General features: G+C 37.2%; 1 protein-coding gene and 1 non-coding gene across 5 annotated transcripts; both read left to right on the top strand.

Moving 5' to 3' along the window:
* Positions 1–69,310: 69,310 nt before the first annotated feature.
* DSEL (dermatan sulfate epimerase like) lies at positions 69,311–131,522 on the top strand. 4 transcript variants are annotated; one of them, XM_033087316.1, is made up of 3 exons: positions 69,311–69,514; positions 70,554–75,090; positions 131,412–131,522. In XM_033087316.1, exon 2 carries the CDS (start codon positions 71,443–71,445, stop codon positions 75,079–75,081), a length of 3,639 nt encoding a protein of 1,212 aa, XP_032943207.1. In that variant the 5' UTR covers positions 69,311–69,514; positions 70,554–71,442; the 3' UTR covers positions 75,082–75,090; positions 131,412–131,522. The 4 variants fall into 4 exon arrangements, with proteins under 4 accessions (XP_032943207.1, XP_032943205.1, XP_032943206.1 ...); XM_033087314.1 differs by lacking the exon at positions 131,412–131,522 and adding an exon at positions 82,913–85,065; XM_033087315.1 differs by lacking the exon at positions 131,412–131,522 and adding an exon at positions 75,713–80,084.
* On the top strand, positions 70,096–70,259 carry LOC117012027 (U1 spliceosomal RNA). The gene has a single exon (XR_004421104.1). It is a non-coding gene; the product is annotated as a U1 spliceosomal RNA (small nuclear RNA).
* Positions 131,523–144,179: the final 12,657 nt, after the last annotated feature.

Genomic DNA, 144,179 nt, shown 5'->3' with positions numbered 1-144,179 from the left:
TACTGCTCTGGCATATATCTGTTTTGTGTGAATGGAATAACAGTGCATTTGAGGAAACCAAATCAGTCTGCGCTCCATAAAATTTCTGAAACCTGCAGAGCTGAAAAATAAGATCCGCTCCGTCGGGTAGAAGCGACTGGTAAGATGTGGCCCCTTAAATGGCCACGATAATAACGGGCACGTCACTCCACCCATTCTTTTTATTACCTTATTATTAAAAACACTCATGAGGTCTTAATTAACCCTCACTTTGAAAGGTTCTTTAAGGCCAAAGATACACAATAAGCAAGATGGCAGTGGGGGGGTGGGAGGGGCAGTTCTGAGAGTCTGAGTCTGGTGCTAGCACTGGCCCTCTGTGGGGCAAGCCACAGCCCAGTCCTCCGTCGTTGACTTCCTGACAGCACAGAGCAGCCCACAGAAACACCCAGCTGCCAGGCATGTCACCTGATTAAACTCATAGCTATTTATTGAATTACATTTGCACAGCACTCAAGCTACGTGTCTTCTTAAGCTCACAATATGACTGACAAGTGATTTAGGAGCTAGGAGCCAGCCTCCAAAGAGATAAAAGTCTTATATTTCTCTATTGAGAAAATAGACGGGTTTTTTTCTCTTTGGAGGATGGTCTGAGCTTTGAGATACTTGAGTTACTGAAGTGCCCTTTGTTCTGAAAAATCTCAGTAACTAATTCCTAAGCAAAGATCACTATGTGCAAACCGCTAGTTACGTATCTTACAGAATTCGAGTGTGAACTACTAATTACTGGGGAGGCCCTCCATTCCTTCCTATCCCTCTTTCATAAATGGGAGTCACTGGATTTCTCTCCTGGGTGTACTGGTGCACAGGTGGGGCGCTTCTTCATAATGGAATACCTGGTCTCCACCTTTGCCCTTGCATCAGGTAGCTACTGCTACAAAGTGCAGTAGTGTCAAATAATAAATGTTCATTTCTCAGACACTTGCAGGTTGTCTGCACATCTCAGGATGGCCTGTAAAACTGCCTGACAGTCTCACAGGGTCTCTACTCCACGTTGTCTTGCCTGGGGTGGCTCTGCTCCCTGTGGATCTCACCCTCTTTCTGGAACCAGAGGGCTAGACTCAGCATGTCCTGCTTTTGAAATTGGCAGAAGGTACTAAAGTAATAAAAACACACAAATTCTTCAGGCCCAGGCTGTTACTAATTGGCCCATCAAAATCTCTGTCTCACTCTATGGACCAAAGTTCACCTTGTTGAGTCCAAATTCCAGGGATGGAGAAATAAACCTTCCCTCTTTTCAGGACGAGGAAATGCAAAGGTAAATGTCAAAAGCTGGTCCTAAAACAACTCACATTTACAGCAGTAAAAACCCTCTTAATTTGCATAAGACGAAAGTCAAACCCCTAAAGTTGAAGAAACCTTGTTCTCATTGGGAAAGGGCCTGTTGTAAGCTAGCTAATACTCCATCATTCTACCTCCACATCCATCACCCTCCACCAGAAACAATTCTGTGTGATTTAGTGGAGTAATATAAATATCTCTTTTCTCTTAGTCAATGCAATCCAAATGAATCTCACAATCGAATTAATCTAATTACAATTAAGAAAAATATGTTCAAAAGTGCAATTTAAAAAGATTTTACTTGGTATGTAGAGCTGTTATTTTCTGAAGCTTTATTCTGGGGACATTGAATTGATGGAAGTGAGTATTAAAGCCTTCCTGTATGTTTACCTGGGGTAATGGACTGAATTTCTGTTATTTAAACCTCTCAGTCTGTCTGTGTTATTTTGTTATGGCAGACCTAGCAAGCTAATGCACCAGGGGACACCAACCGATAAAATTATAGCAAGAATACATGTTTTCAAGTTTCTCAGGGGAAACAATAGGTGAATGGGTTCTGTAGGATCATGTTTAGCTTAAACTATAACATTTTTCTCTTACTGTTCCTTAAAAGGTAATGTGATCTTATTTCACCTATTTAAAAATAAGCTCTACAGCAACTCACCCTCTTGCAACACTGTCATCAAACTGAAAATTTAAGAAAAAAAGTAAAACAAAATACTTTTTAGAGATATGTCACCAAATATCTAGACAAAAGTTTAATTATTCTGCTCATGAAAGAGTCTCAAAGGGACTATTATTTGCTCTCATATTGAACATAATTTAAGATAGTTTGGTTAAATGGTTTCTAAATTAACAGAACTGGCCAACATTCAATTAAAATTGTGGAGATGGATGAATACAGAGAGGTGTGTGAACAATTATGCAATACAATAGCTTGCATCATCATATTAATTTTCGAAAGTAGACATCCTAAAACAGCAAGTTTAATAACTACAATAATAGAGCCATACTTTGTGATAGCTGTACAATGAATCTTTATGTGGGTTCATAATTAATGTCCGTAAGGATCACCCATGATTATTAAGAAGACACATAATTGTATTTTGTATACTGCTTATGAGAGCAGAAAAACATAACATATTATTAGAATGGTACCATTCAAATTATTACCATAAATGGGTTTTCTTCTTAAATGAACAAAGTCTCGACCTTGTAGAAATATATGTCCTGACTGTTTAGAATTATTCATTTTTAAAGATTTACTATTTGCTCAAGGTTATATTTTATTTGCACCACAATACATATTTTCAGGGATAAAAACAATATTACAAATCATGTTATCATTAAAATAAAGTCATGTGCCAAGTTTTAAAAGCACTAAAATGTGAAATTTTAAATATAGTGGCTGATAAAAATAAAGCTAGAATACACTACAGGTAAAAATTCTGAAGTGTCATATTCTAAAGAAGCAGGAAAAAATGGTGTGCAAAAATGTAGTCAACTTACAAAATATCCTATATTTATAATTCCAAAAGACTGAAATAATGCTCAAGACATAAATCATGCAATGTCTAAGTTGGAAGGTATTTTAGATAAGCCATGTAATCAAAACTCTCCAACATATATCCAGGACCTCACTTTACAAAACACACACATACTCCATGTCCACACATACACAGCTTTTGGGGGAAACAGTATGCATGGAGAGACCTCAGACAACAAAGTTCCCTAAAGGAGCACAGAAACAAAATTTCTCAGCAAAGAGTGAAAAAATACAGGAGTTGGAAGACTTTTAGTGACCATCTTTTAATTCTGTCATCTAAACAAAGATGCTAAGGTTAAGTGATTTACCTGGGGTCACAATGAGGCACGCTAAATACTACATTAAAAAAGTAAGGCAAAACACAGAAAAGATAATTCCATTGCCTAAATTAATATAACTCTCCCATACTGTCTAAAATTGCACCTACCTTTAATGAAATTATATTGTTTTTCTCAGTTATCAAGTTACCAAATATCTGAGGGAAAACAGTTATGTTGTTCAGGGTGGAAAGAATGAGAGAAAGAATGAGCAACTGCCGAAGAATGAAGCATGAGTGTGGAGAACGGGAAAGGATGACAGTTGGAGTCAGGGCAATTAAGGAGGGAAAACCATTTCCCTGTGTATTAACCTGTATAAGGCGAGAGGTGAGAGGAGGCACAAAAGGAAAGTAAGTGCATGATAAAGATAAGCTTTGATAATTTTAAAACTCAATCTAGGTCTAGAAATTTTTTCCCCAACATAAAATTATAATTTTGCCTTCTCCTTGTGCATTTAGTATATTGCTATTTCCTAGAGCTCATTTATCATATATATACATGATATATATATAAATTATATATATATATATATATATATATATATATACACACACACACACACACACACACATACACACACACACACACACACACACACACACGAGGTCTGACAATCAGGTTCGCGATCTCATCCTAGAAACAGTGCTATATACTTCATTGCTGAATATCACTATGGCCATCTTTGAAGTACTCCCCTTGGGAAGCTATGCTCTAACGCCAGCACCTAGTCTACCCTGCAAAGCAATTTTGGAACTCTTTTTCTGGAATGGCCATCAGAGCTGCCATCGTATTACCCTTGATGTCCTGAATGTCATCCAAATGGCTTCCTTTCAATATTTCCTTTATCTTCGGGTAAAGAAAGAAGTCATTGGGGGCCAGATCAGGTGAGTAGGGAGGGTGTTCCAATGCAGTTACTGGTTTACTGGCTAAAAACGCCCTCACAGACAGTGCTGTGTGAGCTGGTGCATTGTCGTGATGCAAGAGCCATGAATTGTTGGCGAAAAGTTTAAGTCGTCTAACTTTTTCACGCAGCCTTTTCAGCACTTCCAAATAGTAAACTTAATTTACTGTTTGTCCAGTTGGTACAATTCATAATGAGTAATCCCTCTGCTACCAAAAAAGGTTAGCAACATTGGTGCAACGTCACACCTTGTACACAAACCTATTCTCTGTTCCCTCATGAGCCTCCTTCATTTTATTTCTGATTCTGGGGTTCTGGATTAAGGAGAGCCAATATCCATAACGCTGAAATATTTAATAATAATTTAGAAAGACAAAACAATAAAAGTGGCAGAGGTTTTTCACTAGCTTCAATGAAAACATGGATAATAATTTAGCCCTAAGCCGAGATCTGCTTAGGCCCACACATTCATCAAAGCACTAAGCACTGATAAAACCGTTTGCAGCACAGAAATACAAGCATGTGAGGAAATAGTGTCCAAAATGTCACAAGGAGCATGGGCCTCCTGGACCAGTATGCCCAGTCCAGTCCGTCCGGTCTTCTGTCTGCTTTCTTTCTCTATCCAACAGCGTTAGGGAAAAGGACTTTGAATAAGCCAGACTGGCTTTAAAGAAATGTTTTAATGCAGGTTTGGCAAAGCATGCCTACAATAGAAAAAAAATGTTGCTGGATATCTTCCTTTGATCTTTAATTTTGGGCCATTTTTATTAGAGGGAAAAAAAAGTTCTTGGTAAGCCTAAGATCTCTTTTTAACCTTATTTTGTTAAACACTGTTAATGTTGATTTATTGTTGGTGAAAATTTGATAAGACACAATTGGGAGAGAGAGATAAAGACAAATCAAATTTCAATGAAGGATCTGTGAACTAGACCAGTGTAGAAATCAAAGGGGTGTGTGTGTGTGTGTGTGTGTGTGTGTGTGTGTGTGTAAAATGAAAATCAGATCTTTGCACTCCCTGCTTCAGTTCATCCAGTGGCCTCCCACTGCGCCTAGGTTTGCTCTTCCTTAGTCCTAATTGTGGCCACAAAATTCAACAAGAGTTGACCCCTGCCATCTTCATCAGCTTTCTCAACACAAGTCACAATAGTCTCCCTTCAATTACTCCAAATCATTGTGCTGCTATGGCCTGAGGTCCTCTGGCTGGAATTCTCCTTGCTGGAAGGCAGTTTCTCCCATTTTCATCTAGTTAATTCTTAATCATCCTTCATAAGCATGTCAAACATCACTTCTTCAAGACCTTGAAAAACTTTTGAACTTCCACTATCAGAGGTCCTCATCACCACCCTGCATTTCACTGTGGCAGTCACATTTGAATTGATTTCAGTTGAATAATGCATCGTATAATGCTTTGTTAAGTGAGTGCTCACCCACAAGAATGCATTGCTAGGAGAGCGAGGATGGTGTTTTTCCTGCTCCTAAGATTTGACCTCACTCAGTGAGGGCAATCAATAAATGCATGTCAAGTTAATGAGCAAATCAACGGAACAAAGAACGGAAAGCAACAGATTATAGGTAATAAGGATGCATCTGATAGAAACCAACCGTCCTAACACAGGGTAGGGAACACTATTTTCATAGTCATAACTGTGAAGCTGACCTGGGCTTTGAGAAAACTAGAACTCATTGCATGTCTGGGGAAAGGCATTGTGCCAACATTTGCACTAATAACCTTCAAAGGTATTGTGAATAGATCTTATCACACCCAGAGTAGCATCCTTGTAGAGGAAGAAATATGTTCCCTTCTTCCCTTCTAGGTTCTTTGGCTGACCTAATCATTAAATTGACATAAAACAGATTAACAGGAGAAAAAGTAATTTCAGATGTATGTGAGCCCCATCCAATATGAGAGTCCAAGGCTGTCAGACAATTGAGGCTTATGTTCCATGATGAGCTAAGGAGAAGGGGGTGGGGTTTACGGCTGCAAAGGGGAGGGAGACAACCCACAGATAGATGAGAAGAGCAAATGGTTGGTAAACAAACTTTTGCCAGGCCATGCAGACCAGTCTTTCTGATATTAAAAGTTCTCTCTGATAATAGGTCTTCCCGGCCCAGGACCTCTATCTAAATTCCTTCAGGCAGTAAAGGGAGCTTTAAACTAACGATCCACGAGCTAGCGTGGCACATTCTGCTGCCCCACGATATTTAATTTTGAACCTCACAAGTCAAGAAAACATTACACGACTGAAGAAAAGCACAGGATGATGATATGGTCACGGAACAATAGCTGGAGTCTTTGGTATATATCTGAATACTTAGCTGGATATCTGAAGAGCTACAATGATAAGGGGATTTTGATTTACTTTTTATACCTACAGAGGAAAAAAATAGGGGACATTTTTGATTCAAAGGAAGAAGAATATTAAAAAACAAATAATCAAAATTATCTATTAATTCTGGGGTACTGAGTTCCTGTCACAGGAAGGGTAGAAAGGATGTTGGAGGAAATGAGCTCTCAGATTTTTTTTTTTTTTTTTTTTTTTATTGGGGAACAGTGTGTTTCTCCAGGGCCCATTATCAGCTCCAACTCGTTGTCCTTCAATCTAGTTGTGGAGGGCGCAGCTCAGATCCAAGTCCAGTGGCCGTTTTCAATCTTTAGTTGCAGCTGGCGCAGCCCACCATCCCATGTGGGAATTTAACTGGCAACCCTGTTGTTGAGAGCTTGTGCTCTAGCAAACTGCACCATCCGGCTGTCACGAGATTATTTTTTATGATTAAAATTAATGTTATTTCAAATTTGTCATTAGAAAAAAACAAAATATCTATGAATTCTGCTTGAAGAACCTTCTGGACATTTTACTATTATATCAACACTATTTTGAACTAAGCCTTACAAATGGAGATTTCCCTTATAAATGTAAATGTATTTTTCAAAAGGGTAACTTTGATTCAATTTTCAGAGTTTTTCCTATGTCTTCTGTTTCTTAAAAATAACCAGTTTGAAATAATCTTCATGCCAAAGAGGCTTATTTTGGGGTGATGTTTTCTGCTCCCCTTCACTATTTTCTGCCCATGGTTTACAGACTTAACTTAGAGTGGTAACTGGCTTTTCCTGGCATATCTAGTTTTCAGTGACTAGTAAACACTTTGACCTAAAATGTCAGAATTTTAAAGGAGCAGATATGGGAAAACACCAACAAAAATGAGGACAAACTTCTAAAGTATAATTTGTAGAAAGTGCCCAAAGATCAGGCACACATCTGATAAGTTGATTTGGAATGAGTTCATACAAAGGGCTTATCCCTCTTAAATGATACCTGACCTTGGAGAAGGGCTCCTTGCAGCAGGTGTAAGATTCTCCACTCTCAACGCATAGGGTAAAAGGCTACAGACTTTATACAACTCATTACGCGCATATTCCTGAAGACTCTTTGATATTCTCACAGTCTTATGGTGGCTTCCAAAGAATATTGGTGCTTTCATCAAGTGAAAAAGAAGACTGGCTTTGAGAACCTTGGCTTTCAACTGGTATATTATGGAGCCCTAGGATTTCAAATTTACATATCAATGTGTCAGATGAGTATGAGTGCTTTCTGGGGGAGATGCAATCTCAGCTTTCCTATGGTTTCTTCCATTAGGGATTAATATAGGATTTAATCAGAGAGAGAATCTAGCTTTTCTATATTTGAAAACTACTGCTTTAGAATCAACTATTCTAAGGGATTCCAAAATATAATCACTCTGGCTTTGATCTAACAGTATAATGTACTTGAAAACAGGCATATTTTGTTTTCATTTATTCCATTCTATTGTTTAAGTATGCTTTCTTTAGTCAACTTTGCTTTAAATTAAATTAATTGAGACTGAAGGTATAGTAAAATTCACTCAAAATATTTAAAAACTTTTTTTTTCTTTTTGGTTAGAGCATGTGGAATCTACAAATTTCAAATAAAACATTTCAAGAGTATACATCAATAAGATGTTTATATGGCTGTAGAAAGCAGTTGATAACTCCTGATTTAAAGTTTTTGTATATTAATATTATCGTTGTTGAGATATGAGGTGGCACAATATGTCACCCCAAAGTATGCAAAGGATGACTTTGAGCTAAAGTCACTCCATAAACACCAGATGCGAGAAGTGCATTCTAATCTCACCTTTTCTTCCTGAAAACAGGAGATAAACTCTCCCATGTGAGGATGCCCTTTCTGTACCAGAAAAAAAAAAGAAAAAAAAAAGGTGGAAACAAACATTCTTCTACAGGGAGTCAAAGCCAAGAGAATTTTATACAAACAGACTTTGGTAGAATATTTTTTATCTTCCTTTAACCTTCTGGTATATTTATATTAAATACTTCTCCAGATAAAGACAAATGGTGTCTTTTTCCAGATAAAAATAACAATTATCTTTCACAATTGTCTCTCTTTGTTCAATCTAGTACAAACATTTAGGGTTTGCCACTTCTTTGGGTCTTCGTTTCCTTATGAGGACTCCCATGTTAGGTAAAACATACATAAATTTGTATGCATTTCTCCTGTTTATCTGCCTTGTGTTAGTTTAATTCTCAGGCACAGCCAAAAAACCCTAAGAAGATAGAGGTAAAAATTGGTCTTTTAAACATCGCTATACTTTATGGTGAAGACATTTTAGAACTTGATTATTCACTTTTTCATGTGTTGATGTGAACCTAGTATAATTTTCAGATAAAACTATTGATCCTAACTGTAGTCAGATTCTCACTTAACCTTCGCTCAGAGATAGTGGAGCCCTGGATTCTGGAAGGAGGTTTGTTTCAGTTCCTTCCCATAAGAAGATTCTGATCAATGGTCTTTTAGAGAAAAGATCATTGATCAAGAGGGGGGAATGTTCACTTTTATCAATTCCAAATTGGTCTTTTACCTGCTTGATTTCCTTAGTCTTCCCTTGATCAACAAGTTAGCATTCCTATACCTTGTCTCTTGCTGCAGAGTGAAATCTCTGCTTCATACCTTTAAAAATCCTGGTTGGAGTGAAAATCAAGTTGAGTAGAAGCAGTGCTTGAGAACTGTGCAAGTTTCCACCTTGGGCCAGCTCATGCAAATGGATTAAAGAGGAATACAGAAAGAAAATAAAACAAGAGCTGAAAGTACGATTCACTCTCCCTCCTTCTGTCCACATTGGAGTACTTTAAAATGGAGCAGAAGTGAAGTGAGCAAAATGAGAAGACATCGGGGTAAGAATACATGTCTGTATCCTGGCATGAGAACAAGCAGTTGGTGCTTCTTGGGCAATATAACCTGCTTCTGGAATCCTCACTTTACTGTGTTGCCCTGAAAATAAGACCGGGTCTTATACTGTTATTCCCCCAAAATAAGACCTGGTCTTATATTAATCTTTGCTCCAAAAGACGCATTAGGGTGTATTTTCAGGGGATGTCTTATTTTCTCATGTACAACAATCTACAGTTATTCAAACACAGTCAAGTCATCTTCTTCTGGAACATCATCATAACGTCCAAAATGCGTCCATCTGGCTGATGATCTTAACTTGGGCTTATTTTCAGGGTAGTTCTTATTTTCGAGGAAACATGGTAGCTAGCTTCAATATGGTGTTACGGGTTTCCTGCTGGTATGGATATCCAACAAATGATGTGGTTGACTACAGTAAAAATTGTCTTGTGTACATTAAGTGCTTCATCTTTTTGCATTACTTTTGCTGCAGGTCACAGCTGTACTTGACAAAGCCCCATCATCTATGGTATGTTGATGGAACATCAGCGTAGAAGGATTTCAGAAAGTTTAATGAGACAGGCTGATAGAGAGGCTCTGACACTGAAGTGTCTCTTAGGAAAGGGTGGGTAGTAAGAACAGTATAAGAAGCATGGGGTGGGACGGCCAGATGGCTCAGCGGGTTAGAGCACAAGGTCTGAACAACAGGGTTGCCAGTTCGATTCCCACATGGGCCAGTGAGCTGCACCCTCCACAACTAGATTGAAGAGAACGAGCTGCCGCTGAGCTGCCGGAGGGGCAGCCGGATGGCTCAGTTGGTTAGAGCGCGTGGTTTTATGCCTGTTCAATTCCTTCATGGGATGGTGGGCTGTGCCCCCTGCAACTAAAATTGAAGATGGTGACTGGATTTGGAGTTGAGCTGCACCCTCCACAACTAAATTGAAGGACAACGACTTGGAGCTGATGGGCCCTGGAGAAACACACTATTCCCCAATATTCCCCAATAAAAAAAAAAAAAAAAAAAAAAAAAAAAAAGGAGGGGTGATGGATGTAATGATAATAACGGACATTTGGCCAAATGGGCAAAGAACATTTTGCAAGAACTATAGCGATTTTCTGTTAGGATTCATACAAATTACCTTTCGAGTTAAACTATTAATTTATTCCAATTCATCTTGTAACAGAAAAATAAAATACTCAGACAGGAAAACACTCACAAGCCCTGGATGTCTGGTTTCTGAGAGAGCAATTAATGATAGCATAACCCTTGAAGGATGTATTCATTTAGCAATTATTTGATGAACACCTATAATTATCAGGCACTGTTCCAAATGCTGTGGATACCACAGAGAACAAATTAACAATACTTCCTTTCAATGAGGGAATTTATATTCTAGTGGGTAGAAACAGACAATTAACAACATAAATACATGAAATACATTGTATGTTAGATGGTTGAAGGGAAGCAGAATATACCACCTAGATATAGATATATACCACATAGATATGGCTCTTTGGCATATGATTACCTGGAGATGGTAATTTTTTAGAAAGAGCAGCCACAGGAAAGGCTCTGAAAACTGAACAGGTTACCTTTCTGCAAGAAACATTTACATTTATAAGGGAAATCCCCATTTGTAAGGCTGTCCCTTTCTTTGTACCAGGAAGAGAACGGTGACTGAATCTCCAGAAACTGGCACCAAAGGAGAAGTCAGACCTCACCATTGTTTACTTCGCTTTGCCTGATAATCTCCCATCACTGTCTCCCTTCACTCCCAAGATTTTTTTTTTTTCTTTTGTCTTTACCTGGAGATGGTATTTAAGGTGGTGGTTTGGGCCATTTTGGAGGGTTTGCTCAGTTTTCCTGGGTATTCCCCAGGTACACAGAATGTATACCTGTTATTAACTTTCTGATTGCTTTTCTCCTGTTAATCAATCTTTCATTATGGGTGGGTGGGGGCAGGGCAGGGTGAGGTTCAGACAAGAACCTGGAAGTGTAGAGGGAAAAATTGTTTTTCCCCTACTTACTAATTATGTGAGGAAATGAAATAATAATAATAAATCAGAAAAGAGGACAGGAAGTTCAGAAGTATGGCTTACACTTTATAAAATGCCATTAGCAAAGATGTCTCTGAGAAAGAACATTTTATTAAAGATATTCAGGAACTGAGAGGGTGACCATGTGGGTCTCTGGGTAAGAGCATTCCAGACAGAGACTAGTGAGTGCAAAGGTACTGAGGGAAGAACAACTCAGAATTATTTGCATTATAGCAAGTTCACTGGGGGTAAAGAAAAGTGGGCAAGTGGAGTCAAAATTGTCCCCATATTACTGATAAAGAATGAGAAATTCAGTGGGTGAATTCGTTTACCCAATTTCACAGAATACTAACAGATACAAGTGGAACTTGGACTTTGGATTTATAACACTGAAATTCAATTTCTTTACAGCTTTGTTCTACTATTTACACATAATTCAAGAATTGGATTCTTTATTCTCAGCTCCACATGCCAAATAAAATATCAGAGAATTCTACCAACATAGGCATCTTTTTAAATAATGCCTTCTCTTGCGTGAATCATATGACACATTTCAGATTCAAAAGAACAATAACTTCACGGGGTTTGTGAGGATTGTGGGAAATAGGAGGTTTGTGATTACCCTGCATTTTGTCTCGTCTATTTTTCTTACCTCACCACACTGTTTCATAGATAGATTAAAACTTTATTTCACATGAAGCATACATTTTGTGCACAGTTTCTCTCTGCGAGGTTGCCAGCACTTCTACTATCTTGAAATTATATCTTGAACAATTTAGAAACACAGAACTCTCCTTTTCTTTTTCATTTGACCTTTATGTTTAGAATGTCAAGAGGCATTTTGTTGGTAAGTAGAGACATTGAATTCTACCTGACTACCTACCAATGGGCATCCCTTGAGTTTGATTGGCAGCAGAGAATCTGGAGCGCCTACACACAACTGACCGGGATGACCACTATGCTTCCCTCAGGTTGAGGAAAGTGTAGGTAATGCTGAATCTAGGTATTTACAAAGGCTATAAAGTCATTGTCTGCCACTTTGAGATGTAAGTATTTTTTATTGGCTCTTGACAGTTTTATAACCTAGGGATGTCTTCCTCAAGTATGTGCGAATTATGCCATTAACTGTCATCATCAAGGAAGGCAGAGCCCCTCTCTCCTAGTCTCTGTGGGAGGGTAGGAGCCTAAAGTCCAGGGGCACCTATTAGGAAACACAGATGGCCTCATCGCAAAGAAAAATGTTTGCAAACTCAGGAATAACTTGATGTGCTTGTCACAGCCCATCCTTCAAAATCTGCTGCTCCCACTACCATCTGTCTGATCCACACTTTACACTCTTTTCCACTTTTTAGGACTCATGATTAACTTGGGTATACAGAGATAATCCAGGATAATGTTTCTATCTCAGTGTCAGCTGATGAGCCATCTTAATTCCATATACATCCTTAATTCTCTGTGTCATATAACCTTTCAGAGTCATAGATTCTGAGGATTAGAATGGGGGTATCTTCGGGTAGCTGTTCTTTTTTTGCCTACCACCCTATTCTATGAAATATCTTCTCTTCACTTTTAATAATTCTAGATTAGCAAAAAAGTCACAGCTTAATGGCACACATTTTCTGACCTTAGCAGTTTAAATATCCTGCTGATTAATCATTTGGGGGACACAAAATACAAGGTATTAACCTAACGCGTGCAAATTTGTATATTTGTACATTTGGGAGTGTTCAACATTGTATGTATATACGACTCGATTCAGTAAATCCACCAAGTACATGTCATGTGCAAAGCACAGTACTTGTGATTAAAAATAAGGCAGGAACAGTCTACTGATTAAAATAACAATCCAGTGAAAATGAAGGATATTATAAATATACACCAATAACTAATATTTTAAACATCTTAGTTTCTGAATATTTTTAAACAGAATGTATTCAAAATCCATACTGATTATTTTACCTCATAATGGGGGAAAATATGATGTTTGACTTTTCTATTTGTTTCTCCTCTTATTGCGAAGTTGGGCTGAACACGAGATTGATTTTGCATATTTAAAGAGAAATAACATTGGGTGAGAGAACTGTGCTTAAAACCATTTGGGCAATATTTCAACATGATATTTGGCAATTCTCTTCGGGTTAACTGAATAGTCTTTGAGATAATATTCAATCTTATTATTTCTATATGTTTCATGCTTACTGTTTACGAAATGAGATATTACCATTGTCATATCACATTCAAGGATGTGAGTGCACAAAATTTTTCAAAATAAATTTAAGAAAAACGCACAACTATATGAACACCAAGGAAGTGTTAGAGTTAGTTAAAGTTTCTAAGACTAAAAGATGCTGGGAGTGTTTGGTTAGAAATTTCTCCTTGTTCTAGAACAGGGGAAGGCAGAGATATGCTATGCCTCACATGACGAAAGAGAGAAGGCCACTTTTGCCTGACCAGCTTCATCATCACATAGTCTTAATGCTACATAATCTGACCTTGTTTTGCGCTGACTGTTTCTAAGGTTTTCTGGAAATTGGGATCAGAAAATTTTAGAGCAAATGGAGACGCTCAGGATTACATAACGACTTTCCTTGTAATTTTTGTTTTCCAAATGAAGAGAGTAAAGTCAAGCGGTACCTGGACTTTAAAGCTGTGTCAAGTATTTTTCCAGATAGAGAGAACTACCTATCTTTCAGCGAGTCACAAATAGTTTTCTAGTCAGTTCTCATGAACATCAAATGCTATTTTGACACAAGTGCTACACTGACAAAATAGAAACAAATGTTATTTTGACTATAATTTGGCTTATAAAAAGCTCCCAACTTCACTTAGATCTTACCAATGAAATTTTAAAAATATAATTTAAAGCAGCTATTGCAGTATCATATTTTACACTTTTTGATTATAATTATGCAGTTTTTAAACATTAAAAGCATTGACAATACTGTTATAATTATCCCATCATCAAGGGTACTTACTGTTAATAGTTTTATGCATAGTCCTCCAGATATTTTTTAGTAGATACTAAAAAAAGAAAACAATATCAAATAACATTAAAATCATAGCTCTCCAAATTTATAACCAATTGTCTTGTGCCTAGCAATATTTCCTTTCCAGAACACCTTTATGAAAATGTATCCCGTTAGTCATCTTTCATTAATACTCTGTTGCACTGAGATCCCTTATATTCCTATTATTAATGCAGGCTTTCTTCTCTCTCCAGGAACACATTTTAACTTAGAATTTCGCCATGATACTTATTTCACTGGCGAAGCTCTATTTGTATGCATTGGTTAATCTATCTCCTTATTTTTAGCAACGATTCTGGTACATAGAAGCTCAATAAATGTTTGTTGAATTAAATGTGGAACACAAAATCACCATGTCTTTTGGTTGGCCCTGGATTTTATAAATCTGAGTCTAGCATTGCTATTATTGAGAAGGTTGAGAAATTTCCCATTTTATCAAATTCTTAAGCATAATTCTAAAACATGTCATACTCCTTTTACTTTACCCCTAGCCTAGAAAGTCAACCAATGCTACAAATCTAAAGACAAATGCTTGAAGTTTTAGTTTAAAACTTCTGGACTTGAGTACATTATAAGACCAATGGGAGAAAATAAATATATAATTGGATTTATAGTCAGGCATGAGATTCCAAAAATAAATCTGGTCAGAGTCAAAACTGTCTGTAAAAGATTTTCTGTAACCACAGTTGTAATTAGCATTTTGTTACAAGGAACCAACCTGGGATTTAAATGCACTTAAAAACAAAAAAAAAGGAAGATTGGCTATCGCTGAATTGACTGTAAGTCGGTTTGGCGTGAGTTGGCAATCCTAGGCCTGGATTGGAACTAATAAATAGCAGATCAATTAAGGAAAGAATAACAGTTTAAACATAGTAGTTTGTCACAACATACTCAATTCTAAACAACTGTCTTCAACATTACACACAATCAACTTTGTAAACCCAAGTTCATATATAGAGATTAAAGAATTGTTTCCAAGAGTCAGAAACAGAATAAGAAATACAAGTCTCCATAAAAATAATTTGACAAATAGCCTTAAAGGACAATATAATGACCTTATAAGTATAACTCTTCTAAGATTTATATTGTGTATTCTCTCAGATTGATTCCTTCAAACTCTGTGTATTTACTCTCACATTGTGATACAGTTTTTGGTGTACACATATCATGAGTATGGAAGGACCTAGGAGGAAAGAACAGAAAAAAATGAGCATATGCGAGAAAGAGAGAGAGAGAGAGAGAGAGAGAGAGAGAGAGAGACTGATTTAATGTTTCAACAGTCCAAATATATGAGTCATTTGGATTGCTTGCAAATCGTGCTATATCCAACAAAAGCAAAGACTAGCTTAGAGGCATTTTCCCCTCTCCATTTTGTCTGGAATTATTAAAATGCAAGGTCATGTATCTATCCAAAATACTACATTCTGATATCAATTGATTGAAATATAAGGTAAGATAATATGATTAATAGCTAAAATAAAATCACAGGCAGAAGTCTCAGCTACTTCGAGTTCTTCAACTATTGTCAAAGAAGAAGGAAAAAAATAGCAAAATTATCTCATTTGGCCTCCTTCTTAAATTGGCTGCCAGTCTACAAAATACTCCGTTCTGACTTAGACTGTTTCTTACCACTTTTTCAAGTTTCTGTTGATAGTTAGCAGATAGACAAGGAGAAGCTCTGTTTTCTACTAGAAACAGAACTACTAAGGCACTTGAAAATACCAGGTTGAGGATTGTCTCCAATAAATCAACAGGACATGTGCTCCCCAATTAAAAGAAATGGACGTTACTTCAGAATGATAAACAATAATAATTACAAGGGAAGTTATATTTTGCTCCCTATATTAAATAAGACAGAATGGCTGGTAAATACAATAATGCTGTCGATGGTGTGGATTCTTCTGTTTATTTTATAGAAACTTTATCACAGTAATGTAAATAAAAATTTCAATTTCAACTTCTCCTGGGGATCCAAACATCTTCACAGAGAAAGAACAGCTGTCCCAAGTACTAAATGACTTGCAGTTAGCTACATGTCAATGCTCCATAAACCCCCATAGAAGAAAACAAGTTTGTGAATGCTTCCTGAGAAAGATACTTTGAACAATGCATGAATATGCATTTCTCTTCCATCATACCTCTGGTAGGCTCTTCTGGGGTGGTTCCTTTAGCAATCCATCATTACATCCATTCCATCTGGCTCCCAGCCACTGATTTATCTAAAGTTGTTTTTACTGTCATCTCTAAACACACACACAGAGAGAGAGAGAGAGAGAGAGAGAGGGAGGAAGAAATTTACTAATAAATAAGTAGCAATAATCACTGAGATGCCAAAGCAATACACATTCAGCCTTTCTCTCTCTCTCTCTCTCTCTCTCTCTCTCTCTCTCTATATATATATATATATATATATATATATATATATTAGTTCTATGTATAGTCCCCCCTTCCTCCCTTCTTTCCTCGCTCCTCCACCCTCTCTCCAAAGCTCTCAAAATGAATGATATTTATGCTAAGGAATTACTAAGAAATAAATTCACTTTTCTTGGGAATTATTTCTCATCAAGAATTATTCATAGAAGAGTTTTGAAGGTTATGAGAGTATAGTTTAATACTAGGGAATTTACCAGAGGCTTTCAAAAAATTATATTGGGTTTTTTTTTTAAACCTCTGATGTAGATGGTTTAGCCATCTTTATAGAAATATTTTATGGAAGAAAGAGATAAGTTTAAAATTCACCTAGAATCCAAAGACTTTTTGTCACTGCTTTTGAAAATTTTGACTGCCCCTCCTTTCTTTACTAGAGGGAAAAAAAAAAAAACCAAGGAAAAATAATGTTTATGACTTTTCCAGAATTTTAGAGTAGTTTCTTCCATAGCTGAGATCATTCCCCAGTTGTATTTCCATTCAGAAAAACCACAAACATTTTTATGTCTTTTTCCACATATGAATTTTCATGGAAAACAGCGTCAAAACAAAAAGCTTATATGCAAGCTGTTTTGAGATTGCCATGAGCTAAATTTCATGGTGTTTAGAGAAAGTCTTTGAAACCACTCTTTGAATTGGGCCTAAAGGACAAACATTTAATTAATTAGTAATAACCTGTAAGGAGAGGAGTGTAGAAATAAGTCCCTTCCCCCCAAGTAAATTGCAACTCAAATACCTCACATAACCACACATACACACACACACACACACACACACACACACACACACACACACACACACACGCCTGCCCAATGCCCACTTTTGACTCTTGAATCAGGAGACAGGTCACTTGTATGATGGCATGGGGGCAGGCAGGGACAAGCACAGTCTGTGTTCCTGTTACACTATACTTCCACCTCTTTCAAGGGCTTCTATTCCACCCTAATGCTGTCACTAAGATAAAAATCACCTTGTGACTTGTTCATGTTCCAACTGTACCACTCTATTCTAAGGTTTTGCCAAATTATTGCCATCAACTTTCCTGCATACGAGGTCTGACAATTAGGTTTGCAAACTCATCCTAGTAAAGGTGCTACATACCTCATTGCTGAATATCACTATGGTCACCATTGAAGTATTACTTTTGGGAAGCTATACACCGATGCCAGCGCCTACTCCACCCTTCAAAGCAATTTTGAAACTCTTTCTCTGGAATGGCCATCAGAGCTGTCATTACCTTGATGTCCTGAATGTCATCCAAATGTCTTTTTTTCAGTATTTCCTTTATCTTCAGGTAAAGAAAGAAGTCATTGGGGGGCAGATCAGGTGAGTAGGGAGGGTGTTCCAATACAGTTATTTGTTTACTGGCTAAAAACTCCCTCACAGGCAGTGCCCTGTGAGCTGGTGCATTGCCGTGATGCAAGAGCCATGAATTGTTGGTGAAAAGTTCAGGTCGCCTAACTTTTACACGAAGCCTTTTCAGCACTTCCAAATAGTAAACTTGGTTAACTGTTTGTCCAGTTGGTATAAATTCATAATGAATAATCTTTCTGATATCAAAAATAGTTAGCAACATTGTTGCAACAAGTTCACGAACTTAGTTGTCCGACCTCTTATGTCACTGGAGACCTGGTTGGTCTCGTGGCTAAAAATATCAATGTTCTTTATTCTAAATGTTTAAAAACCCACAGTCAAAACCATTTATAGAGTATATGCTTACTATTGATTTTTCACATTTTTTTATGCCTCGTAATAAAAACATTTTTGTTTTTTTTTTGGAAATGCAAAATAAAACATTTTGTGCATTCCTCAGCAAGTTAATGGAAGCTCAGCTGTGGTCAGATAGAACGAAGATTGATACAGTAGCTGGTTAACGCACCTCCCACAGATTACAGCAGTGGAAAGGGGGGTCCCAACTCACATTTGTTTTCACAAAAAGGTGTGGCTATGATGGCCCTATGTAATTCTGAATATTACTTTATGACACCATTCACTTTGTACTATAAATAATGGATTAAGTGTATTATGCTTTATAAATGTTATACATTCTGGGAAGTTCCAGAACTCAAGGATTTCTGTCATTCCAAGGTATTCAAAAAGTAACATCCATTCCTGTCACATCAGAATGTAACTGGGACAGTGTTCTGTGTGCAAACTAGACGATTGAGAACATCTGAATTGTACTCTCCGCTGAAATTGCCCAGGTAAGCTTCATTATCACTTGGAAAGACTTATGTCCGTGGTTAGAACCGCAAACTCAGGGGGGTTAGTGATGGTTGCTCAGTCCATACTGAAGCTTAGCTGAATATAGAGATAATCATAAGTCAGGTGCTTATTTCATCACAGATTCATGAATGAGAAACCACTGAAGGAACCATGAGCTAGAGAGGATGGCTTATCTGCTGAAATTTGACTTTCACCAAATACTCAGAATACAATGGGGTGAAATTAACAAAGGGAGTCTAGGAGGCAAACAGGTATAAGTTTTGCTCTCTGCTAACTCTGTGCAAGACGGGAACTGAAAATTTGTTTTTCAGGTATCTTGCACAAAGATTTTCAATGTCAAAACGAATTATAAGATAACCCAGTTTCTAAGAATAGACTAATCCAGGTATTTTCTTTCAATAAAAGAAGGAAGGCTCTCTTTATCAGAAAAATCTTGGTATCTTTGGGCTGGGCAGAAGCCATAGGCTCATCCAACTTAACACCATAATTCTTCATGTAGGAAAGCTGAGGCCAAGAAAGTAAATGACTCGCTTTATACAGCAGAGGAAGAAGTATTAGAACCAAACTTAGAACCTAGGATGTGAACTTTTATGCTGAACCACCCTGTCTCTTAGGTCAATGATGGTCCAAATATACTAAGAAAGATGATAACTTTCACTCAATGTATTAAGGGTTTAAGGGTTCTTTGGTAAATTTGGACTAAAGAGGCTTTGAAAGTGTCAGAGACTGAATTGTGTACCCCAAAATTCATAGGTTGAAGCCTTTCCCCTTCCCTGCCCCTCCCCCCCAATGTGATGGTGTTAAGAGGTGAGGCCTCTGGGAGGTAATTAGGTTTAGATGAAGTTACGAGGGTGGAGGCCTCGCAATGGGATTAATGCCCTTATAAGAAGAGACACCAGAGTGGCCTCCGTCTGCTGTGTGAGGACACAGCAAGATGGCAGCCTCCTGCAAGCCAGGAAGAGGAGCCTCACGAAGAACCCCACTGGGCTGGCACCCTAATCTGGAACTTCTGGCCTCCAGAACCGAGAAATAAATGCCTAATGTTTGAGCTGCTTCCAGACCAAGAAGACTAAGATAAGCAGAGTTCCCAGAAAGCCCGTGGTGGTCTAAAAGCAGCAGAAAAAGTGTCCTGCAAGTCTCTAGGAAGGAGCACTCTCTCCCCTCGTGCTTCGCGTCCCAGGAGGCCCCATTCTGACGGACACTGTAACTTCAGGCTATGCTCTGATGACGCTGACTGGTCGGATGCCCTGAGGCATTTGTCCTTGGCTTGGCTCTATGTCCTGGTGAATACTGCAAAGCTGTTGAGCACCAATAAATTTCTGTCCTGAGAAGGCAAATCACACTCATGACACCGTCGAGTTTAAGCACTTTCAATAAGAAAATATTTTCAACATAATTTTGCTGATTCAAGTACCTAACTCAAGAAAATAATAAAAAATAAAAATCAAGTCCTTCTTATGTAACTTGGATTTGAAAATAGTATACTTTTTAAATTATTTATGGGAAACATATTCTCCTGACATAGTAATAGAAGACTATTCCAGATTTATGCATTATAACCTTTAGTTCAGTACCATTGGGACTTAGAAAGAGAGAGAGAGAGAGGTTTGAATAGATATTAGTTAAATCTTGAGCATACCAGAAACAATTTTAAAGCTGTCTTCTATTTGGCTTTCTTATTTCAGATCTTGATATATTTACATATCACAAATGTTTCTGGAGCAAGTGCTTTGCATGAAACACTGCAGTAGGCAAAGGTGATTTAAAGCAGATTTGAAATAAAGGTAGGGATAATTAAATTTAATAATAGATATGCAACTGAATACAGAAACAAGCACCTATGTAAATGATTCTAATTCAAAGGACGCTGTCACATATGTTATATAATAGACGTAAAATAATTAATATGAGAATAAAGAGGAAGGTGAGACTATTTTTACAGAATGCTTGGTTAGAGGAAATATTAAGAAATGTGGAGACTTTGACAACAAGAAAAAATAGAGGTTAAGTCATTATAGAGAAAAAGGCAACATGAGCAAAAGCCCAAAAAAGACCAGATATGTTTTTGGAATGTGTAAAAATGTGTGTCTGCTGAATACAGAAACAGATGTAAGGCTGGAAAATTAAATGGGTACTTACATGTTTATAAAGTTATTTTTCTAAGCTGAACAGTGTGGACCCTATTCTTAGTTGCTAGGAGGAGAGAAATTTGATCAGATTGTTGATTTAAACAAATTTATTGTATAAGAAAAAGGATAAATTGAGTTTTCAGAATAATAGTAGTGGAAAATAATTTTATTAATCCATTTAGTCAGTTTTAAACAATTATTTATTCAGTGTTAACTACATGTCAGGAAAAGTTCTAGATTCTGAAAATAGGGCAATGAACAAAGAGAGAAATATCCTCAGAAACCCTAGTGGAGAAAGTCAGAATAATAATACTAAAAGAGATAAATTATACAATAGTAATTTATACAATAACTTGCAATAACATATTAGTATAGCAAATAACAAAAGAATCATAATAAAGGGGATACACTACATTAGGATGTTATAATTATTGTGGCAAAAAGTAAATTGAGAAGGAAAATGAAGTTTGGGAATGGAGTGGGCAAATATAGCGTATGTGAAAAAACAGTTATGTTAGGCACAAATGATTTGGCTGAGCAACAGAAAGGATGGAATTGTCAGGAACATAAACTGAAAAGCCTACAATTACAGCAGTTGAGTACAAAACCAGAACCTAGTTTTGGCCATATTATATATTATACATTCATTAAAAATCCAAGTTGAGCTGTTGAATAAGCAGTTTGATTAAAGAATCTAGACTTCATAGGAGAAGGACAAGCTGGAGATTTAAATTTAGGATTCATTAACTTAATTAGTCATTTAAAGACATGGGACCAGAAGAGATCACCAGGAGAGTAAGGTAGATAGAAGTCAAAGAAGATTCCAGGGCTGTGCCTTGGTATCAAAGACTGACGTAGTCAGGGAGATGAAGACTAAAGCAGCAAGGAAATGGGGTAGTAATGACGACCCAGTGAAAAGGAATACCAAGTGAGTTGGTATCCTGTAAGCGTAGTGAAAAACATGTCTCCAGGAGGAAAGAGTGATTCAGTGTATCCAATGCTGCTGATAGGTCAAATAAGAGGACAACGGAGAATTCTGAGGGTCATGGAGAATGGGAATCCAAGGTCCCTCCAAGGCTGTCTGTGATGGGAGAATGGTGGACCCTTTATCTTAAAATGATGGAAGAAAAGACCTGGGTAAGGTTATGAATTAATTTTGAAGACAACTTACTTTGTAGTGCCCTTCTCACTTATGGAAAGTTGTGTTAATTTTTACAAATATAGATTTGGGAATTTGATAGAGATTAAGATGAATAATATAGATTTAAGGGTTAGGCTCATAAAAAATGATTTCTGAAAGCTTGAACGTGGATTTTTTTTTGTTTGTTTTTTTACAAATAAGAAGTTACAATATCAGGTAAAATAAAAAATCTTGGGGAATTTCTATACTTTACTTATATCCAACATCTAGCATAAAGTCTGGCAAACAATAAATGTTGGTAGAATAAAACAAATGAAGAAGTGACTAGATCCATACAGTAAGAACGTGACAGAAGAAAGGGTTGTAGCGTCTCGTTCTTCAAGATGTTTGTTGGCCAAATGAGGTAAACAAATAAGGAAATACAACTATAACAGAATAAAAACATTTTTCTTAGTGTGTTTTTAGAAAGAGGAGTAAAGATATTTTTAATAAGGCTGGCCATCTACCTTTTCCTTGATTTCATTCACTCCTGTATTTTTGGAGACCTTTAGTAAATATATTATAAGCATAGTTCTATGAATGAAATGTCATTAAAAATATAGAAAAATGCATATAAAATTTTTATAAATAAAAGTACCACTGTATGTGATTTTAAAATATTAAAATAATGCAGAGATTATGCTATGAGCCCTGTAAATGGAATATTAGACATTGTTATCTATCATTACCGTATGCAATCACAAGAAAATAGATTGTAAAGGGAAATTATGACACTACTATATATTACACAATACACTCACATATTTATAATTATATTCAAAATATATGTGTCTGTGATCTAAAAACATGAGCTGGTTGTTAGATCAGAAGTGACAAAGCATGATTTTTTATGATGGTAACTTCTAACAACTCTTCAAAATAGGCTTAACCCTTCACAAATTTTAGCCATTTACTATTCTACCACGATACAGAATTCATGTCAACATTCCACTGAAAGCCCAGTTCTGACACCAGTGATTGAAAAAGCTTTAATGATACCCCTCTAAGCCTGGCTGGTTCTATAACCATAGCTCCAGAAGGATATAGTCTTTCAACCTGCAAAGACATACTTAAAACTTCACGGAGACCAGTGAGGCTTTTGTGTAAGGAGTTCCAATTGGCAAATTTGATTTTATTTTTAAGCAAAAGAGTCTTTGGTTCACTATACCTCACATTTTCTCACTGCATTATTCCCATGCTAATAAATAACTGAAATATAGTTATCACAGCTTTTCCCTTAGTCTACATAAGAACTTTAAGAGTCTCCAGAAAAAGACATGGCCTAAAAACCGTTATGAAGTCATTTATGGCTTTAAAAACTGGAGGGTTACCTTTAAGAAGGGAAGACTCTCCTATCCAAGGTTCTTTGAGGATCTAAATTTTATCACCAAATTATTGTCTAAGGACCCACCAGGTAGACTGAAGAATCAGCTGCGTCTTTTGAACGCTGTTCAATGTTTTCGGAAGTGTATTGTTTTTCAACACCATTTCCCCCCTTTATCCTGTGTATTACCTGATTTTTTACATCTTACCAGCACAGACAAGTGAAATGTACTTTAATGTAAGTCTTTGACTAGAAAGGATCAAAAGGCAAAACAGTGACAAAGGATACTTCTTTGGTGTATTTTTTATATTTAAGAAGCTGGAAAAAAATAGTGAAGGTAACACAGATGAGTCTTCAATCCTAGTCTCTGACAGGAAGTCTTTTTCATTAAAACTCAAATAAGGAGTTAACACAAAAATGGGGTGCAGAGAACCCTGTAACGGTTTTCTTAATCTTCCCCATTGATGCCGGAAGGCCTAATTAACCCACTCTCAACGAGCACTGGTTAGCAGTATTCCTAAGAGGCCTTGAAACAATAAAAGTCATCAAAGAACAAGTGAATTTTTAAGCAACTATTTTTAAAAATTTCAACAAATGCAGAATGTTATCACTAAAGTGCAGTTGTAATCAAGCCCGATAAAGCCTATCTGTGAATTCCTACGGTTTCTCAAGCCTGGAAGCAAAGAGTTTGAACTGCGGCAAAGTTGAAAAATAGCTCTTTATTTGAGTTCCATTAGACCTAGTTGAAATGACTCATTTAAAAGGCATATATTTATCAACCACCAGCGGTTGGTTTACTTTAGAGATGAACTCTGCAGATCCTAAAGCACCTGGTTTCAGAAACGAACTAAATTTTGAGTGAATGGGAGTCAATAGAACCCCCCTCCCCAAATAAAACAAGATGAAAATTTATTTGTGATCTAGAGCCAATAGGCCACTAAACCAGTCAGGAGTCATGAGGGCAAAAAGCCAGAAATGTATCAAGAGACAGAAGCCTCAACCATCACATTTTTCAAAATCGCTTTACTGCAATGCTTCAGAAGCAATGCTGGCAATCGAGTTTCATCGATTTTCCCTTTCCTTGGTCTCCTTTGGGGAGGTGTTAATAAGCAGGCAGTGGCGGTGAAAACAGAGGAAGTGCTAATTGTCCATGGAAGAGACATGTGTGGGCAAAGTCTAACATGAAAGGTGAAAAGATTAATTCTCAAGATCGCTAAATGTCCCTAAATAGTTAGGAGTTTACTTAATTACACAATGAACCCAAGCTGTTAGCATTGCAATGAAAAAAGAAAGAATTATGATAACGTGTATCATTGTAGTAGACTACCCATTTTAAGACAGAAAAAAATGCCAATTCAATGTCCTTACTGATAATTAAGTGTTGCAACAATAGCACTTATTATTATTATAATTGCTAGTACTTACTACTATGAGCCAGACACTGGGCTAAAGACATTTCATTTGATTATCAGAACAGCTCTGAAATTAGGGACTATCAGGATCCCATTTTATAGACTTCATTTTATATAGCTGTGCAAATTTTTAGTGAAGTAGCAGAATTGAGCTTTAAATTTGTACCAGTTAAATAGGTAGAGAAGACTTTATTCAAGGCTATTGCAATAGGGGAGAGAGGTCAATACTAAGTATAAATTCAATTCTACTAAAACCCAAGGGCTGGAGGGTTTTAAGAGCTGGGGTGAGGAAAGTACCCTAGGGCAGTGTGTTTGCTAATTGGCTTTTCCCAAAAGCACAGTGAACTTTTTTATATCTTCATGACAAAGGGTCATTTGACAACTTGGAGCAAGAAGCACTATGAAGTTCAGCTCTTCAAAGGATGGCTCCCAGATCCTTGAGAAAGACATTCCTGGGTTGAAAACTGGCAGGAGGCTTTTAAACAGATTTCCATCTCAAAGGGGCAGAGAAAGGATTTACCAAGATAAGTTTTCTAAAGTCAGTGCTCTAAGACAGGGAGGTCAGAGGTCTAGAGTTGGAAAAAAGCCCGTCTCAAGTTTAGTCCAGCTGAGGGGAATGTTAAAGCTGCCTCAGACAGTGATCTGAGCCAAATAACTCCCTCCCCTGTGCTCCCTAACTCCGAATATATAAGAATTCACAGCAGAGAAAAGGCAAACAGCGAAGAAAAGATATTTTAAAACGCCTTAATTATGTCTTTGCTTTTCATTAAGTTTCAGTTTCTCCATTCCTCAAATGAGATTTCTCTAGATTTGTGGATTGCAAGTTACACTTCTTGAGACTCCGTGGGGGGGTGAGGGACGGGTAAGGAACTAGAAGATGCCCAAGATTGGTGTGGAAGCGGGTGACGGGCAGGCAAACCCGCAGGGTCCTAGTCTTGCTTCAAGGAGGACAGCTCTGTTTACTGGTTTTACAACCTGGACTGCTTCGTAAGGGTTCATTTGAGAAATAAAAACAGGGAGTTTTCTTGCAAGATAAAGTATGATAACCTCTAGACAAGACAATGTTTCATATGCCTTCTATGCATATAACCCGTAACGATTCTCTAAAGCACCACAGATTCCAGAACATCGAAAGATCAAAAAGAAAATTCAGCACTTTATAGAAACTGCCCTGTATGAGGGTATGGTTCCTGTAGCCACACACGGCCCATGGAGACACAGTCCACTTCCAATCATTCAGGTAGCATGATAGCACTAGTTCCAGGATGCCTACCCTGTCTTCCACCGCTACACACACACACACACACACACACACACACACACACGCGCACGTGCCCATCCATATACACCAGGGTGTGCCAACCATTATCTGAGAACAAGGCCCTGATCCATAGGAGATGTCTTCTGTCTACACGGTGTTTTAAACACATTTTCCCAATATATGAAAAGCAACATACCGTTCTGCAGTGGCAGTAGCTGATGAGCAAGGTGGAAATGATGTCTGCCAGATCCTGACAGAATAAAACGCTGAATTATAAAGTACGAAGAAGGGTGATACAATTCATGAAGGATTCAAATTTAATTTGTTTATACTCCAAACTTTTATTTGTTGTGGCTTTTTAAATAATAATAATAAAAAAAAATACCCTCTAAAATCATGAACTTCGTTTAACTCAGCATCCCCTCTTCCTTCAACATTCCTCAGAACTAAGACTCTGTGGGACATATATGAATACCCTCCAATGAGGGCACTAGGTTTTTTTCTCACAGGGCTCTGGAAGTCCCCAATTTTGAAATCTCCTCATCAAGTCAGATTTGAGGCGAACATCTTTTCTCATAAGAAGCACGATTAGACTTGGTTAAAGCTCTAGAGGAGGCCGCCGATGCCGGCGTTTGAGTCTGTGGGGCTCAGAACACATTTCCTAAGGCAGGCAAAGAAACCCCAGTGACTGTGGAGTCTTTCGTGGTCTGAGGCAAGCACTTCAGCATGTGGGAAATGAAAACGACGAAGTTATAGAAGAAAGGCCCAATTCCAGGTGAGGAGCTGGGCTGAACTCTAGGAGGATGTAAAAATGTAGGACCACTGCGAATGAGACCTTCACCTTGGCCACTCATGGTTCCCGTCGTCAATCAGTTGCTGCTCGGGGGGAATACCTGCTGGCTGTTTTTCCCTGGCCCACAACTGCTGCTTTAAAAACAGGAATACTCTGCTACCTCACTGGAAGAGAACGATTTCATGTCTTTTCCTTACTTGCAGCTAGTAACAAGAGGAAAGAGCTGTAAAAAAGCTTTTTGAAAACCTTGGATTTGTACAGGGCTTTACCGTGTATAGACTGTTATGCCGTCCTTCCCCTCCACAGAAAGGGGGAGTCCTATCCAGCAAGGAAATTTATGTGTAGATAATAAAATAGTTTTGCAAATTAATTGTGTGCCAGTAAACTCGCTGTTGTCGAGGAAACACAAAGAAACAAACAAAACTCTGATTTGTAGCATTTGATGATTTCCATGCTGTGAACATTTTTGTGAACATTTTTGTGAACATTGTCCACTTGGGACAATTTTATCAATGTGATATCACTGAATGCAGAATAGGGAGGGACATGCTACAAACCCACACTGACATTCCATTGGTTTTGATTATATGTATCAGGTGGAAATCCAAATTTATTTATCTTTGGCAGGGCAATTCAGGACCACGATCCTTTGAGAAAAAGTGGTTAGTTAGTACGTGGGAATTTAATCTTTGGACTTTAGCCAGTCCTGTAGAATTAAGAACAGAGGGAGTTTATGTTCAAATATGGTACATTTTTAAGTTGTTGGCTTTTTATTGTAGAAATGCCTTTAATATTTTGATGATATTGGCCATATGGCTGGCTATGATTAGGAAAGAGAACAGTGAGTGAAATTTCAGCATGAAGATGGAGCAGCCTTGGAGTTAATGTGCATTTTGTGTATTTAATGTGCTTCAGAGACTTTTGTGAGCAAAATCTAATCATCCTCCCATTATCTTAGAAAGATTGGTTTTGATGGATCTGCCTCATGAAAGAAAGAAGCAAGACTGTTTTGATCCACCACCAATTTCTTATCTTGAGAGACAAAGTCATCTTCTGGAAGATGTTAGATCAATAGATGTTAGATCAAGACATGATTGCTGGGGTATTTGTTTCCTCAGGGGGTCCTCCCCTGGTTTCAGGTCTTTAAGTTGAGATACCACCACGAGTGGTGCCATTACCCATCAGAGTTACACTTCTCTCTCTTGCGGGCAATCTCACTTCGCCCACAAGTGAGAAGAGGATGGGATTTGTCTGATGAGAGGGGTTTGCTCCACCCCTTCTGCCCAACTGCAGAGATGGCCCACTTCTGTCTGTTGTCTAGGGGACCTGGCAAGAGTCCTGGAGCTGGGTCTGCCCTCTGTGCAAGCCTGTAGTCTGGGTGCCCCTTTCTACTCAAAGGAGATGGAACAAGCTCTTTTAGTTCACTCTTAAGACCTTTCCTCCAACATAGATTTTTTTTTTCCCTAATAAGAAAGCTGATCGCCATCCTGAAATTCTCTCATGGTTCTAACTGCACTTAGGGAGAGAGAGAGAGAATTGATACTCCAAAATCCAACAGTCGACTTTTTCCTTTCCCTTGCTTTAAAGGATTATGTCTCTGCTGTGCACTTACTTTATTTAGTGGATCGGGGTGGGAGGGTGGGGAGGAAACATAATAGCTCGTGTTTACTCTTCAATGTTTAACGTGCTATTCTTGTCATTGAGTATTTAAATACTTATGAAATAAACACATTAAGCAAAACTAGACTTTGATTAAGCCTTGAAAAATAAGCGCTCGTGACGTTGTAGCTGTTTATGTGTACTTTTAAAAACGTTACTCTATTAACTCCATGTTTCAAACTGCGGTGCAGAAATGGCTTCCCTGTAATCAGTTTAGGTGTTCCTGTTAAAAATTCCTATTTCTAGGTAGAAAGCAGGAATAATTACTTTCATTCAAGTGCTCTACGTGATTTTTGTGTAACACCGATTTTAACAGGACAAAAAAAAGTCCATTAAATGACAGGAAAATAAAAAACAAATGGGGGGGTGGGTCCTTTCATAATGTATAATGCATACATATATCAAATCATTACACTGTATACTTTAATTATCTCACAATTATATGTGTTAATTACATCTCAATAAAGCTAAAGAACTAGAAGAAGTAAGATGTGGCCTAGAAAGTAATCGCAGAATGGTAAAGGCAAAGAGTAATTTTATGGGACTTCTTAACAAAATTGGAGTTCTAGCTGTGGAGAAACAGATTGGCAAAGTGACCCCTCCCCGCCCTCCTTTCTAGTCCAGTGGTTCTCAAACAGGAGCTGCCTCCGAATCACCTGGAGGGCTTCTTAAAACACACAGCTCTTGCCCAAACTCACGCTGTCTGAGAATTTTCGTTCCTAACACGCTTCCAGGTGGTAAATCCGTGGGTAGGGAGGACGGTCTCAGGACATCCCCCCTGGAAGTGACTGCCATTGACCCAGCACTCGTACCACTCTGCCACCCAAATCCTAGCTTTTACTGGTCCAAAGGTACGAAAATTCAAGAATGTAAGGAGTTCGAGGAATAATGAAGATGAGAAGAAAGACGTTTCAGTTAGCAGCCCCTGGGCCATCTAGCTGGAGTGCTTGTTTTCCATTTACACATATATCCAACGCGTTTCCAACATTGCAGTATGAAACTAACAGGCCCGGTTTCAGTGTCATTATTTATGTGATATATCTTTTCTCTCCAGAGTGTTTTCACACACCTTAACTCATTTAATTCTCCAAGAATACTGTGAAGTTAATAAACAAATTTTAATTATTCTCATTTCACAAATTAAAAAAAAAAAAGGTAAATGAATCTAATGGTTTTCTAAGTTCACTCAGCTAAAAAGTTCCAGAGAGGGAACCATTACCCAAGTTTCCTCACGCCTAATTCAGTGTTCTTTCTCCTACATCACTGGGCTTTTTAAATAAGACACACATCAGAAATGAGAGGCTAGGCATACGTGTAACTCAATGATGCCAGCATAGAAAAGCGGTGCTCCTTTGTGGAGGGATTAGGATGAGGAGAGTGAGACACTCATCTCGGACACGGAATTTTGCAGCATGCTGGGAAACACAGCGATCGAGAAAACACTAATTTAATGTTTTTAAAGTCAAAAATTAATGAAAAAATCAATAAGAAGTATGATTTCAGCCGGTGAAAATATGAAATCAGCCGGTGGTCCCTGGACACAGTCAGGCAGGGCTATGAGCACCAGCGATGGTGTGTGTACAGACTGGAAAACATGGGTCCTTATATATAGTTCTGCCTGTTGATTGCAGGTCTTACATGATCCTTTTCTACTGGGTTTAAACTATGGGAGGATACTTTGATACATGTATATGGGACACACATTTTTCCTTTCGTGTCCTGCTACGATGCGTCTTGACAAGGTGGTGCTTAGAGGGTTAATTCTTGATTCAAGAACATGCAGAGTTTCCATTTAGGTCTGAACAACAAGAAGAAGGATGAAACAATGAATTTCTCTCTAATGTGAAAGAAAGACTTCAGTTGCATACCCACTTCAATAATGTCAGTCTCAGGGTAAAGTAATGGCTTCGAAAGCTGATTTGGCATCTCAGCTCAGCAGTGGCAGTTTGGCCATTCGGTTTCACCATTCCAGAAGCTCAGTGAAGAAAATGAGTGGCTAAGGTGGGACCTGTCAGACATCAGGGATGTGAGACCTAAAATTATCTTAAAATATGCTAATTTTACTCAGGAAATTGGTAACAGTCCAACTTTTCATGTCTGTAAATTTAAAATCCTTGTTTCTGCGAGTGGATTGTTTATTCCTTATGGAGTTTCCTTGTAGACATTTTTTCTATTTTAACATAAATGATTTTGACAGAAGTGCCTGCATAAGGTTTATTAATTCTCTGAACACCTCCCCACTCCCCTTCAACTATTCAACTTTGTATATAACCAAAGTAATTACAACTGTCTTTATTAGTGTCACTTTAATGAGCAAATAATTTTCTGGGGTGATATTTAATAATGCAGATTTCCAGCCTCCACCCCCGGATATTAATTCAGTCGGCCTAGGATAAAGACCAATCATTTGCATTTTTAACAAGCACTGTGATGATTGTAATATAGATGGTGGCCCACAGGTCAAGCTCCCTGGAGAGTAGACTCTGCCTCAAAGATTTGCTTGCACAAAATTTGTTTGGAAATGCTCTCAGGATTAGTTACCGTGGTAAAGGGCTGAGTGAGCAGAGAGAGAAGATGCACAACGGCCTCAGTCATCCTATGAGAGAGGCTCTGGAGCTGTGATGGCTCTTCAGAGATGCTGGAATTGGTATAAGAGGCTGGGATTTTCACCCCCTGCCCCCGACAAGCAGTCATTGTATACTGACTGCTGGGGGAAGGAGGCTGGATGCTGTACAAGGCGGGGTGGCTCTTTTCTTGAGAGTCAGGCAACTGAGAGGGTGCTAGACAAAGACTAACATCCAGGCTGTGCCATCACACTGCCCAGCCAGGAGTCAGCTGGGGCCAAGTGGCAAGTGGCAGCCAAGGGACTGTGGTCAGAAGTGATGCATTCACTTCTAAGCTAGATTGTTTAAGAGCAGATGCGTGACCCTTTAGCTATCTCTTCTGACCCCCACACAAGGAGGCTACATATTCCAGACGGTGCTCTTACAGTGTGGTGTGGTCCCCATGATCTGGGGTCCCCGAGTGCCTATGTACAACTGATCCCCTGAGTCAACCTGCGATAGATATGTAACGTGAACTAGAAAAACTAAGTGGTTTTCAGCTACTGGGATTTCAACTTAATTTTGCACTGCAGCATTATCTAGACTAACCTTACTAAATTAATGGCCAAATTTCAGTTATACAGTAATTTGCATTGGATCAGTATCATGTACTGATATCTATAGTTAGACCGAAACTACACCTTAGGGCTCCTGCCAAGTTCAGAGTTGGTAGAAATAATATCTTGGGAAAGCAGATAACAATTCCCAGATGGCCAAGGGGGATTTGTCACCTGTCTTATCTGATTGGATCTCACTTTAATTGTGTGTGTCCCTCTGCCACCTACTATAAAAAAGATGACGTATTCTCTTCTCTTATATTCAAGACACGGTAAAAAGAAACCATACCATTGTATTTACCAAAAGGGTAAATACAGTTTAAAAAAACAGAATTGTCTCTGGTGCCAAAAGGGAAGGACATTTTCCAACGCTCCGTTTATTTGCTTAGAGAATTTTCTTTAGAAAATGTGTAATGGTAAATTCTTTCTCTGTCCTTTGCAGATGCGTGGAACCTTTTTCAAAAAGCCTCTTGTCTGTTTTATAACCCAGGAGTGTTTTTTCTGAAGGGCCTTGGAGCCATCTCTTTGAAATGTAAACATCAAGGAAGACACAGCCCCATTCTCAGGTCGCTGTGGGTTTTAACTAGGCACCCTGCTCTAAGTCTTAACAACCTGCTTGCCAGGGAGGTAGGAAACATTTTATTTTTCCTTTGGATAAAGGCAATTACATAACAGAAGAGGCCACCCCAATGGCCAGGTGAACCTAGGATAGACTCTGTGAGCTGAGTGGTGCTGTCCATTTCCTCCTACTTGAGGGTAACATAATTTATCTTGAGAACATGTATGTAATGGGTTGTAGCTGTCTGGCTACAGGGTGAAATTTCTGTCTTTACAATCTCCTTATCATATTTCCTATGGTGTATTTCACATTCTGCTTTAATGGTTATTCAATAATAACACTGTTTAATTCATTTCTACCTTTGTGGAGAGGATTTACTGGGTTGGCCAATTGTTGTTCTTTTTGTTTTGTTTTGTTTTTAAATTTATTTCTCCCGAAACCTGTACTATTAATTGCTATAGGACCAGAACATGGCTGCTGATCAATTATTCTAAAATGAATTCATCATCGTTTTGTACTTCCGCCAAAATTTAGCTGGCATAGCCAGCAGCCCCATAAATCAAGTGACCACATTCACTCACACAGGGCTCGAGGGTGCACCTGGGTTGCCCTGAGAGATTTCTCAGACTATCGGACTGGCTTCAATTTAAATAGTCAATGAGTGCTTCAATGAGATAATTTTATGGTTATGACAGATAATATCATCCTACCTCACATTTTTTTCAGATGAATTATGTTTAGATTTAGGAATACAGAAATTGAAGACTTTGACCACCGGTACCAGGGTTAGTGCCGTCTCATAGTCATGCCAGAGGGACAAAAATCTTAGGATCACCTGTAAGCACTTGCCGCACTTCCTTGTAAAGGTAAGGTGGCCCTCTATTTGGGCTTAAGTTGCCAAAATTATGTAGAAGCTTCGCTATCAGTCTGTTCTGATCATCTTCTATTTCCCACATCGGTGAACGAGCGATCCCTAACCCCACATAATACGAGATAGGCAAACATACAACATCTCCCACCAGATGGATGGGATTGCAATGGAGTATTAGTCACACACGCTCAGCCCAGGTGAGGGGGCTTGTTGTACCTGCCTTCCACGTGGGGTTGCACTCAGGAGCAGAATAACAACAGAGGCTGGGTACTTAGGCTTTGTAGTAACAAGAAGATGAGGTGACTTTGGTTCCCTCTGGAGGATAAAATTGGTTGTTTTAAATAACTTTGTGGGCAGGCAGGGAAGTGAAATCCATTTGGTTGAGGACCCGGTGAGATGCAGCTGGTCTGGTTGCTGGGGGAACTAACCAAGTGGGGAGACTTTCCTGTTGAGTGGGGAGCAGACCTGGTGAGAGCAGGGTACTTATAGCTAAGACTTTGTGGCTCTGTGAGGCTCAAAGATGTAAAGACAGCCCTTAAAATTTCAGATTTTACAATACACAGTCCTAAATAGAAAGCTTGGATTGGTCCTTAATAAGAAATTAAGTTATTTGATTATCTGGTATATCTCAAATGAAATCATGGTTATGACACATGCTATTAACCAGAATTTTTAAAAAAATTTTCTGTTACTTATCATATGCATTAGTTAAGGAGGTCAAATAACTAGAGGCACGTACCTTGCTGTACGTATGTATGTAGCTACGAACATACATACAAAATGAATACATATTAAAACACCCCAGGGAGCATAGTGATGTGATGTTAGTGCCATTTAATTCTATTTGGGGTTTAAAATAAATTGTGAGTACCAGATTTTTGGTTAAAGATTTTTGAGAACTTAGCTGGGTCAATCAAATCCTGATTTTTTTACTGAGTGTTTGCAAAGTTTCAGTATTATTGCAAAATGATTACAGTGAAAATGTATCAAGGAAGACTAATCAGAGAGATTAATATGGGAGAAGCACATTTCAAATTTAACTGGCTTTAAGGACACTCACATATTTATTATTATGTATAAAATGGGTTTCTGTTCAAAAGATCACTATTTTGGTTTTGATAGCATTTTTAGGTGCAATGATTACTAGAAAAAAATCATTTTGTTATGCCAACAGAAATTTTCGTTTAAATACAAAATATATTATAAAATGTATTAATTTTGAAAAGTAAATGTGGAGTAATAGTGCAACTTCTATTGGTAATTTAAACTTAATGAAAATGTAGTAAGTGTTTTGCATTAAAAAATTTTGGCAACTTTTTAGAGTGAGAAGTAAATAAATACATGTTGGTTTCATGAAACAAAATTTCACTAAAATTCCACTAAAAAATATGAAAACAAATTAAATAATATACCTTTTTGATAGAGACTTCCTTCTCTGTACCAGGAGTCATGGGAGCACCTGTCCTACAATATGCAAAGCATAAATTGAGTTAACCAAGCAGACTCCTATTTAGAAAACAATATGCCAAATTTACAGCAAAACCTTAAGCTCAATTAGTGGAAGAATTAAATTCGTTTTTTTCTGGCAATTTAAAAAAAAACAAAAAACCTACTTGGGTGATTTAAGGGAAAAAAAAAGGAAGTGTGAATATGAAACCATAAAAGGAAATAATGCTATATAAAGCGAGTAAAATTCTTGGTCATAGCAGCGAAATTCCAGTGTGATGATGTATTCATTTTGGCACATCCTAACATCATTTTTACATATGTCAAGTTTACAGTCTCCTTGCTTGTGATTTGGAGCTACAAAAGGATTTGGAATCCAAACAAACTGAATTAGGAAATCCAGTGTAATTGGTATTTTATAAGAGTAATTAAAAGCTTACATAAAATATAAGAAAGTATATTAATATGACTAATGATAAAAATCAGTCATTGTAAAAGGTCATAGATTAATGAATTAAATACAAATAAGAATGAGGGGGAAAATCAAATTGAATATGGATAATGCAGTGATATGCTCTGGGTTAAATAGTAGTCCTTCTCTGATTGAGGGCATTTTACTCATATACATCCCAGCTTGTGAGAAGCCTGTGGGTGATAATGAAAAAAGACCAGTTCACGTGGTCTAATCAACATGAACAGTATGTGGGTGACAAAAGAGTCAGGCAGGATGGTCCCAAGTCCCTCTGATGTGATTCTGGGACTATTTTTCACTGAGAACTAAAGAGAAAGTTGAATTAGAATAGGAAGAGAAAAATGTATTCAATTTTGTAGAGATAACTTTTGAAAGTTATCACATATGTAAACAATCTTTAAAAAAATATATATATGTATATATATATATATGTATATATATATATAAATTAATAAAGAAGCAGAAACTGTTCAGAAGTCCAATTCATTGTAGCATAAAATTTCTTCTAACTCAGTAACAGTATCAGCATCTGATTATTTTCAGAAATTGAAAATAGGATTCCGACACAGATTTTTAATGGCACATTTCCTCTCAGGATCTTCTGTAATTTGAAATCGAGTAAGGGAACTGCTATTATCAATGGCAATTCACCTTTTTATATGAGAAAACACTTATCACCATAGCTGTTTTGTTACAATACTAGGCTTTGCAAAGACATGACGTTTTAAAATGCAGTTTACTATGAGAGTACCAATTGCAAATCCAGCTCTTATCTGATAGTATTATTTAGCCAAGATCTTCTAGTTAGATTATAAACACACACACACACACACACACACACACACACACACACACACACACAGAGAGATACTATATACACATATGAAACCTCCTGTACATATAGAAGTATGTGATTCCATATCTATATATAGATATATAATATGCATATATTCCAAATGATTACATTTTATATATAGACTTCATTTTCTCTCTACTCATGTATTCCAAATGATTACACATACTCAAATGTCATATATGGCCCAAATGACCTTAACATAACCTCAGCTGGAAAGCAACTGTAGGCTCTTACATTCTCCCACTGTTCTCACTTGGTAAATAGGCGAAAGACCCCAGGGACTGTTTCTTAGACAACACCTTCATCTGAGATGCCAACAGCCTAATTGGAACTTATTTTTACCAGATAATTAGCTGGTAGATTATTTTTCTCTTCCAGGCTGTCATTTTCTTTTTAAATCAAAGGGTGTCTCTTTCATTTTCATGTCCCATGTGACCACCAAAGTACTAGATACACATGAAGGGAATTCAGATGTTAATTGATAGAAAGAAGGGAAGGAGAGAGAAGGCGGGGGTGGGGGGAGATGGAAGCAGGAGAGAAAGCTTTAGATGGTCTTTTTTCTATTGTCCAAGGTCCATGAGATATAAATCTGCACTAATCCCTGGACTGGGATGAAATTGAACCTTGAGGAGGAGCAACAGAACTCCGAGAAGTTTCCAAAAATTGCAGAATTTAGCTCAGTCTCTCGTGACGCAGGGGGAGAGGAAAGAAAACATAATATCAGGGCCAATAAGCTCCCTTGTTGATTAAAAAGAACCTAAGCCAGCTAGGAAGAGAGAGCCTGCCAGGATCCAGTGCTGCTCTACAATATGCACCTTGCTATTCTTCATACGAATGGTTTGAGTCCCCATCTCTCTTTATGCATATTTCTCTCCCCACCGGCACTGTAGGTTTGGAGAACTGATTGTACAAAGATGTAACACAAACTCCAAACAAATTCTCATCAATTTTTCTTGTTCCATATGAGGGAAAATGTCCTCTCTGAATGTCTTAACGCCTGCCTTCCTCAAGAATAATCACTTATCTTCCTATTAAAAACAAAACAAAACAAAACAAAACGAAACAGAACAAAACAGAAATAGCCTGCAGGTTCCAAACCTTGGTGGCAATGTGGGACAGTGTAGATAAGACGTGCATAAGAGCCAAATTTGGTGAAGCCATAATAAAATAGTAGATTCAACTCAGGGACATCAGACCTCATGGTGATGAGAGCCATGGGGTGGCCACCCTGACAGGAGAGATTTTAGTCACCATGGAATGTGGTCTTGTGCTTCATCCAAGCAAAGAGCTGAGGTCAAAACTCTTAGGTCCTTGTTTGTTGTGACTTTCTTCCAGGACCAATGATCAGAGAACTTAATAAAAAGATTGTGGAACAGTGAACTTCCATGTTTTGCCTTTTGTATAAAAGCCGGTGCAAATTGGTTTTCTTTGCATCTCATTGAAACATTTGATATGCTCTGAGTAGTGTAGTTACAAGGAGCTTAATTCAGCTTCTCACTGAATATTGACTGATTATATGCACAAGAAATTTTGCTGGGAATTCTAAGGAATACATAAATAAAACAAATATATAAATTGTATTTTCTTCAATCTCTCAGGATATAATGTATAAACATAAAGAACTATAATACATTTATGAGGAAAGTATATAGAAAGAGATACCAATTATAACAAAAACTAGATCAATGCACTATGAGTCAGGATTAAAGCACAAGGGAATTCAAAGAAGGAGTCTGGAGTTTCCAGTTTAGAAATGTAAATTCAAGTTCATGTTAAATATGACATTTGAGTTAGAGAGAAGGAAGAGTTTGTGTTACAGCTTAATAAAAAATGAAAAAAAAAAAAAAGATATCTCAGACGAAAAGAACAGCAGGAGAAAAAGCGCCCAGATAGAAAAATTTCACTTTCAATAAAAAATAGCTTGTAGTTTTGTATGACTAGTGTCTACAATATAATGGCAAATAATGAGAAAATCATTTAAATCAACTGTTGCGTTTAGAGCATGCAAGAGCGACTAATACATGTGGACACCATTTTATAGGGGATGGGGACACATTAAATATTGCTGAAAAAGGAAGTGGTATAATAAGTGTTGGTCTTCAGGAAGTTAATCTGGCAGCCAGCTCTGGAAGGAAGACTCAGAACAGGGAAAGATGTGAGGTAGAGAAAACGTTGGAGGCTACTGCAGCTTCCCAAAGTTTCTGGAAGGAAGAAGTTACTAGACCAGGGGTATCCAAACTGGGGCCCGAGGGCCAATTGCGGCCAATGATCCATTGTTAATTGGCACGCAGCAAATTCCAAAAATATATTTAGTTTACTTAAATAAACCAGGTGAGGAAATACGTACTTCACCTTGAGTGAGTGAGTGGCCCGGCTGTTTGTGCATATGGCCCTTGGTGAAAAATGTTGAAAAAAATTTTGGACACCCCTGGACTAGACAAATAGAGATGTTTTGGATGCAGAACAAATGATATCTTACAGGTGAACGGAGGTGGGATTAAAAGGGAAAACAGTCAAAATGATGACTAACAAATAACTCAACTGCTGCCCCGAAGTATTTTTTTTTTTTTTACAAGTAACAGAATCTGTCAAAGAAGTGTGATGTTCCTATGTTCCTGAGAGATATAAGAGATGTATTATGCCACTGAGAACTTTGACACAGGGTTATATTTGACACAAGGGTCATACTTATTTGTTTTGAAATTAATTATTGCTTTTGAACGAGGAATTAAGAGCCCTGCTTGCAACATTTCTGTCATTTGGCTTTCTGACACGAGAAAAACAGATATCATCTTGCATAAATTTCCCTAAGATTGGAGGGACTGGTATGGGAAAAGAAAGCTTCATTTCCCTTCTTTATGTAGAAATTCTAAACCTCAAAAATTTACCAAAAGGACTCCTGGACAAAGATACGATCCAGTTTTATTAGTTTTGTTTTCCATGTTTGGGGCTGTCAATTCAGCTGTTAAACGATGGGTGAAGATCCAGTCTACGTAACAGTGAGAGTTAATCTTTGGAAAGCAGGTGAGAATATCATGCCTCCTTTTTTATCCACAATTTTTTTTTCTCCCACATATTACTGTCCAACTGCTCATCAACACAACGTGCTCTCAGGCAGTCACACGACACCCAGGTCCCTTCCCTACAGGTCTGTCCTAGGAACTGTATTCCGCTAATGATCTGGACTTTCCCTAAGTACACGTCTCCATCTATCTCGAGTTCCTTCAGGCCTCAGGGGCCTGGCTTCCTGCCTAATGAGAGGTAGTTATAAGGAAAGCCAGTCAATTCTAACTACTTACGATTAAAAACAAATAAGAGAGGGAAAGAAAGAATATATCCGAAAATGTTGAGACTAGTTATTGCTGGAGTGAGGGAGGAGGGCGCGGAGTGTGTGTGTGTGTGTGTGTGTGTGTACATGCTATGGGAGCTATAGAAGAATTCAAAGGCATAAATTTAAAAAAGCAAATTAACTAGTTTAAAAACTTGCAAGAGCAGTTTAGAGCACTTGAAGGGGATGCAAGCAGTATCCGTACGATGCAGCGGTCACGTTCACAGGTTTTAGAGGCTACAGCCTGCGAATGCTGTTCTAGTCCTTACTGTCAAGTATGGCAAGTTACTTAAACTAAACAGTCCTGTTTCTTTATCTACAAAACAGGTAAGATAACAGAATTAATTCACACTTTTATTTGGGAGGAGGATCAAATTACAAAACATTCATTTTTCTCTTGAAGACCCTGGCTGGCACTTCTTAAGCCCTTAGCACTTAGCTTTATCATGGTGGACTGCACTGATATCCCTTTTTCTGTCTCTCCTTCCTTCTTCCTGTCTTCATCTCATGGTGGAGGATTGGTTTTGAGTCTTATGCTCTCATAAATTCTTTATCTACGTGTTGGTGAGGTACCTAATGTTGGTGAGGTAGTCAGGACTGTCCCAGTCTTGTGGTAAAATTTTCCACCATCCAATGCAGCAAAAATAATTAGCCCCTAAGGGATTTCTTTTCCACAACTAAATTATTTGGCTGAGTGTTATGATACTATTTTTCTTTAGAAAACAATTGAGTTAGAGAGAAGAAAGATGCTCATTTGAAATAACCATGATATAAGAATACCTTTTCTACAATTTATATTTTAAAATCAAATTCATCTACATTTATCCTTGTCACCACCCGGTACTTTCCGGTGTGCACATTTAATATGCATACATTTATAATATTCTGGATAAAATTTTCCACTTTACAATTAACCTAAATACTATGCCATGCATACCTTATCCATTTTTCTGTGTGTTGCATGCTGTGGGAACTACAAAAAAACCCTAAAGTTGGATGTTCCTTCTTCTCATCCATCCCTCTAGCACCTGCCTCTCTATTTACAGAAGCCCTGCTTCCTGCCAAACATCTAACCAATTAGAACAAACAAACAAACAAACAAACAAACAAACAAACAAACAAAATCTTTGTTATGGCCTTTCTCATCTTTTCCAGTACATATGCACACACATAAACAAATGTACGGACTTGTGTATAAGGTTATTTTTTGCCGTTGTTTTGTAACTGTGAGAGTGTACCATACGTACCTGTTGCTCTCTCATTTTCTCACTTAATACATTATGGAATATCCCCACCCCCCGGTGTCAGCTAGTTTAGTTCTAATGCATTTCGTTTGTAATGACTGTCTCATCTTCCATTGTCTGAATGAGCCACCTTTATTAAACAAATGTATTAATAGGCCCACATCATTTTCAATTTTCTAACCTCTGTGAATAATGCTGTGATAAACATTCTTACAGGTGTCATCCACATGACCTGAACTTCTCTTCCTATGGAAGTATTAATCTCAGAGGGAATCTGGGTAAAATAATATGATTGCTCCAGGAACATGTATTTACATTTATAAAAAGAGTTATATGGAAAAAAAAATATTTTGGATGAACTGGTAGAGGTACAGAGTAAAGCAGGACACAATTGTAAAGTAACTAGTAGTCAGTGTCAGGAGAACAAGTGAGAAAAAGCCAAGAGAGAAACTTACCCTTAAGTGATTCTAGCTTGGTCAGAACTGTGATGAGATACTCAACTTGAAGACGTGTGTGTGGGGAGGCGGGGATCCCCCCTTTCTCTCTTGGTTCTTATGGCTGGTTGAATAATTAAAGTGACATAAAGCAGATTAACAGGAGAAACTCAAATGTAATACTTACGCATGGGGATCTCACAGAAGCATGAAAATTCCAAAGACAGTAAGCCAAAATTAGGCATATATGTCACTCTGGAGCAAGATGGAGGTAAGGGTCTGGTCTTCAAAGGAAAGTAAGGCAATTTACAGAGAAATGAAAAGAGTTCATGTTTAGTAAACAAATGTTTGCCATACCATCTAGAGACAATGACCACTGAGAGGACTTTGAGCAAAGGGGCCTTGCAGTTTCTTTCTGATAGAAAGTTTCCTTCCCGTCTATCACACCAAGTTCAACTATACTATGGTTATCAATGGTAAGAGCTCACTTTTGGTCTCTACCATTGCATTTATACTTTAGCTAAATGGTGGCCTGTGTCATTTCTGGCAGTATCTTGGTCCTCATTGACTTTTCCCTTCTGCCTGAGAAGTCAGTAAAGACGAAGAACATGTCACTGAATTAGGCCATGTGAAGGAACCATTCCCAGGTTCTGGGTATTAGGACACAGCTATCTCCAGGGGCCATTACTCAGCCTACCTCAGGGCCCAACAGACAGCTCTAAGTATGAGACTGGAAGGAGAGACTTCCAAACAAAAGCTATTTGCTAATACAGATAAAAACAACATGTAGCTCCATAAAGAGCAGGAGAAAGTTAAGTTTCCAGCCTATAGAAGAAACTACAGAAGAACATCCATGCCCTGGTGCCATTAAGTAGACATAATATATTATATTTAAATCCCATTTATTTATTTATTTATTTATTGTTAAAATCTTTCTTTTTTTTTAATTAAAGTTTATTGGGGTGACAATTGTTAGTAAAGTTACATAGATTTCAGGTGTACAATTCTGTATTATATCATCTATAAATCCCATTGTGTGTTCACCACCCAGAGTCAGTTCTCCTTCCATCGCCATATATCTGATCCCCTTTACCCTCATCTCCCACCCCCCTCCGCCCTTACCCTCTGGTAACCACTAAACTATTGTCTGTGTCTATGAGTTTTTGTTTCTCATTTGTTTGTCTTGTTTTTTGTTGTTTTTGGTTCATATACCACACATCAGTGAAATCATATGGTTCTCTGCTTTTTCATTTATAATAGACCACTTAGTTGTGTGACTTTTAGGGAATTGCTGTTATGCACAACAGATTCCAAAGCTGGAGTCCTACCTTCTTCCTTCCAATCACCTCTCTGATCTAACTGAGAAATAGTTCTTGAACTACGGTATGACAAACTGCAAGACACTGTGAAGCACACAGGTATGTGACCCCAATCAGAATGGACGCAAAGGTATAACCTTAATAACATGAAATGTAAATCATCCCCAATGGCTGGGCATCCATTGCCTGAAGAGGCACAAAGGAAGTAGTTTAGTGGTATTGTCTGGCGCTCCTGCCCTCCCCTATCACAATGAATGACGTTCATCCAGTTGGGAACTGGGGAGCATTCTTTCACAACCCCCCGCCCCACATTAGTCTTTCCTAATATCTACTCTAACACCAAGTCCTGTAAAATTTTCTTCCTGATTATTTCTAGAATTTATCTGCATGCATTCATGTAAACTGCCCCTGTTGTAGTTAAATTACCATCATTTCCCACCTAGACAGTGAAAAACACTTGCACGTCCATTCTAGCTCAGCCAGGCTGAGCTTCTGCAAGTTCAAGTCTCAAGGCGTGCCTCCCTACTTTCTTCTTTCTTAAAGACCCAAATATTAAACATATCCTACCAGGTCCTCAAGGATCTGGTCCCGACTACATTAGTGGCATCATGACGTGTGAAATCGTCCTTATTTTTGTGGTCTAACCACACAAGGCATGTCAAAGCTCTTGACCTTGTGCCCTTCAGTGCCTCTTCCTGGAATGACTTTCCTCCCTCTTTCTCTAGCTAACTCCGATTCTTCTTTTAGAACTTAGCTTAATTATCACTCCTCAGGAATATCACTCCTTTGTCCTTGACCTCCCCAGGGCAGGTTTCGTAGCCTCAAAGTACCGTTCATCTCTCATTCATAGCATTATTGATGATTGCATTTACATAATCGATTATATAATTAATAGTTTAATTTATTATATAAATATTATGCTGTAAGGTGTATGATACAAAACCTATCACCATTTTATTTCAGAAGTTTGTCTTCAGTGCCTCACACATGTTTGATGAAGAGTAAATATTTTTTGAAAGATCAAATAGCTCAAAGGATAATTAAAACTATTCTAAGTAGAGGGAGAGATAAATAAGTAAGACATTTCTAGTCTGAATAACAATTGTCATTTGAGGCTTAAGGGTGAAGAGTCAAATAAACCTAGTTAAGAACGACGAAAGAAAAACTGTTGCTTATGGAGAGACACACACAGCGGGACTAGCGTGATCGGAAGGGCACAGTGGGAGAAAAGCCAGGGAGCGCAGATTTCACTCACATTCATTAACGTATAAGGGTACAAATCTGAGACTCCAGCTTGGAAAATAACACTTGGCTTCAGAGATTTCTCCAGCCAATAACTTTTTAACACAGCTAATTCAGGTGGAATACAAAAGGATCCAAACTAGAAAAAAAAATTAAATTTCTTGTACAATCTTTCATTTAGGGTAAGAGAACTGAGAAAAAAAAAAAAATGATTAGATTGAAGGAAAGTGGCCACGTAGTGGCAGAGGTGGAATCAGGTATAGCTTAAAGGCAGTAGTAACACCTCTTTAAAATCTTTGAGCATCTTGTAAGATGTGATAGAGTTATAAAATTAATGGTTTATAAACCTATTATTGAGTTAAATGAAACATCTACTGGAGCAGTTAAAGCAGTTACTTCCTCATCTCTTCTGAGCTTATTCACCAAAGGAACAGTTGAATGCATTTCTAATCAAGTACAAATTCAAATGATCATTAGGTCCATTAAAAAAAAAAAAAAAAAAAGTAGTGGGCTTTCCAAATGTACCATTATTGTTTCACTTAGGTTTCAGGCAGGAAAATACTACCAAGACTTGCTGCTGAGTGTCTTTTGCTTATATTTTTCAATGATCACATTTAAAGATATAAATTCAAATATGTTTAAATATCCCAGAGAGTTGTACCTTTGAAAAAAAAAATAGCAGTTTCTCTAAATCTTAGTTGGGTAGATTGATGGGAGAATTAAAGATAAACTTCATTTTTTTCTAATTTATTCTTTTTTCTAATAGATTTCCAGAGGCATAAAAGTATTCCCAGAGGGAGAAAGTATTGAATCACACAGTCAGTTGTTATACCCATTCTGCAATGCATGTAGAAAACTGTTTAAGAACACTTATAATAAAGATGTTTCTAAAAGCACTTTTTAAAAAGTCAATTGTCAATGATTATCTTTGAGGCTGCCTATTGTTATCTATAAAGGAATCACTGAAAAAAAAAAGGAAAGTAAGAGAGAAAGAAGGAAAGAAAGGAAAAAAGAAACAAGAAAGAAGATACCTACCAATATTTAAACTGTAATTAGCATAAATTATGAAGTATTAAACTATTAAAAGGCAAAATGAAATATAGTAATAGTGTTCCCGTATTAAAATTTATAGCCTTAAGACAAAAACTATAATTTTGTCATTTGAACTATAATCTCAATTTGTGATCACAGATTTTTATGATAATAATTATAATAATCACCATTCCCTTTCATAGTGTTTATACAAAAACATTGACCTAAATAATTTTATAGTGAAGGAATTACGGTATTTTTCTTTTCATGGTTCTAAGATAATGAATACAGAAATAAAATGTAAAAAAAAGTAAACATAATTTAGAAGAGAAGCAAATATATGAAATTAGAAAATTAAAAAAATCACCTTGTATATCTTATATTCAATCTAATAAAAAAAACAAAGGTTGGCTATTTAACACGTGAAGTTATTATTTCTTGTATAAACTTATATATTACAAATTGCATGAATATTATAAATAAAATATATGTGTGCTATAATAAAAAATATAATTTTATTAACAATAAAGCCAGCCTATTTTACATGAAAAATGTGCATATCAAAGCTTATACATAGACCCCTACTTAGTAAAAAAAAAAACAAAAAAAAAAAACACCAAAATTCTGTTAAATGGAAGAGCTTTATCCCTAGAGGAGAACCTACAATTCATCAAAGATTAAAAAGAATAAATCATTTGTATAAGATATTCATTCAACATAATGTTCACTTTCAAAAAACAGAGACACTCCAATAAAACTGTCAAATGAAGCAGGCTTGGAAGGGCTGTGACTTTCAACTCTATATATGTCATGTGCTCATAATTACTTAATAGCAAGATCTGTGTTGAATATAATGAATGTAGGTGCTAAAATAGGTTTCATGTTATAGAATTTTGAAATCATAAACTTGGTTCCACAGCACTTAATTTTATCCTTACATAAGGCTAGTCTTGGCTCTCTCTCTCTCTCTCTCTCTCTCTCTCTCTCTCTCTCTCTTTCTCTCTCCCTCTCTCTCCCTCTTTCTCTCCCTTTCTCTCTAAATCTTTGTGGCCTTAAGTCAGATGGTGGTTTCTTGGAAACTATACCAAAAGGAAGAAGCAAGAAAAAAAAAAAAAAGTAGATAATTTTGCTTCATCAAAATAAAAATAATAAATTATTTGAAGAATATCATCAAAAAGTGTAAAGACAGCACACGGAATAAGAGAAAGTATTTCCAATCATATACCTGATAAGTGACTTGCATTAGAATATATAAAGAACTCTTACAATAGAAAGACAAATATTAGGTTGGTGCAAAAGTAATTGCAATTTTTGCAATTTTTTTTTTTAACCTTTGAACGAGTAATTACTTTTGCACCAACCTAATAGAAAGACAAACACACTCAGCAACACAAAGACAAGTAACCCAATTGAAACATGGGCAAAGCATTTGAAGAGACAGTTGTCCAAAGAAGCGATACAAATAAGCACCATATACATTGTATAAGCTCAATGTCCAATAAGCACGTGGAAAGATGTTCAATATCATCAGTCATTGGGGAAATGCAAAGTAAAACCACTTCACACCCACTAGGATGGCTAACATCCAAAAGACCGTCAGTAACATGTGTTAGCAAGAATATGGAGAAATTGGAATCCTCATACATTGCTGAGAAGAATATAAAATGGTGCAGAGGTTTTCGAGAAAAAAAAATTGTCATTTCCTTAAAAATGTAAACTAGAATTTCCAGCAGATCCAGCAGTTCTATTCCTAGCTGTATACCCAAGAGAATTGAAAACCATGTCACACTGATGTTTATACCCTACTGCTCAGAGTAGTACTATCCACAAGAGCCCAAACTGTCCATCAACTGAGGAATATATAAACAGAATTTGGTTTATCCATCTCATGGAGTATTATTCAGCCACAAAAGTAAATGAGACATTGACACATTCTATAATGTGGATAAATATTGAAAATATTATGCTAAGTAAAAGAACTTAGCTAAAAAAAAAAGAGCACATATTGTACAAAACAGGCAAATCTATAGAGATCGCTTGTCTAAAGCGGGGAGGAGAAAAGGGTTGACTGGGCATAGGGCACAAGGAGTGACAACTAATGGGTACAAGCTTCCTTTCAGGGTGTTGACATGATAGTGATGGTTGCACAACACTGTGAATGTAAAACTACTGAAAACCACTGAACTGGATACTTTAAATGGTGAATGTTAAGGTATATGAATTGTATCTTAATAAAACTGTTAAAAAAGGGGCATTTGACATTTCAGATAAACAAAACAATGATCTTTTGAGTTCCCGCCATCAAAAAAGTATTGCTCATGCTTCAGTGACCTAAAATAGCTAGCATTATATTTTGAAAATTGCAAAAGCAGAGTAAAACAAAATATTTGATTTTCACAAGTACACATTGCATACGAAGATAGACATAACCAGGATGGGTTTGTTCAAACGCTTACCTGTGATGTTGCTATGACAATCAACCAAATTGATGGGGGTGCGGGGGGGAAATGTTTGCTCATGTCTGACTCATCATATTGCTATGCACTGTCATTGAATCATATGCCTATCTCTATTTGGTTTTCTAACCCGTCTCTTCATTTTCTTCATGGTTAAATTACATGATTTGTGTTGTTCTGCTTCAGGGAGAACCATCTGTTGTGTAATTATTACCACAGGGGCTAACTATTATCTTAAGGTGCAGAAATTCAGCATTGCAGGTAATACGAATGCATACTTTATTATGCCTACGTACCTAATTGAAACTTCCAATGTATCCAGCTAGAACCATATTTGATCAAGAACTCTGTGTTTAAGAGAGAGCATTCTTCTCTCAAACTTACGGACAAAATAACATAAACTTCAACACTTACTGAGCGAAATTTAAAAAATGAGGGATTTCTTGGCTTTGAAACAATTGCACTCAACTCAAGAGAAATTAAAGGCAGAAAAATAATGTCTATGTAAAAACAGGAAATATGTGACTTTGAAGCTCTGTTACTGTTTGGAACATAGAAGAGGGTCATTATAATGACATATGACAATGTCAATCAGAACATAGGCAGTGATCCTTGCCATAATGTTATTATTTTTTTCTTTCTGAACAACTGCATAAGCTGGAGGGAAGAAAAAATAATAAAAATGATAGTTAACTACTGAGGACATTTTCTGCTATCGCAGATCTACTTTTTGTCCCTAGACACAGATTTCTGTTTCTATTAGGCAAATTGTATGTCAATAGAAATTTCGGGAACTCAGATAGATACATGAGCTTTTATTTACAAAATATAAAATGAAAACAGAGCATACTCATTTTCATCTGATACACTGTTTTTAAATATTCCTGCTCCCCCAATAACCTGGTTTCCAAAATGCCAAAGTTCTGTACAATTATGCTGGCTCTAATTTCTTTTCTTATGAGTTACTAAAACATACATTAAATACAATTATTTCAAAGTTTTATAATATGACATGTAATGTACTCGACAGAAATACCTTCCTGGTCTGCTCTGGTTATGCTCCCGAATCCTGGGGCTACTGTCAGGTTGGACACATCTTGTTCAGATATACTATGCTTCCCCCAAAATAAGACGTAGTTGGACCATCAGCTCTAGTGCATCTTTTGGAGCAAAAATTAATATAAGACCCAGTCTTATTCTACTATAATATAAGACTAGGTCTTTTGTAAGATAAGATAAGATAAGACAAGACAAGACAAGACAAGACCCTGTCTTACATGATATAAGACCAGGTCTTAATATAAGTATAATATAATATAATATAATATAACACCCAATCTATAATATAATATAATATAATATAATATAATATATACCAGGTCTTATATTAATTTTTGCTCCAAACGACACATTAGAGCTAGGTCTTATTTTCAGGGAAACACAGTATACCTTGAGCTTTCTTTGAAGGAACTCTAACCTCAGAATTCACATAGATAATAACAGTTTTAGTTGAAAAATAATACATGCTCTACATCACATGTCGTCAAGGAAATGCACATTGCAACAAGGTACCACTAACACACCTATAGAATGGCCCAGAATGGACCGCGGACACCACCAAATGCAGACCCGGATGTGGAGCCGCAGGAACTCGCACTCACTGCTGGTAGGGATGGAACACGGTGCAGCCACTTTGGAGTTCGGCCGTTTCCTACAAACTAAACCTACTATTACCATGTGATCCAGGAATTGCACTCCTTGGTATTTACCCAAAGGAGCTGAAAAGTTATGTCTACACAAAAACCTGCACAGGGATGTTTACAACAGCTTAGTTCATAATTGCCAAAACTTGGAAGCCACCAAGATGTCCTTCATAGGTGAACAAACGAATCAACTGTAGTCCATCCAGATTGTGGAGTATTATTCAGCACTACAAAGAAATGAGCTGTCAAGCCATGAAAAAACATAGAGGAACCTTAAATGCATATCACTAAGTGAAAGAAGCCAATCTGAAAAGGCGACATACTGTGTCATTCCTAGGAGACATCCCGGAAAAGGCAAATTTACATACAGAGAGAGAAGGAAGGTCAGTGGTTGTTGGGGTGGGGTTGGAAGAAGAATGACAAGGTGAAGCACAGATGACTTTTAAGCTGGTGAGACTGATCTGGATGATGCTATAATGATGAATACATGTCACTAGACATTTATCGAAACCCACAGAAGGCACCACACCGAGAGCGAGCCCTAAGGTAAACTTAGATTCTGGGTGATAACGATACGTCAGTGTACCTTTCTCAAAAGTGAAAACTGAACAGCTCTGCTCAGAAATGTTGATCATGGAAAAGGCTGTGTATGGAGCTCCAGGTAGATGGGAAATCACTGTACCTTCCTCTCAATTTCGCTGTGAATCTTAAACTGTTCCAAAAGTATTGTCCTTAAAATATACAGTTATCATAAGTACATTTATTTACAAATTATGAAATACTAGTAACTTCTATTGTGCTTTTGCTACTGCTTTTCAATTGAACATCAAGACTAAACTTGTAATCACTAATCGTCAGAGAAATGCACATTAAAACCAAAATGACATATCACCTTACACCTGTCAGAATGACCATCATCAATAAACCAACAAACAAGGGTTGGTGAAGAAGTGGAGAAAAGGGAACTCTTGTGCACTGTTGGTGGGATTACAAATTGGTGCAGCCACTATGGAAAACTGGAGATTTCTCAAAAAATTAAAAATACCACTACCATACGACCCAGCAATTCTACTTCTGGGTGTTTATCCAAAAAATCCAAAACACTAATTTGAAAAGATATATGCAACCCTGTGTTCACTACAGTGCTATTTACAGTAGCCAAGATATGGAAGCAACCCAGGTGCCCGTCAACAGACAACTGGATAAAGAAGAGGTGGGACATGTATACAATGCAACATTACTCAGCTATATAAAAAGAAAGAGATATTCCCATTTGTGACAACATGGATGAACCTAGAGTGAATTATGCTGAGTGAAATAAGTCAGACTTAGACGAACAAATACCATATGATCTCACTTATTTATGGAAGCTAAAGAACAAAATGAATGAACAAACAAAACAGGAATAGACTCATAGACACAGAGAACAAAGTGATAGTTGCCAGAGGAGAGGAGGTTCGGGGCTGGATAAAAAAAGGTGAAGGGACTAAGAAATACAAATTGGTAGTTAACCAAATAGTCATAGGGATGTAAAATACAGCATAGAGAATATAGTCAATAATATTGCAACAACTGTGTATAATGCCAGGTGGGGACTAGACTTACTGGGGGGAATCACTGCATAAATTATATAAATGTCTAACCACTAAACTGTACACCTGACACTAATATAAAATAATACTGAATGTCAATTGTAAGAGTGCCGGGGAGTGTGTTCGAACTGGAGAATCTCCCCTCCCACCCTAGGACTTCTGAATCCGAAACTATGGTCTAAGGCTGAGCAATCAGCTGTAATAAGCCCTGCAGGTGATTCTGATTTATAGTAAGGTGTGTGGACCACGAGTCTAGCTTATCCTGACTTCTCTCATCATTCACGTCCACTTGGAGCCCCTTTATGGACACCTTTCACAAGAATGGCAATTTCCCTGTGTCAGGAATTAGGTGGCCATCTGTTACACCTGACCATCCAGCAATTGTTTGAGCCTCCCCTCAATATTTTGATCTTTTCATACATTGTGTCTCCCACCCTCCCAAAGTAGATATCCAAATATTAAATTTCCACATTTCCCAGGTTCCATCAATTAGATGCACTCACATGAAAAGTGGGTGTGGGAGGGGCCTCATGAAGTGAGGACCACAGGTAGGTAGATGGATGGGGCTTAGGGTAAGCACAGGGGGGTGATGCCCCGTTCTTTGGGAGCCACGGCAGAGCTTCAGATGTTCAGTGTGTAGCCTTGTCAATGCCAAGTGTTTTGACTAGAACAGTCCCACTACGTGGCTAGGCGTAGCTCCTGGCTCCATCATCGGGACTGAGCGGCACCAAGCCTGTGTCTGGTTCTTTGTCCTTCCTGGACATTCTGGAAATCGCCCAATTTCCTTTCATAAAAACTTCCTTTTCGTTTTTGCCAGAGTAGATCCTGCTGTTTCCAACTGAGAATGCCAAATGGAAAAGATACTTGTTATTAATTACTGAAACCCCTCAGTGTCTTTGCTGCATGACAGACGTGCTTTGTGGCTGCATTAGCTGCATGTTTGTCCTTCGCACGCCTCTGCTTAAACGTGGTGTAGGTGGGATCCTCACCCTGCCAGTAACTGTGGCCAGTGACTCACGGCCAAGGAACTCTGTACTTGGAGTGGGCTTCCAGTTTCTTTCTGCTCTGCCTCTTCCCGGCAGCCTGTGTTCTCCCTGAGCGTCTCCATTTGTTTCTTGGCATTGCTTATTTGTCCTCACTTCAGTTCCCTCAGAAGTGTCCTGGAGTGGTATTTCCTTGGTAGGGTGATTTTATGCTTTCTGGTTTTTCGTCAGGAACAGCTTCCAAGAATGGGCCTGACCTTCACTCTGAGCTGAGCATAAGTCCATGCCCTCTCAGTTACTTCCTACATTTCCAACGGGCTCATCCCCCCACTCCATGCTTTCCTGAAGCCATGGGGAATTTATCACTTAATCATTTTACATCCCGTCTGTGGTGGTGAACAATTTCAGAACCGAGCCTTCTTCACTGAATCATTGGAAATATGTGGCGTTTGATAGGATGCATTGTGAGGCAGATTTTAGAAATGTTGAATTTTGTGTTAGAAAATAATTGGTGAATCACCTCTTTGACACTTTATTTTGAGATCACGAGGAAGAAAATAAACCAATATTCACACATCAAAAAGTAACAGGATGATAGATAGGACAAGATCACAGAGAGGTGGCTGAGAAAGACAGGAGAATTTATGACTTAATTGAATACAACAGAGCCATTTTACTAAAGTGTTGGAAGATAAATTTATATTTCAAAGGCTTAATGCATGGGTGGGGAAAATAGAGGCCATGGATATAGAACACTAAGTTTAGAATATTTTTGTGAACAATAGAAATAAAATGATGACTAATAAGATATGTAAATAAAGTGCAAGACCTCATGTTCTTGTTGACTCGTGTCTCTTTGGGTTATTCTAACACGTATGTCAATTAAGCTACTGTAATAAACATATAAACTATTAACTGATCCTAAGGGGTACAAAAGGGGCCTAACATTCGTGGAATGCACATGCTACCAAGATTATTGCTAAGCACCTCTGTATGGGTTTTACCCTACATAATTATCTTAAGTGTTTTTTGATGGCTCCATTTATTTTCACGGTTGAGAAAATTATGGCTGAAGGAAGTAAAATAACTCATACAGGGTCATATATGGTCCTTTTCTTCCCAATGCACTATGATATACCACGATGTTTGCATCTTTTAAATAGCTCAGTTTTACTTTATTTTTCCCTGTGAGGCTTTAGATATTTTTTTCACTTTTAAATAATATCAGCACTGCCAGTTAAGTGACAGATTTCAGATTACAAAATTGTGTTTTCTTTATCTTTTCTCTAGTTCCCCTGATCTTGTGTTTTGTGTGTTTTTTTAAATGTTTCTAAAAACTTTAGTAATAAAGTATCAGGAGGGAGCAAATTAAACATTTGTATTTAATCACAGACCTTTATCTGTCATTCCCCACGATATTTTTCAACACACAATCTGACATCATTGTAAACATGCATATGGACACTTGCAAGTTTTTCTAAAACTCCTTACACTAAACGCCATCGATGCCTTCTCCCTACTGTCTGTCGTTGATAAAACCAAGTAGAATCTTTACATATGGATTTTTATTTGATTTACATTTTTACAGCACTTATATTCTTTAACCTTTTAGAGGATAAAAATTGCCAGTCCACTCATCAAATATTGCCTGTTCAGCTTGGCCAGCAAAGCGTTTGAAAAATAATAGAATTTTGTGGAGTTAGGTGTTCTTATAACTTAGAACATTTAATTATTTGTCTCAGCCCTGAAAGTGTGTGATGTTTGTAAAGTACTTTATCAACATTAAGTGAATGAAAAATGTGTGAGTAAATAAGTGATGCTTATTCACTTTCTGCCCCAAAATAATGCTTTTTGATTTTTTTCCCTTTATCTATACATTTCTATGGGTGATATATATATATATATATATATATATATATATATATATATATATATATATTCTTTCCTTAAGAATGATTTTTCAGTTTGGGGCTGTATTTTCTAAAACTCTCTGGTAGCAATTATAGATTTTATCAATGAACTTATCATTTGGTAGACTATATTGTTGTACTTGTAAATGATGAAAACCTACTACTAATTTTGGTGTTTACATTTACTATCTTTGCATCCTTGTTCCTCATGCATAATACCTAGATTCAATCCCAAAACACAATGGTTAACTCAGCACTTAGTGTGAGCTTGGTAATGTAACACTATTCTGACATATTGTAATTATTTGTTTATATTTCTCTTTCTTGAATATACTGTGACTTTTTCATGACATACTCATTTTGGACATCTCTTATTCTAATGATAAGAAATCTCCTACACTGTTTGCAAGATCTTAGCCATGCAATAAGTATTTGTTAAATCAACTCTGTTGTCTGCACGGACTATAGCCGTCTGCACGGACTATAGCTTTGTTTGAACTGCTCTGATTAGAATATACATTGTTATGAACAGTTTCCCAGAATACAAAAGCATCCAGTCAATTTGGTGGGGGAAACAAAGTAACTACAAATTGACACTGTTGATGCGAAACTGCCAATGCAGTCTTCACTTTTCTTTCTCCTTTCAAATGGATGTTCTGGCACTACATAAAAAAGAAGTAAATACTTCTATGTAAATCGGATGGCAGTTTGTCTCCTTGTCCCTTTCTTTTTTATTTAATCTCACTCAGCAAATTGATTTCGCTTACTCAGAAATGGATCTGCTATAAAAAGATTACCAACTTCCCAATGATTCTGGAACCTCATAAATCGTCATAATTAGCATGACCTCCCTTTATAATTCAATTAGCTCCAAAGGAACAATTTCCCCATAATAGGTTTACCTCTTTGATCCCTGACAGCATGAACCGGGCAAGGCTACAGATGGTGTCATGCGCGAGTCCAGTGCTTTGTTCAGAAGCACACCGGCTGAATCCGGGGGTACCAAGGGTCTGAGCCTTTCCTTCCTTTGCTGCTGTGCTCACCCCAGTATCTAACTGTAAGGTGGTGTTTACATCACGTGTAGACTGGTTCTCTTTAATCCCTAACAATTGCTTAGTTAAAAGTCTACTGCTGTTATTATTCTTGAACGTCTCTGTTTTTCATAATCTCTTCTTCTACTTTACATTCCAAGGGCAGCCTATGGAATAACATAAGTTTAGAATTTTTGAATTCTACAAAGATGGTAGGATCAGCAAGTGAAACAGCAGTCATTTCTGCTGTACAAAATAAGGGTTAGCTGATACTATCACCAAGGTCCCTTCCTGTTCTAATGTTTTAGGATCAAGAACCAGCTAGCGTGGTAGGGCTAACGTATGACATCAGGCACGGAAGAAGCTTGCACCTCCAGGCCCTTTCCAAGGGGGCCTTAGACAAGGTGTGATTTTGATCGCAGAAGTCTGCTCACTGGCTCACAGCTGACTGGCCAGTTAATGGGACTTTCGTGAGAACACTGGCAACAGGGGTCCCCATGTAAAATGACTCAGTGAAATCCAGTGGTTGGGGAGTTCAAGGTATTAGGTTGGTGCAAAAATAATTGTGGCTTTTGCAATTGTCTTTAACCTTTTAAACTGCAATTACTTTTGCCCCAACCTAATGATATGAACTGTTATTGAGGCACTGAGTTAGTTGCTCACGTTAAGAGCCACAGAGGCAGACTCCTCAGATAATAATGGGAGAAAACCAGTAAATGGAGGTCAGAAGTGTCAATACTTCTTAAGTGAAGATCTTCATGGTATCTTGAACAAAATTCCAGTGTCCTATGGGGCTCATAAAGTACTTTCTGTATTTCAATATATATGCTACAACAAAGTCTGAGTATTTGAGGTAACTTGAAGAGGTCAACAATTTTTGTAAAATAAAAGATTCTAAATGATAGTGATATAAAACTATTTTTAAATATCCTTATATTATTTAATGATAGATCACATACGAAATATTCATAGGATTTTTACTTTTAATTATGAAAACCATAATATTTGTGTAATTCATATTTTATAAATTTAATTTTACACTATTTTTCTCTTAAGTTTATTATCTGTGCCAAGGTTTGAAGGCAATAAATAGTCATATAATGCTAACCAAATAGTGGAATTATATAGAAGCACTTTTTAAAAACAAAATTTATTCACACAAATCTGTTTTCTGTTAGCTTCCAAATAACTGGTATGGTTGCAGAAAAAGATGATCATCTTAAAAGCAAAGAGTTTTGCTTAATGAAAAAAAAATGTGTATGAATGCAGTTTTCCTCAAGGTTCTCTGACTAATTATTTGTTTCTCATTCACTTGACTTTTCAAATCTATTTAATTTCACTGATATCCAAAACTCTTAGATCTTCAAAAGGGCAAAGTGGTATAATTAAATCAATAGTAAAGGTCATGTGATTCACTTAAATTATAGATTAACAAGTCTTGTATATAGAAAAAGAATGTATGTGGAGAAAATGAGGAAATTATTTTTTTGATCTTTGCTGCAGTCTTTTGATTATATAATACAAAGATTTTAAAACTTTAAACAGCAATGTAAAAATAAACTGGAATAAAATATTTGAAACTATTGTACTACAGTGGGTTTCATGCTTTAAAAATAATACATACTTACGAAGCAAAAATGAGTCCAAATTAAATGCACATTGAATAATACCATTCATAGCACAAGTATGATATGCAAAGATAATGGCATTTGAAAAAATTAATAGAAATTAGGTTAACTAAATGAATGGGGGGGAAAGTGATCATTCAGATCCATTTATAAATCCTCTAAGATTTCTTCTTAAATTATATACTTAAGAAGTTTCTAATTCCTGATTTTAAATTACTTTATAAGACAGAAGAACAGTTTAAAGGTAGGAGAATAATAATATACCTTCAGTTCAAGACATGCCTCGCTTCTCATGAGATGAAGGGACTCTGTATCTAACAGCTTAGTTAAAAAGAAAGGGTTCCCTATGGGTGGCCGGATGGCTCAGGTGGTTAGAACAAGAGCTCTGAACAACGGGGTTGCCTGTTCCAGTCCCACATGGGCCAGTGAGCTGCGCCCTCTATAACTAGATTGAAGACAATGAGCTGCTGCTGAGCCCCCTGGAGGGGCTGCCGGATGGCTCAGTTGGTTAGAGCAGGAGCTCTCAATAACAAGGCTGTTGGTTCAATTCCCACATGGGATGGTGGGCTGCGCCCCCTGCAAGTAAAGATTGAAAATGGCAACTGGACTTGGAGCTGAGCTGCACCCTCCACAACCAGATTGAAGGACAATGACTTGACTTGGAGCTGATGGGCTCTGGAGAAACACACTGTTTCCCAATATCCCCTAAATGAAAAACACACTGTTTCCCAATATTCCCCAAATAAAAAAAAGGAAAAAAAAAAAGGAAAACAAAATGAAAGGGTTCTCTGTTATTGTGAAGATCTTCCCTTGGCAACTGTTCTTTTCTCCTCCACTAAATATGAGTCTATTTATAATTCACCTAAAAGAGAATATAAACAAGACAAATGTGAAATATAATTTCAGATTCACAGATGACCTTTCGCTCCTTCCTCGTGACCTCACCAGGCAGACTCTCATTAGCATGAGTTCTAAACCGGGGTCCAGACTGCCTCTCTCACATGAGATGCTAGGTCCTGGCAGGTCTAATGATAAACTACTGCAGTGCAAGGCAACTTCCTTTTCATAAGGTAGGACAACTTTGGGGTCTCCACATCTTTCTGTTAAATTGGTCTTCCTATCCCTTTAGGTAGTGTACTAACTAAGGACAGAAGAGCAATAGTAAATCTTTATGCATGCGGTATACATGCCGACTTTAAACGACATTAAGGATGGTGTTAAAATTGATTTTAAGGGAAACAATAAAAGCTAATCTACATAAGGGTGAAATTCCTTTTTTAAAGTAGCATTAATTACAGAACATAGCAGTTATTAAACCTAAGTGTTATCTAGTCTTTAGACAAAAGAGTTGAATTAGTGTTTGGATGTTCCGTATCTAATATTTTTCTAATATTTGCAGCCTCCTTTATCAAGGAATCTTTTATATAAGGATTATTTTTCCCTGTTTAATGGAATAGAAAACCTAATATTTAATCTACTTTCAATGTACTATTTAATATAAAGTTTATTAAATATACTTGATAAACCAGTAACTGGATTTAAGTTTAACCTGTGGCCCAACACTTAGCATCTAAATTAAATGGTCCCAACTCTGTCACTCTGTTCCTCTTTCTAGATAAGACGTGTGTTTTAAAAAGACAGAAAACGTCATGTTTTAACATTATTCATCATTTAAGTGTCTCCTCCTTTTTGTTTAGTTCTGAGACACTATTACTGAGTATGCCTGTGATTTCTTGGTATAACTTCACATAAAATCTAGAATTGACTCTAGGATTATTTCTCATGTTTTTGAAAAACACCTTTCCCTGTGAAATCATGCTACTCAACACTGTCACATTCTGCCCCTCCTTATTGTCCTCACAGGGATTCCTCGTCATCTGTGGAATATTCTAACCCATTTCCTGCAAACATCAGTACGGATGAAACGTCCATGACCTCCTAGCTCCTTGAGCTTCTCATTCCATGAGCTGATCAACACCTGTGGCATGCTCGGATCGCTTCATTACACAAAATTGCTAATTTCTACCTTCTTCTCTGGTTTTCCTGATGCTCCTCTTGTTTTACCATAGCCTATCCTCCCCACAGGTGTCAGAGAGATTCTTCTGAAATGTAATTGAGATCTTTCTAGGTCCTGCTCAAAATAGTCTCTTAGCTTCCCATCCCACCAGTGAGTCCTGAGCAGGGGCCACAAGCCATGCACTGTCTGCTGCTCGGTTATTTCTTCAGGTCCCCAGGCCCACACGCCCCAGATACCCTGGCTGCCTTGCTGTTCCGTCTCTCAGCACTCCCGTCTCCAGGCCCAAGCACTAGCTGATCCACGGTCTCAAATTCTCTTGTCTTGTTCTGTCCCTTCATTGGGTCATTGCCCACAGCCGTCTCTAAATTAGCATGCCAGTTTTATTTTCTTCTTCGCATTTCTGACTACATGACATTATATGCCTATACGTATTTCTTGTACTACTCGAAAGTACAATGAGATTCCATGGGAGCAGGGGTTTTGTTTGGTTCAGTGGCATACCGGTGGCACTAAACCTACCAAGCTGGAATGAACAGAAAATGTGAATGCGAAACAAAACACAACAAAATTGAAACAACTAAGAGGAAGAAAAAGAATCTTGCTTCCTGAAAACATCTCTTTTTCTTCCAGCTCACTTGCACTGCTATTTCTCCTCTAAGGCCACTTGTCAGTCACATTCAAACGTTCACACGTAAGTTTCCCATATTCATAGGCAGCTAGATTAATGGAACCTCATTTCAGGATCACCACAGCAAATACCACAGTCTCCTTTATTCTGTCCACGGCCAATCTGATGTCGGATGGACTTTACAATCTGCTTTCTGCATCATGGTACCCACACAATTCATAGAAAATAAGAAAATCATTATTTGACATACTCAGGGGATAGAAGTGACAAAACTTGTCAAAGCTAAATTATGGGGGATGGAGAGGCAAAAGATGACTGGCATTCTAACCTGTGACTAAATGTATGTGACACTCCCTAAAGTATAAGTAACGAAGATGATCAGGGGTTCTGCGTTCTCCCCAGGGAACTGGGAGACACGAAAACATGAAACTCTTTCCGTTTTCTCTCTCCTGATCTGGCTCTGGCCTCACCGTATCTCACCGAAGGTAATATGGTTAAAATGCAGGCATCCTGACTACAGCCTTGGGAGACCCTGGACAGACACATCCTGTCCAGCTGCTCCCGGCTGTTCATCCCCAGAAATTGTGTGAGAAAATAAATGTGAATTGGTTCTCGGCTGCCAAGTTTTGGGATAATTTGTTCAGCAGCCAATGGATAACTAATATCCAAGCTAACGTTCTTCAAAATTGGCATGATATTTGGGCTTTTCTCCTGTCTGTTAAACCAGGTTACATTTTTTCTGAAGGCTAATTTTCTCCAATCTCTTTGGAACACACACACCTCTCTCTCTCTCTCTCTCTCTCTCTCTCTCTCTCTCTCTATATATATATATATATATATATATATATATATATATAGATATATATTATATATCTATACATCTATATAGATGTATAGATACATATATCTGTATCTATCTATATCTATATATAGACATATATAGATATATATATATGTATCTATATATCTATATCTAGATATAATATATATATCTAGATATATATATTCGTTCCCGGATCTGGTAACATAATTATGTTTCTAACATACAACATACAAATATAACATACAAATATATCTGGTAACATAATTATGCTTCTAATTCAGTTCAAATTGTATAAATGATATATCTTTGGAAATGATTCAAACATACATGTGCTTCACATATTTTTGCATAATCAACGCATTTTACCATAGTTTGATTCCACCACAGTTCAATTCAATAAGAGTTAACTGAGTGAAAAGTGGCTGGCTGGAACTGCTGAGAATACAAGAAAAAGAAATATATACAATGTCTGATCTCAAAGACATAAGAGTTTAATTAGGTAGTTCTCACACTTTAGTTGGTAAACTTAACAAAAATGCAAATTCTCATGCATTCTCATTCAAAAAGAACCTCTGGTGGACATAGACACCTATGTTTTTAAAAGGTTTCTGAAAGAATTTTGGTGCAAATGTACAGTAGATAGTCCCTTGAAGAAAAAACTCTATTTTAAAATGCACATAGGATAGATATTTAGGAGTTAATTTTTTTTTTATCAGAAGAAGCACATCTAAAATATGTATCATTGGATTTGCTTAAATATATATTATATCATCAAAAACACAATAGTAAGACTGTAGATTTGCATTGAAAAAAAAAAAAAAAAAGTAAAAACCTGGGATCTGGTCCCAGCTGTTGGTCTGTCTCTCTCTCACCTTGAACAAATTAGTTTACTTCACTGGGCCTCAGATTCTTTGCATGTAAAGTAAGGGAAATGGATGAGATGTTTCCTTAAAATATTCTCAGTCTTTAAAATTAGACAAATTCAGAAAGCAAGTTGCTAGACACCACTGTAGTATTTTTTGTCACACTTTCCTAAGATAAGTTTCTGTCCTAAATTTCTTGTTCTCAGTGTTTTAGAGTACCAAACTGAGTTAATCACATATCATTCACATGATGGTTAAAAGCACTAAATGAGAGGAAATATGTAAAATTGCTTTGAAACTATAAATAAGCCTTCATGGAGGATCCCCACAGGTCTTCACCAGGGCTTTCTCTTCCTCTTGTCACTTAAAGTCCACAACTGCCCTATGCAGTTGCTAATACTGCAATCCCATTTTTACACATGAGGACATCTATATTTGCAAAAGTTATGTAAACAGCTCAACGTGTCAGAGCAACTTACAGTATAGCCTCAGAGCTTGGATTCAAACTCAGGACCATCTCACACCAAAGTCTGCGCAGAACCATAAGCCTGCAAAAGCTGATATACACTAGGTGATCGTTAAGTCATACCATGACAGGGAAAGAATCACTCTCTTTCTACTCTGGCATTTTCTAAACCGCCCTGGGGATAACAGTCACTTGATGTACCTGCCAAGAACACAGAAACCCTGATTGCACCCCAGCCTGACTCTGCACTTCCAGCTGACTGAATCATTAAGTGCCTTTGGTGATTCTTATCATCAAGCATTCCTGGTAAACATGGTTCCGTCCAAGGCTTTTCTATTAATTGTGTTTAAAAGGATTATTAACGAAAGAGAGAATTTTCATCATGCATTTTGGGTTTGACCAAATCCTCTGACAGAAAGCTTTGGCCTGGGGTTGAGGCATCTGCCAACAGCACAGCCTGCTTTTTCACACAGAACCTTCTCAATGGTCGCTTTGCATCCAGCTGTGGAGAGAACAGCTCAGTCTCATCCCCAAGGGTCCCCAGATAAATAGCTAAACCACTACATTTGTTGTTTTTGAATTCCTTCATTGTCTATAGGAAGTCTCTGGCTAGCTGTGCTGGAAAGTCTGGAAACAGGTCAGCAAGAGCAGTTCCGGGATTCTTTTCTGTAGCCGTCAGCCAGCTTCTCTGTGCCTGGCTGGGCTCCAGGTATTATAACAGAAGGGGTGCAGCTCTTGAAAAACACCAGCATCCAAGATTTCTGACAATGTATAGGTTTTCACTGACTTTTCCCAGGTCCTGAGTCATTACCAATCACCCATCCTCATCAATTTAAATGTGCTTTTCAAAATAATGGACAGCAAGATACAGAGGCTCCTTTAAAGACATTTAAATCTCATAAAGTAATGATTAAAATACAGGACACAATTGAAGCAATAATTCATACCTATTATGTCTTGTCTGTCCATAACATTAGATAAGTTCCATTTGGCTAGGATTTATATATATATGTAAATATATATATAAAATATATATTATTCCTAAAAAGTTTTCCCAAACAGTGTCTGGCATGTGTATTATTGAGCATTGGTGAATATTGAATAAATAAAAGAAATAAAGTTTAACACATTTCTGCAGATACAAATACGATTGCTTGAATATATCATCAGTCTTTGTCTGTTCCAGACTGAGAGGGGTTGTAGCAGTAGATACCGTAACAGAAAGAATGCTTGTCTCTCCAGCATTAAAAAGGAAGTTGAATTCTTGGGGCAGAGTTGGGGGAACGGAAAATCAGAAAATTAATTTTCAGTGCATCCTGCTTCTAAATCAGAAGTGAAAACCTTGCCGTTTATGATTTGTCTCCATCTCACAGACATATGTTATTTAGACTTTACAGTGTTTTCAAAAAAATTAAGACATTTTAAAAAATTCAGATTATTTCTTACACACACACACACACACACACAGATTTCCTTGAAAAATCAAGGAAACTACCTGGCTACATAGAGCCCTAAATTCCACAGGACAACAACCAATTGGCTGACTTCCCCCACATATGGTACCTCCTGACACAGTGTGGTACCACGATTAGTGCGTAGTTTGTTTAAAGGGTTGCAACAAAAAGTCATGTGCACATCGTACACAGGTGATATGTGTCAGCTATTATCATTAGCATTTGTACGTTAATACCAGCATCGACATGACAATTACCTACCAACTCTGCATAGATCCGTGGCCCAGGACCCCGGCAATGAATGTCGTAGCACCTTTCTCCCTCCTTGGCTAGTTTCTTCTACAATATCAGCCAACAGAACTTTCTGCAAAAAAAGCGGGTGCTCTCTATCTGTGTTATTCACTACTATAGCTATTAATCAGAAGTGGCTACTGAACACTGGAAATGTGGATAGTGCAATTAGGGAATTGAATTTTAATTGTATTGATCTTTAATTAATTTTAATTTAAGGAGCCACGTGGGTCCAGTGGCTACTGTACTGGCCAGCACAGCTCTATAACTTCACTCAAGCACACCTTTTCCTCCCCCTCAAACTCGCTTTCTGGCTCTGAAACGAATTTATGTTCTGTTGCGAGTAGCTGGCAATATGTTAAAAATGTGACCTCTCCGAAGGTAATTTGCCAATTTTGCATGATCGAAATGACATTTAAAATTATTTAAAATTCCTTTCGTCCCCTTCCCCACCCTACCCCTATAATTCTAGGCTAGCGCCTCGGATCTCACATCATGTATTTTTAACAAGCACTTCTAGGTGATCCTTACAATCAGGGAAATTTAATACATTCCACCAAAGGCATGATTTTCAAAGAGGGGAAGGAACGAAGAGTCAGCGCGTGCCGTGCTTTGCTGGGCATTTCTAAACAACATATGCCAACCTCCCACCCTACCTTCCACTATCCTGCCCCCACTCAGCAAACATACCTCAAACACCTATCGTCACATCCACTGCTTCTTATACGCCTCTCAGTGGGAGCACAGCCCTCTGGTGGGTCATTTCAAAGTCAACACTTTTCAGGTGTGAGCCAGCTCTGTTCTCTTATGATGACTGATACCCTAACCCACAAATGTCAGCCTCCATAGCAATGTTTGACTAGACTCTGAACTGCTTTCTCAGTGTGAGTCATGACGGATCTCTGAACGTGCTATGCAATCATCTTTGCTCTCTTGAGACTTTGAATATGGAGTCCGAAAAGGATCATTTATTTGTGTCTGATGGTAGAATCAAGGTGATATAAACTGGTGCTGAGGCTTTGCCATGCTCAGTCATATTTCCATGGCAGGTCTAGTAAAGCTGATCCTCAGAAAAAGGGGATAAGGAAGTAAAAGGCAGACGCAGACAGAGAAGTCTCCTGGGCTAGGGTCGGTAGAGGAAGGAATCTCACTTCGAGGGAGGACATCTGCTGAGGAATGTGCTGTAGGCTGGACCTTACTAGGTGACAGCACTGAGCGGAGGTTGCTGATGGACATATACCAACCCCGTCTGTCACATCTGCTCCACAGCTACACTCTCCCTGTTTTCTGGGGAATTCATAAATCACTGCAAGTTGGTCCCTCAAGGACCCAGGAAAAACTCCTCTGCTACCTTCCACTTCATCGATTTGCTCCAAAAATGTGCAATACAAGTCCCACTGTTCCCAGCTTGTCTTCATTTTTCTCTCCTCTCTGTTTTACAAATCCTATTTACCCCACTATCTCATGTGTGAATGAACAATTAGTGTGTAAAATAATGAAACTAGCTGCAAAAGAGCTATCTGCATGTCTCTGGGTTATTCTGCAACACTTGCCACCAGTCAGTCCCTGGGCTCCTGCCAGCCTGATGATGTTTGTCACAGCGGCCAAATGGCCAAACGGCTCCTCAGAGACATACCCCCCTCGCCCCCCGGTGTGTAGAGAAGAGGAATGAGAATCCTTGTCTTAGAACAGTGACTGTCAAATGTGCTGTGCACCTGAGGAAGCTTTAAAAAGTGCAGATCACTGGGTCACACCCTTGGAGAGTCTCCATCCATAGGGCTGGAGCAGACTTGACAAACTGGCATTTTTAATGGGATTTCTGAAACTGGTGGCCCAAGAATTTTAATTTGAAAAAAACACTGTCCTAGAGGAAAAAATGCAGATAATAATAAAGGTGGTTAGGGTGTGCATATGAATCTGTGAGTGTGTGTGTCTGAGCGTGTGTGTGTGTGTGTGTGTGTGTGTGTGTGAAACAGGGTATGCTTTTTTTTAAACATCAGAATGGCATTTCTGATAAGCCTAAGGTTACTTCTTCCCTTCCTGTTTTGTAGCAATTGATTTACTGCCACTTGCGCCAGGTGCCCAGCCGAGGCTTTTAGATGAGGTGACACAGCTGGGTTTAGGCATGGCTTCGGTCAAACGAAGAGACATGCACACGTGATAAACAACAGAAAACCAAGTGTGAAGTAAGTAACAAATGAAGTAAGGGCTGGCTCTGGAACAAACTGCAAAGAGATGACTGAAAGCCCAGGAGATAATTCAGGACTTGATTTGAATAATTACCAACAGTTTGCACATAACCAACTTTTAGAACCAGTGGGCTCTGACGGGCTTGCTCGCACTCAGCAGTATTGACCTCCTGGGCTGGATAAGTCTTTGGTTGGGGGTAGGGGTGCGGCTGTCCTATGCACTGTAGGATGTTTAGCAGTGTCCCTGGCCTCTACCCTATACATGCCACCAGTTCCCTCATCCCCTTGTGACAATCAAAAATTTCTCCAGACACTGCCCACTGTCCCCTGAGGGGCAAAATGGTCCCAGGGTTGAGAATCAGTGGTATAAGATGGGAGTCGGGGGGCGGGGGTGGGACAAGAGCCGCATCTTGTGTTCCCCTCATCATTTTCACTTTGTCTAAAAGTTTCCTTCACGGTGAAAGCAAAACTATATAAGCAGATGTGGTAGCAATAAAGCTTCCCATTTATGAAGACACGGTTTTAGTGCACTTCTGGGGAAACTTCTTTCCTTGGAATTTGGCTTTGGTATTTTAAAATTTTTATAAATCCAGTTACTGTCAAACAGGCTCTTGTACAGCTGGATACACAAACTCAAGAAAGACTCTCAGCCACGTCTTCATTAGCACCTCTGCAGACAAAACCCCTGCCATTTTGAGATGTGGTGTATTCCAAACAACAGGCAGAAAGAGTACTTCACGATTCCACTGCCTGCTTTAACTCTGTGCTTTTGTCTCTATTATTGGTATGGCCTATTACTGCTGCCCATTGTGCAATAAAATTGGCAGTTTAAGTTTGGTGTTTGTTTCCGTACAATCACAGCGGCTATCTCCCCACACTCTGAGGCAAACACTAATTCTAATCGTGCTCATGGATCTCTGTAACATACATCTCACCTGGGTAATTGGTTCATGAAATTTGCATCTGAGCACTCACAGCCAAAACCAGACCAAGGAAGGACTATGCTAAGGGAGGAGTAACAGTCATCCCCAGATGCAAACACCTGCCCGCTGCACAAGCCCCCACACTGGACACCTAGGCGTGGTCAGGAGTTGAATGCACAGCAGTTGGCTGTTGGATGTCTTTGGCCAGAATGACAGATCATGGGCAGATAAGGTTTCAGTCGAGGGACTTTATGTGGTATCTTAGCTTGTTTTATTCCTTGTACTTTACCTCTCCGTAAGGCGATGTAATAATGTTTACCTCATGTTCTAAGGCTCAGAACTTGAAACAACCTATCTTAAGACATAAAACCCTTGCAGAAATCCTCCTTAAAATGCAGGCTAACGTTCCAGTCTTTGGTATCCCTTTAATTAAGTCACCCCAAGATATAGCTCCCACCACCGCCTGTGCAGCAACAAACTTCACGGCGTGGTTGGGAGAAAATGACCTTCTGATTCTGCTCTTTTAGATCAGAATGCTTGTTTCCTCTTGTGCCATAAAATAAGGGTGATAATTCAGGTTACCATTCAGCAGACACTCAACAAGAAGTGCCAGGTTCTGGGCTAGGTGTTGAAGAATTAAGGAAAAAAAGAAAAGGAAGGAAGGAAGGAAGGAAGGAAAGAAGGAAGGACGGAAAGATGGAAGGAAGGAAAGAGGAAGGCAACAAGGAAGACAGGTTCCTGCCTTGAGAATCTAGAAAGCATCATCTCTGTTGTCAGTAGCATGGCTGGTGGTTTGGTTGAAAGATGTTCAAATAAAGAAAACAGATTTCTATAAGTGCTTTGGAATCACAAGTAAAATCTCGTGTAGATTTAAGATCTTTTTACATAGTGGGAAATCCCCAAAGCGATAGACTGTACTGTTTCTTCCCTTATATTAAAATAAGATACTGCTCCAGGATTCTGAATTCAGCAGCTGTTAGTATATGTGTCTCTTGCCACACTCATAAAGGTTTTTAATGCACAATAACATAACATACAGCTCATCCCTTCTATGGTTGGATGCATTATTTATATCTAACTAACTTTGTACCATCTTCGTGTGTGGAAGGAGCCGTAATTGGAGCTATCTTTTTTTAGTTCATAGGAAACAAGACTCTTCATTTTTCATAGTGCCATTTACCCTCCACCCTTTCTGACAATAATTAGAATCGTTCAGCTGTGGCTCCTGTTTTATTTCAATGCACTCACAACTGGGAGACGACGCTATTCATTGTGAATTAGCCTGAAAGCTTACCTGAGCACGTTGAGAGGTGAGCTGTATCCCACAGCTTCAGGGCAGACGCATGGGGCTTAACTGCAGACCACAACGTCTGTACCTGCATTCGTTCACCTGTAAAATGAACATGATCACATCGATGTTAATAAATTTGTAAAAAAAAGGCTTGCATGGAAGTTAAAATATTCGCCTAGCAGATGTCAGTGCTCACAATAATCTCCATGACTCACCTTCCTCAGTGTCCCGAGTCCCGAAGCACTTGGGATCCACAGAATAAAAGAATCCCACCCACACATTTTGTTCTCAGTAATGGGTCTGTCTGCATATTTACTCACTGTTTACCCACGCTAATTCCTAGGCACTTTCCAAAGCTCCTCCTTGCAGAAAATTATAGGAATCTCTGCAGTTGGGCTCCTCTTTCCCCTGACTCCACTCTCTCCCATAAATGACGCTGGAAGCCATGGGTCATCTTCCTCCACCAGGGGCCACACAGGGGACAATCCAGACAATTCCAGGAAGTTCTGTCTCTGGAGTTCAGAAGAGGACCCTTGTTTCAGAGTGAACCTCAGTGGAGGTGATAATGCTCTGTGTAAGTCCAACTGTTAGAGGTTCAACTCATTTCAAACACAGATACGGCACTTACAAAAGGCTGAGTAACTGCTCCTGGTGTGAAGGAGCTTTGAATAGGGCACAGATGTGAGCCAAGCGAAATAGTAAGCATAAAACAAATGATCTAAGGGCTGGACATAGATACAAATCAGAGTGCTGGAGCAATTGGTTCTGGCTAGGGAAACCTAGGAGGTATTTACAGGGGAATTTAAGCGTCTGAGATAAGAGTAAGATAATTAAGAGAATTTCAATAGTCAGAAAAATTTCAGATTGTTAAGTGGGGGTGGTTGGGCAAAAGATGCTATGAGTAAAGAATGGGATAAGCATAGTGACGAAAATGGCAAAGTAAAAGAAAACCTGGCCTTTTGGTTTGGGGTGGGATTCCCAAGGGGACAAAATATAGCAGTGAGGAGGAGGTAGAGGCCACTTTTCGCCTCCGAGGTAAATTATTTTAAATGAATTCTGTGAGCAATGGTCTACTGTGTAGTTGTACCGGGAAGTGATCTGAGCAAGACACTCCTTTCTACCATGAAATGGGAATTTTTATCATACCCCACGTCTGTTCATTTTACCAAAATGGGACGTCGCGGGAAATTGAAGGCATCACCAATCTCCACCTGCGGGATGGACTTGTTCATTTACATCGCTTCATATTTCACTGTATTCCTTCCCATTATTTGTGACAGTTGAGGTCAGAGCTTGGGTTGGCTCATGCGGACGTGTAACCTATCTGTGAGTTCAATAGGTTGGGTACAACAGCATTCACAGCTGTTCTAGGATTTCCACACCCTGGGATTGCAACATGTGTCACAGTCCCGGAGGCACACTGTTTTCTCCTGCCGTGGGTCTTTACTGAAGTCCACTTTCCTTTTTTTTTTTTTTTTTTTTTTTTTTTTTTTTAATAAGAAAGAGGTTCCTTCCGCTGTTTGTCCCATACCTTCCCATATTTATATCGCCGGAGAAAGTCTTTCTATTAATAAAGCTGACAAGCCTTTTTTCTGTTTTCACCTGATCTCCAGCATCCGTGCTCCTGAATTCATTCTCGTATTACTCTGGCATACTGATTTTGCTTTTCTAAACGACAGGCACTTCAGCCAGACTGCCTCTAATTCCTTTCCTCCTCAGCCCTTGCTTTTCCTTAAGGGTGATCTCTGACTTCCCACAGCCTCATCCCGCCTGCTTTTCCCATTTGTAATCAAGCCCAGAACCCCTTCCATCTTCTTCCCACCTCCGCTCTGCACAGCGATCCTCCCCTCCATCACCAAAAGGGAAAGAGCAGGACTTGGCCCGCGGGCGAGGTCTTCAGACACTCACACTCCCAAATTTCCCCCTCCTGTCCCGGAGCGCGCGACCGCCGCTGCATCCCTGAACCAGCGCGCCGGACACCCGCGTGGTGAGGCTCGGGGATTGCGGGGCTCCGCCCGGCCCCGCCCCATTCTGGTTCCCGCCCCGCCCCCTGCCCGGCAGCCCTCGTCAGCCTGTCTCTCTCTGCCCCCGCCCCCAGCCCCGATGCCCCGCCCCTGCCCCGCCCCGTCTCGTTCCGGCTCCTCCCCCGGCCCGCGTCCCCGTATCTCGCTCTCCCCCGGCAGCGCGGCCAGAGCTGGCACCTTGGAACGGCGGCGGCGGCATCGCGGCTGGGGGACGCCGGCGCTCCGCTGGACACGGCGTCCCTGAGAGCGCCTGCCGCGCGCGGATCGGCCTCCCGCGGGCCCGGGCGGCCGGGGGACGTCCGGCGTTCCCCGAGGGCGGGCGTGTCGGTGCTGCGCGGGGCGGGGGCCGAGCGCGGGGCCGCAGCCTGTTGGAGCTTGTGGGGCTCGGGGCTGGGGGCGCGGGTCACCGTGCGGGGGCCCGCCGGCCCGGCTTCCTGTGCAGAGCAGTTTTGTCGAACTCTCCACCTCTGCATCATTGGGGCCCAACGCTGCCAGGAGACCCTGTCCGGATCTGTCGAAGGTAAGTGGACTTGGCCATATAGGGGTGTCTTGTCCCCAAATCACAGCCAGAGTTCGGGGATGGGGACTGGAGCATGGGGGCGGCATGTTGGTAGGAAGCGCACTGAAAAAATGCAACAGGCGGGGCGGATCAGGAAACTCCTAGCGTTAATGTTTCCCATAGAGAGGAGACTTGTCCAAGACTGAAACTTGGGTAGGTTCTTCAAATCCGAAGACGGGCAGAGGCGAAGCTGCTCCTTAAGTCTGGGTCTGAGCTCCCTCTGGTGGCTTCTTGTAAGGATGGAGAAGGAGGCTACAGGTGAGAGATGGGAGCCGAACTGCCTTTCTTTGCTCCCACACATTGTCGTGATTTCTCCTTTGACGAAAGTGACTGGTCTTAGCTCCCCCTTGCAAAGATTCCATGAAAGCTAAACACCTCAGCCGGAATCAGAAAAGGTCCTTTCAACTTTGCTGTTTGTCCCCGAGCCCTTTGTGACCAAAAGAACGAGAATGATAGCAGGATTCGTCTCTGTGTTAAGGGTATTTGAATAAAAATATTTTCAGTGACTAAAGCAAGCCACAGTTAAAAATAAATACTATTGCATACTTACCTGGCAGGGGAGATACCATGATCACGAAGGTGGTTTTCCCAGGGCGAGGCTTATCCATTGCACTCCGGATGTGCTGACCCCTGCGATTTCCCCAAATGTGGGAAACTCCACTGCATAATTTGTGGTAGTGGGGGACTGCGTTCGCGCTCTCCCCTAAATAAATAAATAAATAAATAAATAAATAAATAAATAAATAAATAAATACTGTTGGGAAAGTTAGATCTTGTAGCTGCTGCTTGTCATCTGCCACTACTCATTGTTATCCTAATGTGTGTACATTTAAAAGTATAAAGAAAAAAAGAATCACTTGAGCTAACTTAGATTATACATAATAACAGATTTTATTGTGAATCTGAAATGTCTATCAAGTAGAACATTTAATTCATCAGTTTATATCCACTCCCAGCATACCTGTAGCCTCAGAGAATTTCTTTTTTTCCCCCCTGCCAGAAAGGAGTGTCATGAGAAAGGAACAGAAAAGAGACGTCATTCTTGGTGAAAGGGGAGTTTTCTCTCCCAGTTGGTGGTTACTTCATGACCAGAAGAGAAGTACCTAGGTGGCTGAAGAGATTAGATTTTTCTAGCTGTGCAGATGAAGCTGATAAAAGAAGACATGGACGTGGTTTCTCTGGGTCATAATAGGCTGATGAGTAAGAAAGGCTGAAAAAGACAGATTTGGAATGCGGGCAGGAATTTTGAGTTTTTTGAAACTAAAGAGGACGGTGAACACTGTTGAGGATGTTTTTCTCCCAAAATGGAACAAGAAAAAATTCTGAAAGCAAGAAGTGTAAAAAGTTGAGAGGAATAACAACCGAGCCCACTCCAAGAATTTTAGTACTCATCACCTTCTCTGGGCAAACACACACAAGGGCATCATACATGTTTGGTGATCACACTGCAGGTGATGGTGTCCTATGCGAGGAATGACTTCTTCATTTGGATTTTGGAGCGCTTTTTCTTTTCTGTACAATGTGTGTTTTGACTCTTCCTGTTAGATAGATTTATGCAAAGGAAGTAAATCCTGAATTCATAGTATATTTGACTCACTAGAGCAGTGTTCGCTGTGTGATATGGAAAAACTAGAGTCTTTAACATTCCTTGAAGTTTTACTGGAAGCAAAACTGTGTCAGGGAAATAGATACATAGTGTAAGTTTTCTCTTTTTGGCAACTGCACTTGCTTTGAATGAGCCGAATGTCAGCTGGATTTCACAGCATAAGCGATTTATAGTCTTTGTTTTATCAAGGCCTTAAATGTATGTTTTATACAAAGCAGCTGGGAAACGCATTGAACACTCTGTTTGACATGAATGCATAAGGAAAGGAAATCCCCGATGGATCATGGCGTTAATGTTTACAGGACATTTCTTATTTTTAGCATTAGTGATGTTTGCTTTCTCTACTTTTGAGGAATCTGTAAGCAATTACTCTGACTGGGCAGTTTTCACAGATGATCTAGATCAGTTTAAAACGCAGAAGGTGCAGGATTTCAGATCCAGCCAAAAGCTGAAGAAAAGTATGCTTCATCCAAGTTTATATTTTGATGCCGGAGAAATCCATGCAATGAGACAAAGGTCTCGCACAAGCCATTTGCATCTTTTTAGAGCGATCAGAAGTGCAGTGACAGTGATGCTGTCCAACCCGACATACTACCTACCTCCACCCAAGCATGCTGATTTTGCTGCCAAGTGGAATGAAATTTACGGGAACAATCTGCCTCCTTTAGCACTGTACTGTTTGTTATGCCCAGAAGACAAAGTTGCCTTTGAATTTGCCTTGGAATATATGGACCGGATGGTTGGCTACAAAGACTGGCTAGTTGACAATGCCCCAGGGGATGAGGTTCCAGTTGGCCATTCCTTAACAGGTTTTGCCACTGCCTTTGACTTTTTGTATAACTTATTAGATGATGCTCGAAGACAAAAATACCTGGAAAAAATATGGGTGATTACTGAGGAAATGTATGAGTATTCCAAGGTCCGCTCATGGGGCAAACAGCTTCTCCATAACCACCAAGCTACTAATATGATAGCATTACTCACTGGGGCCTTGGTGACGGGGGTGGATAAAGGATCTGAAGTAAATTTATGGAAACAGGTCGTGGTAGATGTGATGGAAAAGACGATGTTTCTGTTGAATCATATTGTCGATGGCTCTTTGGATGAAGGTGTGGCCTATGGAAGCTACACAGCTAAATCAGTCACACAGTATGTGTTTCTGGCCCAGCGCCATTTTAATATCAACAACTTGGATAATAACTGGTTAAAAATGCACTTTTGGTTCTATTACGCTACCCTTTTACCAGGCTTCCAAAGAACTGTGGGCATAGCAGATTCCAACTATAATTGGTTTTATGGTCCAGAGAGCCAGTTGGTTTTTTTGGATAAGTTCATCTTAAAGAATGGAGCGGGAAATTGGTTAGCTCAGCAAATTAGAAGGCACCGACCTAAAGATGGCCCGATGGTCCCCTCCACTGCCCAGAGGTGGAGTACTCTTCACACTGAATTCATCTGGTATGATCCCCAGCTCACCCCACAGCCTCCTTCTGAATACGGTACTGCAAAAATGCACATGTTCCCTAACTGGGGTGTTGTCACTTACGGGGCTGGGTTACCAAATACACAGACCAACACCTTTGTGTCCTTTAAATCTGGGAAGCTAGGCGGTCGAGCTGTGTATGACATAGTTCACTTTCAGCCATACTCCTGGATCGATGGGTGGAGAAGCTTTAACCCAGGACATGAACATCCAGACCAGAACTCATTTACTTTTGCCCCCAATGGGCAAGTATTTGTGTCCGAAGCTCTCTATGGACCCAAGCTGAGCCACCTGAACAACGTACTGGTGTTTGCCCCGTCGCCCACCAGCCAGTGTAATAAGCCCTGGGAAGGTCAGCTGGGAGAATGTGCACAGTGGCTCAAGTGGACCAGTGAGGATGTCGGTGACGCAGCAGGGGAAATCATCACTGCCTCTCAGCATGGGGAAATGGTATTTGTGAGTGGGGAGGCAGCCTCTGCTTACTCTTCAGCCATGAAGCTGAAAAGCGTGTATCGCGCGCTGCTTCTCTTAAACTCTCAGACTTTGTTAGTGGTTGATCACATTGAGAGGCAAGACGATTCCCCAATAAAATCTGTCAGTGCCTTCTTTCACAACCTGGATATTGATTTTAAGTACATCCCATACAGGTTTATGAACAGGTATAATGGTGCCATGATGGACGTGTGGGATGCACACTACAAAATGTTTTGGTTTGATCATCGTGGCAGCAGCCCCGCTGCTAGTATACAGGAAGCAGAGCAAGCCGCTGAATTTAAGAAGCGGTGGACTCAATTTGTGAATGTTACATTTCAGATGGAGTCCACACTCACAAGAATCGCATATGTCTTTTATGGGCCATATGTCAATGTTTCCAGCTGCAGATTTACTGATGATTCCAACTCTGGACTTCAGATTTCACTCAATGTCAATAATACTGAACACGTTGTTTCCATTGTCACTGACTATCTTAACCTGAACACGAGATTCAACTACCTGGGGTTTGGTGGCTTTGCCCATGTGGCAGGTCAGGGCCAAATCACCCGATTTGGTTTGGGCACTCAAGCAATAGCAAAGCCCGTAAGACATGATAGAGTTATTTTTCCCTTTGGATTTAAATTTAATATAGCGATTGGGTTGATTTTGTGCGTTAGCTTGTTGATTTTAACTTTTCAGTGGCGGTTTTACCTTTCCTTTAGAAAGCTGATGCGATGGATCCTAATACTTGTTATTGCCTTGTGGTTTATTGAGCTGCTGGATGTATGGAGCACTTGTACTCAGCCCATCTGTGCAAAATGGGCAAGGATGGAGGCTGAGCCAAGTGCTGAGTCTTTGTCTCCCCAAGGGCACCGCGTCGATCTTCCCGATGTCGTCATTACCTCACTTCCTGGTTCAGGAGCTGAAATTCTCAAACAAATTTTTTTCAACAGTAGTGATTTTCTCTACATCAGGGTTCCCACAGCCTACATGGATATCCCTGACACTGAACTTGAAATCGACTCATTTGTAGACGCCTGTGAATGGAAGGCAGCTGATATCCGTAGTGTGCATTTCCGTTTGCTGCGAGGCTGGTTGCAGTCTTTGGTCCACGACACGAAGCTGCATTTGCAAAACATTCATCTGCATGAACCCAGTCGGGGCAGACTGGCCCAATATTTTACAGTGAATAAGGACAAAAAAAGAAAATTGAAAAGGAGAGAGTCTTTGCCAGAACAAAGAAGTAGAATGAAAGGCGCCTTTGACAGAGATGCTGAATATATCCGGGCTCTGAGGAGACACCTGGTTTACTATCCGAGTGCCCGGCCTGTACTCAGTTTAAGCAGTGGGAGTTGGACCTTAAAGCTTCATTTTTTTCAGGAAGTCTTGGGAGCTTCGCTGAGGGCACTGTACGTAGTAAGGGACCCTCGGGCATGGATTTATTCATTGCTGTACAGTAGCAAACCAAGTCTGTACTCTCTGAAGAATGTACCGGGGCACTTAGCCAAACTGTTTCAAGTAGATGGAGGGAAAGGCAGATGTAGCCTGAATGAGGGTTACGCTCCTGAATATGAATCGTTAAGGAAAGAATTATCAAAATCCAAGTCAGATGCGGTCTCCCTGTTGTCTCATTTGTGGCTGGCAAACACAGAAGCAGCCCTGAGAGTAAACGCGGATTTGCTGCCTACCAGCTACCAGCTGATCAAGTTTGAAGACATTGTGCATTTTCCTCAGAAAACCACGGAGAGGATTTTTGCCTTTCTCGGAATTCCTTTGTCTCCTGCTAGTTTAAACCAAATATTGTTTGCCACCTCCACAAACCTTTTCTATCTTCCCTACGATGGGGAAATATCACCAAGTAACACTAATGTTTGGAAACAAAACTTGCCTAGAGATGAAATTAGCCTGATTGAAAACATCTGTTGGACACTGATGGACCGTCTAGGATATCCAAAGTTTATGGACTAAATGCTGCAGGTCAGCAGAGATTTGCACTAATACTCCCAGCCCAGTATGTGGCCATGAATTAGAAGAGTGTGTTTATTCTTGTACTCTGTGTGTGTGTGTGTGTGTGTGTGTGTGTGTGTGTGTATGCGTGTGTGTGTGAGTTACTTGCACAGAGATTATTTTAAAAGTAGGCACCATATTTGGTCTAGCAGGATTAATCTTTATGTCAACCCTTTTCCTTACCTTTGTTTCTGAATTTTTTTCCTGCTAAAATATTTCCACTACAGAGGTGTAGATGAAGTTATATTGTAGTCAGGGGAGGTAGGGAGGTTTTAAAGGTGTTTGTCTAACTCTCTCCTTCATCTGCAACTCTGCTGATCTGTCTTGGAACCTCAAACACTGCTAAAGGCCTTGCCATTGTTGATTTACCCAAGCATCCCTTCCTTTCGAGATGGACTACAAACATTCTTCTAACACATTTACCCTGCACAAAAAAAAAAAAAAAAAAAAATCCTTTACCGTGTATCATGTTCAGCGATATCACCGGGGAAATAGTGAAAACTCCTATCAGAACTCAGAACTATAGGATTCCTTCTGGAAAATACACATGGGAATCCAAAGGGATTTTTCTTTTTTCCTTTTTTTTTGGCAGGAACAGTTACTTACGTGAAACCCCTCCTTCAAGTTTTCTACTTTGAAGTAATAAGAAGTCAGTCTTTGAATAATCTGGATGCCAAGGGCTGGTGGAGACATTTTCGACCTGCTTGTCAGTTTAAAACTCTTTTTTGCCTCGAAGCTACAGCTGCTCACCTTCACACCACTCCTACTCTGTCCTTTCTGTCACTGCCGTGTGAAACAATCCATAGTTACTAATTGCTAAACTCCCAATATTTATGGGGATTTTTATCCTCTCCCCCACCCATGATTCAGTTTGCATGAAAGCCTGACACAGACGTAGAATCCAATTTCTTTTTGTGGAACTATCACTGTATGACTCAAAGGAAGCACTGCCCCTTCTGCCAGTATTTTTTTAGCCTAGAATCAGAATTGGAAAACTGCCTGACTTATCTCGCCTCCCTTTGAATGAGACTGCCACAGACTGCCAGTGTCTGCAAAAGTCGAACACAAATGGGAGATGATGTCAGAGGCATCTGTTTCCTTTACCATCTGCATCTTATTATAAATGTAGTCGTCACAAAATGTGGTTCATTTTCTTTCGGTAGGCTCTGAAATCAAAATGCTACCCCATTAAAAGCCAGTGGAGTAATTACAGTGTATTGGATGAAAACCATTAGGCAGTGTCGGGACTTGATGAAAATCTCTGTACAGATTGCTGTCTTCCTGATGTTTCAAACTGTCGTTCCCCCAAGCTCTCTAACACTTGGGAGTCTGTCATTCTGACCTAGATAAAAGTGGTTCTCTCTCAGTAGTTTGTTATTGTGTCAAAATGTGCCTCCAGAGTGATAAAGCTATGGATATGTTACATTCCAGTTAAACCTAACTTGGCTGTCATTATTTTTGCCCCATTCTGGTGTGAATACAGATTGCTCCTCCTCTCCCTATATTTACTTCTTCACAGAACTCTCACTGCTTTCTAACAGTGTCAAAATGAATGAAAATCATACTAATATAGGTTGAGAGGGCAACTGAACACCTGAATCTACACTGTTAATTTTCAAGGAAGATCGTTCTTCCTATCTCAGGGTTTTCAACAAGAATGTACGATTGCTTCGTGGGTGATAACACTATTTCCATTATTGGTCAGAGTTTCCGTGTTTGCTTTCAATTCCCAGGATGCGTGATCTTGAATGAGATCCAATTAGAAGGCTTTGGGGTGGCAGAATGTTAGAGCTGATAAGGTAAGAATTAGAAATGTGTGCAGCAAGTAACCAAGAAGAAAGCAGGAGTTTTACCACTGCCTCTCTTTTAAAATTGTACAGAAACACGCCCACAGGCAGAAAAGAGCCGGACTGAGTATGTGGAGGAATTGGGGGAGAGGTAGGGAATATGAAAATGTAGTAGTTCTGTGAATGAATATGGGAACGTATTATTATTGACAGCTAAAGATAGGGACACGCTTAACAAAATGATCTTCACAGGGCATCCTAACTTGTAGCCACACATAGCAAAATCAAGTTTCTGTCTCTGCTTCCCCACTGCCACCCCAAGGGAAAGTTTGCCGGAGGAGAAGACCTATTTGCAGAACCCTCTGTGAGGAGTGTTCTCCGTGGGTGAGGGAAGGCACAGCCACCACACATGCACGTGTTATGTCACACTTGGGACCCCCTCCCGTCATCTCAGTATCTAAGGTGACTGAGTCTCCCCAAACATCCAGTTCCTGTATCTTAGGGTATTATCCTAGGAAAACATCGAATAGACTTCACTTACTTTTATTCTTGAAAATAAAACAATTATCAGGTATGACACTTTCAAAGGAAACACTTATAAAATGTCTGTGAAATCAATCCCGTTCTTCATTAACTTCCCCAAATTTAGACCCAATTGGGATAAAAGCTTCTGTTAAAATACGAGCATTTAAATCTTAAGACTTTCAAAGTACATGGTAATTTTGTGGATGAAATTAATACAAGTAAATATAGTGGTAGTAATCTGGTGAAATAATGCAGATTACTCACGATGAAATAGGCCATATCCAGAGTTGAATTTACTGTAATGAAAATTCCAGGAAGGATAGGAAATGGGAGAATCTGTTCAGGATGAGGAAGATAAATCTATAAACATGTTGTAATTTATAGAAACCTAGAGAGGAACACGTTTTAAGGAGATGACACAAGAATGCACACACATTAGTCCTAGACACCGTGCATTAGACATTTGATTAGCTGGTTTGTTAGAAGAATTAGTGAATACCTGGCAAGAATGGGATAATTATGTCAGATCCCCAAGGCATGGCAGAGGACCCACCCTCAGCAAATAAATTCAAAGAAAGAACCTGTCCACACACACTGGTGTGTTTTGAAATGCTACCCCTCCTCTCTGCCACTTACTTTTGACTGGCGTCGTTTATCAACAGAGGTTTTCGTGCATTCAAAACAGAACCTAGACATGCTTGATGTATAAAGTATATCACATCCAATTGAGTAGATATTAAGAGCAGTTCTTAAATTGCTGTATTTGATTGGCTTGATTAACCGATAATTAGAAGAATATTCACTGATTAATTTAGGGAAAACTTAATAGAAGGCAGTATGTTCTAGAGGTAAGAAAGCTGAATATTCTAAGACCTATCAAGGAAGGGAGCTTAATATTCTAAGATATATCGAAAAATTTAATATGTGAGCTATTTACTGCTTATTTTAATGACCAAAGTATGTTTACTATATTTAAACAGCTGCTAAGGCCATTTATTTTTTCAGTACTTGACTAATATCATCATTTCCCTTCACGTTGGAAGAAAAATCCAAATAATATTTTAAGAACTTAATGAGTGGTAATTTTTTTTGCACAAAAGATAGGAACTTCAATAAATTCTAACATTCTCTAACTTGTAAATACTTGAGCTATAATTTATATGAACTTATGTTGTGTTTAGTCCCAGAAACATGTCTAATTGATTCTGTTTCTAAAGATGGGTTCAACTAAGGCTTCCAAACCATGGAGTTTTTGTGTGTGTGTGTGTGTGTGTTTTTTCTTTAACACTTTCTAGTTATGCCACTAAGAAACCATATACTCACAATCATAAACTAGTTTATTGGAACTATATGTATAACAAGACTCCTCTATTCATAAATAAATAAAAATCTGAAAGCAACTTGGCTATTGTTGGGAGAATTTGTAACAGCCCTCTACTTTAGGTTTTGGGTGACTGTGCTAGGATTTTGTGTAGAGCCCAGAAGGCAGAAGATGGGGAATGTGGGACAAGATGAATATTGACGCGCAGTCTCACAATTGCAGCCACTAAACTTCCACCCTCCAGGGCTGGATAAGGCTTGCCTCTGCTCTCCTAATTTAACTTCAAGTCTTGTCCCTGACATACACTCAGTCAATTTTATTCTTCTACGTACATCGTCCCCTCTCATTAAATGGCAAGAACACCCCGTACTACCGATATGTACTGGGCTCTACATCTGCCGCTCCTACCACTGGTAGGTAAAGTGTCCATTCAACCCTGATAGCACTAAAAAGAGGATTCGTACAGGTTGCTTGAGATATTCCAAGGAGATGGTGCATGAGGTTAGCACAGTGAAGATATTTTTTTTTAAGAGAGCTATCATGAATTAGTCTCAATATATGCTACACATGAACCACAGGATTTATTGTATGTCAGTACAATCCTCACAAGAACTCTGTGTGGTACTTATTTTACAGATACATTTGAAACCCTTATTATCTCTATAGGAAATGTGCTTTGGTGAATGAATTGTGAGCAGATTTACAATTCATCCGTCAGTTCACTTATTCACCATACTTTTGGGGTATTTTGAGGTATTGATTAGCATGAAGGAAGTAGAACAATTGGTTGACTATGACCTTTCCCTGTGAGGACTTGGCAGTCTCTCTAGAGATGGCAAAACGAGTAGGAATTGGTCAAGAAGACCGAGGAGGGGGACGGCAGCGAGTGATTACCGCTGGACCAATGGTGCCGGGAAGCGTTACATGTTCTGTAATAGACATGGTTTATGTATTTATTTCTGAAGTGGTGGTTATGAGATAAGGGAGAACTTTACCAGGTTAGAGGGAGTTTTTGGTAAATTTGGGTAGAGATCATATATTATTTCCTTAATTAGGTTTTGGCCCTATAGTTGTCAGCATGTCCTATCAATTTCCAAAGAAAGAAATGCAAATAGAACAAAATCACTGACACTTGCTGTCTCCCCATGCCCACTCACAACTACCCCAGCACATTTCTAACAAAGAAACTTGGTCTCTAATTGAATATCAACGGGCCTGAAGAGCATGTGGTCTGAGTGGTGGCCATGCCGGTCATTGCTGATGATGACGGGAAGAGGGAAACCGCTCCTTCACCCGGGCTCCAGCTGGCCAACAGCACCTCCTCTCCGTCCCTTCCAGATGCATACTGCCAGGCACCGCTATGAGCAGTGGGAATGCGATGGCGAGCAGAACACACATGTGCCCGACCGCCAAGGAACTGACTAGCTAGTGGGGACTGTGAAGGAACAGGTCCACAGCCGCATGTCACGGTGGTCCCAGCACAAAGGGCCATCTCCAAGTGCAAGTGAATCCTTTTGTCAAATCTGCGATTCACAAATACTTAATTAGAATTCATTGTAGGAAAATAACGATCTGTTGTTCTCTTCCTGACCTTGTAGATGATACGAGAAGGAAGGAAAGGAAGGAGAGAGGGAGGGAAAGTGGGACAGAGGGAAGGAAAGAAGGGTGGCTAGGAGGATGGAAAAAGAAACTGGGAATCTACATCTGAACACAGATAGGAAGGTGCACAGGGTAATCATTCCTGTAACAATTGTGTTAATTATTGTATAACTACTTGATCATCTCTTTGAAATTTAGTGTAGTTAGTACTTGGGTTAAAGGATAAATTATAATCTGAGCACATCTTCCTAGTACATTGCAATTGCTTTCTGTTTCCTTTAAACTATTTCTGTAGTTCTCTGACTCTCTTGAGATGAAATGTAACTTTTGTTGTTGTTGTTGTTGAATTTCACCGAAGTGTCTCAGGTTTTCAAATTTCATAGGTGTATGGTGTTCTCCCATTTGTCTCCCTCTCTACAAACTTGGGATATGTACACTGTGCTTAATGATTTAAACGTTCATGCACATGTGACATCCATTCCTCTTTTTGGAAACCAGTTCAGCTCCCATCACTCACTTTCTCATTTAGTAAATGAGCAATATGCAATCTCTAATCCCTGCATGAAAATCTGGCACCCTTCTGTGAACAATGCATAAGACACTTCTTACCTTGTTCATTGTATCATGCAAATAATGCTCTAACCCCTGTTGTACTACAATGAAAGATTACTGTCCAATTTTATTGGTATTTACTGTTTTATTAATAATTATGTAGTCATTTATCCCTCTGCCTTGTTCCGAAAGATTAATTTTGTTGTAGATTTGTTTAAAGTTCCTGGAATTTTAAAATATGGCTATTTTACCTATATTAATCCATTTTAATTTGAGGCCTTAATGTGATATTTCACAAAACTTTAAAGGGGATATATTTATATGTATGAGAACACATAATACAACCAAGAAATGATGAAACTGCTTTCCTAAGATACCCATGAAAAGACAAATGAATATAAAGAATGCAGTTAATAAAAGTTAACTGCACACAAACAAAATCGGTTTTTACTCTTCATTTTCAAACACTAAACTGAGTGCCCTAGCTAATTCAATGTTAACTAGAACACAGCATGCTTGCAGTTGGCATATGTGCACCAACGAACTTGGGGTTATTTCTCCCTAGAGTTACCAAAATAAACTGAAATATACACACACTCAGTTATTACTTTATCTTTTACCCCACACTATCTTTAAACTATCAAAATATCCCACTGTTAAGCACAAACAGAAAGATGCATGCTGTGTACACACTTAAAAACTTGGCAGAATTCTATCACCGTAAGAGGCATATGGTTTTCTCTGTAATCAACAGACTGCACCGAGGGGGGAGGGGTGGGGGTGGAGGAGGGTTCACAAGCCTTGTTTGTACCTTTTCCCCATTTCCTTGCTTAATTGGGAAAGAGGATATTTCTATTAAAACGTTTTATTTACAACACTTTTATATATTATATGAGCTTTGAAATTAGAAAAAAACAATGCAAATGCTCAGGTCATTAGATACTGAGCCTGAGATCCTAGGCAAGTTTCTTCATTTTAAATCTTCATTTTCTCATCTGTAAAACTCAGAGTCGATGCAAGGATTAAATAAAGTAGTGTGAAAATTAATAGAACAGTATTTGTTTCCTCTTTGTGATCACGTCCAATTTTCTAGTCTTAATGAGATATATATATATATATATATATATATATATATATATATATATACACACACACACAGAGGTGTTTCCTTTGATTCTGTTATTGTATGTGATGCACCATTTTCCCAATGAGAAGATACTAAAAAAGTTTTCACATAATTTGAGCATACATAGTTAAGGTATATAGACAGACAGACCTATATATAACAGACCTCTTTTAGTTTTTAATGTATTAATTGAATTGCACAAACATGAACAATTAATAATTATACAATTAATATAGTACTTTGGAAATACTTTTTATGTACATATTTTCAGAAAAAAATTATTCAAACATTCACTTCAACTTCAACGTCTTCATCATTTCAAGAGCCATGTTTTGAGTTTTTTTCAGAGCATATTGTTCTACTTCTGAGTTTTATGGAGACAGAGAACTTTTTGAATTGAAGTGTGATGCTGTTACTCAAAATTTTATTCTATGTTACAAGTGGCATTTGAAAAACATTAAACAACTTTATATTCATACCTTCATTCAGGAGATATATAATTGTGACTTCTATATTGTAACTATTATATTTTGCCTATTTTAATCTCTCCACTTATTTATTATGAACTATGCATAACAGCTGAGCATGTCTAAGAGTATGTGTGAACATGACATTTTTTCTGCTGGCTGTGGTGGAGCAAGTGGAAACTGATCAGAGGTAGAATATGCAAATTACATATATAGGTGTATATATGACGGTTGTTCACCTTAATGCCATACATAACAGGATTATATCAACATAAAATGATCTAATCTATATAGAATATTTTTTTCTGTTAATTCGCATGTCATTCACTCATATAATTTGGGTTGGGGTAAAAGTACCTTATCCTCTGGTTGGCGCTTTGTAAGTTTGGATGCTCTCTCTTTTCCATGGCTGTAGATTGGGACCCAGGAGTAGATTCCAGAGGCTCCAGCCAGAAAGTCAGCCTTCCAGCGAAGAATGCCAGCGAGCATGTACTGCTGCCCTGGGACCAAGCACCGTAGACCTATGAGAGGAGGGTTCACCTCCTTGCTAGAGAGGGATTCCTTTTCTGTGGTTGGCTTCTCCTAGATATTGCTGTCCACACCCTTGCTGTGGTTCACTGTATGCAGATTAGAAAACACTATTGCGTTGATCCTTGCATATGCCCGCTCTGCTGTCTCCATTGATCAAATTGTAGGTATTATGGATATGCAACATATGTTACATTAATGTGTTGACACTGAAAAGATGTGTAGACCCCTTCTGGGAAATGAGAAGCCCTCCTCTATGATATTGATAAGTTTCTGTGACGAGAAGTGGGATTTAGTGTCAGAATTCATATACTGTACTCACATGCTGTACTATATGGTGAAAAGCATAACAGATGTGCACTCTATTAATAAAATGGGCACGAGTATACCTCCCATCTACTCCGAGAAAGGCCTGTTACTATCACATGCTTCTGTTACCACCAACTACCATGGAGATAATGTGTATCCTGGATTTTATGTTTACCATTCCCTAGCTTTTCTTTATAGCTCCAGCACTAGTCTCTCTCCTTATCAACATATGGTAGATATTTGCATGTTTTTAAACTTTATGTAAACAGTAACGTACTGCATGTATTCTTATGCAACTTGCTTTTCTCTGTCCAAGATTTTGTCTAATGCATGTTGATGCTTGCAGATGGAGATCACTTATTTTCAACATGGTAGTGTTCCATGATATACATATGCCATTATCTGAGCATAACATATTTTTATCTTTTATCCTGTTGATGGATTTGGGGAATATTTCTAATTTTTGCAAATTCAAACTTTATATAAAAAATTCTCATGTATGTTCTATAAGGCACATAGACAAGAATCTTGTCATTGTCTTTTTTATACCCAGAAAGTTCCCCCCACCGCCCACCCCAGCCTCCTTCCTGCTATGTGAGTACACCGGTATATATCCAGGGCTAAAAGTGTATCCTCAGCTATTCTAGACAATGCCAAATTACTAGCTTTCCAGATTGCCCACACAAATTGCCATTATAGACAAGTTTCTGTTGCTCCACATTTTCTCTTGTATTTGTCATTCTTAGACTTAATATTTTATACATGAACACAGTAGTCCTTATTTTTTTCCATTGGTGTGTCTTTTGTGAAATGAAATTCATGTCTTGCATCCATTTCTTATTGAGTTCATTTTTTTTCTTATCAATTCCTTGAAGTTTTCCATATATTATTATTAATAATAATACTAGTCCTTTTCTGGTTATATGTGTTGTGAGTAACTGTTTGACTTACAGTTTTATGATCTTTGTACTATCACTTTTGTGATACACAGGTGTCCTTAATTTGAATGTAAGCAGATATTTCAGTGTTTTCTTTTATTATTTACAGTGTTTTTTTGTTGGCATCTTAGTAAAGAATCTTTCCCAAAGTCTTGGCACTAGAAACCTTCTCCTCTATTTTTGGCTAAGGATTTTAATTTCTTTCTTTTTTTTTTAATCGGTTGTCTGTTGCTGCATATCAAAATTATCACAAACTGAATGGCTTAAGACAACACGCATTTATTATCTCGCAGTTTCTGTGTGTCAGGAATCCTTGATTTAACTGGATCCTCTGTGCGGGGTCTTTCACAAGGCTGCACAGATTGCTGGCTGGCTCTGGGATCTCATCTGACACCTAGAAAAGCATCTGCTTCCAAGCTCGGTGGTTGTTGGCAGGATTCAATTCTTTGTGGGTTGGTGGACTAAAAGTCCCGGTTCTTTTCTGGCTATTGGCTGGAGACCACCCTCAGGCACTTGCCATGTGGCTTCTCCATGTGGCAGTTTACTTCATGAAAGCCAGGATGGGAGGGAATCGGTAGAGAATGTGCTAACAATGTAGAGTAGCCATGGGAGTGACACTGATCAGCTTCGGTTAGAAGCAAGTCACAGGTCCCAGCCCACCCAAGGGGAAGGGATTTCATAAGGGCATGAATACCAGGAGGTGTAACGATTGGGGTCATTGCAGAGTCATATTGCCCACAGATTTTGTCTTTATATTTAAATATTTAATCTGCTTTATATTAATTGTGTTGATTCTGAGATATATATATATATATTATATATAATATACATATATATATATAATATATATGTGTATGTATTATATATAGTATATATTATAGTATATATATAGTATATATCTATATATAGTGTGTGTGTGTGTGTGTGTGTGTGTGTGTATATATATATATATATATATATATATATTTTTTTTTTTTTCCCCCTGTATGTATAACCTGTTATCCTGGACTGAAAAGATTGAAAACCCTTTTCTTTCCCACTGCCCTCCGATGCTATGCTACATGTCAAGTCCTTACATTTTGTGCGAGTCTATTTCTGAGCTCTCTACTTTATTCCACTGGCAAATTTGATTATGACAATGACAATGCCACACTTTCGTAATTACTGTAGTCTTTTTGTTAGCTTTGAATTCTGGCATGGCAAGTAGGTTTATTGTCTTTTTTCTCATTTTGTCTTAGATTTTCTTAAGTTTTGTTCTTCCATATGCATTTTAGACTTAGTTTTCAGTTTCTCAAAGCAAACAAAGAACAATACATGTTAATTGTAAATGCATTGCATCAATTTTGGGAGAATTGACCTCTTTCCATTAATCAGTCCCTATTCATGAGCATGATATGTCTCTCCTTTTATATATTACTTGTTAATCCTTTGATAGATTTAAGTCTGAGCACTTTATATATATTTTTATTACAGTGAATGACATTTATTTTAATTATATGTTCTAACTGATGCTAGCATATATAATAGAAAATGTAATGGATTTGTATGTTTTTTATATTGTATCAGGGACCTCATTAATTCCTCTTACTAGTTTAATAATTTACATGTACATTCTTTGGAAATACTTATGTAGATGGTTTTGCAATCTGTAATTAATGATCATTGTATTTCCTTCCTTTCATTCATGCATAATGAGATGTATTCATTGCTTTTGCTGCATTTATTGTGATAATCATATATTTCTTTGCCTTTATCTGTTAATGTGAAAATATTATTATCTGTAGTATATGAAAATATATTTTTCCTTTGAGATTAAACCAAACTTGGTTTGCTATGATAAAACTAGCCTGAGAATGAGTCATTATATTTGTATATGTTGCTGGATGGAGTTTGTTAATAACTAATTTAAGATGTTACCATCAACATTTGTAATTGTGATTTTCTTATACTGTACTGGTCTCATTTGGAAGTCAACATAGCTTTTACATAAAATAAGTTGAGGATGTTTTATTTTTATATTCTTATATTCTTTAGAAGAGTTTGCATGAGATTGAAATGATCTAATAGTAGAACGTTTGTTACAACTCATTTTTAAAACCAAGCGGCTATTGTGTTTTCTTTGCAGGAATATTTTGACTACATATGTAATGTTATTTAATGGTTATAGGCTTATTTTATGTAGCTCACTTTTTTTTTTGAAGCCTATTTTAGCAACTTATGTTTTTAAAGAATTTGTGCTATTCTTTTAATTTTTCACATTTATTGACCTAAATTTGTTCAATATGCATTCTGCTGCCTCTCTCATTCTACCCCCAACCCCATACACAAACACTGTTTTTTTTTTTTTTTTTTCCATCCCTAATATCAAGTATGTATGTCTTCTTGTTCTTAGTGGCTTTTAGCTGGTGGACATTGACCAAAATAATAATAATAATAATAATAATAATAATAATAATAATAATGGGCCATATAATTAAATTGCCTTTTATGTAAGTCTTTTCAAAGCTAACTTTTAACTTTTTTTCCTGTTATTCGTATCTACTGTTTTACAGTTATTTGTTATTGCGTAACTTTGGCTCCTGGCCTTACATATTTTCTTCATTCAATTTTTTTGATTTTCTCTGATTTGCTATTGTTGTTTTTGTAGCTTTAATTGTATGGCCTATTATTTTTTTGTCCATGTCCGCCACCAAAACCCACCAGGAACAAACTGAATTTACTGTTTTTTATAGTAAGAGGGATTTAAATTGTATAACTTTGCTCTAACTTAGCTGCTGTCAGAAAGTGGGTGTAATTCTAAGATTGGGTATCTGAATAAATCTTATCTAGAAGGAGAGAAGAGTAGAGAGAGGCTGAATCTCTATTTGGTAAAGAAGTAGCCATCACTCATTAGCTGGGAGAGAGGGATGTGAAGTATTCTGTGGTTTGGAAAGTGATTATGTTTTCTTCTGTATCCCAACATGGTTAGGGAGTGGTCGTGCTTTTGTCTGCATGCATCACAGTCACAGAGTTGCTTTGTTCTTTCAAATTTATTATGTTTAACAGGAGGACACCAGGCCTCGCTGAGAGCTGCAGGCCAGCTCCGGGATGTCAGGAGCTGTTTTGTTTTGTTTTGCTTTCCATTCTCATGTTAAAATATTTATTCTTTCTACTATGTTCATTTAGATCTATCAGTTTACTTCTAAAACTACGTTGCTTGTATCCACACATTTTAATATATAGTTTTTCCCATTATTCCTTCTATTTTCTGAATTCCAGTATGATCTTTGATCTGAGTGTGAGTATTAATTTGTGTATTTATAGTGTAGAGTTTCTCTAAGTTATCTCCTGTTGTCACTTTTTATCTTCAATATGTTGCATTCAGAAACCATGGACGGTATGGCACCAATTTTGTGAAATGTAAGACTCTCTGCCTGCATATGGACTGGTATCTGATAAATTTTCATAAACGCTCCATTTTTTCTGTAAGATAATGGATATTTTCCACTTGTTGGGTATGATGTTCTAAAAATGCCTGCCGGAACTAGCTTAACAAAATTCTTATTCAAAACATTTGTATCCATATGAGTTTTTTCCTAATCTTTCAACTGCTAAAAAGATAATAACATTGCATGTTATTAGGGGCATATAATCTAGTATTTGTTGTAAATTTTATCAATTTCATGAGCCTTCATGTAATGACCCTCTTTATTTCTAACATTGCTTTTGGATTTTAAAAAAATGTTTAATTGATATTAGATAATACAAATTTTCCCTTTAGTATTCTCTTTGTTTAGTATTATTTTCAAACATTTTTTGTCCTTTTGTTTTTAGAATACACATCTTGTAAATAGAATATAGCTGAATTTTTATTCATATCCTAACAATCATTGTCATTTATTATCCAAAGTGTTTAATCTATTTATAGTCATTGTGATTATTGATATGTTTGGATTTACGTATAATAGTATGTACTTTCTGTTTATATTAGGTTGGTGCAAAAGTAATTGCAGTTTTTGCAATTGTTTCTAACCTTTTAAACCACAATTACTTTTGCACCAACCTAATATCTTTATTTATTATATTCCTTTTTAATTTTCTCTTTTCTTAAGTGATGTTGAAATGATTGTCCCTTCCTCCCTTTTACTAGTTTAGAAGCAATGCATCCTATTTCTATTATTTTGAGGCTTATTATAGAAAAGTCAAAAGTGAAGATTACTATTTTATACACCCTATACTTGTTTATATTTATCCATATGTTTACGTTTTTCTTTCTAATCCATCAAGCTCTTTGAGCCTTTCTCTTTTTGTTTCTGTTTTTTTTTTCTATTGTAAGTATATATGAATATGTTCTCAATTTTTATTTGCCTAAAATATGCTTTTTTTGATATTCATTCTTGCAAAGCAAATTTTCTGTGCATACAGTCCTGGGTTAACAGCACTTTGAATATAGTATTCTACTTATCTCTGTGGCTTCTTCTGTTTGCTTTGTGATATAGCTAGCAAGATCAGTGCCCGAGAATAAACCTTGTGGAAGAGTTGTCGGTGGTTGGAGGGGAGAAAAGAAGGCATAAAATTGTCATCTAGGAGACTGAAGGCACACAGGGGATGGAAGGGAAATGTTGCTTTGTCAAGAGCCCACAGGGTTCCCTTGCTGTTCGTGGCTCTGTGTTTAAACTAAGAGACCCTGTTGCTCCGAGCTTTGTTGAGCTGCACCATGCAGGTATGGAAAAAATAGAAAGTTGGAATGACCAGACTGAGATGACAGTAGAAACGAGTGTGAGATGAGGTTGTATGGGGGAGACTGATTGCAGAGAGTAAAGAGGCTTATGAGGAAACGAGACCTAGGAGACTCGGTTCTGAAGGATTTTAGGTTCTGGTGGCATCACAGACTGTGGACGTGCCACGGGTGAGATAGGACACGATGCTCTGAGGATGGGATCATGGAATTGAGATTTTCAAGGTATTGAATTTACCGCTAATTATCTAATCTGGAGCAGCAGTTCTAAAATGTTTATTTTTTTCCCTTGGGAATACTTTGCACTCTTAAAAATGATGGAATGCTCAAAAATCTTTGTTTTATGTGTGCGATGTCAGTATTTAATATATCCGAAATTAGAACTGAAGATTTCTTAAATATGCATTTACACTTTTATTTTAAAATGGCAGCAGTAAACCCATGATAGCATGATACATCCTCGCATCATTCTTAGATAAAAACTATATTTTCTAACAGAAACATAACTACAGTTTTTCCCAAAGGGGGACAGAGTGTTACCATTTTACATTTTTACAAATCTCACAAATATTTGGCTTTTTAGAAAACAGTTGGATTTTCATATCTGCTTCTGGATCACATAATACACTTAGCTTCAGGAAAATTCCACCGTACACTTGTGAATAAGTGCGAGTTAAAAAGACACATTTCTTCGTGTTACTATGAAAATATTTTTTTTACCCCTCAGACCCTCTGAATGTGTCTCAGGGCACCCAGGGATGCATGGAGCAAATATTCAGAGTCACTGGTCCGGTGTATGATAGAGGAAGTGACTGAATAAAGATGTCTGTGTATTTGAGATAAGGACACCAAGAAACGTAAGAGCCCAGAATGTTGGAAGAAATATCCATGCATAAGGTGGTCAAAAGGCATATCACCTATCTGGTATAATTATGAAATTAAAAGAGAATTGAAAATAAGATTTAAACTATTAATTCTGGAATTGTTGCAAGCAAACTAGGGCATTTGATGGATATTGAAATTACAAATAATGACAGGAGAAGTGTTGAGAGGATAACAGTGAGTCAGGAGGTGGAATCTTTAGGAAGGAAGTGAAGTGGAGGGCCACTCTGCTGGATGATGAATGAATGGCACAGCCAACACACTGGGTGCTTTTGGGGGAGGAGGCATGAATCTATCTAGAACGTGAAAACAAAGCGCAAGGCACCTCCTCCACCTGGTAAACCACTCAGGAGGAAATCAAAGAGAGCACAGCCAACACACGAACGAGGTTTAAAGAAGCAAGGCCCTCCAGGGTAAGTAAACCGTGTCACAGCAGGAACAAGAGAAGGAAAGCGATGTCCAGAGAAGAGTTTGAGGGCGGAGAGGATTGTCCTAGCTGAATACCTGAGGGTGCACTGTGAATTGGAAAGTTAAAGTGCAATTTATAATTAAACCCAGCCAAAATGTTGGTTTTCTGTGTGTGTGTGTGTGTGTGTGTGTGTGTGTGTATATACACACAGACACACACATACATACATATATATATATATATGTGTGTGTGTATATATATGTATACATAGTTATATATCTATATATATTTATATATATTTATCCTAACAACAAACTGGATTGAAAATGTTTTGTTTATCATCTCTCACACTGCCCTCCGGGTACTATTCGTCGGGTTTCCATTTGACTGCCCTCCTGTGATACTTCAGTAACCTTGAAGTAAAACTCATATCCCAGGATACACTCCTTCTCAGCCTCTTCCTGAGAAAACTCCTAGATGAAAGAAAAAAATCTTCCAAACACTTTGGAAGGTTTTTGATATGCTAATGATAGCTATTCACAGCGTAGGGACTGTTCAGCATGGATACACAGGCCTATTCAAACAGACTTGTCAAACAAGCTACCTTGAAAGTCCTCTCTCACTTTCTGTAAAGAACAGGGACACCTAATGCAAAAGAAGAGGGTGGATCCCAGGTCTCAACCTTAACTTTGCCACTTTGGTTTCCTAGTTGATTTTTTCTTAATCATTCATAGTAATGAAAAGTTACTTCTAAATTGAATAATTTAGAGATGTCATGATATACACATCCTTTCCTGAGCACGAATTATGATTGACTAAATGATATGTTGCCCAGATTCTTCAGTCAAGATAAACCTCCGTTACTTGCTATTGGTGATTACATCTCTCACAGTCCCTGATCTGTTATTTTATAAGGCATTGTCGTATGTAACCTACTTTTTAGATATGAACATGAGGCTGTGAAAACCAGACTGAACATTTGCAACTAGCAGCAAACGTATTTATGTTTTTTTTCTTAATTGAATGAAACTGGTTTTGTACTAAAAGTGAGAGAAGGTGATGGCCTTTCGTGGCAGCTATGACACCAGAACCAGGTGTTCTGGTTCTGGCTCCAGCTCTAGTTCTGTCAAAGGAACCGCCACCAGCCTCTGCTTCATGCACCTGAGCTTCTTCTCACACTGGGCAATTTCAGCCTGCAAAGCAGCAGGCCACTTAGAATAGAAAGCTTGTCACCCAGATTTGTGTCCCAAGCCTCAGCTACAGCACATGACAAGTCAGTCCTCAAAGAGACAGGTCGTTGCTGAGTTCAATCCCTCTCACAGGAAGAACAATTAATAGCAATCCATAGACAAGACACCGTCATGAAAATCCCAGAATGCAGGGGTGAGGCTGAAGCACCCCCCTGGACTCCAGAGCCCAAGGAGGACAACAATGGCAGGGTGAGAGGAGTGGGAGTCTTCCGAATGCATTGCCCATCCCTAAGACTGGCGCCTCGCTGAACCAGGATGTCCCCACCCTAGGCTCAGAGGCTCTCCAGTGGAAAAAGAGAGCCCCAGGTGCATTTCCAGCTTCCCCAGCATTGTGAGGTACTTCCCAGGAGGCCCAGTTGGTCTTGTCTCGTGGGGATCACTGAAAGAATCTGTGGGGCTCGACAACTGGAGACCAGATAGAGGGAGGACAGTGACAAATGCTCAGGGCACACCACATTCCTGCTTGCAGCAGTCCCTAAGTAGAGACCCCAGCCAGTGGCTCTGTCCATCTGCTGAGCCAAACCGATCCGTAGAAATGAATAGCAGGAGGAAAGCTGGAAAGTTCACACATACGGGACCGGGACACACTTCTGAAATAACAATTAATGAAATAAGAACTCAAAAGGGATGTAACAAATACCTTGAGACAAAAGAAAATGGAACACAGCACGTAAAAACTTATGGGATGCACCAAAAGCAGTTCTACAAGAGAAGGTTAGAGCCATTCATGCCTACATTAAAAAAAAAGAGGGATCTCAAATAAACAACCTAACATTACATCTCGAGGAAATAGACAGAGAAGAATAAAGTAAGCCCAAATTTAGCAGAAGGAAGCCAAAATGATAATCAATGCAGAAATAATGGGCTCGACAATAGTAAAACAATGGAAAAGACTGACAAAATTAAGAGTTCATTCTTTGAAAAGTAATTAAAACTGACAAACCTTTAGCTAGACTTACCAAGGGAAAAAAAGAATGCCAGTAAATAGAAGTAGAAATGAAAGAGAAATTACAATTGATACCACTTAAATACAAAGCACTATAAGTCACTACTATGAACGATTTATATGCCTACAAATTGGATAACCTAGAAGAAATAGATATATTTCTAGAAACATACGACCTATTAAGACTGAACCATACAGAAATGTAAAATCTGAGCGGACCAATAATGAGTAAAAAGATTGAATCAGGCATCAAAAACTTCACAAACAAACAAAAGCCCATGACCAGATGGTTTCACTGGTGAATTCTACCAAACATTTAAAGAAAAGTTAACAACAATCCTTCTCAAACTCTTCCACAAAATAGAACAGGAGGGAACACTCCCAAGCTAATTTTACAAGGCTAGCATTACCCTGATACCCGTGTTAATTTTTTGTTGTTGTTAAAATTTGGGGGAATTTCATCCTCTTAATGACAATGTGCATATATGTCCAATTCAAGTCACCAGATTTTTTTTTTTTTTTTTTTTTTTTTAAGGAACAACTAGAAAAGAGGTTTCCCCTTTTCTGAAATAACGCCATTGAGTTTGGTCAAGTGCAAGACTTCAGTTTCTCTAAATTTTTGTCTGGATTTCTGCATGGCATATCCAATTGGTCAAAACCATTTTTTCTCCCTTGATTTTGTGTCTAGTGCTTTAGTTATTACTCACAGCTTGCTGCTACCTACAAATCTTAAAGCCATACTCTTTTTCTGTCTTCCTCTTGGTTATTAAGTTTTTAACAAGATGGCTAAGAGCCAACACACTATAGGGCTTTGCTACAGACAACCCCACTTTGTAGTTTTATATGTATTAACCTTTGGGCCTCTAGCTATAATGTAAGTTGATTTTTATGTGAAAAACTATTAATCTTCCTTTGGCTACTTCTCCTTATCTTTAATGTGGAGTGGATTTTGCAGGAGTGTCTCAGAATCTGTGGTAAGGGACAACTTTGGTTTTTAATTTCTAATTGTCAGTGTTATATGCTTTTGTATAATATAATAAGAAATAACATGTAAAAATTTCCAGAAAAATGATTTATAAAAGAGGAATGAAACTGGAGTCATTTTACTATTAGACTCAACAGACATAAATCACATTTTAATAATCATATTAAACATAGCAATAGGAAAATAAAGGTTGCAAAAACTATGCACATTATTCATTGAAATTGTGCGTATGGGTAATTAGTATAGAAAATATTACTATAATTGTAACTTCTTTTGTTCTTGAAGTTTAATGAAACGAAAGTTATGAGAGAAGAACCAATGCCCGTACCAAACTCCTGTGTGCACACTTGGAATCAATCCTGTGTATGTCGATAACATTTTTAATGTGACAGCATTTTGCTAGTTGATTCATCTAATTTAGATTGGATAAAATGACAGTGCCACCAATAGAGGTTAATATCTATCTGGACCTCAGTTTTGATTTCATAGCACTCATAGTGGAAAAGCCAGTCTCAGAGACGTATGCAGACTGGACCGAAAGAAAAGAATTTGAAGTAAATTGAGTGCCCTTACAGAATTCACATTTATCTAACAAAAAGTAAGAGCTTTTGTAGTTTTTAAATGTATCTGCAATCCTTCATCAGTAATGAGTGCCAACCATTAATCTTGTAAATTTAATTAAATTTGAGTTATACTTTAATAAAATAAATGGATTTCGTGTTTTTTCTAGTATGGATCTTTGATGGGAAAATACAATTCAAAATACTCTATTAAAGTTGTGTTTGGAGGTAATTTTTCACAAATATGCAAAATCAAGATTGATTGAAGTGTGTGTGTGTGTGTGTGTGTGTGTGTGTGTGTGTGTGTGTGTGTGTTTTCTTCCAGGTATGGAAGTATTAAGATGATTATAAAATTTCAAACACTTGGTACCGGGCAAACTGTATTTGGTGCTCTGATCAGTTGCCAATGCTGAGTGGGAGATTCAAAAGGAAAATTAGAATTTCTTACTATATTACCAAATTTGAAAATGTGACTGCTAGGAGATATTATTCCAGTATTTTATATGCAGATATTTATGTTGAACCTCACACAAACATCATTAATTTCCTCAGTCTGTCTCTGCACTTTAAAGAGATAATCTCCAGGGTGCTAGCTGTCACAGTGCTGAGTCACTAATGTATTTTGTCTTCACGCAAGAAGAAACTGCTTCACATCTGGTATTAAAAAGTGTTCATGTTTCTTGCTTCTTTTGACAGTTCTTGGCAGAGTTTGTAAATCATGATGTTTATTTAAACACTTTTTAAAAGATGTGCCCAAATTGCTTTTAGTTTCATGCAGTTCAGACATAAAATCATCTCATGCAGAATCCCAGGGGATTCATGAGTTATATAAATGGCCCATCTATAACTGTTGCCACTTGAATTTAAATCTTTTAATATATGATGAGCAACGAGGCTTATAATTGTGGAAATTTTCATAAAATCATACCTAAAATGATAGCAAATTTCTGCTCATGAATGACTTTTAATTCTGGCCAATATTCATGGAGCATCCATGCAGAACTTGGTACTCCCTTTTCTGTGCTTTCATAGAATTTTGACTATATATGTGGCCATTATTGCTGCTGTAACAAATTACCGTAAACTTGGTAGCTTAAAATAAAACAGATTTGTTATCTTTTAATTATAGAGGTCAGAAGTCTGAAATGGGTCTCAGTGGACTAAAATTAAGATGTTGGTAGACCTACATTTCTTCCTACAGTCTCTAGGGGAAATTTTATTTCTTTGCATTTCAAGCTTCTAGAGGCCACCCATATTCTTGGGCCCGTATCCCCATTTTTTCATCCTCAAAGTTGGGCCATGTCCTTCTCACACTACCCTCTCTCCAATTCTCCCTCCTCTGTCAGCCTCTTCTACTTGCAAGGATTCTTGTGATTACATTGGGCTCACCCAGATATGCCAGAATAAGCCCCCCATTTCAAAGTCAGCTAATTAGCCCCAATAATTCTATGTGAAACCTTAGTTCTCCCTTGCCAGGTAGCCTAACATAATCATGGGTTCTGGAATCGGGAGGTGAACATCTTCGAGGGGCATCATCCAGCCTATCATCATGCATTTCATCTTGTATGTAAGACCATTATTGTCATTGCTGATGACTTATTAGATTCTTGATAAAAGGGGCCCTTCTACAACTTTGTTCCGATAGCACAATTTGTAGCTTAGTAAATGATTCCACATCATAATTTTGTATTTTGTATGCATGAATATATACATGGAATATGTACATTGGGCTATGTGTTTATAAAGTATAGTGGACATTTTGAGGTTTAATCTACATCGAGGCAACTTCATTTGTGGAGGATAATACATTGCATTTCTACTTCCCTGCTTAAGCTCTGATTCTATCGAGAGAAAGAACGAGGGGGAGAGAATACAGAGGAATAGGTAGGTAGAGATTGAAATGGCAGCTTTATTAATAGGAATGAGTAAGTGGGAGGAGTGTCACCAATGGGCCAGATGACACTTAGGGCCAGATACAGGCAGTTGCCCATCCAGTCTCAAGTGGTGCTGGAAACCTCCCCTGGGAACCCGCCCTTAGAGTATGCTCTGCCTGGAGGAGTGCCTTCCAGTGTTTCCTCTTGGAGGCACTGGAACGTGGGCTGTGCGTCAGTCCCCCTCTCCCAGGACAGCAAGTGACCAGCGTGCAGTGACAGCACTCCCCCTGGAAACCACCGCAGTAGTGTGGGAGTACCCCCTTCTGCTGCCCGACAGATCGGTCATTTCCTTAGAAATACAAATCCGCTGATTCACTCACAATGTCGAAATCTTTTGTGGATAAAGACAAACCAGCATTTGGGTTGGATTATAAATACACATTTTTAGAAATCTGTTAACGTCAGTTGTAAAACTTGGTAATAATACATAATATTTTAACTGTCTTGAACTATGTTAGGAAATAGGCCGGGTGTATACCGGTAAATTGAATGGTAAGAATCTACTCTACTGCTTGTTCAAATAGTTTTGGTTTCAAACTATTTATTTCGGTAACAGTTGCTTTACATACTTTTTTTTTTTTTATATATATAAATAAATAGAATGTTGGTCTAATCTATGTAAAATTATGAGAGGAACAATGAAAAATTATCTGAATGTTTACATATATGGTAGTAATACTTGTTTCCCTTTACACCAGAATCTATAATCTATAACTTACAAAATATATTCCCAATAAAACCTGGCATCTACGTATAAAAGCCTATGTTAGCAGATCTTTCTCTTCTGGAATGACGTGCTCTACGAGATTAGGGATGGGACTGTGTGAACCCTTGTAAACTATTTCGCCAAGCAGTTCTCGGGAACTAAGCAAAGGGTTGTTGAGGTAAAGAAGAAAGGAATCTTCACAAGAAGAAGAACAGGGTGTCCTCGCCATTTGGCTGCTGCCAAACTTCCTGAGTTCAAATCCTGCCTCTACAGTGCATGCCTGCAGGCCAGTTACTTAATTTCTCTGCCCCTCAGTTTCCCCTACATGTCAAAGCGTTATTATAACCGAACCAGGAGGCTACTGTAAAGGTCAGTTTTGTTGAATATATACAACATAGTCTTAGAACAGCAGCCGGCATGTTTTAAACTATTATTTGCTATGTTCATAGTAAAAGGAACACAGGCTCAGAGATTTGTTTCATGTCACATAATTGGAAAAATCTGGGCCTTGAGTCCAATTCTCTGATTCGTAACTCTGGCGCTACATTTAATATACCAGAACTATCTTCAAGACTTACGTTTCTAGGATTGAAACACTCCACTTGTAGAGCTAGACGTTTGGGCTTGCATAAGGATGTTCCTATAATGCAATGTTTTATGATACCCAATTCTCTGGGGTTACTCTTCTTTTTTTTACAGCACACATAAGGAATTTGATTATTGATGCCGTATAAGATCTATGATCTCAGTGACCTCCCAGAATTTCTGATAATTTTCTCAGGATTTTCAAAGGGTTCCGCAGGGATTCTTATCTGTTTTTCAGTTGTGACTTGTCACCTCTCCTGCTTTCTCTTGATACAAGTTGCTAATCTTATCTGCATGTCTGCAGCCTGATATTTTCTCTCTGCTTGATTTGTCCTCAACTTGGACAGTTCTCTGTTCTCTAATCCACCATTAGTAAAAGATCGTGATGTGACATAATCTTTTCCTAACTTGTGGGGTGTATTTCAGGCGGAATTTTGGCGTGGTGCAGGTAACGTTAAAATTTAATATGGGATTCTTTTGTTGGCCCCCAGCCTGCTGCCTCACAAAAAACCTCTTTCCATCTTTCTCTCTGATGTGCCAGAAAGCTCAAAATTCCAGTCTCTTTTGCATGCTGCCCAATCAGAAGACAAATCAGCTAACTTCAGAACTGCCATTCCACATCATAGGTCAGTAAAGAAAATAATTTTTAATATCATTTTATATGAATGAATTAAAGGAGGCATTGAGGCCATAAATATAATGAGGCTAGATACAGCCTATATCCCCATTGGAAACTCATTTTGAAATTTTATATTATTTTTACTGTTCATGGATTTTTGTAGATATTGACCATTTATCTATACAGTTACAGGATACTATGGAACAATTTTAAAATGAAACAGTCAAATATTTGTAGTGTGATAGGAAAGAAATGAAAAGAAACTAATATTTATCCAATAGTATTTTCAGGAGTTTGATTTTTCTCTGAGAGAAACTTTCATGTACAGAAAAGACTATCTGCAGTTATTTGAGCGACAAATTACTATTTGATTAAAGTGACACATCATAAAAAATGCTGCAGCTTCACTTTAAATTCAACTCAAAAATCTCATTATTCTACTCATTTCATTTATAACTTAGTAGTTATATTCCTTCAGATAAATTATATTTTCAGATAAAATATTTTTATTCAGTTTTGTTTTTAAGTATTTAAATACTGACACAAAAAGCAAAACTGTCCCCAAATTTAAACAAATCGTGTACATCTAATAAATAAAACAATTTAAGCATAGTGAGCTGGGGTTCTTTTCACCATGTCAGTATTCTTTAAAATATTGTTGAGATGCTGTGATACCATTCAGCTTGCTGTAACAACTTTGGATCAGTTACTAGACATTTTAAAATTGAAATCTCAAGACCAATCTTTCCGAATCTCTAGAATGACAACTTTATTAAATATTACAGGCTTTTCAAGGTCAAATGTATGCACGTTGTTCCAATGATTAAAATTGTATCCCTAATCTTGCCATTAGATAATAAAATCCATTGGCTTATTTATTTTTATCTTGATATTTAATTATTAATCTTTCCAGGATTAAAGATATGTCCAGGAAATTATTTAATCATCGCTAGCAAATTGAAAACAGTTACCTGCCCCCCACATTGAGGCTGGAATGGTGAACTTGAGAGCAACTTGTGTCCAGGGTTATTTTACTTTCAACATTGATGAGCAAACTGAGCTACATGATAAGCATCCGTGAATAGGAGACTGTAAATTATAGCTATGTATTTGGAAAGCATATCAAATACACTATAATTCCATCATTGTTTCTACCAAAAACCACCTTATTTTTCCCAATTCTTTTTTACTGGATGGGTTGGAAAAATTCTCTACCTTCCTGACATTGCAGTGCACACACACACACACACACACACACACACACACTGCAGCTAAATTGCTTCCCTAATCTCTTTATTCTAACTGCACTGAATTGTATAATAAAATGTAATTTGGATCTAGTCAGACAAAAGTCCCTGTAGATACTTTCCTGTAACCTCCATGGTCTCTTCCTGGCTCTGGGTCATAGCAATTGAGTCATGCTCCTGGCACATTTCTGTGTGTGGCATTTTGCATACGTCAGATTTTTTAAGCTTCATAAATTTAGTGAGGTATATATTGTTATTCTGTTTTCAAACATGAGGAGACTGCCTCAGAAGATCTAAATTTACACCACGTCATAAAGCTGGTGAGTGGCAGACAGGGGTAGAGGCCCAAGTCCATCTGGTGTGAAGTCACGAACCTGTCCACTACACCAGGGGGCTTCGTTCTTTTCATCACCACTACTGAAATATTCATGGAGACGCTATAGATTAGGCACCGCTTTTCAAGAACACACCAGAAGTTCATTCTGATAGGAGACTCTATAGATAAAGTGGAGGTTAGGACACTGCTATAATGGCCCTGAGTATAGAAAGGAAGGCTGCAGTTACCACAAAGCAGGGACGCGACTGTGTCAGTGTGGGTAATGTAGGAGCAGCAGGGTGTGGAGGGAAGAGCTGGTCTTAGGAGAGGGACAATCTCAACTGTTAGCGCTGGGTTTGTTGACTTGTAGGATGACGTGGGACAAGTTACTTAACCATTCTGGGCCATCGTTTCCTCATCTGTAACATGAGAATACTAATAGCTACTATGCCGTTTTAGTCTGCAGGTGACAACGCAAAGGACACATTAAATAGTGTGTGAGTGTGTGTGTGTGTGTGTGTGTGTGTGCGTGTGTGTGCTCACATGTGTTTGAAAAATATGTACTTTTGCAATTTATTTTATGGATGTCCACAAATAAATTATTTCTCTTTTTCCATATATACATTTACTTTTTTTCTGCACGGTTTAATAAAGCAACTGCTATTATACCAATTTTTTTTTAAAAAAAAACATAAATTTGCCAATGCTAGTCCTCTTAGAAAAATGACAGGTTCCCTGTACACATTTGGGAAATTCTGAAGCAAGACCATTCTAATTTAATTAGAATGCAGAAATATAAAATACATTAATTTGTGTTTGACATTATCAATTACAAATACGGAGTACCTGTATCTTTTTAAGACTTAATGTTTATTCAAAGACCAAGTCATTTTTTACATTCACCACACCCATTCTCTCTCTCTCTCTCTCTCTCTCTCTCTCTCTCTCTCTCTCTCTCTCTCTCTCTCTCTTTCTGTCTATAACTATTTCTCTTATTGATTCTCCCCATTTCTGAATGTCTAAAAATTTAGTTTAGGTGCGATTCTAGTTTTCAATCAAATGCACATCTAGGGACCATAATATATTCATATTTAATTTTTAAATGTGTGTTGATTTCTTTCTTCTCTTCCAGGCAAATCTTTAAAAGCCTGGTAATTTTCCTCTAGAATAATGATGGTCGTGTGGCAGGAGAGTTTTGACTGACACACAGAAAATGACATCTTTTATGCCAAGTATATTTGTGTAAAAGTGCTTTAGAGGAGCCTATAGTTTACTTTTCTCACCTTCATCTACTCATCAGTAGTGATTTCCTTTGGTCTTTCAAATTTCCTTTTATTGGGTACCACACAACAGCAAAATCAAAGCACTCAGGGTACTTGCCAGGAAGTTTGCCTTCAACATCTGCTTTCCTCTGCTGTTTAGAAAGACCATTTGAAAAGTAGGCACCACAGTAGTAATTTGAAGTAGGTTAAGCAATTTGGATGTTTGATGAAGACATCTGTAATGAGGATTTCAAACCACCAGTATAATCAGTGTTTGCTTATGTTAAAATTCTGTGTCTTAGGCACTGAATTTATGTAGTTCTTGAAAATCATTCTTTTATATTTTTCATAGCCCAGTAAGTGCCTCTTATTTAGTAGTGACAATCAGTTAAATTTTGGCTTAAGGTTTGTATTGTATTGTATTTTCTGATGAAGTTGAGTTTGAACTAATGCAATTTGTATGTTTGCAGTTAAGAATATTCTCTGGCATGAGTCGTCACATTCAATATTCAGTATATAGCCCTTAGTAAATGTGATAGCCTTTGTACAATGAAATAAATACATGAAAATTCTCTTTAACTTATATCAAGTAACTCCTGAAATGATCATTATATTTCTTTTGAAATTTCAACTGTTAGTTGTCCAGGTTAACTCTTAATTTTTCCACATTTGTAGTTAAGCAAAAGAAATGAAATAAAATAAAATAGCAGTATCAATTTATTAAGAATAAAAAATAGATTTTTAGTAAAGGTATATTCTTGAGAATCTAAGATAATTAATTTTCTAGAGTTGAAGAGATATGTATCTGTGCCTCTATATCTCCTATAGAGATTTTGAATTTATTGGTAATGGTTGGGGCCAGTTTATATATATGAAGAGGGAATGAAGGAGAGAGAGAGGGAGAGGTAGAGAGAAGAAAGGAGGGAAGAGAGAGAGAGAGAGAGAGAGAGAGAGAGAGAGAGAGAGAGAGAGAGAGAGAGAATTAATGACTGGTAAAGCAAAGATTTGAACCAGGACGCCAGATATGGGGCCTTCTATATATTTAGTTATGCCATCTTGATCTATCCTTCTAACTTTTATGAATTTAAGTTTCATTATCCCCAAAAGGAAATAATGAACCTCATTTTTCATTTTTGACATTATAAAAAGTTAAGTAGGTAAAATTGTTCTCCACACTGGATCCCAACTAAGAATTGGTTTACTGCTAGGCTGAGTCTAGTGGCATTTCTTCTAATGTCTGACTAGATTAAGAAGAAGTATGGACGCTCGGTCAGTTATGAGAAACACATTAATCAGTCTCCACAATATGGGTAGAAACATGGACAACATGTGTGAAGGCCTGAGGTGCAAAGTCAGGGTAGAACAGAGACAAAGTAGTTGGTAGAGGCCATTTACACCATGTTGTAAGGAAAAGGTTTAAAGAAAAGGATTGGTGGTTATGATGTCTCAGACACGGCAGGGAGGGAGAAACAGCCTGTAATAAAGCTTACTTTTCCTCAGTTATCTGTGTGGTGCTTTCCCCATTCTGAGAAAACAAGGAGCTATGGACAATGGCATTCTTAAGGCCAAATATTTCTGGTCTGGGTTTTTCTCCATAGAAGAGTTGGATATGGAATGGAAAATGTTTCCTATTTAACTGTTCAAGGAAGTGAACATCTGAAGTCTGGAAGCTGGAAGATTTGAGAGAAATAACCAATGTCAGTCAGAGACAAAGTGAGGAAGCACGCAAATTCACCAATGGACATTCAAATTGCAGAGAGAACCAAGTGACAGTATGGCCAATTTCAGCCTATCGGTGGTCATGATGCTCGAAACCGAGGAGGAGAATGGCAGCAAAGCATTGCCAAGGGAAACGGGGTCAGAGGAAGGGGGAGTGTAGGATGCAGGTGAAGATATTTCTGTCAGTTGCTTCTAGTAAAATGGAAAAACTCAGTTTTCTACTTTTCAAAAACAACAACAGTTCTTCCTTACTACATCCTTCTTCCCTGTGTGTCTCCTTTACCTTCACAGAGGACACACTTCATTTGTGACACTTGTAGTCACCAAATGTGTAGGGTTTTTTTGCACACCAAGCAATTCTCTCTGACACTGGCTGAGTGGCCTACAATTCAACTCAATTCTGATGTTATCTAGCCCAAGAGAGCATCAGATCTTACAGATGAAGGGCTCAAATCCCCAAGACTGCCTCCCCGCCACACCCACTTCAAATGCCAACCACCAGTATAATAGTAGGTGCCCAAGTTACCCTCAACTTCTGTCTGATTTGGCTACAAATTGGAGGTCCTCATGACCTCATCCCCCTTTAAATATGATTAATTTGTGTGACTGGGTTTTGGACCACAAAATATAGAGAGAATTAATGGCCTGCACAATCCCCATGTTCTCTCTGTTTCTCTCTCATAACTAGAAGTGGAGGACTTCAAGATGGCAGAAGCATTGAATGAAAGATCCCTGAAGCTCTGTTTCTGGGGGACAGCCACAGGCCTGTATTTGTCTGTGACATGAGCTAGAAAAGCTGCTGATCTGGGTGGTGTTTTTCTCTGCAACAGATGTTACTTCTGTTGTTTAATATAATAGGCACGCTCTTGTATTTAGTTTCTCCCAAATCTCTAAGTAACTGGATGATAGCTTGTTGTTCAGAGATTATTATCAGAAAAATGATGGGGAAGAAATATCTGCTGATATAATGAAAACTGAGTACACCTTTTTATGATCTAATTAATGGTTTTATAAGGACTCCTCGGGAGGTTACAACTTAAGAAGTAGGCAAGGGAACCTCTTAAATAACTTGGTAACAGTCAAGATTAGACAGATGTTTTCTAAATTATAGAAAGAAGTAAAAATCTCTCTTTATAAAAACTAGACACGGTATAGCAGAGTATCAGGTGATTGCAAATAGCTTTAACAACACTGTCCTGACATAATCAAGAAGTAACTATTCTTTAAAGGCTGTTCATCAAATAAAAAATCAGTCTATCATCGGAGGTAGTTTAGTCTTGATGGAGGCCTAGTTCTCCGTGCAACTAATTCCATCAGGGGTAGTGCAGTTCTGATAAAAAAAGAATTCTTCCGCGGCGACTAAATAAAGGTCCGACCTGCAGGTCACACCTGGGCTTTTCAGGTTGCTTGCTTGTTCGCTTTTTCTTTTTTCTTTTTGTTAACACGGCTAGTTTCCTCCCCCACTTTACTACCTGGAGATTTCATAATTACCCTGCAAGTCCAAGTGTAACTGCAATCTTCTGCATGAAGCATTCCTGATTCGTTGCTGATTTTCTTTAAGCTATGCTGTCTGCTCTCTCCTTTGTGCTGTGAAGACAAATTGCACATGGCTTCACGGCACCTCAGCACTTAATACTAACCTATATGATTTATGCCTGCCTTTCAGCCTGAGATGTCTCCATTTATTCCCATTTATCCCTAAAACCTGGAATACAGAAAGAAGTAAATCTATTTGTTCAATTTATTTGCGACCCAAATAAGAGTTTGGATCTTTCGTAGACCTATGATGGCACTGGATAATTTTCAAACAAAATATAGAAAGAAAAGCAATTATGTACGTAGTATGAGTGTGTGTGTGTGTGTATATCTATATCCATATCTATATTTATATCTATATCTATATCTATACATGTATATATGCATACAAATACATATATATGTACATATGTATATATCTACCATCATTCATATTCTTCTCACCTATAATATTCAAAACTTAAACTTTTTGTTACATATATTTTATCCATTAAATAGTGAATATATGTAGCTACTGTGTAGAATATCGCAGGATGTTAGAAGCTCCATTACACTTGGCTCCATTACACTACACACACACACACACACACACACACACACACACACACACATATCAACCATCAAAGAGATAACCATTACCTTGACTTGTGTTAAAGTTTCCCATTTATCTAATTAATTAATTAATTGATGCATTTGACCCTTATGTGTGTGTCATTATTAATTATAGGAAATATGTTACTTCCTATTTCATGAGATAATTTTGAAGACTAAATGGATTTTTATGATGCACTTAAAATAAGATTCTGCACATATAAGCCCGGTACAAGTGTTATCTGCTTTGTTGTTGTTGTTGATATTATTATTACTATTATTTAACATGTCTTCCTGTGTGCTCTATAGTCTCTCTAGGGCATATACATAGGTATGCAATATCTGGACTGTAGGACATTCAAACATATTTAACTACACAAGCATTACAAAATGGTTTACCCAAAGTGCATGAAGCAATTTATATTGTCACCAGCAATAAACGAGAGTGTCTTGTTCCATTTTATCACAATACTTGATATTGCCAGACTTGTTCATATTTGCCAAGCTGAAGGGTATTTCATTATGAGTTTTATTTGGACTTTCTTGATGAGATGTTTAAACATCTTTTCTTTCATACATCCGTTGGTTGGATTTATTCTTTTGTCAAGAACCTCTTTTAAGTTCTGGGATAATTTTGTTTGTCTTATCATTATTGAACATGAAAGTTCTTTATATATTTTGTATATAAATTTTGAGTCAATTTAAGGGTTACAAATCATTTGTCTGAGTTTTTGTCTAGTGTTTTCACACTCTTTATGGTGCCATTTTGTGAATATTGATTTTTTAAAATTTCAGTGCAGTTGAATTTATCATTCTTTTTTACACTTGTGTTTTATGTAAAAAGTACATCATTAACCTAGTCTCTGATATTGGCTTTGAAATGTTTCATAGTTTATTTTCATTTTTAGATCTCCATCACTAATTGACTTTTGTGTGTGATGTAAGGTAAGAATTCAATTTCATGGCCCCAACTTCATATGGCTTTTCTGGGAATTAAGTAAGTTAATACATCAGAGTCTTTAGAACAACGTGTGTTCAATGTGAGTACTCAATATTTGTTAAGTATTATAATCACTACTGATTCCTATCTTATTTTCCTGCACCCTTTTGTCTACTGAATATCTGGTAGAATATTGGACTTTTATCTCCTTTCCCATCCCGTCCAGTTTTGTACCAGGTGTTACACAACACAAAAATAAACCTGGAGGCTAACTTAGGAAATTTGAGAGTGAAATTGCTTTAAGACTTGAAGTCATGAGAAGCATCACCTGAAAGAGTGAGTCCTTAATTGATTTCAAATAAATTATCTTTGCTCGTCTCCACATTTACATATTTCTGTAGAGGACAGTAATAACACATCTTTATGACGTGCATTAAGTTTTCTCTCATCGATACCTCTAACTCTGCAGAGCCCTTTATGATGGTTCAAAAAAAAATCTCTACATATATGTTAACCATATAGAGCATCTACTTTAGAAATATACCCCATTTTACACAATAGTTATGTATTACAGTGTAGTTTGGTAAAGACACATCAAAATGTATTTCTTGTAAAGACTTTTTATTAAAGCAGTTTTAGGTTAAAAGCAAAATTGAGAGGAAGGCAAAAAGATTTCCTATATACTCCCTGCCCCCACCCATGCTCAGCAGTCCCGGTTATCAACATCCCGCATCACAGTGTTACATGTATAGCAACTGATGAACCTACGTTGACACACTGTTATCATCTAAAGTCCACCGTTCACCTTAGGGCTCACCCTTGGGGTTATAGGTCCTGTGAGTTTGGACAAATGTGTACTGACACGTATCCAGCATCATAGTATCACGCAGAGTAGTTTCACTGCCCTAAAAATCCTCAGTACTCTCTTCCTCACCCCAATCCCTGACAACCTCAGATCTTTTTATCATCTCCATAGTTTTGCCTTTCCAAAATGTCGTATAGCTGGAATCATATCATATGTAGCCTTTTTACCTATTAATATGCATTTGAGGTTTCTCTATGTATTTTCATGGCTCGATCGCTCATTTCTTTTTAGCACTGAATGACATACCGTAGTCTGGATGGACCACAGGTTATTTCTCCATCACCTACTGAAGGATGTCTTGGTTGCTTCCAAGTTTTGGCAATTATGAGTAAAGCTTCTATAAACATCTGTGTGCATGTCCCTGTGCAGGCATAAATTTTCAGTTCTTTTGGATAAATACCAAGGAACATATTTCCAGATATGGTACCATACCATTTCCATGGTATGGTACGAGCATGTTTAGTTTGATAAAAAAAACAAAACTGCCAGACTGTCTTCCCAAGTGCACCATTTTGCATTTCCACTAGCAATGAAGGAGAATGCCTATTGCTCCACATTTTTGTCAGCATTTGGTGTTGTCAGTGTTTGGGATTTTGGCCATTGTAGTAGAGGTATTGTTTTAATTTGCATTTCTCTGATGACATATGATGTAGAACAATTTTTCATGTGCTTATGTGCCCTCTGCATATCTTTGGTGAGATGCCTATTAATGTCTTTGGTCCAATTTTAAATCGAGTTGTTTCTTATTGTTGAGTTTAATGTCATTGTGTATTTTGGATAACAGTAGTTTATCAGAGGTGGTTTTTGCAAATATTTTCTACCAGTCTGTAGTTTGTCTTCTCATTCTGTTGACATTGTCTGTTGGGAGCAGAAGTTCTTAACTTTAATGAAGTCTAGCTTATAAATTATTTCTTTATGGACTGAGTCTTAAAATGTATTTTTCAATAACTTAGAATTAGATGCAAGCAGAAGGGGAAAATCAAAGGAGAACATTAACTTTATGATGTAATGTATTTTCAATGCCATAATTACATATAATTTAACTACATAAACTTATTTTTATTGGATTTTCTTATAGGACAGTACACTATTATAGTGGATCATATTAATTATGACACTGGAGACGTATTCTAGTATATTTTCATACTAATATTGCAAAGGTAAGAAATAAGAAATTCTGCACAGGAAATAAGTGGTGAGGGGAGTTTCGCATATAATGAAAATGTACATTTTTATAAAGCAATTTTTCTTAGGATTTTCAATACTTTCTCTAATGCATCTTATTTAATAGATAGCTTAGGTCAACAAAACCTGGTTGTCTATTTAAAAACTAAACTCAACTTTAGATAAATGTATTTCATCAATAACCTGTATGTCAAGACATAAATATTGTGTTTGCGCTCTTAGGGGAGCTTTGGGAATTATCTTTTACCTGGCGTTTTATCAAGTCCTCAATGTTAAGAGATATGACCTTTATCTCATTTTCTCTTTGGATTTTCAGCCAAGACTGGTTGCCTAAAACGACAAACTACTACAAGAAAAGTGTCTTGCAATTTTCTGGCAGTTGCCCAGAATACAGGAAGTAAGACTCAAAAGTACATTCTATGAGGAGCCACTGAAGAGATAATTTTTCACATGCTACTTAGTGACCTGAAAAACATGATGAAGGTTCAAAAAAAAAAAAAAAAAAAGAAACAAAAAGAAAAAGAAAAGAAAGCAAAAAGAAAAATATTCATGTACATCCAGGGAGTAACTTACCAACTGATGCATCAGTTTTGGAATAGAGCAGAAAAAACAAAACAAAAGAAAACAAACAAACAAAACAAACTCTAACGGAACTAGAGGTCATTTAAGTCAAGTATTTCCTTTGAGTCTCCTGTTATAAAAGTTCAAAAATGCATTTTGTTAACACATAGGTATTCTGACATATTACAGACATAATCCATATTACATAAAATTAATATTCAGATTTCTGTACTCTTTTGTATGTTAGCCTACATGACAGAAATTAACTTCTGAATTTATGTCAATGCCTTCTTTAAATTTTAAATAGTTTGGAATTTACATATTTCTTTCAGTTTCATTTATCACAAAGAGTTTCAGTATAAATGTAATTATATTTTATGAAATTTCTTCTTCTTATGGGAAATGACTAATTTTGTATGACTTAATGATTTTTGCCTTGGATTTTATTTCCATTTGCCTAATAAAATTTGCCTATAATGTTACCTCTGCTATTTAGTGTCAATCTGTTTAAGGCGTGTCTCCTGGAAGTTGCATGACATTGGATTTTCTCTTTGACCCCATCATAGTCTGAGTTTCTTATTTGTTTGTTGTTGGATTAGAAGTTTTATTTTATTTACAACTATTGTTATAACAAGTATTTGGCTGAGTTCTGTCATGTACAATTTCTTTCTTTTTGTTTCCTTTGTTTTGTCCTTTGAGGTACACACTTTCTTTCCATTACTTCTGTTTTATTTTTCTTCAGTGTCTTGGAGGGTTATATTTTCTTTTAAATTCTACTTGTAGTTGTCTTTTAAATTCTACTTGTAGTTGTCTTTTATTTTTCAAAGTGATTCTCTTTTTTAAGCTTATTAATTATCAGTTCAAGAGTGAGATCATAACTCATAGTAATTTGTCATAAGCAGTATAGCAAATACTTAACTTCTGAAAAATTCTTCAAAATAAACTTCCTCTCATTTCTTTATCTTATTATAATTTTAAACTTGAAATCTTGATTATTGTTTTGAAATATTATTTGAATAGTATGCTTTTTCAGGAAAACTTTGACATTTTATTCGGCTTAGAAATCATATTTTTCTGAAGTTAATTTCAATTATTCCTACTTGAACTGATTTCAAAGCCCACAATATGGCTACTTTTAAGTGTTTTTTAAAAGAAGAATATGTTGATAGTATATATTTCTTATCCCTTTTATATCTAAATCCTTAAAATCATAAAACCTGTCATTTACATTCACATAAGAATAATTCATTGGCTGTTTAAAATTTTTCTTAGGTCATATTTTTCATGCAAGTTTAAGACTTTGTTTCATTTTTATGTTAAGCAACTTTTGAGTTACTAGTTTCCTACACAATATCTATTGACTTGTTTTTCCCAATTTTATTCAGACACAATTCTGTAATCAAAATTTTTGTTTTTCTCATATGTCAGTCAGGGTTTCAGCAGGAAACAAGAGCACTCACAAAATGAGCAATTGCAGAAATGAGGAATTGTTTACAAATGTGTAGGTTGGATTAAGGGGAAACAGCAGAGGGAATCGCAGGGGGCAAGAGGGCAGAGGTTTGCCTCATTATCCCTGTGAGAGCTGAGGTGTAGGAGAGAGCCACCGCACATGACCTGTGGCCTTTGCAGGCAGAATTCATCACTGCCAGACCATGGTCCACATGGGAGAGTCAGAGAAATAGGTATCCCTACATCTTTCAGTGTCCTGCTGGTACTTGCCATTGCCCCTTCAACAGATGCCAAGAGACAAGAGAGCTGGCTCATGTGTCATTATGTTCATAGTGGTCAGCAGTCAATGGTCATGTGATATAGTTCTAATGAATGAGGGGAAACAGTAAGGGGAAAATCTGAAGAAAAAAAAGTCTGTGTAATTATTTTACTTTCGTGATAAATGGTATCAGCGCCCCTGGGTCCAACTCCCCTACCCCTTCCTGCCTGGAAGGCAGATGGAAACCAAGGTCCCTGGGAGGGACATTGAGCAACTGCACCAACCCAGGTGGACTACATTTGAATATTTCTTTTTATATGAGGAAAAAAAAAAACTGGAATTTTTTGTTTTATATTCCTTGCTATTTTTCATCTCCAATGTATGATAATTAACCTAACCTATGTTTTCTATCTTTGAAATAGCTCTTCTTATTTCTATTCTTATCTGACTTTTTACTAGGTTATTAACTGACCTTTTTCTTTATACTCTCTAAACTCTAAACTATCGAGGCTATGGATTAAATTCATCTTCCCAAAACACCATTTCCACCACAGTATTCCCTTGACAAAATCTAACAATTATTCTTGTCTTATATAATTAATTATAATGCACTCCAAGGGCATAAACTATTTGGTTCTGACCTACCTGTTGGATCTTATCTCTTAATACTTTCTATGTGTACCTAATATTTTGACACAGCTGTTTTAATACCAAGCACATTTTGACATACTTACTTTATTATGTTGCTATTATATTAAGGAGAAAATTTGGTTTTGTCAGAGAATAAATAGCTATCTCTATATTCCTTTTTCTTCTTTAAGTCACCAGTTAGTAAATAAAAAAGACATTTATGTAAAAATACATTCATTGTCTGTTGAGAAACATGTATGTTATAATAACTGTTTAGGCTCTTTCATTTTACTTAGTTCTGAAAGTAACAAAATGTTTGTGAGACTCTGTGCATAAGTATGAATACAAATTATTAAAATTAAGACAATTATTTACAAATGACTCACAAATGTGATTTTTGTGACTTTGTACATGATAGAGATATTAAATACTCAAGTATGTTTACGCACAGCTTACATACTGTTTTGTTTATCACTGCTGTTGTTTCAGTAGAATCTGAGAGGATTCAGCATAATCAAACATATCATAGAAGATGAGGGAATTATCCTATGTACAGAGACTTAATGTTTTCTAATCATAGTCAATGCAATGGGGAAGTTTTTGAAAAAATTTAATGTGTTTTCTTTCACCAACTCACACCTCAGATAGGACCATCTTTTGCTAATGACGGACATGTCATGCTAAAAGATTACATTAACAATTTTTAAAAAACAAATGACTTAAAAGACAATTTGTGTTATAACTTAACACTTAGTAAGAAACTTAATAATATGGGTGGCATATTTTAAAAATCATTTTGTAAAACATACATATTAACCTAGACTAGTTATATTTTGAATTTTATCCCAGGGTTTGAGCTAGGAAAGGATCACCTATGGTATGGGGATGGTAGGATTTAAGTGTCATGATATTTGGCAATATTTGTCAGGTAAATCAGGTGTAATCATGATTTGTCTGCTTACCATAAATGATTATCTAAAAAAGAAATTCTTATTCTCTGAGCTTCTGAATGTCTTAAGTAACCCATATTTTTTTAATTTGTTGTTTTGTTGCAATTTGTTAAGCTAATATGCTTTTAATTCATAATACATTCGGTAGATTAGTAATGGAATTTAGGTGAAAGAGGAATGATTACTTAGTAACAGGGTCTTTTGTAATTACAAAAGTAACGTCTTCATAAAAGCAAAAAAAATAATCAAAACAAATTTTGTGGAAAGCAAAAGTCTGCTATAATAGAATGAGTTAGTGTGAAATAAGGATCAAAATGTCTTTTTCATATATTATTGTGAATAAAAATCCCCTAATGGTTTCATTTTTGTAGGATCTTTTTGACCCAGCTGTGTGCAAAAAGCAGCATAAACATGCCTGGGGTAAAATGCCCTGGTTGTCCCCTCTGTAACAAGCTGACACAGTCTAACTTAACACATGGTCCCTTTGTCCCAGCCTTAATACCCCTCCATTTGTTGTCCTGTATATCCAGTTCAATTTGTACCTTCTTAGTATCCTACCATAACCACTTAATAGGCCACTCTGAAAATAATATAACCTATAATCTGTATCATTTTTTCATTTAATCTCATAACATCTTTTATTTTTAAGTATTTTATTTTAACATGTATACTGGGGGTGCCAAAAAATGTATACACATGACTCGTATTCATCTTTCGTTATCAGTATATATTGAGTATTACAATTTTAATACAGTTTTTTACTTTCTTAACGTGTGTATACATTTTTTGGCACCCTCTGTATATGTTAAAAGATAAACTGAGGTACATTAAACTTTTGAAGTTTTTTTTTCTTTTTTTTTTTAAGTGAACATCAAATCAGGCAGCACCGAACCAAAAGCAGTTAGCGGTCTTCTATCAATTGGAACTAGCACAGAGGTTTTCACAGGGAAGACACTGAAGCAAAGCAAGGAAATTATTTTATTCTCTATAGCTTAAGCAGCTGCCTGACTTGGGAAAGCCAAGGTGGCTGTTTATGGTTGGTTGTCCCTAACGTTCACTTTCTTGGATGTGAGCACATGGACCCTGCTGAGGTTTTGGTTTGCTCACTCGGGCTACTAGTGCATCACAGCCACTGAGTTTAATTACTCTATCTTATATAGTGTGTCTTCCCAAATGAATTCTAAAAATCCGAGGGTCTTTACTTTTTCACAGTCCTGAACAATTCAGGTCATTCCAACTTTTAATTTAGTCCTCTTGTTCTCACTCAACTGAATAAACTTTTAGGCACTGTTTAATCATGGGGCATATTTTTTACAAAACAATATACATCCATAGAGATAATAAGAAATGATTAACGATCATACACACACCCACACACACATATAAAGTGTAATGGGTTCTGTACTTGTCATTAGCGTATGCACAGTGAAGCTATATTTGCATTTATTGCATATTATAGAATGTTGATCCCACATAAAATGAGTCAACAGAATTTACTGTAGCTATATCAACATGCTTGTTTACAGAGAGCAACCTTAGACTTCCCTGGGGTTGTGACAATAAATGTATGGGATTATGTTTTTCAACATTTGCACTTCTGAAATAAATCTGGCTACATGGATTAGGACGAGATTGTGAGCCTGTATCCATTTTTTACCTAAGAATAGTACTGTTGATCTCATTTATATGGCTCTTTGTGTTACTCTGGAAAGAAGTCTTCCCACTGCTCTTCTGTTTTCCCCTCTGTCTCTCTGCCCCCCCATTATTCTGTTGTGCAAAGTAGAAAGGCATACCTGATCAGGTAGGCATTTCAGAGCAAACTCAGTGATAAAATTTGACATCCATTAACGGTTCATAAGATCAAGGAAACAGAATAAGGAATGTAGTGGTCAAAAACATTTGAATTTATAAATAATTAGGTAAAAATAAGTATTTATATTTAATTATATAAATTGCCACCTGATGTTTCTTTGAACAGGTGTTAATGAGTATTAGGTAATGAAAGGTTGGAAGAATGTACTTTTTAAACATAGTTGAGGACATTATTACTTTCATTGAGAAAACTTCAAAGGAGTTCTTTTATTAAAATATTAGATTTTGTTAAAGTGGGAACATATAGTTTCTAAATGAAATCCATTCACTCATTCTACAAATATGTAGGGAGAACCTACTGTACGTGAGAAGTTATAAATATTTGGAATATATTAATAACCAGACAAAGATTTCTGTCTTCATTCCAGAGAGCTGGGAAATAAGCAACAGACCAAGCAAGGAAAGTATATTACAGGTGATGAAAAACAAGGGAAGAGTTTTTGAAGGTAAGGGGACAGAATTTGCTTCAAGCTTAAAGAAAGAATGTTATACCAATGTCATTCAGTGACAGCACCAATTAATAGCTGTCAACACCAATTAATAACTGTCAATAAGGCATGAGGAAGAAAAAGAGATGCACTTTTTCTTTCCATTTCATTCAATATTCATGAATAAAGAAAATTTAATTTTAAGTTGACATATCTCTAAGCCTAACTGAGTACAACATGGTATTGTTATTCCAAGAGTCAATTCTGTCCTAAAGATTCAAGTTAGGAAGAGCCTTAAAAAACATTACTGTTTCTGGGTGAACCTAGTAAATACCAGACTGACATTCAGGGAAGGTTCCCTTTAAATTCTCTCTTTCACTAATATTTTCTCAAAAGCAAAATAATGTCTCCCATGAGATGTAGGAATTTAGAAGTGATAAGAGTGGTATTATCTCAGCTGGAAGAGATCTTTAAAATGACCAGTCCCCAGACCCAGAAGATTAAAAGGCCTTTCCGCTATCACTGCTTTGCAGGCTCACAATCTCTAACAGATACATGCTGAGAGGGAAGCATGAATGTGGAGGAAAGAGGCGCTGTCTCCTCTGCTTTTTGTGTTTCCTCTGTACATCTGCGTCTTTCTGTTTTGACTCCATTTCATTTCTTCCTCTGCTCATTTCACCCTCATCCTTCGCCTCTGAAATGTTCTCTCTTCTGGTAATTTCTCAAATTTAGCCTTTTATATTTGCCCCCTCTTCTCTTTAATTAATCCTTAAAAATTAAAGGAGTAAGGAGAAGGGAGTAAACTGGACATAGTTTAATGATAATATTTTAACATTGGGCCAGGTAGTGGGATTTAGATGTTCATCATATTAATTTTATGAGTGCAAGAAAATGAGACAGAGACAGAGAAACAGAGAGAGAGAACACCCATCAGCCATGCATTGACAATGACAGTGTCTCATAAAACAAGGATTATTATTAATCATCATTAGTAATATGCATCAAAGGGTATTTTAGAAGAGGAAGAGAAGGTGACCAGTCTGCTGAAATACCATACAAGAGTTATTTTATCTTAAGAAGAAGGCAGCAACAATATTATTATTGATATTGAGTGATCAATACAAATTTTGACTTCAGTTGGAAATTTAGCAGGGCTAGGACTAGAGGAGTCAGGGTGATTTAACTTGAAAGTTATTACTGTTCTCATGTCGGTAGGCAAAACTAGTGGACAATTATAGGAAGTTGCTATGGGGTTTCAGAAAGCAGTTGAGTAAGTTTGAAAAGCTTTCAAAATCTCTTTGCCAACGGAATCAAAGAGCTTTAATCATTTTTCTTAACTGCAATATGGAGCAAATCATTCTGTCAAATGAAATGACTCTCATGCCATTTCTGCTGAGTTGTGGCATAAGCAGAAATGACTGGACTTGCTAGTCTTGATTGTTTTCGGTGTCTTTTTTAAATATAATTAAAAATAGTCTTTGCGTTAGCCATTAATAAATTTAATACGTTATTAAACTTATTCCAGATTATTCAAATATTTTTGTCTTGAAAATCATCTTCAGAATCTACATCATGCAAGTTCACCTCCATTCACGGAAGATGCAATTTGAAACAATATTTCTCAGTTAATTTCGCACCATTTGTCATCAGTAGTTTAATTCAGAATCTTATTGATTGCAGATGAGATATCTCTTTTTAATTGTCTAATTTCACAATACAAATACTTTAATATCCCTCAGGTTTTGGAATTTATACTCAGTTTCCTATATAAAGCATTTTGGTCATCTTCAAAATCCTCTTTGCTTTCCTGTCATGTCCATGAGAAGAACTAATACGTATTAAGTTTACCAGTTATACATTGACTTCAAGAAGGTTAATTTATGAACGTAACAATCTGATTAAAGGCAGCAAAGTGTGCTTATAATTTTATAAACTAGAATAGGTTTTTACACTTTGTTTTGCATGTTTAAATACATTTTTATCATTGTATTATTTTAATTTCAGAAGGGAATTCGCCAATAATTCTATACAAGCATTATGAATCCAAGTGTTCTGCTAATAAAAAACAGGTGGTAAAACATACAGATAACCTGGCTAATCCAACCAAAGACAGTAAAGGACAAATGGTTGTGTCTTGGACCTCCCAAAGTAAGGATGAAAACATTTGATAGGCTTCTCTGAGTTCTGGAGACAGCGTGTTTCCCACTTAGAAGAGTGCCCCGACCTACACAGTGGGCGACATGACAATTGCCAGCTTTCTGTGCTGCAAAGACCCAGATGTACTCCACAGTAGGTCTAGATAGTGGCTGGACCTTATGCCTGACTCCATGTTATTCCTTTTACCAAGGCCACCAATACTGAGAGAATACGCCATGTGCATTAAGGCCTAATGGAATAATCACAGCATTGGCCACATGAGTTTTCTCATCTAGAACATGCCATCTGCAGTAGACAATTGTACGCCTTTGTAAAAGCTACTGGATCCCAGAAGAGTAACAGATTTTTGACCAGGGGACACACTCCAAAATCTAAAATATATGCCTGTGTTTTATAAAGGGACAAAATAAATTGCAAACCATATCAAAGACTTTAAAAAGCATTTTCCATAGAAGGAGACAAAATTTTACATTTTTCTGACCTCTTTTATAGATAATCATGATGGTTGTTGATGGTTTCTAGGCCCCTACACCTAAACTGCTCAGATGCCCATGTAGCCCTACTTAAATGTCACAGTTCAACTTTTAGGAAGCACTGATGGCTGTGACTGTATAATTGATACCATGGAAATGGTGGGCGTTTTGTTCCTTTAAAGCTCTTTCCTGTTATAAAACATGTAAAAGGATATTATTATAGTTTATTGGCAATTATTTTCCATTTTAAAAATTTAGTCCTGTCTACAGAAAAAATTATGTGAAACTAGTAACAATAAAAGCCTTCCAATAAGGATAACTAAATTTTCTTTTATTTTTTTCACACATAAAAAATAATCATCATCAAACTATACCAGGAGATAACTTTGCCATACTTAAAATAGCATCTGCTATTTAAATATTTAAACTATCAAATTTGATAGGAAGTAGTTAAATTTTTTCTTTTCCCAGTGAAACTCCGACTTTCTATAAAAGTAAAACTGGGGGACTTTTGTGACAATTTCATTTTTTCCTACAAAAACAAAATTTAAAAGTTTAGTGCAATGTCAGAGTCAATATTTTATTTAGTAAGCAAGAAGCCTATCTAAGTAATTATTACCAAAAAAATAAGAAATCATTTTAGGGCAAATAACTCACTTATTTGAAGTGTCATGTTTCAATCAAGCAGGTTCCAGGACAGGCTATTTGCTCTAATGGGTAAATGATTGGCAGGTAATTAGAAGTAAAAGGGACCCATTTACCACAGACACAATCTTCATATGTGATGCAGAGTTTCTATAACCTAAGTCCCCCAAATCAGATCAGGTCCATGGAGCACTGTCTATGAGTCTTAATGTACTAACAATTTTTAGAAAAACAAGTTCTTTCCACTGAGATGGTTCTAGACACAGAAGATGATCTCGGTAAAATAAGTTTCTCTATCACTGGGTAGATAAATTTGAATTTCCCAGCTAGGAAGTACAAAACATGTTTTTGTTTTAGTCATTGTAAGGGTTGTAGTTCTACAGGACAATGATCCCACCAATCCAGATAATAAACTATTATTGGGATAGTACCATAACCACAGATGAAAGAAATTATATAAAATCTATTTGTAGAGGCTGAAAGGGTCTTTTAGGGCATGGTTTCAGTTCAGTCTCAACTTTACTCTTTCCTGATTTATGTCAGTCACAGAAAAGTCATGAACTCCCCATGCTTTGCTATCTTAGAAAAGTTATCTCTGTGTTTACTTAATGTTTAAAATTAGTCTCTACTGTATTGCTTCAAAGAGGGTTTCAGCAAGTGTCCATTTTTGTTTTTTTCTGGGGCAATCAGATGGTTAGATGAACATTTCCAGATCTTATCCCAGTGGATTTTACAACACAATAATTACCTGTGTTCATTTTCTGAATTCAGGGGTTGCATTTTACATATCTACGACGGAATTTTTTATCCTCTCCATGCATTTGTGTTGATGTTCCATAAAAAGTTCTTGCAGAAAGGTTTAGCCAAAGCAGCCTATGAAGCATGATAATCTGCTAAAAATAATTTCTGTAGATACTATATTATCTTTTTTATTATTCACCTTTGACAAAAGGCATCACATGATTATTACTCCAAATATGTTTGCTTTCATAAGTATAAGTGTATGTACTAATCCTTTTGTTTATGGCAAATTAATATACTCTAGAAATGGCCAACTTTTAACCATTTGAACTATTTTGCTCCTGGTTAGGAAGGGAATTCTACAAGAGACTAACTCTGCAGAGTCAGGCTGGTATTGACTCTTGTTATTTTTAAGATAATTGCCATAAAGAAAAAAACAAAACAAAACATTGAGACTCATTTTGGTACGGGAATGAACACAGATCTTTCCTGAGCACAGACACTTCTCTAACTACAAAGTACAATCACGAGATTCTTCTTCATTGTGTAAGTTTCAAAGAGTTGCTCGATGAAGAGTATTACATAAGTGAATGGAAAGATGAGAAGAACATGTAATAATCATCTGTAACTAATTAACTAGAGAAAATGTTGTGTTTTCCATTGGCCACAGGGATTCATTAAGTAAAGTAGCAATGGATTTAAAGAGGGTCCTCATATAAGACATGAAGAAGCTTTGACTAATTTGGTTGAAGACTCTAATTATTCTGAGGCAAGAAGGGTAAGTTTTGGCTACTGGATCATGGAATCAGTTTCCATAGACAATGGATCTTTGATGTGGGCCCTGAGTTAATGCATTAAGGGCACAATCTAAACTTCTTTATATCCATAAAAAATAAAGATTTATAGTAATCTAAGAAGAATCAATAAGGATTTGTATGGATTGTGTTCCAATTATTCTCTCTGTGCCCCTTTAGGATTTTCCCCATAGGGATTGTGGGATCTTGGGTAATTTTTTGTTTCTTTCTTGTCTCATACATAATGTAAGTATTCTAATTTCTAGATCAGCTATGATCTGATTGTGTGCACATAAATTAAAAGAAGTTCTAACACATTTTACCTGTAAGTTCTATTTGCAGAACAAATCCTACTTATTAATTCTTTACAGGCTATATGTAAAATAAGAAAGGAATGTTATTTTGTTAATACTCCTCAAATTGAAGATCCATGTTAGAAATGGAAAAGAATTTAGGATTGTTTGAAAATTATGTTACCTGAGTGGTTCTAGTAAACCAGAAAAAAATAATTTCCCCTCAAGCTTTCCACAACTGACCAAATACAAAAGTTTGTTGTTTGCTGTTTTCTTATATTTGCTGGTACACCCAGATGTTTGAAACAAAATAATGCTTTTCTTCTTTGATACTTATTACAATTTGTCTTCAGCCTTAGTTTTTTTCAAACAATCAACATTTGCTCTAAAGAATACACTATTCTCTGAAGCTCAAATTAATCGTGGATAGAGGGGATATAAATTTATAGGAGTGTAGCTCATTTATCTATATTTGTAGACAGTGCCTTGTGGGAGTTAAGAAAAATGACAGGGAGTTTTTAGAGTACTACTTTTTCCCTCAAAGGAACATTATTAAATGGCTTTTGTCAGCTGTTTTTATGTTTCCTATCAATATGGTAAATGGGATCTTCCAATAGCCATATTGCTTGCAATAAGTTTATATGTGTCTTCATCTCTTTGCTCTTAATTCTGAGAGAATACTGGAAATTTAGTTTTACGTTTCTTTCAGGAGCTGGTTGTTTTCTCCGTAGTTAAAAGTTGTCTGTTTCTTTACAAAGATCTCTAAAATTTTGGATATTTTTCCAAATTGTAAATTTCATATTTTAATTTATATGTCTCTATTTTTTTTAATTCACAATTAAATCTATTTACGAAAAAAGTAAACAAATTTTATTTAAGTTGCTGAGTCGACTTGAAGTTTGAGTCTACTCAAAGTGTATTTATCATCATTATTTAGTTTATATTTTTGAACTATTGGTTGGTCTTTGCAAAAAGAAAAGCTTCTGAAAGTGCTTTATGTAGTGATTCTTTTTGCCCTTTGAACACAAAATATAATTTTACACAATTATTTAAATCTTCTTATTTCTACCATGCTGCTTTTAACTCTTTTACCTTAAGAGTCTTATTAACTAGACTAGTTGCTACATATCTGTAATACAAAATAATATATGTCTAATAAAATCCTGAATTCTGCAGCAAAATTCTGTATTTATTCCTGTGACTTAGAAAATTTTGTAATTATAGTCCTTTATTTGACTTGCTGCCCTTAGTCCCAGCAGTCATTTTAAACCACAGAGTAACCTTCAGCTTGTGAGCCAAATTGTAGATATCAGAGCACAAAAATAGAAAAATTCTTGGTTAATGGTGTCACAGAGTTGTCTGCAGTACCAGCTTTTGACCAGTTACTTCTGGACTTCCTTTAAATGAAAGAATAAACCTGATTTCTAAAGACACTAGAGTTGGGTCCCATGAACTAACAATTGAATCTGAATTCCAACTTATACAAAATTTTAAAGTAGGTATAAGAATGGCAGGTAAATAAATGGCAGGTTTAGAGGTGAAAAACACACCAAAGCAGGAGCAACAACAAAACAAATACTTTAAGTAGTCTACATGAAAAAGAAGAGACATCTTTCAGATTGTTTCATATCTAGTGGTCAAATTTCATGAGGAAGTTAAGAAAAATCCATCCTAACAAAATATATAAAAAGAGTCTACATTTTGAAATATTTCAGTGACACTTCTCTGGGTGACAGCATTAGTGTGAAATGCAAATAGAAGCAAGAAATGCACTCTGCTTTCCCCAAGTGAAATGAGGGCCTCTGTTTTTTGTTTTTGTTTTTTTGTTTGTTTGTTTGTTTTTCCGAACATAAATGGACATGTCGGAATATTTTTGAAAATCTTCATTCAATGGTGTAGTTGAAAAATTGAGAGAACTTAACAGGTCCTGCTCTGTGATTTACAGCATGTAATGTCCACAAATAAAAAAAAATCACAATTTTCCCCCCTCCTTTTCTTCCTGCTTCTTTTTCCTCATCCTTATTGTTAATATTCTCATCTTACCGTGTTTCCCCAAAAATAAGACCTAGCTGGACCATCAGCTCTAAGGCATCTTTTGGAGCAAAAATTAATATAAGACCCAGTTTTATTTTATTATAAGACCAAGTCTATAATATAATATAATATAATATAATATAATATAATAAAATAAGATACATTAGAGCTGATGGTCCAGCTAGGTCTTATTTTCGGGGAAACACGGTACTTATCTGATATTGTCCTTTTAGTCTTATAACTCTTTTTTAATTGTAAATTACAGATCTGGACAAGATGATCTTTGTGGACTCTTCCATTTCTGATGTTTTATAATTTTATGTCCCATACCCAAATTGTGGGAAAGAATGTTGATTATATCAAATTAGGAAAAAAAAGAAGCTTCTCTAAGATATATAGAGTATAAAGGAAATTATAACTCTTCCTCCTTTGCTTTACTAGTTAGTATATAATGAGCAATATTAAGGTATTTTTTTCAGATTGGTCGGTATTTTCTAGAAATCCTGACATAAATTTAATTTAAATAGATTTGATTTAAATAAAAATGAACTTGGCATGCTTTAAAATACTACATATGTATATATATGCTATGTGGCATGTATGTAATATGTTGTGTATATATCAATAACATATATGCACACTATATATTATATAATACTATATTTTGTATAATTTCAATTTATAATAAGCATTTATTCATTAACAAATATAAATGAAACACTTCCTCTCCACTAGACACTGTTCTAAGCATATTAGTTTCTTCTGCAAAACGGAACACTTCATTTTCTCAAGATAACTTCATGATAGTTTTTGAGGTCTTTCTGTACTTTTCTCTAGTTAGAAAAGGACTGAAAACCTCCAGCCTATGTTTTCACTTCTTATCCATTTTCTGAAACACTTCCTGTCCTCTTCTTTGGGTGAAGAATACATCTTATTTTCTGTTCTCTAAAGAAAGAATGTCAGTCAATCCTAAATGGGCCCACCCAAATCTTTTGATTAGCTTAGGTGAGAGAGCTGGTGTTCACTTACTTTTATTTTAATCACCATAGACAAATCATTAGTGTATAGCCCTTTTATTAAGCCAATCTAATACCATGAAAGAAAATAGCAAAGCATTGACATTCCTGGTTGTGAATTTAGCATTTTTAAGGAAATGTACTTTATCAAAAATTAAAACAATCTTTCCTCCATTTAAATTTATTCTTGAAAGTTTTGTTCTTCGTCCATTTTCCTGACCAAAATATACAGATGGAAAAGGAATGAATGTCTGGGTTGATGTAAGTGTGTGTGTATGTGTGTGTGTGTTGTGTGTTTTTTTTGTGTGTATGTACATTAGTATGAAAGCTGCTGTTTTTGTTTTGTTTACATTTTTTTCCACATACAAACTTTTCTAGTCTCCTTAGATATAAACTTTTTTTTTTCAAAAAGTTTCCATAATCCCTGACTTTTGAGACCTTAGAAAAGAAGAAACCAAAAAGATGCTTTAAAGGTGGTTGATTTATTAGAGGTTTTTTGATGCCCATCTTATGCTCTTATGATCACACTAATTTTTTTGCTAAGTTAAAGTTATAGTTTTATAATTCATTTCAAAGTTCTAGGATTTAAGTATTCTTTTTCACACGATATGAAGGATTATTAGATCACAAGCCCATTAATGGTGGGTCTTGAATAATAGAACACTTCCTAGAAGATCCTATTTATCTCTTGCATAAATTTCTATATCACTTCCTAATCTTGTTTCTTTTTAAAATAATAGACTGCTAAACTACTAAAACTTATACACCAAAGTGACATAGATACAGCTATAAAGAATTCTACATTTACGCTGCTATAATGCCTTCTTATTTCACAAAGTCAATCTTAAAGATACTAATTTCTGAAGGGAAATCATTAAGCTTTGGACAGAACTTGTGGATTTCTGCACTATTATAAATATATCTTCATAAATACTCAGACTTTATTAGTCTCCAGGAATTAATGCAGTCCAATTAAAATTAATATACAGATTGTACGGAATGACTGCAATTTTCAAGGCTTTTCCTACTAGTACTTCTGGGAATCCAATAGGACTTTAGAATCAGAGCAGTCTCTCCACTACTGGTGCCAGCCTGTTGTTTAATTCCCCATTCCAGGCTATTCTTTGATTCCACAGTTCTGAGCAAAAAAACTATAAAATAGAGATTCAGATCCCTGCTGGTCATTACGCCTACCAAGGCTTTCAGTGCTGAGACTGACTAGAGCCACAGTAAATCGAGGAGGAGAATAAATCTCCGGCTTTTGTGTCTCCCTATTGAAAGGGTGGACGGTGTCACTCAGTTTAGTTCTTAGATCTGCCTTCATCTGTTCTTCCCAAGATGCATGCACACTTCTGGCTCTGACAGTGTTGGAAAGGTTTCAAATAGCAGTAGCCAGGTTGTCACAATATCACACGGCCCTGTGTTCCACAAGTTTTATTGCCGAATCTCACACCATTAAAGCCAGTTTCTAGCTTTATAATAAAATATTTCTCCAAATCTGGCTTCTGTCACTCGGCTTCTCCATTTTCACAAGTGCGTCCCAACTATATAGCTCTGACCTTACACTGCTAATCTTATTCCTTTGACAGATGTGTGTATGTTTGCTTATAAACATTATCACGGGACCATAAAAATTAAAGTCATTTGTTTCATGAATTATCTCTTTCATGTTTGTATGCACGTATTTATATGCTATGTTAAAAGTATGTGTGTGCATGTGAAAAAGAGATACACAACAGGATGATATTAGGTGCTAGCTGCATATTTGTATTTGTGTGTGTGTGTGTGTGTGTGTGTGTGTGTGTGTGTGTGTCTGCCTGTGTTTGTACTGCTATTCTATTCTGGAGAAACATATATTTCTCTAAGTGAAACCAACAGTAATTAAATACAGTAGGTTCACACATTTGCTGGCTGTAGTGTCTTTTATTAAAATATCGATTACTTTTGGTTTATTTATATTCAAAATGCATTTCAGGAGAAACTTATAGTTCTATATAACATGTTTATAATTTTCTAGGTTCTCGTTTCTAATTATTGTCCCAAAAGATATAAGTATGTTCCTTACTTTGAAAAATCTTATTATTATTCCTACGAAAATTAGGCACGTTTTATTTTTCTTAAATCTATTCTAACAGCAGACTCTCCAGAGTGGCTGGCATATTGTGCGCATTCTAATTTAAAGCCACAAAACCAAAATAAACAAAATGAAATAGCTTTTTTCTTCTTCTTCTTATTTCTTCTTATTCCTGTTCTTACTTCATAAAATGGTATTTCTATTAAAAGCATTTATGTGTTATGCAGTAACCACTTTGGCTGCAAAACATAAATTTTGGGTCTAGTTTGACTTCTCCTAGGAAATCATATGGGTAGAGACTCTCAGTTTTTACACTAAAATTGTCATGCTGTTGCAGCCAAAAATCCTCACACAAAAGAAAAAAAATGCTCCCAGAATCCATTTAGAAGGTCTGTGATCTGGTAATCAGAGCGAATTCACAGCTCTGAGAGCACATCATGCTTAGCTCCTTACACCAACTCAAAGCCTCCAGGTGAGCGTCCTTGAATGTAATCTCGCTTCCAGTACAGACTCGAGCAGGTACTCCCTGAAGGAGACAGAATCTTTCCCCATAGACATCTTACTGCAATGTCCGTTCTGAGTCTCCAGAAAAATACTGAAAGTTCCTTTTAGGTATCCCAGGAAAATATACAAAGGATATTTAGATTTACGAAATAATATACTTCCTAAATGATTTAACACAGAACTTATGAGGAGTGGGGAAATAACCTAAATATACAACTTCTTTGCTATCCCCTTTTTTGAAGTTGTATAACTTGCTTGATAAATGGTAATAGCGGTTATTATCTAGATCTCTAAACATAGTCATTCACGTAAACTAAAGGAGATAATGCATATTTTTCACCTTTATTGAGATATAATTGATATATAATATTGTGTAAGTTTAAGGTGTACTAAGTGGTGATTTAATACACTTCTGTATTGCAATACTATTACCACTTTAGCTTTAGTGAACACGTCCATCACTTCACGTAATTACCATTTCGTTTTTGTGGAGAGAGCATTTAGATCTATTCTCCCAGGAACTTGCAAATATACAATATAGTATTGTTACCCATAGTCACCATACTGTGCATTAGATCTCCAGACTGGAAGTTTATACTCTCTCCCCATTGTCCCAACCCCAACCCCTGGCAACCACTTTTCTGCTCTCTGTTTCTGTGAGTTAGACTTTTTTTTGTTTTAGATTAAAACACTTTAAATATTTTTAAAGATTTTTAAAAGATTATATCATATATAAGTGAGATGACACAGTATTTGTATTTCTCTATCTGACTTAATTCTCTTAGCATAATGCCCTAAGGTCCATACATCCATTTTGTTGTAAGTGGCAGGATTTCGTTCTTTCTCCTGCTGAATACTCTCATTGTGTGTGTGTGTGTGTGTGTGTGTGTGTGTGTGTGTGTGTGTGTGTAAAACATCTTTATTTATTCATCCATTGATAGACACTTAGGTTGTTTTCATATCATGTCTATAATGCATATTTTAAAATGTTATATCAACTTGACTAATTGTTAGTCTCATTTTAAATAATGATTTATGCCTCTGGAAGTAGAAATGTTGCATACCACATAAATATAAATATAAATATAAATATAAATATAAATATAATTCTTTTAAACTCGTAGGATAGTACTTTTCTTATAATGTGAACGGACACGTGTTTTTCATCTACTTTTCCCTTGCATCTCTCCCAAACTTTCTGTCTCAGATATTTTGCTGATGCCTGCTGATAGGAAAAGTCAGTCAGAGAAGACCAAGGAATACAACCTTGTTCTTCAGAATTTTGGTTCATTGTTTGTTCGATACTAGAATGAGACACTTTTCCTAGATAAGCAGATGAGAACAACTCACAGAGAAATTGAAAAATAGTAAAAATTCAGGTCTAAGCCTTGGAAGTAACGCTTAATATGTTATTGATTGTTGCTGTTTGAGATGATTACAATGTACTTTAGTTTTCTCCATCACCATAGTGTTATTTTTCTGTTTAATATATGGAACTTCACTGAGGAAAGTCTTGGGGGGGAGTATCTCTAGTTTAAAAAATTGCTTAATTTGATGACTATTTTTTTATTTAGCAAGAAATAATCCCCAAGAAAAGACGTAAGGAAATCTGACAGAGTGGAAGAGACTTCCAATGGAAATATTTCAAAATTTCCTGAGCTGTGAATATGAAAGACATACATAGCCATTTGCATAATAAACTTTATGTATATTGATCTATTCATAAAAGTAAAACATACATAAAAATATGTTTGATGTCAAAATATAATCATAAAGGTTGGGAAAGATGAAGTGAGAAAGATGAAGCCAGTTATAAATGATTTTTATCATCGCTTATGTCTCCACTGGCTTAAATACATGAGGCTCATGCAAAAAACCGATAACATGATTTAAAAAAAAATAAATAATAAACCTACAGTGTATTTTTCTGCTCTGTTTCAAACTGTCAAACTTCTTTGGCATAAATCATTAAGAGCAGAAAAAACCTTAATATTGGGCTACACCATTACATTTTCCTGCTATTGAGACCATAAGTTATCTTATATACTTACATAGGATAGATATATCTTATATACTCACATGTAAGATATAAGCTTATATGTAAACTTATATACGAGCTTCACTCTCCCAAGTGCCCTAGCGCGCTAGTCCCTGCCCAACGCCCTTGCATGCTCCGCCTCCTGGCCAGACACTGCGCTGCACCGGCGGAGTTTTCACATTCAACTTGAGTATTTTTACTATTCTAATGTAAGACTTTCCCTTCGAATTCTTCAAAACAACAGTATACACACACACACACACACACATATGTGTGTGTATATATATATATATACATATATATACACACAAGATATATATATATATATGTGTATATATATATATATATATATATATATATATATATATATATATACATATGTGTGTATATATATATATATCTTGTGTCAGCATCCAGGGACCTGTGGCAGGCTCCCATATTTGCTTGCAAGTCGGGAAACACCTCAAACCCTTCACAGCTTTTGAAAATGAGGCCTAGATTCTTGAATCCTGACATTCTTGAATTTGATGTATATCTATAACTATATCTATAATATACCAATGATAGTTTTTACTTATACAAATGGCTGCTACTAACAAAGTCTTCCAATGCAGAAGCTTGGGTTAGTTGCCTTGTTATTTTTGCTGGGGTGTTTGAAAAAATAAAGAGAAGGAAAAAAATAAATGATATTCCTGACCTTCATCAAATCATTCAACAATATTTATTGAATAAAATTTTGCAAAAATTGTCCTATTTTGTTCTTTCCTAGAATTGCATTACGATATCCCCATGTGGCATTTCAAAGAACATATTCTTCTCTAAGACTGTCTTTTTTTATTCAGTAACTTTAAAAGACTAACGTTATATTATGAAACTCATCCAAGACTTGAAAATCTCTTAAGGAAGATACCCTCTATGAATGCATTGTATGCTTCTTTGAAGTTGAATTTTACCTTTGAAGACTTATGCGACTTTGAATGTAGCCTTTGCTGATATATTTGTAATCAAAATAGATTAAAAATGTTGGTTGTCTTTCATCACTGAAGACGTTCGACTCAACATTACTTTTATTGAGAATACACAAAATTTATAGTTTAAATTTCTCTTTAGTAACCTGGATTTCTTTTTTAAAAATTATTCATTTTATCTCCTGTAGAGATACAAGTTTATACATTGTGTTTTTTTCCTGCTAAATATTAATCTATCACTCATTTTCTAACTAACATATTAAAAAAATATTTACTAGGGCCACATTGTGTCGAGGTTTTTGCTGAAAATAAGAGAGAGAGAGATGAGTAGCAGTTACACGTAACAAAGCCAATAAACAGAAAACTGCAACTCAGTATGTCAGGTTTACTTGACTGGGACAGGCACAGGGTGCCATGTGAATAGAGAGAAGTTTGGGGCAATGGATATTAGGGGGTCATTCTCTGTAGATATCTGAAGTTTCTGCACATCTTGCAAAGAGGTGCTGACTGCCTTTGTTCTGGACGACCTTTTCAAGGGTATCTGTCACAGCAAACAGCCTCGGAAATTAGAGACAGTGTCTCTCTCTGGAGTAAAGCTCAGGCTTGTTTGCTGTCCAGCATCATCAAATACTATTTCGCTCCAGAGAAAGCAAGGCATGCTTACAGCTGATTAGAAAAGAGTTGGGTTCTCCAAGCTTGCAGTTCTTGTTCTGTAACCCAGCTCACTATGTGTGAAGGTGTCCTTCGGCTCTGTTTCCCTCACTTTATCAGAATCGAAACTCAGGGAAATAGGGCAAATGGTGACTGCCAGTGCTATTAGTATTACACTATCCTTCCTTTCTGACCCTGGGATCTCATATCTTCTGTCAGCATGCAGGGACCTGTAGCAGGCCACATATTTGCTTGCAAGTCAGGAAACACTTCAGACCTTTCACAGCTTTTGAAAAAGAGGCCTAGATTCTTGAATCCTGCCGTTCTTAAATTTCACGTCAATAATGCCTGTTGACTCCCACCTACTACTATTAGTATTGTGTTATACTGTTAAAAAAAGAAATAAATTGAGTATGCATACATTGCTTTTTTTATCTCAATTTTTAGACAGGTATAATTTAAATTTAAAATATTTACAAAAGGGACATGATTAAACATCAAGTTTTAAACCTTAAGGTTTAGGATACAACTATTTTGACAGTTTTATCACATTGAGATGCATGTAACAAAGAGCTAAGGCATTGGCTCTGGTTAACCAGCAGACAGTTATGTTGATTTTTTCATTCTCATCTTGGTGAACACCTCGGTTTTTCTTCATGGATATATATATATATATATATATATACACACACACATACATATATATATATATATATATATCTCACATATATGTATATATTCACATTTCTATTAATTTGGATAAAAAAAATGTTAATCAGATTATCTTTCTGGAATTTATATTATCTGCTTAATCATTCAAGAACCAAAAAGCTAATTCCTTTGGATGGTGCTTTCCTAAAGGAATGAATTACCTATTGTCTCTTCAAAATTGTTCCTTATGCCATAGGTAAATGTAGAATAATTCCTTCATTCTTAGATTTTCTATGATCAGATTTCTCTTTTCAGTAAGGTAACTTTATTAATATTTCAACAAATATTCCTACCACCTGTCACTCTACTCCCCGTTTTCTTTTCTATAAATTGACCACATTGATGTTAAATTGCTTTTAACCAAAAATTCACAAATGACACATTTAGAATTTCTTAAAGTTCTGCCGTGTTATCTTACTTTGATAAATAATGAAAGAAGAATAAATTAGACTCTGAATATAAATTTCAGTCACAATAGAAAAAGGAATAGTTACAGCCCGATACAAATTATTTAGAAGTCTAATCGCAAATTGTTTTGTTCTCAATGTTATTAAACTTCCCTTCCCTAGGGTAGACAACACAGTTGAGACTAGTTAGTGTCATGTTTCCAAAATGAGGATTTTAGGAGTAAATATGTCCATGAGAACTTATATACCTGTTTCTGTTGTAGAATTACCTGGAGATGTAACGATGAGGTTTAGCAGGTCCTTCTGAAAGTAGGAGACTTGGGGGAGAGAACAGTCCATACCACATGTGGATGGAACTCTGATGACATAGTGACATTTGCTGCCAAGAATACCCTATGCATTTGTATGAGGCTAACAACCAACTAAACTATTTTCTTTTTCCATTTTGAATAACCACCGAAGCTGGGTCCTGGAGATATTACTAGGATTTTATCAATTACTTAGAATATAACGCCTAAAAAAGGAACCAAGACTAGAAAATCAAAAGTTTGGGTGATGGGTTCCATTAGGACACTTTTTCTTTGTAAGATCTTGGTAATAAAGATGTTCAATTTGATTAACATGTAGACTGGTTAGCGAAAAAATATGTATACATTTTTCCCCCTCCCTGATGATGATGTCTGGCCAATTCAAGGGATAAATGACACACCTAGAACAGGTGTCTGTATCTTCAGATGCCCAGTGGGATAGCTCTTAAACCTAATTGTATTAGCCCCACCTTGATTTCTCCAAGGACCCAGGGGATTGTGCGGTGGCATAAAAAAATGCTGGTATTTTAATTCGTGCAGATACTAACACCACGGAAACATATGTGCCCACAGGTGACAAGACAGTGAACAAATGAAACAAAGCATACAGCTTTTTTGTTATCTGCTCGTATATATACTATGTTAACTATAAAACATTTATCTTATGAATTAACATGCCCTTCCATTTTCCTTTCCTTTTTTCTTTAGTTTCATTCCTGATTAAGTGTGCTTATTTCATGTTGTTATCTAATAGTAAAATAGTGTCTACCATTTTATTTTTAATCTAAAATGGAGTATTTAGCCTTTGAGGCTACCTCTTTAGTGAAAAACCACAGCACATATTCCTTATTCACTCATCAAGAAATGTTAGCTAGCTGCAGTGCAAAAGAAATTAGAGTTTCGATGTTGAGATGCCCTAACACCAGGGCTGGAGAAATGCCTTCTCATAGCTGTGGATGACAGTCATACATTGTCAAGTAGGAATGGGAAACATTTAATTTAGAGACACTCTGGTGTGTGGTAACTGCTGAAGTTTGTATGTAATGTATCTGGTTGAGCAACAGGGTAGCAGCAACATATAAATTCGATTAGTTTAAGTGATGGGAGGCTCATAATACTTGATGGGACCTCCGGTGACATCTGTGGACTCTGATATGATGGGTGACACGATAGCCCTCACCAGTTATGTATTTCCAAGAGGCAACGCCAACCAGAAAATCATCATACCCAATGCTGAATAAATCATGTTTACACCCTCTGTTATCAATTTTGAAACTGCTTTTTGTCACCTTTGTTAAGAAACCCGCTATTGGCTAAGATTAGTTAGGAGTAGTCTCATAATGGAAAGTTACCTGATTCTTGCAAAACAAGCAGATCTCTCAGTAATTATTTATTTTTGAGTACGAGGCCTGTTGCTTCCTGTCAATGAAACATTCTAGGTGGGATGGTCTTCCATCACCCTTTCCTGGTTGTCTCTTTGTGTTCTTCCAGGTCTCAGATGAAATATCACCCTCCAAGATTAGAGTCCCTCTCTGCTATGCTCTATCAGGCTACTCTGCTCATCTCCTGTGCTGTGTTACTTACAATTACCAATTATTTTAATAATCACAATTAATGCTCCACCTCACATATACACACACACTCTGAAATGTAAGCTTTAGGAGAAAAGGAGCAATCTGTGTTTCATCTTTTCAGGAAGGTGCCTGAAAATCTATTACGTGTTTAACACGTATTTGTTGATCACCTAAATGAATGAGTATTTACATTCAGAATATTTTTTCTATTTTATCACCAATTGCTTCATAAAGCAGTTTAGTAGTTTGGTTCTCAAAGTTGTTAATCTAGCTATTCTTAAAATTAACTACCATTTTCAATACAAGAGCTCTGTTTTTATAAATGATGCTATAATTCTTGTTTCCTAGGCATTTCCAGAGTGCTCTTGATCCGGATTCTACTGCTATCTGGTGGTTACCCAATGAATTACAAGCAAAAGATCTGGTTGAGGGGGTTGAGCCATTATAACCTGTCTCCAGAGAATTCACTGTCCCTGCTTCAATGAATTAATAAGGCATTATCGTATCTAAATCTAATTATGTATTTCAATAATGTATGAACATTTATAATGATTTACTAAGTCATTGCTGTTGATATTAGTAAAAAATTGATTGAACATATGATTAATGTAAGGCTTGCAAACTAAGTGCATGAAATAAGACAGCGTATATTTGTTTTATGAACCTGTAAATAGAAATAAGTTCCCACAGTAAAAACAACATGTTTGTGGGAAGGATTTCTTATTCTTTTGCCAAGAATAAGAATATAGTGAATATTTCCCCAATCCTAGGGTCCACTGAAATCCATCAGAGCAGACATTTGTGTCATTCGTTTTTATAAGCAATTCACAGCTCATATAGTTTATTTTAGATAGTAGGCACCCCCCAAAATACTGAATAAATGCTGAAGGCCAGCCAAGAGCTGAATTCCTTCTCAGTTTATACATATTGTATTAGACAGGCGACTATTCCATCTGTCCAATTCAATAAGAAGTATAAAGTATTATGTTTAAACAGAGGTAAAATAAAACTAGCTGTCAAGCAAATCAACTGTTTTTTTTTTCCTTTTAATCATCACATAGAAAGATTTGGAACAATAAAAGCAGTATAAATCGGTTTTTCAATGCATAGCGTGGTAACTCAGTGAACAACAAAATTTAAATCTGACATTGTTGACTTTTAAGATTACTGGTAGTCAGCTAGAGGTGAAAAAACAATATATAACATGTTCCCTACCTGACTTGTGTTTCTAGTTCTTATAAAATGTCAAATTGAAGGTGACAAGGAGCAAGCTTCCAACTTCAAAATGTAACAAGAAAAGGCTCAGCCATGTGACCTGGAAAGACTAGCAGAGCATCATTCTTACTGACAGCAAAACAGACTTTTTTTAATAAAGGCAAATCCAAACAAACCATTGAATTTTTATTATATTTATTTTCAAAAAGTCATGCTTATTGTTAATATCTTTTTGGGATGTAGGCGTTATTCTGTATTAACATATATATGAGACATTTGCCCAGCTACAGGCACCCATCTAATACTGACTTAATAGACTGTAATGGAACAGCAGTTCAAATACTTTGGCAAATGAGTTTTTGCAAGGTGGTTTACGATACATTCTTCCTGACACGTTTGTTCACTTATTTTTCTGGGGGTTAGGGGGGAGAGTCACTTGCTATGTGTTAAAATTTGTATAAACCAGTGGTCAAATATAATGTGATATGATGAAGTTCCTCCCTTTAAGAAGCTAACCGTTTGTTTAAGAAGAAATGGCGTCATCACAAGGCAGAGTGATTAGTTCTTAGGCAAGGGAATGTGTGAGCATGGAGGAAGGGGACAGAGCTGCGTGGTGTGTAAGGGAGAGGTTCCCATGCTAAGTGACGCCAGTTTTACAGGGATCATGAACTTCGCCAGCAAAGCAGCTACCTGAATAAACTATCCCCTGAGAGCCTAAGCCTCCTTTTCATTATTCTGTAATTATTGAATATCTAATGACTGATCAGCTGTATTTTGACAACTCAGTTGGCTATATCATGAACTAACAGAGAATTTGAAGACTTTGCTGTACAACAGATTTGAGCAATTGGCTTTTGGTTTGGTTTTGGAGAAACTATGTGTTTAGCTATTGAACAAATAAAGTCAGCCATCTAGTTAACAATACACTTTAAGTTAATATGCCTTTTATTTGTTCAATTTCCATATTGAAACTGATATTTTATTGGGTTGGGGAGCATATATATTTTCTCCTTTATCAAATAAACTTGACTTTTTAAGTTTACTTTTATTGGGCTGGAGACTACACCAACACACTATACATATATAGTTTGTTTCCTCTTTCAAATAGTTGGCCATGTTATTTTCTGGGTTTGTTTTTTTTTCTTTCTGTTTTTTTTTTTCTTTTGGGGAGGAAGCAAAAATTGTGCTCAGAAACTGAATTTGTATTTGCCAGCAATTTATTTAGCACAGGTTCACTCTAGTAATTATAATAAACCAAAATCTCACAGAATAATATATCTTAATAAGCCAAATGAAGAAATAACACACTCCAAACAAATGACATATTCATCACACTATTGTTCCAGGAAAGGGGATATGAGAGGAATAAATGTCCAAGTTTTAACAGAGGTGTACCTTTTCATAAGCCACCTTCATGGAGAACATGAACTACAACAAGAGCTTTCTCTGTCCTGTCCTGTTCATTATTTTAGAACTAAGCCTCCATTTTGTGTGATGTCCTGGCCTCTTCCCCTTCTTGATTTTGGAGGATGTTCCTTTCTTGTCTCTATCTACAGCGATACAATATGAATCTCAGTCCTTAATCAACTTCAATAGCAACTACAAAAATCACTCAAACTAAGCAGTTTGGGATCTTATAGACTTACACAAAGCATTTTGAATGGTCTTGAAGAAGCATCAGTTCTTATAATAATGTCTGTCGGAACTGGCCTGCTGTAACTATTCCCTATCTCCTTACTTAATCACTTCTCTCCAGGATGGAGACCTACATTCTCCTACCTCAATTATCTAGAAAACGGTCTCCTTTCATTGGCACAAACCACAAAAGGACTGAAGATGCTCAAATTCAACCCAAAGCCCTTATCAGATTATATTTCCCAGCAAACGCAGAAATACAGACTTGCTCATATAGTTAATATACATAAACACCTTCATTATTTACTACAGATTCATGGTTTTAAAATGGCAACTTGTCTTTAAAAACTTATTCAGAATGATTGTTACAAGTAAATCTCAGGCATCTTATTATTTTCTCCCTAAGAGGACCCCTGTCACAACTGCTAACATAATATGCTGTCATTCTCCACCAGAGACTTGCAATTTCAGAATTTTAATCGTAGTCATAATTTTCACTCTAAATTTTGTTCAGTAGCATGCCTAATTAAAATGATTATTCAGAGTTGAGAAAGTTTGGGGTCCAAGATGCACACGAAAGTAGAGGTAAGTGTACCTTTTATTACTCATTTCAGCCTGGAAATAATTATCTTACTCATACATTTTTATTTTCAACTGTTAAGACCTTTATCCTAAATAGCATACATTCCACTCGCTGATGTGGAATATCTGCTGCTGCTCTTGCTGCCTTAAATAACACACACACACACACACACACACACACACACACACACACAAATAATAAGAACAAAATTAAACCATTCTGTCAGTTTGTCATGGAGGAGAGCAGTGGTCCACTCTAGTCACTGGAGATTTGTAAAAACTAAGTGTCAGCGATGTTTCTCAGTTACTTGGTGACCACCTTGAATTAAAGTACTACATGTGTAGTATATTCATGTTTTAGTTGTTTTTTGATACAGAAAATCTCTTTCCTGGATGAAGCTTTAAAAATTCATAGTTTTAAATAATCCAATTAAAAAATGGACAGAGGACCTGAATAAACATTTCTCCAAAGAGGACATACAGATGGCCCATACACATATGTAAAGATGCTCCACGTCACTAATAACCAGAAGATACAAATTTGAACCACAATGAGATATGACCTCACATCTATCATAATGACCATCATCAAGAAATCAACAAACAACTGACTCTGGGTGACGAACACACAATGCAATATGTAGATAAACTGTACACTTAAAACATATACAGTTTAACTAACCAATGTCACCCCAATAAATGTAATAAACACAGACAAACAAACAAAGTGTTGGCAAGGACACGGAGAAAAGAGAACCCTCGTGTACTGTTGGTAGCACTGCAAATTGGTGCAGCCACTATGGAAAATAGTACGGAGGTTCCTCAAAAAATTAAAAATAGAACTACCACATTACCCAGCAGTTCCACTTCTGGTCATTTATCCAAAGAAATCCAAAACAATAATTCAAAAAGATATTCAAAATTCAAAAACAGTAATTCAAAAAGACACACCCCTATGTGCACTGCAACACTATCTACAATAGTCAGGAAACGGAAGCAACCCAAGTGCCCGTCAATAGACAATTGGATAAAGAAGAGGTGGTACATATATACATATACACAATGGAATATTACTTGGCCATAAAAAAATAAATTGCGCCATTTGTGACAACACGCAGGGACCTAGAGGGTATTATTCTAAGTGATAATAGTAACTCAGGCAGAAAAAAACAAGTACCATATGATCTCACTTATATGTGGAATCTAAAGAACAAAATAAATGAACCGATGAAAGAAAAATAGACTCATAGATGCAGAGAACAAACTGATGGTTGCCAGGTGGGAGGGGATTGGGAGAGCTGGATGAAATGGGTAAAAAAATTAAGAAGCAAAACTTGGTAATTAAGAAATAGTCATGGGGATGTAGGGTACAGCATAGGGAATATAGTCAATAATGTTGCAACAACTATGTATGGTGCCAGGTGGGTACTAGATTTGTCAGGGGGGGTCACTGCATAAATTATACATATGTCTAACCACTATGCTATACACCTGAAACTAATATAAAATAATATTGAATATCAACTGTAATTGAAAAAAATAATAATTAAAAAAAATCATAGTTTTTTTTTAATTCAAATCAATTATGAAATAAAGTCATAAAGAAAAGTAAAGCATCTTACCTTTTCCTGTTGTTCTTTTTGAGTCTGAAGACTGTCATGCTCCTTACCCTGGAGAGTCAAACAAGCAGAATTACTGATGGTGGGGGGAATGTTGTCTGTATCACACCATTAACATGGCTTCTCATTCTTCCATGTGACAGACAGTGATTATTAAGATGAGACCATGCTGGGAAGGCAAAGGGACAGTCACGTGTTCCTTAGCTGCTTACTGATTCCTAGAACCAAAAGTTCTTACTATGAAGAGGGGATGGGAGAAAGGTGCTTGGTGGAGGACGAGAGCTCGCTAATCCAAAAGTTAAGAACCAACTTCACCGTAGTGTTACTATTTGAAAGGTAATAAATGGGGTAGACAGAGTATTCTGGAACATTTTAGTAAAGAATATATCTAAACAATGAAAGGTTACAAGATTATTTAGAAAATCCATACTGTGTTCTTAAACGGTGACTATTACATAGCTATCAACTTCTGTATTAGTGTTGGTGACATTCAAAATTCTCTGTTCTTGTAACAGCAATTTTTCCTGTTTTGGTGTCATTATTAATTTTTCATGTGAACAAAGTTACAATTTGCTTAAAAGAAAGTTAACTACAATGAACAGTTCCCTTAAACTTGAGGCTTCAATCAGAAATACAGACTTGCTCATATAGTTAATATACATCAATGCCTTCATTATTTACTACAGATTCATGGTTTTAAACTGGCAAATTGTTTTTAAAAACTTATTCAGAACGATTGTTACAAGTAAATCTCAGACATCTTATTATTTTCTACGTAGGATAATAAAAAATCTGGTCCCCACGGTCAACCAATGTTTGGACATTTAGCAGATATTTGAATGTCTTCATGTTGCTTTGAAGTAATCTTTTTTCAGATCTATTTCCTCACTGACCATGGGGTGAGAGCCAGAAAAGCCACAGCTGGAATACTGTTTATCTCCTAGCAATGCAGATTTATTCACAGGATTCTGACTCAGTAGAGAGATTTACAAATGTGTACTTGACAGACTATGATCTAATTTAGCAAATGAAATAGAAAATCTCAGTAAAGTATCCACTTACTGTAATAAAATTACATATTCTAAAATATGAGCTCTCATCTGCTAACTACATTTTAAGCACCCCGAAATCATGGTGGAAATGTTCGTTCTGGGTCCTGGAGTAGTGGGGACTGCATTTCATGCAATAAAGGAGGCACAAACTGGTGAGAAGAGAGCATTGCCAGGACTCAGCATGCTATACTTGGGTGAGGATAAGTACGTCTGGACCACAATTTCAGACAAGAAGCAACCTTAACTATCACAGTGGTCCAATCATCCACTTTAGAAGCTAAGAATTTGAAAGTCTAGAATTAAGTAACAAGCCCACTGTCATTATAATTAGTTATTAACATAGAGGAATAGATCCCCACTGTAGAACAGAAATCTGAGGACCAGTACTTGCATACATGTGGAAAAGTCATGTCCAAATTAATTTTCAATATGGTTAATGTTAAAAATATGATTTAACTCTAATCAATTCAGTAGTAGTTATTGAATGCTAAACTATATTATTTAGATTGCAAGAAGGGTGGTTGTTCTCAACAGTCAGGAACTTAATATTGGTTTGGGAGCCACAGGGTTAGGGTGGGGTGAAGATTAGGGGTGCAAGAAGAGGTAGAGTTTGCTATGGAAAGGCAACAAATTAGATAGTAGGAAAGGAAAAGGGACAACATACAATCTTGAAATACTAGAATAGCAATACAGTGGGACTTTGGATAAATACCAAGATGAGAGAGGGAAAGCATTCACAGAACTTGAACTTGATGGAATAAATGAAGAAAGAGTAAAACTGAGTCCTTTGGCACACAGTTACAGAATTAAAGAGTAATAATAGGAACAAATATGGATGTACTATTTTTTTTTTTAGAAAACTGCTTTATAATCCTTCATAGTAAAGTGATAAAGGCATTATTTCCACTATTAGTCGACATCATTCCGAAAATGTTGACAATGAAATAAATCAAGATAAGTAATGCTGAAATACAGAAGGTAAAACGTTGCTATCAAATGTATCTAAGCAATATGTATTGTAGATTTGGGTAAATACAATATTATAACATGACTAATAAACCAATATGTCAATGGGAATTAAATATCTCACAAAGCTTTCCTCAAGCATCCTTAGATTGGAAACAAACAAACAATAGAGGTGTTTATAAAAATCCGTAGATTCTATGCACTCAGAGAGGTTCCCCCACTTCACCTACCACTTAATTAAGTGGCAATTACTCTGCACATTCCCGTTTAAACATAGGTTTCATCAAATACTGATTTACACCACCTGCAACCTAAATCAAGCACTCTTCTGACAGCAATCAGCCTCCTTTTAAAATAGAAATTGATTGTTTCTACACTGGAAATAGCTGTTTATTACCGTGTTTCCCTGAAAATAAGACCTAGCCGGACCATCAGCTCTAATGCATCTTTTGGAGCAAAAAGTAATGTGACCCAGTATTTTATATTATACTATATTATGTTATATTATATTAAGACCCGGTCTTATAGTAAAATAAGACCGGGTCTTATATTACTTTTTGCTCTAAAAGATGCATTAGAACTGATGGTCTGGCTAGGTCTTATTTTCGGGGAAACACGATATAAGGCTGGGAATTGTGTAAGGCTAGTAACATAGTAAAACATTCAAAAGTTTAGGGGGCACCCGAAAACTCAGTAATTAGGGGAAATGATGAGTCAGTGTAACTTTTAAAATTCTAAATTAATGATAACCTTTATAACGAACAAAACGTCAACATTTTAAGTACACTATTAGCCGATTATAATTTATTGTAAAGCAGGTAACAAAATCTGTTTTAAAATTTAAGTCGGATAGATGATTAAGAGGCAAAATTTTAAAATTGGCTACAATGTTTCTCATAGATCTATTGAAAGTCTTCTGTAATAAAATTTTAAAAGTTCATTTTATGAAAGTTTTAAGAATTATACAAATGCAAATTCTTGGAAGACGTGTCCAAGTCACTATTTGGTTCAAAAATGAATCCTTTGACAAGGTAGGAATACTTTAAAATTCATCACAAACGAAAACAACAATTTAACCACTGCTTTGTCAATCAATTCACCCAGTGGCAATAGAATCTAGTAAAACTACTGAAAGCCTAGGAATACGGAAACAGCCTTTGGAAACTGGAAAAGGAGGAAACTAAATGGACTTAAGAGTTATACTACTTTTGATCATTCTCAGGACTACGAGCTCTATCTATCCATTGAATTAAACATGTATTCTTTACCTCAAGCTGTTGGGAGGTTACAAGACTTGAGTAAGACCTATGGTTTGGAATCTTTTTTTTCTCCAAAAAATTTTTATTAAAAAAATATAGCTTACATACAACCTTATATCAGTTTCAGGGGTACAACATAGTTGTTTCAACATGTATATACCTAAAGAAGTCATCCCCATAAGTTGAGCAACCATCTGACACCACAGTACGCTATCACAATATCATGACCATATTCCTCATGCTGTATGTTACATCCCCATGACTTACTTGTTTTATACCTGAAAATTTGATTCTCTTATTCCCCTTCACCTACTCCCCCCGTTTTTAATTTTTCAACTACAGCTAACATTCAATATTATTTTGCATTAATTTCAAGTGTATAGCACAGTGGTTAGACATTTGTATAATTTAAGAAGTGACCCCCTTTCCCAGTCTGCTACCCACCTGGCATTTCACATAACTATGACCATGTTATTGACTATATTCTCTATGCTTTACTTTCCATACCCATGACTATTTTATATAACTACTGATTTGTACTTCTTAATCCCTTCACCCTTTTCACCCTGCTTTCCAACTCCCCTTCCATCAATCACCCCAATAAATCTAGTACCCATCTGATACCATATATATATGAATAGTCATTATAATATCATTGACTATAGTCTTTATGCTATATGCTACGTCCCCACAACTACTGTGTAACAACAAATTTGTACTTCTTAATCTCTTCCCCCTTTTCACCCACCGCCAAACCCCCTCTCATCTGGTTTGGAATTTTAAATTGAGTCAGGTCTGCACAAGGTCAGTGGTCCTGCATGGGTAAGCATAGCACTTGCCCTTGGCTTATTTCTTTCACTTTGGTGTGTTAATGAAACAGCAAATCCTCAGCAGCATGGTGAATGAGCTAGAGCTCCACGTGACTGAGTGCAGGGAGTTGTCTGATTCTTTTTCAGTTCCTAAGGAAAATTGCTTTAATTTCTGTGGCTAAAGAAACATCGCAAAGAAAGACCCCTCATCATTTAGAAGAGTGTAGCAGAGGACTTGCTGTCTATCAAAGTACCAGGTGAGAGCGGAAGTACGTCTCTCCTCATATGTGTACTTGGTACTATATAAGGGGATTTCTTGCAGCATCACAGCTGCACATGTCTGTGTCCTAGGTTTTACCGTATGATCCAGCCTGTGGCAGGCTTCACTCTGCCCCCATGTATATGCTCTCTATCCGGCAAACTAATAAGCATATCAAAATATGTCAAATCTGTGGGCAAATTTTGCATATTTACTTACTCATGCATTAATATTATGCCTAACAAGATTTCAGCTATAATGGCTTAGAAAAAAAAAATTATCAGTGATCTCATAAAAACTCAAAATCTACCACATGAAGTAAGAGTAGTCATACGAAGTGAATTGGGAGCATAGCAAAGGTAACACATAACCAGTCTCACGTAGACACCAACCTCATGTAGTAACTCACTGAGAAAGACAAGAAGAAACAGATGTATCCTTAGCTTTACAATTAAAATGACATGAATGTGATTTTCAATCTAATTTTTATCTAATGTTAAATAAATTGATATTCATCTAATAAAAATATGTAGAGATGGATAAGCTTTTAATAGAAACATCAAAATGACGCAATTAATGATTCCATCATGGCTTACTTCTAGGGCAATTCTTAAATTGCTTTGATATTCCAATATTTGAAAGTAGTGATAATTTACTTTTTATCTTCTCTTCATGCACAATTTATCTAGGCAAAAGTTAAAAATTTTAGCATAACACATTCCAAATATTGAGTTCTAGAAAGTACTCTAAAGAATAGATTAGATCTCTTTATATTGTCTGTATATATTTTTTAAAGTTCTTTATTTCATGGTTCTTTCTATTATATCAAGAAATATTTACACATTAAAAAAGCATTTATTTGATAAAATAGATTTCATTCTTCCTCTCTTTTTTTTTTTTTTGCAGCATCCTTCAGAATCTCACTTAACAAGATTTTTCTCGTTAATCAGATATAAGACAACACTTGATTCCACCAAAAATTATTGAATGATCTTCTGTAGATATGTTAAATGACCTAATGGACACAGAAGGATATTACATCTTTAAATTATTACATAATACTCAGTGGCTTTCTTGTAGAGTCTTTGAGAAGTTGTTCCAAGTCTTGTGGAAAGAAAACCTGCCATGAATGAAACAGGATGGCAAATTCTGTAACTTCATAATTCATGTGAAATCTAACTTTGTTAAACGAAAGTGTTAGGATAAATAGTTCAGTTCGATGTGAAGGAACTGGCAGGTACTGTCTCTCTTGAGCTGTATCTTTAAATAGTATTTTTATCTTACAAAGCTAATGGACCTGGACTTGGTTATTTATATTTCCTACCTGTTCTGGCTTTTAAAATAAATCTTTACTTTGGTTCTGGCTCTTGTTTAGGATTCTTCCTGTCAACTAAAGGTAATGCATTAGTTCCTGTCTATTTCCTGGGAACTGCAGTGTGAGTTTGACCTTCCAGAATTCCCCAGTTTGGGAAACTCTGGTGTGTGTGAAAATCTCGAGTTCACACTTTCGCACAGCTGTAGAAATCACTGAAATATTTATACTTAAAACTGTCTTGCTCAATTTCAAGTATAGATCTTTTGGACTTTAGGGCAATCCTTGTTTCTACACATGGAAGTGTGTAGTTATAGTGATATACATGTATAGATAGATAGATAGATAGATAGATAGATAGATATGAAAGTGTCAAAATCTTTATTAACATTCAGTTTAAAAAACTTTACACCCATGATACGCTAAGATATACTAGGAGGGCTGCTTCTTCAAGAAGTCATCCTTTATAGTTTTTCCATTTGTTTTTAAGTTGTGGAACTCTGTTTTTTTGTTTTTTCATTTGTTTTTTCCAGTTGTTGTTAAGCGCTATAAGAATTCATGACCTTAGCCCAGGACTGGTAATATTCTGTCATTCTCTTCTTCTCCACTAAAGCGGTTCTCCATAACGCTCAAAGCCAAGCGGCCAACACAATGGTTCTCATGAAATTGTAAAGCCTCAATTCCATCAATCCCACTGAGTTCTTCCATCAGAAGACACAGGTTTTCCTTCTCAGAAAGCTTCTTTGCAGCCTCCAGGTTATGAGAGGAGGGCGAGGATGATGAAACAATTTTGGTGTCGTGGATGGTGAGCACAGTTCCCCACAGGCTCCAAGACTCCAGGGTGGATCAACAGGTCCACAGTCCCTGCTGTGAAGTTAGCCATCACCCAGACATTCTCTTTCTGGACTTGAAATCCTCCATGTTTTAGCAGAGCCACCAAGGGGGGCAGCAAGCCACAAGTCATCAGGTGCTGGGTGTGCTGGCAGTCCTCTCCCTGACCCCACAGTGTCAGGGCCCAGGCTGCGTCCTCTGCATTGAGGACACAGGACTCGGGTGCTGGGGCAGCACGCGCACCACACCTGTCAGTGGCGCCTGGGTCTGGAGATCCATTTCAGTGTGGAGAGCGGGGGTCAGGACTTCGAGTTCCAAGCCGGTCACGAGCTTGTCCAGCCTGGGCAGGACGCCCCTGTCAAGCCCGCGGCCATCCCCGGGTTGCAGCCATCATAGTGGGAGGACATGGCTCAGCAGGGGTCCAAGATCGCCTCACTGTCCTGACGCTGCTGTCGATGGACGAGGGCGGGTCCTAGGTCCTTCACCGCGTTTTGCCAAGGGTACGGGTTTCTTCACTGGAGAACAAGGTCCCCGTGAGCTCACAGAAACGTGATTGGTATGGCTGATGAAACCAGGGATGTGTGGACCGTGGGCTGTCGCCTGCTATGCCACCAAGAGCTCACGCTGCCTGTTCCCACACAGGCATGTGTGTGTGTGTGGTGGGGGGCAGGAGCTCCGTTAAGAGCTAGGTGCCCACACCCTCCACACATCCCCTTCGGGTCTGTTCCAATGTCCCCGCAGCAATTTTGCTCAGAGCCCAGGCTGCCTCCAACTGCAGGCAGCAGTGAAGTGATGACTTCAGGACCGCCACCAGCCTGGGAGTGAGCTCTGCTTCCACAATTGGTTTTAGAAAAGGGTTCCTTTCCCGGGACCGCATTTTCCTGGCTGCCTGGCTGGCCTGGAAACACAGGTCTGAATCTGAGATACTCACACCACTGATTATTTCATGCAAGGTGAGGCTGATCCCTTTGGCCAGCTCTCTAGAAGCTGGGTCAGCGGGGAGATGGGTCACGTTCCTTCCCTTTAAGGCTTGCACACCTCTCTTCACCTTCAGAGCCCCGGCCTGACTGCCATTCCCTGTTGCCACTTCATAGATGCATCATTGCCTCTCTTCTGGAGCTTCTAAAGTCAGCATATTGACCAGAAGAAGTAGACCACCTGGCAGGGAGCCTCCCTGGTTGGTGAGCTAGAAAGAAAGCGATATTCAAAGTCCAAAACCCAAGTTCTAACTGGTAACTAAATAGAATGTAGACCCTTATATCACCAACAATGTTATTTAACTTTCTTAGGTGTCAGTTGTGCCATCTGTAGATTACGGGTAATAATATCAGACTTTTCTAAAGTTCAAGGCTATTTTGAAAGGAGAATATTATTAATGCATTAAAAAAGCTTCTAAAATATACAATTCCTGTTAACATTCCTTAGGCAAGGCAAAGCACTTTAGTTATGATCCTGCCTTGTGTCAGCAAAAGTCATATGAACGAGACAACCTGAGGAAGAATCACCCTAGAAAAGAAAGCGGTGATATTTTTGAGCTTCTCAGAAGTCTGAGGGGCTGTCGTGAGGGTCTCAGTATT

Source organism: Rhinolophus ferrumequinum, chromosome 19 (assembly GCF_004115265.2).
Source record: "Rhinolophus ferrumequinum isolate MPI-CBG mRhiFer1 chromosome 19, mRhiFer1_v1.p, whole genome shotgun sequence".
In the NCBI taxonomy this organism is placed as follows: domain Eukaryota; kingdom Metazoa; phylum Chordata; class Mammalia; order Chiroptera; family Rhinolophidae; genus Rhinolophus; species Rhinolophus ferrumequinum.
The sequence above is the reverse complement of the archived record's forward strand: the minus strand, read 5'-3'. Positions and strand labels throughout refer to the sequence as shown.

Coding starts and splice junctions, on each gene's coding strand:
- DSEL (XM_033087316.1), top strand. CDS start 71,443: ATGGCGTTAATGTTTACAGGACATTTCTTATTTTTAGCATTAGTGATG.